The 121,896-nt window shown below is 36.0% G+C and overlaps 12 protein-coding genes across 16 annotated transcripts in view; 6 read left to right on the top strand and 6 right to left on the bottom strand.

Moving 5' to 3' along the window:
* LOC127957644 (uncharacterized) overlaps positions 1-5,035 on the top strand; it is a 6,066-nt gene extending 1,031 nt beyond the window's left edge. The window contains exons 2-12 of the mRNA XM_052556266.1: positions 46-126; positions 245-622; positions 883-984; positions 2,220-2,318; positions 2,547-2,566; positions 2,661-2,778; positions 2,857-2,948; positions 3,067-3,181; positions 3,500-3,772; positions 3,932-4,108; positions 4,748-5,035. Coding sequence (XP_052412226.1) covers positions 46-126; positions 245-622; positions 883-984; positions 2,220-2,318; positions 2,547-2,566; positions 2,661-2,778; positions 2,857-2,948; positions 3,067-3,181; positions 3,500-3,772; positions 3,932-4,108; positions 4,748-4,953 — 1,661 coding nt within the window. The 3' untranslated portion in view covers positions 4,954-5,035. The remainder of the gene's footprint in view (positions 1-45; positions 127-244; positions 623-882; positions 985-2,219; positions 2,319-2,546; positions 2,567-2,660; positions 2,779-2,856; positions 2,949-3,066; positions 3,182-3,499; positions 3,773-3,931; positions 4,109-4,747) is intronic.
* Positions 5,036-7,799: 2,764 nt separating this feature from the next.
* On the bottom strand, positions 7,800-13,914 carry LOC127958783 (uncharacterized). 3 transcript variants are annotated; one of them, XM_052557759.1, is made up of 7 exons: positions 13,702-13,914; positions 11,328-13,607; positions 10,691-10,862; positions 10,260-10,616; positions 9,863-9,930; positions 9,712-9,755; positions 7,800-8,262 (listed from the first exon to the last, which is right to left on the bottom strand). In XM_052557759.1, the coding sequence occupies exons 3-7, from the start codon at positions 10,722-10,724 to the stop codon at positions 8,172-8,174; spliced, it is 594 nt and encodes a 197-aa protein (XP_052413719.1). In that variant the 5' UTR covers positions 10,725-10,862; positions 11,328-13,607; positions 13,702-13,914; the 3' UTR covers positions 7,800-8,171. The 3 variants fall into 3 exon arrangements, with proteins under 3 accessions (XP_052413719.1, XP_052413718.1, XP_052413717.1); XM_052557758.1 differs by having other exon boundaries at positions 10,691-13,231; XM_052557757.1 differs by having other exon boundaries at positions 10,691-13,401; positions 13,684-13,914.
* A 17,030-nt stretch (positions 13,915-30,944) lies between these two features.
* Positions 30,945-37,945, top strand: LOC127958791 (cystatin-B). 2 transcript variants are annotated; one of them, XM_052557767.1, is made up of 5 exons: positions 30,958-31,065; positions 36,460-36,643; positions 36,952-37,032; positions 37,329-37,436; positions 37,713-37,945. In XM_052557767.1, exons 3-5 carry the CDS (start codon positions 36,964-36,966, stop codon positions 37,848-37,850), a joined length of 315 nt encoding a protein of 104 aa, XP_052413727.1. In that variant the 5' UTR covers positions 30,958-31,065; positions 36,460-36,643; positions 36,952-36,963; the 3' UTR covers positions 37,851-37,945. The 2 variants fall into 2 exon arrangements, with proteins under 2 accessions (XP_052413726.1, XP_052413727.1); XM_052557766.1 differs by lacking the exon at positions 36,460-36,643 and having other exon boundaries at positions 30,945-31,065.
* Positions 37,946-45,582: 7,637 nt separating this feature from the next.
* LOC127957645 (cystatin-A-like) lies at positions 45,583-54,327 on the top strand. The gene is made up of 4 exons (XM_052556267.1): positions 45,583-45,729; positions 53,168-53,311; positions 53,708-53,809; positions 54,078-54,327. Exons 1-4 carry the CDS (start codon positions 45,583-45,585, stop codon positions 54,228-54,230), a joined length of 546 nt encoding a protein of 181 aa, XP_052412227.1. The 3' UTR covers positions 54,231-54,327.
* A 1,975-nt stretch (positions 54,328-56,302) lies between these two features.
* On the bottom strand, positions 56,303-62,030 carry LOC127958784 (thiosulfate:glutathione sulfurtransferase). Its single transcript, XM_052557760.1, has 4 exons — positions 61,759-62,030; positions 58,614-58,736; positions 58,377-58,539; positions 56,303-56,508 (listed from the first exon to the last, which is right to left on the bottom strand). The coding sequence occupies exons 1-4, from the start codon at positions 61,910-61,912 to the stop codon at positions 56,454-56,456; spliced, it is 495 nt and encodes a 164-aa protein (XP_052413720.1). The 5' UTR covers positions 61,913-62,030; the 3' UTR covers positions 56,303-56,453.
* Positions 62,031-62,771: 741 nt separating this feature from the next.
* cst14b.1 (cystatin 14b, tandem duplicate 1) lies at positions 62,772-64,441 on the top strand. Its single transcript, XM_052555506.1, has 3 exons — positions 62,772-62,940; positions 63,483-63,584; positions 64,125-64,441. The coding sequence occupies exons 1-3, from the start codon at positions 62,869-62,871 to the stop codon at positions 64,251-64,253; spliced, it is 303 nt and encodes a 100-aa protein (XP_052411466.1). The 5' UTR covers positions 62,772-62,868; the 3' UTR covers positions 64,254-64,441.
* Positions 64,442-70,750: 6,309 nt separating this feature from the next.
* zgc:153704 (Lipocalin-like) lies at positions 70,751-73,416 on the top strand. The gene is made up of 6 exons (XM_052555504.1): positions 70,751-70,900; positions 71,798-71,937; positions 72,009-72,088; positions 72,167-72,280; positions 73,041-73,142; positions 73,222-73,416. The coding sequence occupies exons 1-6, from the start codon at positions 70,805-70,807 to the stop codon at positions 73,233-73,235; spliced, it is 546 nt and encodes a 181-aa protein (XP_052411464.1). The 5' UTR covers positions 70,751-70,804; the 3' UTR covers positions 73,236-73,416.
* Positions 73,417-74,482: 1,066 nt separating this feature from the next.
* Positions 74,483-89,071, bottom strand: LOC127957789 (zinc finger Y-chromosomal protein 1). The gene is made up of 8 exons (XM_052556463.1): positions 88,885-89,071; positions 87,841-87,937; positions 85,196-85,528; positions 84,134-84,283; positions 82,461-82,580; positions 81,337-81,471; positions 79,891-80,028; positions 74,483-79,098 (listed from the first exon to the last, which is right to left on the bottom strand). The coding sequence occupies exons 2-8, from the start codon at positions 87,905-87,907 to the stop codon at positions 77,795-77,797; spliced, it is 2,247 nt and encodes a 748-aa protein (XP_052412423.1). The 5' UTR covers positions 87,908-87,937; positions 88,885-89,071; the 3' UTR covers positions 74,483-77,794.
* A 928-nt stretch (positions 89,072-89,999) lies between these two features.
* On the bottom strand, positions 90,000-94,950 carry cb5hxorf58 (chromosome B5 CXorf58 homolog). The gene is made up of 7 exons (XM_052557473.1): positions 94,847-94,950; positions 93,978-94,072; positions 93,718-93,823; positions 92,691-92,813; positions 92,418-92,617; positions 91,351-91,441; positions 90,000-90,710 (listed from the first exon to the last, which is right to left on the bottom strand). Exons 1-7 carry the CDS (start codon positions 94,868-94,870, stop codon positions 90,501-90,503), a joined length of 849 nt encoding a protein of 282 aa, XP_052413433.1. The 5' UTR covers positions 94,871-94,950; the 3' UTR covers positions 90,000-90,500.
* Positions 94,951-95,877: 927 nt separating this feature from the next.
* Positions 95,878-105,954, top strand: apooa (apolipoprotein O, a). 2 transcript variants are annotated; one of them, XM_052556906.1, is made up of 10 exons: positions 95,878-95,978; positions 97,373-97,498; positions 98,635-98,754; positions 100,340-100,372; positions 102,668-102,722; positions 102,808-102,903; positions 103,740-103,831; positions 105,158-105,244; positions 105,427-105,468; positions 105,766-105,954. In XM_052556906.1, the coding sequence occupies exons 1-9, from the start codon at positions 95,970-95,972 to the stop codon at positions 105,466-105,468; spliced, it is 660 nt and encodes a 219-aa protein (XP_052412866.1). In that variant the 5' UTR covers positions 95,878-95,969; the 3' UTR covers positions 105,766-105,954. The 2 variants fall into 2 exon arrangements, with proteins under 2 accessions (XP_052412866.1, XP_052412867.1); XM_052556907.1 differs by lacking the exon at positions 100,340-100,372.
* A 421-nt stretch (positions 105,955-106,375) lies between these two features.
* Positions 106,376-107,931, bottom strand: sat1a.2 (spermidine/spermine N1-acetyltransferase 1a, duplicate 2). The gene is made up of 6 exons (XM_052556908.1): positions 107,688-107,931; positions 107,544-107,595; positions 107,357-107,440; positions 107,031-107,132; positions 106,783-106,823; positions 106,376-106,660 (listed from the first exon to the last, which is right to left on the bottom strand). The coding sequence occupies exons 1-6, from the start codon at positions 107,751-107,753 to the stop codon at positions 106,493-106,495; spliced, it is 513 nt and encodes a 170-aa protein (XP_052412868.1). The 5' UTR covers positions 107,754-107,931; the 3' UTR covers positions 106,376-106,492.
* A 5,259-nt stretch (positions 107,932-113,190) lies between these two features.
* Positions 113,191-118,764, bottom strand: LOC127958837 (diamine acetyltransferase 1-like). The gene is made up of 6 exons (XM_052557848.1): positions 118,519-118,764; positions 117,824-117,875; positions 117,662-117,745; positions 115,244-115,345; positions 115,111-115,151; positions 113,191-114,027 (listed from the first exon to the last, which is right to left on the bottom strand). Exons 1-6 carry the CDS (start codon positions 118,582-118,584, stop codon positions 113,857-113,859), a joined length of 516 nt encoding a protein of 171 aa, XP_052413808.1. The 5' UTR covers positions 118,585-118,764; the 3' UTR covers positions 113,191-113,856.
* Positions 118,765-121,896: the final 3,132 nt, after the last annotated feature.

A 121,896-nucleotide genomic window follows, 5' to 3' on the forward strand; every position in this document is an offset into this window, starting at 1 on the left:
ATAATATATGTAAATGTTGATTTGTGTTGTTTTTATCCTCTACAGCTGATCACATTCAGAACACTGATCCTACCTTCAATGCTCCTGACACTAACTGTGAGGTGGCCTTTGCTCCAGAGACTGTTGGTGTGTACTTCATTGTACACCATTTTCATTGTTTCCATTTATATCTGACAGTGGGTTAGAATGTTAATAAATGTTTGTATTTTTAAATTTGCTATTTTAACAGAGTGTTTTCTACAAGATCTCCAGCACTCACTGAGGGATTCCTCAGGTGATGAGGCATCACCTCTTGGAACCCCAAGAGATCCTCTTCTGGCATCTTCGAACTGGGGCATTCGTCAGAGTCTCTTTTCAGAGAGGTGGAGGGCAGAGAGACCCCGTCTGGTAAACACGGCTGCAGCAAAAGAAAGTGTGGCAACACACATCTGCCAGCAGTGTTGGAGCAGTCCAGCAGTTATCCGGTGCAGTGACTGTCGACCACACCCCTTCTTCTGTGCTGAATGTGACATCAGCATGCACACCAGACATGTCCTCCACAATAGAGATGCCATGACTGCTGGCTTCTTCCAGCCATTGCCTCCAACAACTGTCGTGGTCGATAAGGCTCTTTCCCAATGTGGTAAGTTTTGGTTTGTGTTTGTACAACATATTTCATTTTCAGAATAGTTAAGCTCATAAGTTTTATTTTTTAAATGATCACTTTTTTCTCTTTTTGATTGAGCTTGAATTTATGTAGATACCCTGTGTCAATCGGCTTTTTGAGCATATCTTGTGTTCTTTTTCAGCAATGTGCTTCAATAACATTGATCCATTACAATCTTATATTACTCAGTCAATACAAATTATGTTAATTCACATGTACTGTGTGATCTTTTTCAGTGCGGCTTGTACCTGTGGAAATGCCTGACAAAATCTGTGGTTGTTCACCAGAGTCATTGAGGGTCAGTCCAGGAAAGACTGTTGCTGTGGTCACAATGAATGGTAAGAATGTGAAGAACTTCATTTTGTCCTGTTTGATAAGCATCTTATGAAGTATACAAAGTAATGTATATATTATATTAAGAACCCAAACCCTGACTGACCCAGCAAAGGATTGCATTACAGTGGATGTGTTTTTGATTTTTCCAGGACGATATGATCTAAGCATGCCCGAGTTATTTTGTGAGGCATGCCAAGCCACTTGGACTGCTGCAGTGGCCGACCTTAACAGCAGTGACTACTGGCCGGCAATTCTTCAGTTTGCCACAATTTATACTACCGATATATTTTTCTCATTTGAGGAAATGAAGATGGTGGCACCAGGACTGTCCTGTCAAGCATTTTTAAGAATGCTGGATCAGCGAACTGTTCGCTTTGGTCGTGTGAGTATTGAATGTATAAATCCTGCAGTATCATTAATGTATTCGAATTGTGGGCTGAAAACCTGTTTGATGTTAATGTATTCGTTGTACATTTATAAGCTTTTGGTTTCTTTATTTTTAATAGACTGGCAAGATCTCTGCAGACAGTTTTCAGAAAAGTTTTTTTGAGTGGGAGGCTGTGCGATTTGAGGTGGACAGTATATGCAAGGAAGAGCCCTTCATCTGCCCTGCATGCTCCCCAAATATGCTCGCCGTTTCCGTAGATGGAAACCGCAAGCATTACCGTTTTAAGAATGCTGCTAGGTACTTCAAACTGTGTGTCACAGTGTTCTTACATATTAATAAGATAACATGGCTCTTTATTATGCACTAAGTAATCTTACATTATAAGTTATAGAGTTGTCGAAAATACTGACTTATAAAAATTGATACTTTTAGCGCTGATCATTTAAAGCCATTCTCAGACATATCCAATGAGTGTGTGAACACAATGGCCAATCAGAGGTGTTTATGAATCCGCTCAACAGCGCTCAAAGCATTACGTTTTTTAAATTTCAGACTGGTACTGAAGTTGGTACTTATGACAACTCTAATAAGTTATCATAAACTGTTTTGTATCTTTGTTGTTGTTTTTGTTGTTGTTGTTTTTTTAGATCTGAGGAACAGGCCATCTTTGAAGGCATCTTTATAGCCAAAGATGAAGATGTTACAAGATTTGTGGACAACATTCACAGCACAACCAAACATGTAAAAAGTGTATATGATGATAAATAAAACTACAATACTACAGTAACCTCTTACTGAAGAGTTTGTTTAGAAGAGTCTTGTTTTCATTGACCATTATCCATGTTGTAGGTCAGTGGGAGAGGTGTTTGTGGAGGGGAGTGGTCAGCAGCCAGAGAGACCTCACAAAGATCTGCCAGCAAGGTAGACGAAGAGGGATTGGAGGTTACGGTTTGTCGGCACGGAGTGCTTCTCTGTGCATTAAATATGTACAGGGGTGAAATTTTTGCCTATCCCCTGTACCTTCAAGAAAACTTGGCCAGTAGGCAAGTCACTTTTTTTTTTGTATGGATGTGACCTGCAAATATTGGCCCTACCTGCAAAGAGTTACAAAAAGCTGCCCAGAGCTCCGGCACCTCCTTAACATGAGACCATTCCTTTCGGTATTTCATGCCAAAGCCCATTATTTTAAATGTGAGGTAAGAAAATGTTGCTATGTGACAGAACCACATTATCTTAAACCAAACATCAGCAAACATCTTGTTCTTTGTTTATTTATGTTTTCTTACTCAGGTGAAATGGAGCGGGTCGTATCAGGATGGGGCTGGACTAACACTAGGGGAGGAGGTGGAACAGTGCAATGCCTTCCTCTCTAGGATTGCAGTGACAACAAAACATATGTCAAAAGCAGGTAAGATGACCACATAGTGCTCTAGTTACATAATCACATAATAACATATTTTATGCATCATATCTTTTGTGTTTGCAGGACGCACAGACATGCTGACTCTCATGGCCATGCGATGGAATCAGCAAAAGTTCCGAAATTTGGCAGTTTCACTGACTCGCCGATATCAGAAGGTAATGACAACTGTAGAATTGGTTTTACATGGTCAGTATTGTGTGTTTGCAGTGTATGAAGCTGTGCATTGAACATTTGGTTCTTGTTTCTTGGTTCTGTGATTGCTTGTCATTGTAGACCAGAAAAGCTCTGCAAAGCCAGTTACAAAACCTAGAGTCCTTGAAAGCCCAATTGGCAGTGACAGAGAGCCAACTGGAAGACTGGGTCAGTGATGTAAAGGAGTGGGCAGGCGGTGAGGAAATGATTACTGTTAAACCTCAAGTTCAGAATATTTAAAACATTTAGGTAAACTAATTTTTCAAGTTCAGAATCACAGACACCCCATCACTCCCACAGTTATCAGCCTTACCCCACTCGTCATAGTGTTAATTACAAACAGCTAATTTACATAAACATCACATTCAGATCTTGTTTCAATGTTTGATGGCAAATAACACATGCTAATATAACTATCAAAGAGACAGTCATTATATGTATATAATCAAACAACATACAGTACATGTGGTTTCAAAAGTTTAATTTAAACTGCAAACTACCTATTTCTTCTCAGCAGCAAGAGTAACAACCACAAATGATGCTGATGGCTTGGCCAGCAGAATTGAGGTCCTGGTAGCGAGTATCAAGAGACGTTCCCATCGGCTCTACAAAGATACCGATGGGAACAAAGGTCGTGCCAGAATCCGCCGCAAGATCAGGGAGGAGAAGGGCATCCTGACATCTGTTGTGGAGAAATACAACAGAATGGTTCCAAGCACAGAAAGTCTTTGCATGGAAACCATTCTGTCTGGTGAGACAGCTTGGCCATGGCAGCTACCACACAGTGGTGTGTACACTAGTCTGTTGACTGCTTCTGACAAATCTGATACATTATGACACATTACCCACAATGCTTCAAATGTCATTCTGTGACTTTTTTCTGTGATTCTTTAAAGGTTGATGTTTGATACATATGAATTAAGTCTTTCTCATAAATGCATTCCAGACTCTGTCGATCTAAGGACAAAAAGAAGAGCGTTTGACATCATCATGTCAGTAAGAAGACTTGAGGAGGAGCTGAAGATTCTTGTGGCAGAGATGGACCACCACTGGAAATCTCTTTCAACTCGTGCTGATACCCTCAGAGAGCTGTCCCACATGTTTGCCAGTGAGACAATGAGAAGTATGTATTGTATTTGTACAAAAAATGGCATAAACATTTAGGGTTGCTATGACCATAGATTTCCAACTCTCAGAATATTTTTATTATACAGTTAGTAAGAGTGATCTGTTAACTAAAATCTACTAAAGTGCATATTCCCATAACTACATATAGGACATGTCCTCTCTAATCATTAAAGTAAGTAGCCTAGTAATTAAAAATAATATATATATATATATATATATATATATATTATTGAACGATAAGTGGCTTTTAGCTCTATAAGTCATTACACTTGGCCTAATTCTCCACTCCACTCCAACTGGTAGCTGAAATTAGAGAATGATGCTTTCTTGTCCTTGATGCCCTCGCAATGCTCAAACTTTGAATTTCCTTCATGACATTTACTATCTAGTGAAAATGAGGACCAGCCGTTTAATCCATAATAGCTGTCCGTGACTGTCTGATTATTACCAAGACCTATGGCTATGTTTGGTTGTGTTGTTTGCAGGAAAAACAATTATTTGTCCAACTATGGTCATTCTGACTGACTAACAATTCGTTGACTTTTTGGGGCAGCCCTAATAAATATACATAACTATGATGTATGTTTATAAAGTTTCTAAAGCATGCTTAATGTTATTTTGTTCCTCTTTTAAGATTCACCATGTTGCTTAAGTGAAGAGGGTTTGAAAGGTCTGCAAAGCATCATCCTGAGAAAGCAACATAAAGTCAGAGAAATGAAGGTGCAAGCAAGAGACTGTTACCTGCAAGTTTTGTCTGGAGAAGGCAACATCAACTTTTTGTACAGTGCTTCAGCTGATGAGTATGACAGTGACTGTGAAATGTCTGATGACGGACTGTAATCCACAAGACTGTGACACCTTTTTATCGTTCTGGACAATGACCTTAAATCTGTATATAAAGAATGTAATAAAATCTGCTTTTCATCACCTTTATAAATGGAACCAAAAGTGTTGCCTCTTCTTTCACATACATAGAAATGTGTGCATGCATGCCTCTAGAACCAGTATGTGGTGGAAATTAAGTGCATTAATTGAAGTATTGTATGGTACTTAGAGATTTGAGGTAAGAGTTTCTTCTCATCCAAACTTTACTTATACTCCACTGCAATTCAGAGAGAGAAAAAATGCACTTGACAGCACATGGAGAGCTTTTAAATGACATTTTGTTGCAAAAGAAACTTCTCAACAGTACAATTAGTTGATTGGCAGAAAATGAATTGCCAAATAATTTTCACGCAAAAACATTTAATGGTTCCAGCATGTATTTTTTTTTATTTGAGGTTTGAACTGTTCACAGCTTTTATCAATGCATCTTTTTGGGGTTTTGTGTAATTGTGTCTGTTTTTCTCATTTTCATACTTGCTCACAAACCAAACTCTTCATTTGTTGAGAAATAAATAGCAGATTAATTAATGAAAATAATCATTAGTGAACGTTGTGTACAAAATAATGAATAATAATCTTGCATGAGTAATAATAATCTAAGGTTATATGATTCACAGGGGGAATGAAATATTAGAACACAGCTTGTGGCTGTGGAAGTGTAGAGTGTATTTCAAATATAACAACTGAAACCTTTTTAGAGACAAAAGAAGCTAATTATGAGGAAGAAAAGCATTATGATAAGGAGGAATCATTATTTCCCAGTTTAATATTACATCTGCTTATGTGTCATCTAGTAAAAGTATTGGAGTCAACTGATTTGATTTTGTGGTGCTCAAAACATTTCACCACTTGTGTAGCTTCATCAGCTGTGACCTGATAAACAGCATGATGATAGCACTTTTTAAGTCTCTTTTTATTTCTAATGAATCCAATTTGTCTTTATACTATTTTATAAAGTATCTTTATTCTATTTTGTAGTCTACAATAAAATGATTTACATGGTGTATTGTATAGTACATTTTGTTAATTGTTTTGGAAATAAAAAATGCACTATATCATCTTATGAGTTTGTTAAATTTCATGATTTTGAAAAAAAATAAAATAAAACAGCTGTAATTACTTACCATGCTTCTTTTACATACACATTTTTAGTCATATTAATGGAATTTGAGACAATAATGAACTATTGTTGTCTTTTATACCCTGATTCTTTTTATTGTGCACCATCCTGTGCCTATGTTACTGTATTCAGAGTCTCACAATATCAGCAAAACATAACACAAGCATGATGTAAATATAGAAAATGGGGAAAAGAATACAATATTCAGATATAAATGTGAATCAACAGTTTGTTGTTCATAATGAAGAGAGCATATCTGTGTAATTTTTACTGTCTTACCTCCCCCAGGGACCCGGTAGCGCCCCCTGGAAGAGCCAAAAAATGCACATTTCAAATGGCTGTAACTCAAAATCTGGTAAGCATATCGAAGAGAAAATTGGTAGAAAAACTATTTATGCTATGTTTACTAAATGATGTTGAACAGAGATTTCTGACATGCATGGAAAAGCGTTATAAAAGCATTTTAAAAAGTGCTCACAGTACAATACCAAATTTCATTCTGACTCTCAAATATGTCATAGAGGTTTATACACTGAACATATTCTGATGCCCCTTTGCTCATTAAAGATTGTATTTATTTAATTTAATTACTAAATGTTTTTAAACTGCATTACCCATACGCCTCTGTAATTCTATCAATGGAACGGAAAACAATGGCGCAGTAAATTGTAGTTCATTGAAATTACACTAGGGTTAGGTTAAGGATCTCTGTAAAAGGGTAATTTCTTTTAACATAGCAATACCTCATTGATAAATGACAGTATGACTTACGTAATAAAGATATCAAAACATAGTTTGCAACATTAATCGCTTTTTATTTTGGCCTTAAAGTTACTCCAATCACAGCGTGTCCTGTTAGAGCTGTGTCACGTCATACTTGTCCATATATGGTAATTACAGTACAGCTACGGCCGGAAGTGATGCAACGTTTCAGGGTAAATAACGGTGAAATAAACTTGTTACTTATCAAATTGTGTTTTATTAACACCAACCCCTACCCCAACCCTAAACTTACCATTACAATACTGCAAATACAGTTATTAAATTAATTAAATAAATATTAAATGACGCAATATTGATGTGCGCATGTCCAGTTGCCGTAGCTATATCCCATTCCGTTCTAGTCTTTCTCGTCGAGTTGACTTGCGGGTATCATGGAATTACGTGTGATTGGCAGGTCTACAGGGCCCTTTTGTTTCTTTACTATGTAGAAGAATATTAAAAATAATTATTATATAATTTATATATAAATATAAATTTCACTGAAACAGATTACAGTGAAACATTTTTTCCAAGTCCATTGGTTTCCATAGCATGAAGCAGAGGGTAACTAATATTAAATAATTTTTGCAGCTGTGCACTGTATGTGAATTAAATAATTCAATATATCAAAATATTTAATTTTTTATTACAAAATGAAAATTACTGTCATAGTTATTCTAGCATGCAGTAATTTTTATAAGAGGTATGTTAATCTATTAAACATAAAATACTTATGTAACATTTGCAGGTATGTGACCCAACAGGCTTTAAATAAAAAACTTTTTAAAGCCTACCTCTCTTTTTTTTTACAAACCAGGAGATGCAAGTCTGCCATCAGGAAACATATTATTTTCTTCCCTTTAAAGAAGCACCCCCCCCCCCCCCCCCAAAAAAAAAAAACTAGACTAAATGCAAGGAAACTTATAATAAATTGGCAATTACAATTATGACTATAAATAATAAAGTAATTCATATCTATTATTGTAATCAAACACTTCAAACATGACTACAAAACTTGAGTGACAATTTAGTAGCTTTTGGAGTATTATTTGGTATTTATGAGCTTATGCTCATGGACAAGAAACTTAAGATCTCGCAAGGTACACTGTTAAGCAGTTCAAGACCAATGCAAAAAGTTTTTTAAAAAGACAACTGTAAGAGACTAAACACTAAAAGAGACTGGGTACTGTGCAAAAACTTTACTGAAGAACAAACAGCAAGAAAAAACACTCAAAAATGAACTGCATTGAAGGGTGCTTGATGAGTCCAGGTGTCTATGGTGACTATGTTGTCATGCTGAAAGCTGGTTGGGATGTGGGGACTTTGGCACAATGTGTTGGAATTCACTCGCAGGCTCCCATGTGTCATCCCAGGTTTTGCCACTGTAAAACATCATAAGTGCACATAATGTTATTAGAACACAGAGCAAAAATCAAGATCACTGTCAGGTTTATGATTAATGTCTGCCATATTTTCATTTTACACAGTTTTATACTTCTATAACGTTACATCTCTTTTTTCTCAAGTACAAGGTCTGGCAGCTTTATTTACTAGTGTTACTAGTTACTTTTAATATTACAATTTTCCATACAGTTCTTGTACACTGAAAGCAATGTACTTAAAAATTTAGTGATTTCAAATTGTTTCTGATAAACTGAGGGATTAAGTTATATTAGTGGGTTGAGGAAAATCTCCTATTTGTTAGGAGAAAAAACACTCTTGGATTAGTTGAAAAGTGGCTACTTCTGACGTGCAGAGGCAGAATAAGTTTAGAAATTTCAACGTTATCATATTGTGTTCCAAGCAGATTTGGCAGTTCTACCAACTCTGGATAAGGGTAGTGGTTTGTTTTTGTGAATTGTGGGGACATTTTATAGGCGTAATGTTTTTACACTGTACAAACTGTATATTCTACATTAGCAAACTGTATATTCTGCCTCTATAGCCAGGGACACACTTAAAAACTAGCTGAAACATTCTGAGTTCAACACACAAAGACAGTTTTCTTTGACTAAAGCACATTTAACAAGTAATTTAAATGCGACTGTAAACACTGACTAAACGCAACTGGCTATGACTTGACACACTTGGGCATGATCAGTCGTAAGTATTAAATTACAGTCATAACAAGCCTTACAATCCTTAAGTGTGTGCCTGGCTTAAACCTGCCCATCACAGGAAACTGTCAGCATTTTTTAATAAAAAAAACTGTTTAGTGTGTCCTCATAAACCATGTTTATATTGTAATACCCATGTCATTACACACATTTGTGTCCTTGTATACAACCATGTATACAAGAACGCACACACAAACACACTTTACATACTATAACTCTTTTTTTATGTGAATGGCACCCGCACCAATCCCTTTATTTGTTTTTTCTGTCTGATCCTCAGGATTGCAGATCTAGCTCTTCCCAATGCCTCTAGCTCATCGCTATTTAAATCAGAGTACTGACCATCGACCTCACACCAGTTTTTCTACAGGCTACCTCAGAGGATTATTTACTGCCAAGATCTGGGAGCTTATAACAAAAAAAATCTAAGTTACTTTTTCACATTTATTGACTGACAGCTCTCCTGTCCTAATGTTGAGAGAAATAAAGTGCTAAAGAGGTGTTGTGTGCGCTGTGTTAACATGATGGTTGTTGTAGCTCTCAGTCCTGCAGAGTTTAGCTCCAACCCTCATAAAAACTCACCTGCCTGTAGCTTTCTAGCAACCTTTCAGACCTTGATGATCTTGTTCAGGTGTGTTTGATTGTATTGGGTCATGGAATGGACTAATCCATTGCATTGAAATGGAATTAACTAGGAAATAAAACATGACTTACCACACAGTGCAAGGCAACCAGTGAACTTTCAATTCAGCTTTCCCCTACACAAACACAAACAAACACAAGTAATAATTTAACTTTAACTGTTTAAGCAATCACTGGATATTACCTTTGAAAGGCCAGCACATGGCCTAATAAGACATTTTACCTCATTTATTTGTTTCCCAGTTATTTTATCAAAAAGGAAAACCTTCTGCCTACTACATTTTTGACAACCTGAAATAATGAAAAGACAAGTTTTTTAAGCCACGAATGCCATCATGCTTTATAGCTGAATCACACAAGCCCATATTTATAAATTCACATGTGAGGAGATATGCAGTCTTTTCCATTCGTGTCAAAGTGAATTTGTTCCTGTTTTTGTCAATCAAGCAAAATGTACAGGATTGGTTTCCCAACGCCCTTGGACATTGGCCACTAACACAGAGCTAAATAAATATGTAAATAACAAAATACTGTGAACTGGCTATCAATGATGAAGTCAGCTTTGACTGGGAGCAATTTTATGAATAGTGTGGAGTAAGTTGTACCATGCAAAAAGTTACCTTTTCTTCTGTTCTTTACCAGTGGCACCTCCTGACTCAAAGGCTTGGAAATGGAAGAGGCAGATGGATATGGAGGAGAGACAGGGGTGGTAGAGTTTGACGCGGTAAAAGTGTTTAACCTTCTTTTCCTCTGCCGCAGTGGAGGTGGAAGAGGGGAAGAAAGTGAGGGAAGAACAGTTGTAGAAGTAGCAGAGGAAGGAGGACAGAGAGAGGTTGGAGAGAGCGAGCAAGGCACAGGAACAAGATTGAGAAGAAATACAGTTTCAGGCTGCTTGGTGAGGCTCTCCGGCCGCTCCGCGGCGACGCTCTCCGGCCGCTCCGCGGGGACGCTCTCCGGCTGCTGGGCTGTGGAGGTTGCTAAAATACAAATTTAATATGTACATAGTAACAAAGAAATATACATGTATTCTAAACAAAAACATTACTCTTACCTTTTGTTAAGATAAACTCATAAGCCCTCCGCATCTTCTCCAAAAACACTTTGGTGACAGGAGTGGGGTGCAGATGCGTGATAATATCTGCCACCCACTTATTTGAAGCCCTTTTGTCCTGTTTCCCAATAAATAAAATTGGCTTGTATCCGACAGCCTCAAGTTTCAGCACCTGAAATGAACAAAAGCAGTTATTAAACTTCATTAGTTATTACACACATTAATTAGTTACAGTACACCCACTGATGTATTAGAAACATCAGTACTGTTAAATAAATTTCATTTAATGAAAAACAATGCAAGAAAATAAGCCATAACCCGTTTCATTAAGATTATTTTAGAAGACACATTACTCTTGAACTGTATACAATCGATCATCAATATAAGGTAAGGACAGAGGTACTGCTAGTTTCTGCCATTGCCATCATGACTTACTTAATACTTGACACAGAATACAATTTAGTAACTCTTTAACAAAATGTATAAGTAAAGATGGCTTCTTCCATGTATGAAATAAGATGTATGTAAATATGTTTGTAAAGGCCAGATCATATTAGTATGATATTTAGTATGTCAAAAACATGGCCTTTCGGTTTCACTTCACAATAATGTATGAAATATGAACTTTTTAACTTACTGCAATACGGGCAGAATCAATTATACGCCCAGCATTTCTGCTTTTAAGGACAGATTTCCCCCACTGGCTATCCAGTGATGCCACTTTTTCTTTTATTTAGTTTTTGGTGGACAGGCTTCCAAAGCAGACATGACAAGTTTTCCTGCTTGCCTGATTGGGAGTCTGGCAAGAAGGGCAGGGCCTGAATTTGGGCCTTGTCATGACTAGACAAGAAATATACACAAAAACAAACAACAGATGGACAAACTGTTACGATAAAGAGGATTTTTAGGAACTATTAAGAGAACTGGAAGGATGGTCAAATAAAACAAATAAAGATGAAAATAGAGATAAAGATATAGAGAGAGCTAAAAAGAGAGTGACAAGTAAACTACAGAACAGACAGGTAAACAGGACGGACGTGGCTCTTAAAAGTGCCTTTATTGTGTGTGAGTGAGTGAGTGAGTGAGTGTGTTTGTCTGTATGTGTGGTCGAGGTTTGGAATAAAGAGCAGGCAAATTTGAAAGACCTGATGAGAGAGAAAAAAAATATATTAATAATTGAACACCTTACACCAGAGGTGTCAAACTCAGTTCCTGAAGGGGCTCAGCCCTGCTCCAGGAAACATACCTTTAACTTTCAAATAAACCTTAAGGACTCGATTAGCTGAGTAAGGTGCATTTAATTAGGGTTGGAACTAAACTCTACAGGGCTGCGACCCTCCGGGAATTGAGTTTGACACCTATGCCTTACACTTTACACCAGTATTCTTCATTAATGTTACCAGATTTAAGAGTTTTTCCACCCATTTGGTTGATTTTGGGTTGCACCATGTGTGAATAAATGAGCTTGGGAAGGTGGAATTTTGTTATTTTAATACAAAAGAAAGAAATAGAAAAATTGCAATGTTCAACATAGCCTCCTATATAACCTCTGAACGAACATTTAAATTATTTATTTTATAGTGAGAAATTGTGCTGAGACACAAAACTGTTGTTGTTATGAATTTGTTTCTACTGATTATTATAGATAATATTTAGGCATTTATTATCAAATTATCCGTGGATTTTAAACAATTACTGGCCTGACCATTTATAATGTTAGCTAAAATGGCTTAATAGTTTGAGCTATATAAAATAGGTAACTGGAAACAAATCAGTACTGAAAATCTTGTATTCCCCATGATTGCACCTTCATGATTATATGCGAAAAAAAATTAACTTTGAATTTAATTAGCTAACTTTGCTAGCCTACTGCACATGTGGTGCAGCAAGTAATTTAAATATATATATATTTAATTTTCTATCATTAACCGTCCTAATAAATTGCTGCCTTACACGTCTTAAAGTTCTAAACACAACTTGTCCTGATTCTACAGTTTTATTGTGTAAATTTAAGAATAGTCTCGATCTCTATTAATTAATTTCTACTTACCGAGTGGAAAGGGAAAAACGCAATGAACCTCGGGATCACGATCGCGCCATACAATGACGTCAGAGTTATTAATTTAGAGGATATTTAATAAATAAATAAATAAACAAGACATTGATTAATCGAACACAAGCATATGTGCATTTATTTATCAATACCAGACTCCTATAAAAATAAAAATAAACATTATCCAGCATGCATCACCTATAATTAGTCACTTACCCTGTGACCTGGCAGAAAACGCTTAAACTGCTTACTGCACGCACCGCAGAGCGTTGTTAAACTCACCGCTGAATAGTGTTTTACCTGCAGTTGATCGTTGTTTTGGTTAAACTCACATCTGGAGGCTATTCTACCTGCAGTAGAGCGTTGTTAAACTCATCTCTGAATAGTGTTTTACCTGCAGTTGATCGTTGTTTTGGTTAAACTCACATCTGGATGCTGTTCTACCTGCAGTAGAGCGTTGTTAAACTCACCGCTGAATAGTGTTTTACCTGCAGTTGATCGTTGTTTTGGTTAAACTCACATCTGGATGCTGTTCTACCTGCAGTAGAGCGTTGTTAAACTCACCGCTGAATAGTGTTTTACCTGCAGTTGATCGTTGTTTTGGTTAAACTCACATCTGGAGGCTATTCTACCTGCAGTAGAGCGTTGTTAAACTCACCTCTGAATAGTGTTTTACCTGCAGTTGATCGTTGTTTTGGTTAAACTCACATCTGGAGGCTATTCTACCTGCAGTAGAGCGTTGTTAAACTCACCGCTGAATAGTGTTTTACCTGCAGTTGATCGTTGTTTTGGTTAAACTCACATCTGGAGGCTATTCTACCTGCAGTAGAGCGTTGTTAAACTCATCTCTGAATAGTGTTTTACCTGCAGTTGATCGTTGTTTTGGTTAAACTCACATCTGGATGCTGTTCTACATGCAGTAGAGCGTTGTTAAACTCACCGCTGAATAGTGTTTTACCTGCAGTTGATCGTTGTTTTGGTTAAACTCACATCTGGAGGCTATTCTACCTGCAGTAGAGCGTTGTTAAACTCACCGCTGAATGCTGTTAAACAGCACGACGAACGCTCCCCCAATTTCTCAGAGGGCGCTTTGATATCAGACTGCGAGGGATTTCTTAACATTAAAACCTAGTTGTGTGGCCAGATAAAGATGATATGGGGGACACCATTTAACCAGCCTCAGCATAGATCATTTATTGTAGCCTATTCGTATTTATTGTAGTCTAGATCCATCCACAGCGAACTTTTTTTTTTTTTTTTTCATCCACAGCAAACAAAGGGCTGCGCGTGCTTACCCAAAACGTCAAATTTCGGCGCCTCAGGCTCGGGTTCAGGGTTCCATAGAAGTCAATTGGACTGCCCTGCTCGTTGAAAAATAACGCCAAAGGGATACCCAGTGCGTTAAAATGTGACGCCAAGGGGTCCTGACCAAGCGTCCATATGTGACGAGTTGGGAGTGAGACCGTGTTGGTTTGAAAGAGTTTGATTCTTTATTGTTCATTCACACTTTACATTAGGGCTTCATTAGTTAACATTAGTTAATTCATTAGTTACATTTACATTTATTCATTTAGCAGACGCTTTTATCCAAAGCGACTTACAGATGAAGACAGTGGAAGCAATCAAAAACAACAAAAAGAGCAATGATATATAAGTGCTATAACAAGTCCCAGTTAGGTTAACACAGTACACGTAGCATGGGATTTTAAATAATATAATAAATAAAAAGAAAACAGATAGAATAGAAAAAGAATAGAGCAAGCTAGTGTTAGAGGTCTACACACACACACACACACACACACACACACACACACACACAATTGCATAATAAACGAAAAGAAAATAGAATGCAAAACATTAGAAAGGTAGTTAGATTTTTTTTTTAAGAATAGAATTAGAATTAGAATATAAATATTACAATAAAATCTTATAGTTCTTTTGCACTATAAATACTGTATTATGGCCACTAAATATCAATACCCTGATAATACTGTGAGCAAAGCATTAGCAATTAATCGCAACAGGAAAAACGTATACCGGCATATCCCTATATAAAACTAGTCTGATTAAATTTTTTCCATCGAAATTGTGTCCCAGGGGAAAATCGCTTTCACGTGCGGACTAAAAACCCAAACCAAGGAAACAGTGTAAAATTAACCCAGAGACTTCTTAGCACAATAGTGAACAAAATGTTTATTTGTTAATACAAGGAAACCAACCAGCATTTTAACCTCTTACTAGAACCAAACTGACCAACGTTCAAACACCTTTTGAAAAAAAAAAAATTTTTTATATTGTTTAAGTCTTTGGTTCTTTTAATTGTGATGATTTTGGCTCACATTTAACAAAATCCCACCAATTCAAGATCTCAACAGATTAGAATATGGTGACATGTCAATCCGCTAATCAACTCAAACACCTGCAAAGGTTTCCTGAGCCTTTAAAATGGTCTCTCAGACTGCTGATCTGACAGATGACCAGAAGACTATTATTGACACCCTTCACAAGGAGGGTAAGCCACAAACACTCATTGCCAAAGAAGCTGGCTGTTCACAGAGTGCTGTATCCAAGCATGTTAACAGAAAGTTGAGAGGAAGGAAAAAGTTTGGAAGAAAAAGATGCACAACCAACCAAGAGTACCAAAGCCTTATGAGGATTGTCAAGCAAAATGATTCAAGAATTTGAGTGAACTTCACAAGGAATGCACTGAGGCTGGGGTCAAGGCATCAAGAGCCACCACACATAGACATGTCGAGGAATTTACTGAACCACAGACAACATCAGAGGCGTCTTACCTGGGCTAAGAGAAGAAGAACTGGACTGTTGTTCAGTGGTCCAAAGTCCTCTTATCAGATGAGAGGAAGTTTTGTATTTCATTTGGAAACCAAGGTCCTAGAGTCTGGAGGAAGGATGGAGAAGCTCGTAGTCCAAGTTACTTGAAGTCCAGTGTTAAGTTTCCACAGTCTGTGATGATCTGGGATCAATATCATCTGCTGGTGTTAGTCCATTGTGTTTTTTGAAAACCAAAGTCACTGCACCTGTTTACCAAGAAATCTTGGAGCACTTCATGCTTCCTTCTGCTGACCAGCTTTTTGAAGATGCTGATTTCATTTTCCAGCAGGATTTTGCACCTGTCCACACTTCCAAAAGCACCAAAAGTTGGTTAAATGACCATGGTGTTGGTGTGCTTGACTGGCCAGCAAACTCACCAGAGCTGAACCCTAGAGAGAATCTATGGGCTATTGTCAAGAGGAAGATGAGAAACAAGAGACCAAACAATACAGATGAGCTGAAGGCCACTGTCAAAGAAACCTGTGCTTCCAGACCACATCAGCAGTGCCACAAACTGATCACCTCCATACCACACCGAACTGAGACAGTAATTAAAGCAAAAGGAATCCCTACCAAGTATTGAGTACATGTACAGTAAATGAACATGCTTTACAGAAGGCCAACAATTCACTAAATAAATGTTATTATTATTATTATTATTACTGGTCTTATGAAGTATTCTAATTTGTTGAGATAGTGAATTGGTGGGGTTTTGTTAAATGTGAGTGAAAATCATCAAAATTAAAAGAACCAAACACTTAAACTACTTCAGCCTGTGTGCTTTGAATTCATTTAATACACAATTTGAGTTGAATTACTGAAGTAAATTAACTTATCCACAACATTCTACTTTATTGAGATGCACAAGTATATATATTTTTAAAAATCCCCCAAAATTGCAAAAATATATATTTGTTAAAATATGGGGGATATTAATATTTTTTTATATGCATTCACATATGTCACATTTGAAGAAATATATATTTAACATATTTTTTGGCCAGAAAATATGCAAAAAGTCTGTCTGAGATTTTTGTTTTGTTTTAAATGAGCATTTTATCATGCTCCTGTGTTTAGGTTCAGTCATTTCAGTTCAACGGCAATGAATATGTTATTAAAATGCCTTATTTTTCTGAAACTTTCAATGTATATGGCCAAATTTTAGCTTGAACTTTATTTGGTAAAAGATTCATGACAATTTTTTAGAAAACCTTCACACTGACCAGAAAGTGCAACAACTGTGGCTTTGAATGAACTGAATCTTTGACTCAAGCACTCCATCTAGTGATCAACACGTACAAAAACTAATCATCAGAAAATATTTCTTCATTCATTGGTGTATCTAAAAATAAAATCCTAAAAGATATCCCTGCATTACCATGAATGTGTTTGCCAGGTACTTGCATTGCATTTGATCGCTAGGAATTAAACACTGATTTTCTGTCATGTTCTCTTGTTTGAGCTACAGGAATTTAGATATCATATAGATTTAGAGAGCATTGCCCAGCTCTGTTTAGTTGAGTTTGCATCATTATTCATATGTTTTGTTTGGTTGTTTTTTATTCAGCTTGCCTCGTGGACGCGGTATTGGATCACACTTTGTGGTTCCACTCTCATATTCTACGGATCCAAACTCTTACCAAAAAGTAGTTTATTTTTTTAATATTTTTTTTACTAACTATACTTAAGTAAAGTTCAAGTATATTTTTAAATATACTTTATGTAGCAAGTTTAAGTGTACTGTTTCAATACTCCTTGGGACAAAATTGTCTTTAAGTATACTTTAATTATAACAGTAGCAAACTAGTTTACCTCTATGTTTGTAGTTTGAACTGCAATTATATTAAAAGTGAACTTATATGTGTAATGATAGTTTACTAATTAAATACTTTGTCTTTGTACACTTTGAAGAAGAGTCTTCGTAAACTACTAGTTAGTTTTATACTGCAAGTATGTTCATAAGTTTTCTTAATTGAATTTTACATCATATTTTAAGTATACTACTATGTCCCTATTTAGGTTTTAATGTGTATATATTTTGTTTATAAATATCAGAACACAAAACATCAAAAGAAATAACGGTATCTGCTTGTAAACAAAAACATTTTATTCTAGCTTCATGCATTCTTTTTTATGTGGGTAAGTTAACACTTTAATGTGGGTAAGTTTCATAAAATATAAAGAAATAAGATTTTGAACAAAAAGCTCAAAAAAGACTATGAATTGGATTCAGAATGAAAATCAAAACGTAGATGGAGTCGATCAACACCCCAAAGCTTGACTTAATTATTACCTCTTCATCCGTCGACATTTTATTCCATAACGTTACAGTTTTGATGCTGTTTCATGTCAGATGATCATGTTAGATTATGTGTTAGTATCTGGTGTTTCTTTTTTCTTCCTCACCGGGTTTTTGTTTTTGGAAATTTTGCACAGAAGATGTGTACTAGTGCCCTCTTCCATATAATAATGAAAACACGGATTCTAGGAGCACACGTATAGCTCAGATATATTTAGAATTTTTGTAAGTATACATAAATGTCATTTTAAGTCATTTTAACTTGCTCCAGAAGTTTGCGCTCTGCAAGTGAACAACACAAAGAAGTTGGACTGGACTGTGCCCAGCTGGTGGAATGACCTCTCAATCTCAGTTTGAACATCTGAGTCTTTACTCATTTTCAAAAAACATCTAAAGACTCATCTTTTTCACCAGCACTTAACCAACTTATACTAGCACTTACCTTTTCTTTTCTTGTTTATCATATTCTTTAAAAAATAAAAAATAGAAAAAAACCTGGCTATGTGTTCTGTACTAGACTAACTGAGACTTATCATGTCACTTGTATAATGTTGTTGTTCTCTTGTTGGTCTGATTGCTATATTGTTCTCATTTGTAAGTTGCTTTGGAAAAAAGTGTCTGCTAAATGATTAAATGTAAATGTAAGTATATTTCTGTGAAGTACATAAAGTAAACTAAAAGCATACTTTCCTATTTTTAGTTTAAAAGAAGTGCACACTAATAGCACACTTGAATAAACTTCTTTTTCATAAGGGAAGCCCTGCGAGCCACACAGAAACGTGCAAAGAACAGAGTGATGCAAAGAATCTCAAAGCAATTCCATTTTGTATCCATTTAAATTAATCATGCATTATTAGAATAATACATTTTATTTATTTGTAAATAAATGAAAAATGAAGAAATAAAGTATCATTTGATATAAAAAAAAAAAAATTTGGAATCTTAAGTCTTCACCGTGTAAGAAAGTGTGTGTTGTGGGCTGGATGGTGGTGCTGCCGGATGATCCGGCTCAACCCAACATCTTTCAGCTCAACCATCCTGACAAAGGTCAGTCTGCTATTGAATAGTACTCATTTAGTCATTGTTAATGATGAATTATAAGTTCCCTATCTGTCGGTCACTACGAGTTATGTCGAACGACATATGGGGTCTCACTTGGGAGGCCAATCATCTCTGAATTTAAGAGAAATCGCCAACGAAAACGTTTGTTGTCTTCCGTGTATGGGCATTCAGCACGCTGAAGGCGCGTTCGTGGATGGTTCATGCACGCACTGCGTGTGTGACCATGGCAACGCTGTGATCGTGTCACCCCTTTCTTAAAGGGAAGGGAGAGACCCCTCTGTCACTACCCATTCCGGCTTCTCTGCCACGAGCAGAGGACCGCCGGCTAGTGCTCTGGGAGATTTGAAGGTGACAGTGAGAGCTTCTCTGCCAGGCCACGCCCCACGGACCTCTTACCCCTTCCACAGTGTTTGTCCTGTGCGGCTGCTGGGTGATTTTGCTGGGCTGTCTTATGGCAGTCCCAACGGGTCATTCAGTTTGCCGCCGGGGATCAGATGTCGATTGCAGCATCGGGGATGGGCTGTTGACCTCTGTGGATGAAGATTCGGCGGGGCTGCCCCCCTCGGGTGTTGTCGCCACTGCCGAATTGGAGTGCCGAATTGGGGCCTTAGAACAAGTGTCCCGGCACGTTGTTGTCACAACAGATGCCTCCAACTCGGGCTGGGACACGACATGCAACGGGCTGGCAGCTTCAGGGTCCTGGACAGGACCTCGACTGCTTTGGCACATCAACTGTCTGGAGTTGCTGGCAGTGCATCTAGCTTTACGACGGTTTCGGCCCCTGTTGCTGGACAAGCACGTGTTGGTCCGCACGGACAACACTGCAGCTGTTTCGTACATCAACCGACAGGGCGGTCTACGATCACGTCGCATGTCTCAACTCGCCCGCCATCTCCTCCTCTGGAGTCAGACGCGGCTCAAGTCGCTGCGCGCTTTCCACATCCCGGGGGAGCTCAATCGTGCAGCTGACGCGCTCTCACGACAGCTCACTTTCCCTGGGGAATGGCGACTCCATCCCCACACGGTCCAGCTGATCTGGAGTCGATTCGGGGAAGCCCAGGTAGTCCTGTTTGCTTCCCACGAGTCCTCCCACTGCCAGCTGTACTATTCCCTGTCCCAGGCCCCCCTGGGCACAGATGCACTGGCACACAGCTGGCCTCGGGCTTTACGCAAGTATGCGTTTCCCCCAGTGAGCCTGCTCGCACAGACACTGTGCAAGGTCAGGGAGGACGAGGAACAGCTCCTGTTGGTTGTGCCTTACTGGCCCACCCGGACCTGGTTTTCGGAACTCATGCTCCTCGTGACAGCCCCTCCCTGGCGCATCCCCCTGAGGAGGGACCTCCTCTCTCAGGGGCTTGGCACCATTTGTACCCGCGTCCAGATCTTTGGAACCTCCACGTGTGGCTTCTGGACGGGACGTGGCAGACCTAAGTGATCTGCCCTCAGCGGTGGTGGACACTATCACTCAGGCTAGAGCCCCTCTACGAGGCAGGCCTATGCTCTGAAGTGGAGTATGTTAACAAATTGGTGTTCTTCTCACTGAGAAGACCCCCGGAGATGCTCGGTCAGAGTCGTGCTTTCTTTCCTGCAAGAAAGGCTGGAGCATGGGCTGACACCCTCCACCATGAAAGTGTATGTGGCTGCCATTGCAGCCCATCACGATGCAGTGGACGGCCGGTCCCTGGGGAGGCATGACCTGATCGTTAGGTTCTGAGGGGTGCCAGAAGATTAAATCCTCCTAGGACACCCCTGTTTCCCTCCTGGGACCTCTCTATCATCCTGGCTGGACTTCAGAGGGGTCTCTTTGAGCCGCTGGATTCAGTCGAGCTTCCTGTCTCTCAAGACAGCTCTCCTGATCGCGTTCACTTCCATCAAGAGGGTCGGGGACCTCCAAGCATTTTCGGTAAGTGAAGAGTGCCTTGTGTTCGGGTCGGCCTACTCTCACGTTGTCCTGAGACCCCGGCCGGGATACGTGCCCAAGGTTCCCACCACTCCCTTCCATGACCAGGTGGTGAACCTGCAAGCGCTGCCCCTGGAGGAGGCGGATCCAGCCTGGGCGTTGCTGTGTCCCGTAAGAGCGCTTCGCATAAACGTGGACCGCACCCAGAGCTTCAGAAGCTCTGAGCAGCTCCTGGTCTTCTTTGGAGGTCAGCAGAAGGGGAAGGCTGTCTCCAAGCAGAGGTTGGCCCACTGGATAGTGGATTCCATCGCCTTGGCATACCATTCCCAAGGCGAGCCGTGCCCCATGGGGGTGAAGGCCCACCTCACATGGAGTGTGGCCTCCTTCTATGCGTTGGCGCACGGCGCCTCTCTAGCAGGCATTTGTCGAGCTGCGGGCTGGGCGACACCTAACACCTTTGCAAGGTTTTGCAACCTTCGTGTAGAGCCAGTTTCTTCCCGTGTGTTGGGTAACAGGTAAATTAGCGGGAAGGGCTGGCTGGGTGTCACGCTTGCTAGCCTAACACGGGGAGGTGAGCGCCTTTCTTCTCCCAGTAGAGTTCCCCGGTTGGCGCACCCTGGTTGAGCATCCTCCAGCAGCCTCGGCAGTCAGACTTGGCGGAGCAGTCTGTCGCCAGGCCCAGTACTGGTGTCAGCATGCCCGGAGTTCCGGTCAGCCCCTGTACTGGGCTAGGTGTTCATATGGCTGGGTTCCCTACAGGTAATCCCATATGTGTATTCTTCCACGGTAAGGTTTCCCTCTTGGCAAACCCGTGTCTTCCCTTGACAGACCCGTTCTGTCAGTCTCTTCTGGCAGTCGTTCCATCCCTACTCCAAGGTAGGACCTGCCTCAGAGACCCCTTCCATATGTAGTACTGCCCCCTGGGTCAGTCCATATCGGTATATCCACATGTCACCTCCCTACGGGTAGGATGTGGTCTCCATAGCGACCTTTTCCTAAGGCTCGCTTCCCCATTGTCCTGCCAAGCTGGAAGAACAAATAGGGAAGATTTGAAGCAATCTTTCTCTGAAGGTTGAAATCCCTTCCATTAACTTTATGTGGGCAGAACAGCAGCGTGGCCTTCTCCAGCAGCGATGTACTCACCCTTTGGCCCCTTCAGTACCAAGGTCAGTGAATTTGCGCTGGGGCTTTGGGAAGGTTGCGACCTTAAGCATAGCTTTTATGTCCCCATGCCACAACCTTGAACCATTCGCTGTTGCCGGGACACGTTCTCGGCTCCTCAGCATAAAACCTAATGAGTGGATGCACCTGTCGCCCTATTTATACCCGTTGGCACGGGGAGTGGCTCAGGTATGTTAATCCACTAGCCAGTTTTCATTGGCGTTTTCTCTTAAATTCAGAGATGATTGGCCTCCCAAGTGAGACCCCATATGTCGTTCGACATAACGTCTCTGTTCCCTCCATCAGGGAACGAGGGTTATGTACGTAACCGAGACGTTTTCTTGTATGCATAACTCAAGCAGAATGTCTGTGTTTCTCAGGGAATGTTTACAAGTTTCAGACAAGTGATCAGTTCAATGCGATCATGTGGCACAGACACCTGGAGGAGGCGAGTCGGAGAAGACCTCAGGTATCAACAGGCGCTGGTTCATTAGGACTGGATGCATGAACAAAAGCTTTTTTCACAATAACAGTTCAGAAAAAAAAGGTACAAAAGGGGTCACTGGACCCCAGTACCCGTTCAAAAGATACTTTAGATACTAATATGTGTTCCTGTAGCTCAATTGGTAGAGCACTGTGTTATCAAGGGCAAGGTTTGGGGTTCGATTCCTCGGGAACATATGATATGATATGTAAATTGATAGCCTGAATGCACTGTAAGTCGCTTTGGATAAAAGCGTCTGCTAAATGCATAAATTTAATTTAATTTAATTTTAATATATGCAATTTAGATACATGGTCATATTTATTGTACTGCCTTTAATTTATGTTTATGGATATTATTCCACTTTTTTTTATATTTTAATACAATTCAACTGTGCTTAAAATGTACTTCAAAAATAAAGTCACAAGCTTTAAATTATTTTTTTAAAGGTTTAAATATTTGCTGCTCCTCATGTTGTTTGAACCAGTTTGATGATTTATTTTCAAAGGAACACAAAATTAAAATTTTCCATAAAAACAGTAGATAAACTGCCAAAAAATCAATTCAAAATCGATTTAAAAACAATAAAAGTACTGTCATCCAAATCATGACTCCAGATACAGTTTTGCATATACTTGTACTAATATTTATCGTGATTAATTGCATGAAAAAGTTTTTGTTTACATAATGTGTGTGTGTGTATATTGATTATGTATAGATGATGTGAAGTCAGGCTCTAAAGCAGGCAGGCAGGCTGAGGATACCACCGCTCAGGACAGCAACGCAGGGATGCAATGAACGAACCAAACCGGCGGGATCCTGGAATCCGGAACGAAGAGTGAAGACCAGGAAGCACACTGAAGACTCACTGAAACAATCTGACAATACGGCTGGGTGAGAAACTTAAAAACTTAAAAAGGTTTAAATAGTCCCGGTGATGAGTGCAGGAGGTGGCAGTGATCAGGGTGATAGGTAATCAGTAACCACACCTCCAACACAACCGCACGCACAGAAAAGGTGAGGCAGTGTGACAATGTGTGTATTTATATATACATAATAAATATAAACAGTACACATATATGTAAACAATTTTTTTTATTTTAGATGTAATGAATCCCAATCTTATATAAAATTAAAAAGTAAATGTTTGAACAACATGAAGGTGAGTAAATAATGATTTGCTCTGGACATGAAGCTCAGGTAAGTATCAGTTTTGTGTAACCTAGTTAAAGACCTGTTTATTATTATTATTATTATTATTATTATTACTATTATTATTATTATTATTATTATGTTTTTCAAAAACCAGTTGTCAAAATTTTTAATGCTGGAGACATTTAAAGTTGCTTGCTTGCTTAAAGCTGAACATGTTTCAAGAATTTCTAAAAGGCTATTCATGTTGTAAGAAATCATCACTTTTCAATGGGGTGACAAGTGTACATAATTTAATTTATTGAAGGAATATTTAACAAAATGTGATACTTCTACTATGATGCATTCACACTTGATGTTGCATGAAAAAAGTTTTTTTTTTAAATCATTGTGCACTGTGCATTGTGCACGAAAAAATTTACATTTAAGGGTTGCAGAAAACAATTCCCTGTACAAAATGCATCCAACATGTCACATGTGAAGTATTGTTGAAAAACTCGTTGGATTATAGACTTGTCCTTTTAAATAATGCAAAATACCTTGAATGCAGAACCTTTAGGGACCTCTAGTGGTACAGTTCCACATAACGCATAAATTCAATCAACACATGTAAGCAAATTATTGCAATCCCTGTTCTGGACACAACATCATCTCCTGTTACCCAAAATAATTATTCTACTTTTAGAAACAATTTCTTACTATAACATAGTTACCAAGAAAAACGTGTTTTGGAATAACTTTTTTTTTGTGTAATATAGTTTAATAATAATAAACATATTAACAAAAAGAGTATGCAACTCTAAAAACAAGTATTTTTTCCTACTCCTCCCATCAGTCTTGTTACTAAAAAGGTTTTCATTAAATTCATTACTTTTTCTCTCTCACACAAATACTACACTCAATATTATCTCTTTTACAGCTTGTGTGTTAGAAAGTTCTAGATCTTTATTATTATTATTATTATTATTATTATTATTATTATTATACAATCATCTATGTATATTATACTTGGACCTCTTTTTTCATTTCTCATTTATGCTAGCATTACTGTTTCATTATTTGTTTGTTTATTTATTTATTTATTTATTTAGAGCCTCTGCTCCCTTCTATTATTGTTTTCTCATTTCTCATAACTCATCTGTCTAGCTGTTTGTATCTTGTCTACTTTATGCTCTTGTTGACATTTTTATCCTCCTTTATGATTCTTCAATCTATCTTTCTGTGTTCTATAGCCTGTTTCTTAGAGGGTGGAACCATCAGAAAGTATCTTTAAGACTTGACTTGAGCAAAACGAACAATTACCATGCTAGTATTTATAGAGCTGAGGATTCCTTTCTCAATTGTTAGAACAGCAAAATGATTGAGTCTCTTCTGGCCCATTGTTCACCTAAGTCATGTAAGTAGACAACACAATTCACTAAATGACCGCTCACAGCTGGAACTGCTGACAGGAATAGTAAGCGCTGTTTGAAAAATTATATATAACTATATTATGCTTAGTTTAAGATAGTCCTACTTTAATACATTAAAATAAACAAAACTTTACACACACACACACACACTGTACCAGTGTCCAATTCTAGCTGATCCTGTTGCAGCTCATCTTTAATGCCATCTATGCCACTGCTGCCACTGCTATCTGGAAAGTGTGAAATAAAGTTAATAAATAATCACTGGACAAGACACTGGACCTCACTTCTGACTCAACATTTGTTAGCCTACTTTTATCAGCTGTTAATTTCTAAAGTTATTATCTATATAATAACATTTAATATTCAACTTTTTTAAATTATTGAGAATAAAGGAACAAAACAGTGCTGGTTCTATATTAAAAGAACAGAACATAGCAGTTTTACATTAAAATATTAGTTGTACTATAGCATAATCTGATTTGTGCATCAGTCAAGGTAAGCAGAAAAAGATAAACCGGATCTTTGGTTTTCATCCAAAATATCTTAAATTGTGTTCTGAAGATGAACGGAGCTTTACAGGTTTGCAACGACATGGGGGTAAGTGATTAATGACAAAATTTTCATTTTGGGATGGAGTATCCCTTTAATTACTACAGCAAATTTAAAGTCATTATTAGTCTAAGTATAATTTACAAAATATAATAATTAGTGGTGTTTCATTGAGGAATTAATAATTGTTTGTGAATAAATATAGGCCTAATTGAAGACCACTGCTTCATTTGTTAACTATTCAGTTTGTAATTGTAAATTGTATGAATCAGTTGAATCGAATATGTAATACCTTTCTGATGCATAATATAGACGATCATTTATCACCAGCTACTGACCTAGGTTAACAGAAATAGACATAGCTTTATTGACATGATTGCCAGGTATTATTTATAGTATTTACAAAACATTTATGGTAAGTTATTTAAATTACTGGGCAAAGAGATGTATAAAGGAACAGTAAAGATATAACAATAGTTTACAATATATATCAATATACAAATATATTGCAATAGTTTTAATATAATAAACCATCTGTGAATGGATTTAAAAGATGGATTGGATGTAGGGGTGTACGATATTAACAAAAAATTATATCTCTATTTTCATAGATTTTATCAATAACGATAATAAGACAATATTTTGCTGAGTGTGTTATTGTGCTGATACCTCAAGGACTGCCGTGGACAGCTGATTCATAAAGTTTTTAATATTCCTCATATTTTGTGTGGTAACCTATCCTACAGAAAAGCATTGAAAACTGCTAGATCTGATTACTTTTCATCTCTTTTAGAAGAAAACAAACATAACCCCAGGTATTTATTCAAAAAAAGTGGCTAAATTAATGAAAAATAAAGCCTCAACAAGTGTTGACATTTCCCAACATCACAGCAGTAATGACTTTATGAACTAGTTTACTTCTAAAATCTATACTATTAGAGATCAAATTGTAACCATGTAGCGTCAGCCACAGTATCGCATCAGACAGTGCACTATAGATCTCCTGAGAAACAGTTTCACTTATTCTTTATTATAGGAGGGGAAGAATTGTATAAACTTGTTAAATCATCTAAACCAACAACATGTATGTTAGACCCTATACCATCTAAGCTCCTAAAAGTGGTGCTCCCAGAAGTTCTAGATCCTCTTCTGACTATTATTAATTCCTCATTGTGGTTAGGAAATGTCCCTAAAACCTTCAAACTGGCAGTTATTAAGCCTCTCATCAAAAAAACACAACTTGACCCCCAAGAGCTAGTTAATTATAGACCAATCTCGAATCTCCCTTTTCTGTCCAAGATACTAGAAAAGGTGGTAATCCTCACAATTATATTCCTTCTTAGAGAAAAATTTTATTTGTGAGGATTTCCAGTCAGGATTGACTGTATCATAGTAATGAGACTGTTCTCCTTAGAGTTACAAATGACCTGCTCTTATCATCTGATCGTGGTTGTATCTCTCTATTAGTGCTACTGGATTTTAGTGCTGCGCTTGACACTATTGACCGCAACATTCTTTTGCATAGACTAGACCACTTTGTTGGCATTAATGGAAGTGCATTAGCATGGTTTAAATCATACTTTTATGACCGCCATAAATTCGTAGCAGTTAATGAAGATGTATCATATCGATTCCCAAGTGCAGTATGGGTACCTCAAGGCTCAGTACTAGGGCCATTACTCTTCTAGCTTTACATGTTATGCTTGGGAGATATCATCAGGAAACATGGTGTTAGCTTTCACTGTTATGCTGATGATACTCAGCTCTTTATTTTGTGGCCTGGCAAAACATACCAATTTAAAAAAGTAACGGAATGCATAGTCGATATAAAAAACTTGATGACAAGTAATTTCTTACTGCTAAATTCTGAAAAAACAGAGGTGTTAATTATAGGACCTAAAAACTCTGCATGTAATAACCTAGAACGCTGTCTAAAACTTGATGGCTGCTCTGTCAATTCTTCGTCATCAGTTAGGAACCTATGTGTGCTATTTGATAGCAATCTTTCCTTAGAAAGCCATGTTTCTAGCATTTGTAAAACTTAATTTTTCCATCTCAAAAATATGCCTAAATTACTGCCTATGCTCTCAATGTCAAATGCAGAAATGTTAATCCATGCGTTTATGACCTCAAGTGGTTGCTCTGCACACTTAATAAACAAACTCCATTTAGTCCAAAATGCAGCAAAATGCAGGTAGAGTTCTTACTAGAGCCAGGAAGTATGACCATATTTGGCCGGTTCTGTCAACACTGCATGGGCTCCCTATCAAGCATTGTATAGATTTTAAAATCTTGCTTATTACTTATAAAGCCCTGAATAGTTTAGCTCCTCAGTATTTGAACAAGCTTGTTACATTATAATCCTCCACGTCTGCTGCATTCTCAAAACTTAGGCAATTTGATAATACCTAGAATATCAAAATCAACTGCGGGCGGCAGATCCTTTTCCTATTTTGCGCCTAAACTCTGGAATAACCTACCTAACATTGTTCAGGAAGCAGACACACTCTTGCAGTCTAAATCTAGATTAAAGACCCATCTCTTTAACCTGGCTTACACATAACACACTAATATGCTTCTAATATCCAAATCCGTTAAAGGATTTTTAGGCTGCATTAATTAGGTAAACCGGAACCGGGAACACTTCCTATAACATCCGATGTACTTGCTACATCGTTAGAAAAATGGCATCTACGCTAATATTAGTCTGTTTCTCTCTTATTCCGAGGTCACCGTAGCCACCAGATACAGTCTATATCCAGATCAGAGGTTCACTGCAGTCACCCGGATCCAGTACGTATCCAGACCAGATGGTGGATCAGCACCTAGAAAGGATCTCTACAGCCATTATGTAACATAGAAAGTAATGGAGCCCTTTATACATTGTCGTGTATCTTTAGAAATAAATAATGGACAAATGGAGTCTTTAAACGCCTCAGATGTAAAGTTATTCGCTGTCAAAGTAACGCCAAAATGAATGTGAGTCAATGGGATGCTAACGCAAGTGAAGTTCTGCTACAAGATGGCGACACGCGGCCGACTTCAACTTCAGGTCGACTTCCTTGCCGCCTGCTCACAGCTTGTCTGAACCGAACTGATTCTTTTGATGATTGATTCTGAACTGATTCTGTGCTAGTGTTATGAGCGCGGGTAAACCGAAGGCTTGAATGAAGGGCAGTCATCGCGAATGAACCGGTGAACCGTTTTTTTTTTTTCAACTGGTTTTATTTGATCGAACTGTCCGAAAGAACTGGTTCACTTGAGAACCTGCTCCTTTGACCTTTTGTCAAATTAAAATTTCCTCAAATTTTTTTTGTAATAACATTCCCTTTTGTGAATGCCTGCCCACGCCCAATCATAATATTAGTACAATTTATTAATAATAATTTAGCCGTAAATAAAACTTTATTGACAAAGTTCCATTTACAAAACAAAGTGGCATGAAGTTTGAGTAGTATTCCTTGAAACATAACGGGTGCAATAAATAAAAGACAAAACAAAAATAGTGCATCTTTTTACAATCATAAAGAACATTGTCAGAAAACATTGTAAAAAACATTCTAGGGGCTAGGGCTTGTTCAGCAAATCGTATCTTTCAATTAAATTATCAAGTTTAATTGCATATTTGCATTTGATTCTCTTTAAGGCTTTATTAAAGGAAATAAAATTTCCCCTCGGAATGTCTGTTTCCCCTCGGGTTGCCAAGTCCGTGTAATAAACCCAACTAAATAGGTAATCAAAATTCTCCCAAAGTAGCCTAAATTCTGCGGATTTGGCAACACTGCCAAGCAAATACACCAAACACACCTGGATGTAAGGAAAGCAAAAAGGGACACATTTCTGCTACACTGCAGCATAGTAAAATGATTCTCACACTCCCGTTTATGTTCTATTTTTTTTTTCATCTTGCAGTTGTTCCTTTATTTTTGTCTTATGTCCGAGTTTTTGCAATTAAATTTTTCCATTGCAAATTAGTGTAATCAGTCCACGCTGACGTCCAAACTCAGGGTATTATATTTCTGTTTCCATATAGAGCAACAGTACATTTTTAACTAATATTCTATTTGATTAATCTGTTTACCTTCTTACACAGTGGAATATAGTTCCTCATATGTGTGAAACCTATATGAGGAAATCTAAATTACAAAATTCAAGGTGTTTATCCATTTGTCTTAAAAAAAAAAAAAAAGCAGAAATATTTCACCTGCAGATGTTCCTCCAGAACATAGTACTTTAAGTGATAACTTCTCTTCACTGACATGTTTAAAGTGAGGTATAGTGATACACCAAGTCTTGATAATAAAAAAGTCAGTTCTTGTCAAGACACTATACTTAACTGACTTAAAGCAACTAGCACATTGACAATGACCTGTTTTCTAATTTCAGTTTAAATGGGTGTATTCCTTCAATTGGGCCTTTAGAACCTCATTGCAGATTATTTGTTTAGATTTTAACAATAAAGCTATTTCAATAGATGGCAGACTTGATCACATCTCCTCAGAAAACAATGTAAAGTTTAGAAGAAAAGTGGCTTTAGGACAAAAAGAGACCTGCCAATTTTTATTTTAGAATAAGAAAAAAGCAAGCTTGCCATTTCAGCTAGATTCTACTGGCCTGGAATGGGGGTGGACATTGATAAATGGTTCAAAAGGCTACTAAATATATTCCTTTTCAATATTGCTGTGAGACATAAACTGATTATGTTAACAGCTAGGATGAATTTAGAGGAGAAACACAAGGACCAACAATGTAAATGAGTACATTTATTGACCATTATACACAAAATGCTACTAAATATGAAGCAGTTGTGTAATGCATTACTTTATTTCACAGGTATGGGGCAACAAAGATCATTCTTTCAGACCAAAGCACAGAGTCTGTTAACCAGGTTTATATCTTTTATTGAATAAAGGGTAAAAAGATCACCATGCATTACAATTTCCATGTGTGCATAGGGTTCTGATTTATACACTACATTGATGGTTCATTGTATACTTATTCTAATGTATGTTTTGCACACACCACACACAAAGTTTTTTTAAGATTTCAGTGCATACATAAATACTACAACAGCATATGATAAAAAAGTAAACATAAATGAGCATAAATTAATAAGTATACGACAGTATAAAACAGAGCCAAAGCCTCAAAGCATCACATTGAAATCGGTAATAAAAAAAAAAAGGAAATACATTTCAAGTTGAAAAACCTCTCGTCTTAAAACTATTTTCAAGTTTAGGTTTTAGGACGGTATTTTGAACTATTTGACTTGCCGTACATCCAGTCGCGCTTCTTGCGCACGCTAGTTCTGATCGTACGCATAGTAACTCAGCAACTACGCAAGAATTGTAGTATGTGTGCGTAAAGGGGAACAGACATTCCGAGGGGTACAGAATCGACTGCTACACCGGGACGATTCCTCACGCGCATTTTTTAATTGCTAAAGGATATTTTCAACACTGCAGCAGCTGGTAAGTGGTGTTTCATTCTAAGCGAATTGATTTTGATGTTTATTTACTTATTATTTTACAAGAACGATGTGATGTGAGAACATGCAGATATGTTGTTGTTCATATTGCTGTGTGTAGCCTGTAGTATAGAAGTAACACTAGCGTGCTGTTTGAGAGAGAAAAGTTTCACAGGAATCGAGGGGTCTGGTCTTGTTTATGTTATTTGACTTAACTATTATTATATTACAGTAGGCCTACTTATTTATTTTCTAACACATAGAGTGCCTTAAAAATAATTATCACAACACTGGTAAGGCTTATTAAGATTTTCTCATTCTCTGAATTATCATTATAAAAATAAAACAATTCAGAAATGAATTAAAATATAATTATATTTTAAATGTGACGCAAATATTCATTTTTTCTACAATAGCAACAGTGTTTACAACAGCAAAACCACTTTAGCCTGTAAACTCAATAATATCTCTCTGGAAATAAATGTAAACATATCAATGTCAATAAAAAAATGCATAATATACCTGACATCAAAGTGCAGTGTGAAGGATATGAATAACAAATGTAGCCTGTCATTTGTTTACATTGCAAAGGTGTTCGATTTTAGACAACAACTACAACAGTAATAATAATATGAATCACTATATTAAAGGTGGACTTTTTGATTAGGTGCAAGAGTAGTGAAAGTGAAAGTGAAAGTGACATGACAATCAGCCAAGTATGGTGACCCATACTCAGAATTCGTGCTCTGCATTTAACCCATCCGAAGTGCACACACACACACACACACACACACTGTGAACACACACCCGGAGCAGTGGGCAGCCATTCATGCTGCCCGGGGAGCAGGTGGGGGTTCAGTGCCTTGCTCAAGGGCACCTAAGTCAAGGTATTTAAGGTGGAGAGAGAACTGTACATGTACTCCACCCACCCACAATTCCTGCCGGCCCGAGACTCAAACTCACATCCTTTCGATTGCAAGTCCGACTCTCTAACCATTAAGCCACGACTTAGATCAAATGAGGAGATGGAGAAAGAAGAAGAAAAAGAGAGAAATGTAGAGGCACAAGTGACAGAAAGAGAGCAAGGAACAGCAAGACAGGAGTCAGAGGCTGTTGAGAAAGAGGGAAATGTATGTAGAGGCACAAGTGTTTTCTATAGTTTTTACTATAACCACTCTTCTTAATTATTCTGTAGAACAGAGAAGAAAAAGCCATCAGGTTGGGACAATTTAAGACTTTTCAGTTTCTAATCCCAGATCTATTATTGTTTTAAAGGGGGGGTGAAATGCTCGTTTTCACTCAATATCCTGTTAATCTTGAGTACCTATAGAGTAGTACTGCATCCTTCATAACTCCAAAAAGTCTTTAGTTTTATTATATTCATAAGAGAAAGATAGTCTGTACTGATTTTTCACAGAAAAGGCGTGAGGCGTGACGTGTGGGCGGAGCTAAAGAATCACGAGCGCCAGTAGGCTTTTGCGTTGAAAGCGTTTGGAAGCTGTGACATTACCTTGAGGAAAAAACCATCATCCAAAACAAACCATGGCTAACAGTCAGATTCAGCCATTTATTTATGATCCGTTGATGCTCTGTAAAAATAAACTCCATCCACTGGTCCCTTAATGCTGTTTTTTTTTTTTTGGTAATCTGTGCAGGGTTGTCTTGCCCTGGCAACCAAAAACACACTTCTTTTGTGACAATTCGCGACGCTCTCGCTCTGATCAGTGAATGTCTCTGCTCTGCTATACGGGAGCGCGCGCTCTTCCGGCAGAAGTGTCCTTAGGACCCATATAAGGAAATTCCGCTCCATCTAACGTCACACAGAGCCATACTCGAAAAAAACTTTCCGAAACTTGTGACAAACCGGAAGGAGTATATTTGGAACAGAAATACTCCTTCAAACATACAACTTAATTTTTGAAACTTCGTCCATGTTTAGCATGGGAATCCAACTCTTTAACAGTGTAAAAAACTCAGTATGCATGAAATAGCATTTCACCCCCCCTTTAAACTTAAAATTGTCTTCTCTATCGTTTCTTTTTCAAAACTGCATCAAAGCAATTGCTGCTGTATCAATACATAATCATCCATATCGATGCGCAAATAAGCAAGGAATGCATCACAATATATTGTTGTATTGATATTTTGAACAGCGCCATTTAAAGCCTTGTTCCATGTGCCCCTTTTATACTTTGAGCACCTGCCCCTCCAAAGGTCTCTCCACGGCCCTGTTCAGAGGGAGTGCCAGCCACGTTAAAAAAGTTAACCGCTTAAGTCATTTGTGGATTAATGCGTATTGGTGACGCTAAACATTTAAAGGGCCAACCCTTTAAAGTTTGAGCATATTGTTTGCAAACTGCAATTAAATAATTAATTAATTAAAAACAAAGTAATTGATATGCTGTGTTGTTTTTGTTGTTTAATAGCAGTTAATATGCAGTTATTAGCCGTGTCCACTGTATTTTTTGTTGGTTTTCATGAGACCCCCCTTGAAATGACCAGGACCCCCCCAATCAAAATTGTCTGGAGCCCCCACTGTTCTTAATATTATGTGTGGTATTGCTCGGCGTGAAAGTAACCTATCCTACAGAAAAGCATTAAAAACTGCTAGATCTGATTACTTTTCGTCTCTTTTAGAAGAAAACAAACATAACCGTATTTATTCAATACAGTGGCTAAATTAACGAAAATAAAGCATCAACAAGTGTTGACATTTCCCAACATCACAGCAGTAATGACTTTATGAACTACTTTACTTCTAAAACTGTAACCATTCAGCCGTCAGCCACAGTATCACATCAGACAGTGCACTATAAATCCCCTGAGGAACAATTCCACTCATTCTCTACAATAGGAGAAATCATTTAAAACAACAACTTGACCCCAAAGAACTAGTTAATTATAGACAGATCTCGAATCTCCCTTTTCAGTCCAAGCTTCTAGAAAAGGTAGTATCCTCACAATTGTATTCCTTCTTAGAGAAAAATGGTATCTGTGAGGATTTCCAGTCAGGATTTAGACCGTATCATAGTAATGAGACTGTTCTCCTTATAGTTACAAATGACCTTCTCTTATCATCTGATCGTGGTTGTATCTCTCTATTAGTGCTATTGGATTTTAGTGCTGTGCTCAACACTATTGACCACAACTAGAGCCCGACCGATATGGATTTTTGGGGGCCGATGCCGATATTAACTCGAAAAGAGCCGATTTATAAGCCGATATTTTGATTTTGAAAATAAACTGGATATTAGACCCATTTCCTATAAACTGCACTTACACAACATTCAATAGCAAAATATCCGCCTGTTCGATGTATGTGGGCTGTATAAACCATTTTCCAGAAGGGATTTATGTAAAAAAAAAAAAAAAAAAAAAAAAAAGCCTTAGATTACAGTCTCAATGACTAAACAATTGCACATCAAAAGTACATATTTTTTAATGATCAAAAAACAGTCTGGTTTTAAACAGTTAACACTTTTACTTTCTTCCAGTTGAAGCTGGTTTTAACAGTCTGTGTGTGTACTGTAAATAAATTATAATATTTAAAGTTAGCCTACTGTTACCGGAAGATTACGGAATCAATTCGAAGTTGAATGGTTAACGTTAGTGTCATGAACACACCGCTGTCAATTTTGAGAAGAACCACCTTCAAACAAGTTAATAGCAAGCATTTAAGGGGCCTGCTAAAAAGGAAACTATATTAGCTTTAGAGTAACGTAACCAGCCTGAATTCACCAAATTGAATTGGGTAGCCTCTTCTTCCTTGCTTCTCTCTTAATTCTCATCAGCAGGACTAGCGCTATCGCTCGCTTCTTACAACGGGACAGATACATGTTTGCTGCTGACCGAAAGGAGGAACAACAGACTATGAAAGAGCTCCCGCTAAAAGTTTTTAAAACTCCGCCAACGCCATAGCGCAACGCAGCGCAAATTGCGTTGTGTCTGAAGGGCAACGCTAAACCCAGCGGGCCAGCGCCGTATATACCGCGTCCTGTGTGAAAGGACCATTACGCGGTCATTATGTGGGAAACACACCACAATAGAATAAGAATACGTTAAATGCTAACGTTATAGTTTGACCTCTTATTAACGTTGGCGCTCTTTCACTGATAAACATGGTATTAGCTTTGTGGCTAATCTTTTATAGCAATGCATTAGCAGCTGTAAGTGATGTTGCAGAATATTTAGAAGTGATAATGATAGGACCTTTAGCTAGAACTACCACACCGTTTTTATATACAGTGTATGAACTAAATCTACAATCATTTCACATGACGAACGACAGACTCACCTGGGTGGCTTGGCTGATCGCTTTCTTCTTTGTGGATTTCTGGCGCTGTTGTCAATTCTGGAGTTGCAGACCGCCCTCTGGTGGGCAAACTATGCAACACTCATAACATGAGTGAAGCATGAGACTCCGTTTTTCATGTTTCATCGGCTGTTATAAACGCCGATGCCGATTTAAATGCAATTAGCTCATATCGGCCGATAATATCGGCCGGCCGATATATCGGTCGGGCTCTAACCACAACATTCTTTTGCATAGACTAGAACATTTTGTTGGCATTAATGGAAGTGCATTAGCATGGTTTAAATCGTACTTATATGACCGCCATCAATTCATAGCAGTGAATGAAGAGGTATCATATCGATCATAAGTGCATAATGGAGTACCCCAAGGCTCAGTACTAGGGCCGCTACTCTTCACGCTTTACATATTACCCTTGGGAGATATCATCAGGAAATACAGTGTTAGCTTTCGCTGTTATGCTGATGATACTCAGCTCTTTATTTTGTGGCCCGGCGAAGCATACCAATTTGAAAAAGTAACGGAATGCACAGTCGATATAAAAAACTTGATGACAAGTCATTTCTTACTGTTAAATTCTGAAAAAACAGAGGTGTTGATTATAAGACCTAAAAACTCGACATGTAATAACCTAGAACGCTGTCTAAAACTTGCTGCTCTGTCAATTCTTCGTCATCAGGTGTGCTGTTTGATGGCAATCTTTCCTTAGAAATCCACGTTTCTAGCATTTTTAAAACTGCATTTTTTTCCATTTCAAAAATATATCAAAATTTTGGCCTGTGCTCTCAATGTCAAATGCAGAAATGTTAATCCATGCGTTTATGACCTCAAGGTAAGATTACAAACATACAGAAACTACAGTTAGTCCAAAATGCAGCAGCAAGATTTCTTACTAGAACCAGGAAGTATGACCATATTAGCCCGGTCCTGTCAACACTGCACTGGCTCCCTATCAAAAATTATATAGATTTTAAAATCTTGCTTATTACTTATAAAGCCCTGAATGGTGGTTTAGCTCCTCAGTATTTGAACAAGCTTGTTACATTATAATCCTCCACGTCTGCTGCATTCTCAAAACCCTGAAAGACAGCGGAGGACAACTAGATGAGCCCCAGATAAAGATCCCCTGTAAAGACCTTGTCTCAGACGATCACCGGGACAAAACCACAGGAAACAGATGATTCTTCTGCAAAATCTGACTTTGCTTCAGCCTGGAATTTAACTGCTGGTTACATCCGGTCAGAGAAGAACTTCAGACTTTTCATATACAGTAAGAGTACTTCAGAATTCAGAATACTTTTTGAGAATTGCTTACTCTTAATGAGAACAAAATCGACCAACAGTTTCTTAATTGATCAATACCAGATAACTAGAATAAAAAAACAACAACATTCAAACCTCTTAATAAAGGAATTACGAAAACACGCCTTTTGAAACCATTTATATTGTGTTATACATCTCTGACAACACCTCCCACAAATCATCAGGTCATGTGATCTTAACGTTAAAAGTGCAACACTGTTGTTCTGGGAGTGGGACTGACTGATTAACTCTCCTCTTCTCTTCTCTGATCATCAGCACACTGCAGTAATGTCAATGTGTGGAGCCTGGAGTCCAGTGAAACCGGTCACTCTAGAGGTGATAAAGATTTGCCTTGAGGTATGAGACACAAAATCACTCCTAGACTAACTAGTGAGCTGTAATATACTAAATTAATTATTTGTTTTTGGGTTGTTTAGTTTTCAAATATTTTTTTTAATATCCATGTTGCATTGTATGAATGATATATATTTAACTGCATTTTTCAATAAATTCATCTTTAATAAAACATAGATTAATAATCATTCTGGATTAATCCTTTATTGAAACTCTGAACTGATTAAAACTGATGTACAATATTCAAAGCATGTTTTATTGTAATGTGTTACTATAATAATGTTTATCTGTTTATTCAGATGAGGAAACTGATTGAGGACAGAGCTGTGAATGGAAATGATTCGAAGGTTTACATTCCTTCGGTCTATTCTTCTCAGGTTGTGAATGGAACAAACTATGTGGTCAAGGTAAGTGAGTGTTTTTGTTTGTTTGTAATTTTTTTATGGATTTTGAGCTTGTGAATTCATCTCTGAAAGCATGCATGCATGCTGCCCAATTTCAGCTCGCCATCTGTGGCAGTGAAAGACAAAATGCTTGCATTTGCATTCGATTTTCTCAATTTTGAGAAACTTTTTACTAAATTATTCTCCACTTTGTAGCATTGCTGGACATGCCTAAATGTAGTCGACCACTGTCACTGTTGAGCTTGTAAAGTATTGATTTCTCTCTCTGTTCTCTGTCAGGTGTTTCTTGGTGGAAGCGATGATGGAGTGTGTGTTCATGCGAAAATACATCAGGCTCTTCCCTGTAATGATGGAAAACTGACACTGTCTGGATTCCAGTTTCCTAAAACCTTCGATGAACCTCTGGAACCCTTCTGAACACATCTAACCAAATACAGAAACAGACTTGTCAAATTCAACGAGCTGTAGAGGAACTGTTGAAATTCTTCAGTATTAAACTCTGTATTCAAACACTCAAGTGTCAGTGTGTTTACTGAATAATATCAAACTCACTTCACAAATGTTTTACACTGAAATTAATGAACATAAAATAAAATGTTTTTATTAATTTTATTTATTACTATTTATCTCATCTGTTTTTATTTATTTTTTATTATTATTTAGGTATCATTTTTATCTTTTTAATGTCTTCAAAATGGGTTATGATTCTTTTCGTTGAGGTTGAATAGCCTACTAAAAAAAGTCAGTGGCCAACACTAAAGATTCCCTTTTGTTCAGAGATGTTGCATCTGATTTGTAACGAGCATTAGTGACAGAATCATCAGCCAAACAACTTTTGATGTTCAATGACAGCATGCCTTCTGGGTCTAGCCATGTGCACAGTGCTTCCCCCAGCCAGGGTTGCCAGGTTTTCTCGACAAATCCCACCCAATCATGATAAAACCAAAGTTACCATACTATTAAGATCAAATATGTATATGGATACTAACACAGTATGGTTTATCAGGTAAGGACCAACTTTATTCCTAACCAGGTTATAGCTACATCATCCTGAGTTTTGTTATTGTATTTCTTTATTTATTATATTTGCTTTTTTTCTAGGAATGGCACTCATAGAAATGCAAAAGACAGTGCAGGACTGATAGAATAATTAGTGTGTCTCAAATTCCTGTTAAGTTTGCAAAAAGTGATAAACATTTGTTGACCAAAAACTGATACAACAGCAGAAAACTGTGTGCTGTGATTCATTACAGGATTGAGACACATAGGGGGGTGATTCTGCAAATGCTTTCAGGTGAAGTGTAGCATTTCATTCCACTGAACATGTATATTTCCCAGAAGTATTTCAGGGAGTTATTTCCATGCGTTACTAACCAGTTGAAATATTTTGTGAAAATATGAGAAATCTTTTAGGAAATGCCAAAAAAATGCAGTTTTACGCAAATTATTACAGAATGTTGAATTCTTTTGTTTTGTGTCTATCAGTCATCATTAAGCTGCCGTCATCTGGCACATACAGGTGCATCTTAATAAATGTTAATGTCATGAGAAATGTTCATTTATTTCTGTAATTCAACTAAAATTGTGAAACTTGTGGATTCAATAAATTCAATGCACAAAGACTGAAGTAGTTTAAGTCTTTGGTTCTTTTAATTGTGATGATTTTGGCTCACGTTTAACAAAAACCAACCAATTCACTATCTCAACAAATTAGAATACTTCTTAAGACCAATAATTTTTTTTTAATTGTGAATTGTTGGCCTTCTGGAAAGTACAGTATGTTCATTTACTGTAGATGTACTCAATACTCAGTGTTGGGAAGGTTACTTTGGAAATTTAATAGGTTACAGATTACAAGTTCCCTATTTAAAATGTAATAGTAGTGTACTTTTCAAAGACTCTAATAAATGTTTATTTGCAACTGTTAATCATTTTCAAACATTTAAACCATGCAGGGTCAACCTTACAGTAGTGCTCAACAATGTCAAACAATGTCAAAATCCTTCATCACTTGAATTAAGATGATCAAATTTGAACACATATACCACAAAATCAGACTTTAGTTCTGCCTTTTACTTTGAGATTGATCTGGAGTTTAATGCAGATTTAAAATCATAAGGAATTGTTTAGTGAAACTGTTTTGAAACCAAATCTTTGTATAATTACAGGAAACAATGCTTCTAACAATGGTTTGGGGAAAAAAATAGTTAAATAAAAGCATATACATCAACTCAAATATAGTTATCTAATAAGCATACGTCCTATTCTCTGGACTAAACTCCTGAAACATTGCTGTCTCTTTGTATATGATGATAGTTTTCTCAAAACAAGTTAAATGGTCATGAAGTGACTCAGAGCAGTTCTACAGATTATGTTTATGTGTTTATGTGTTCATATATTGAGGTGGCAGAGGTTGAAAACACTGCGAGCTTCAGTAGGCCTGTGTATAGTAAATAAAACTTCATGTCTTTGCCGCCGAGGGTGGACTAGGAAAAAATTTCAGACCGGAAAATCTCAAACTTAAACAAACAAATTCATGGACAACACTATTTTTTGTATGGACCTGACATAAAAAAAAGGTTTACATTTTTAGTTTGGGGACATGCAAAATAATTAAAAGTTCTTAACAAAACTATACTTTCTAGTATAGCTGCGTCGAATGCTTTGGGGAATGCCTTTGGCAAGACGAAATCTGAATATCATGTGCAATCTGTCCAATGGAAGGGCATGACATCACGGGCGGGGTGACGTAGTGACCAGGAAGTTATAAAAGCATGTGCCGTTTGTTGTAGTTTTGTATATGTTATATATATTTGTCAGGAGCCTTTATGTCCTTGGTGTATGTCCAATAAACACACTATGAGGCCTTATACCGTGAACCAGTGTTCTCTTTACTGTCTTACTTCTGCCTCGACTCACATGCGCCTCTCAGGCCAGAGCAATCAATCAATCACACGTCAAACACACAAGTCCACTTAATCTACACAGAGTATCTCACTCAAATCCACAACATCCCCTTTTCCCAAATCAAAAAGAAGATATGATTTATACATTCAAATTTGCTTAACTCAGATCTCCTCATTTACTTAATAAAGCCTATATAACAGTGACTTTACCTGAACTTTAGCATGACTTACCAAACCTTACATTTATAACATTACTAACTCGTTCACTTACATCACCACTATTATTTTGCCATTATGTCATAGATAGCTGTTTTGCTTCCTCTACTCTCTCTCAATTTTTTTTTTTCTTTTTTTTTTACATGTCCATGACATAATCACTATATCTCTTTGGCCGGATTACTGTTCTACCACTTCTAGTGTGGCATGCTGGATACTCATCCACCCTTTCCGGCGCAATCTCAGATGTTTGGTCAGGTTGTCGGGATGCCTGAGTCGGTACTTCCTCCACTTGTCCGTCAGGATCAACATTGTTGAACAGACTTGAATGTATCCTCCTCAAGTGGCGCCTGTTTCTCCTGAATGCCTTTCCAGATGGTGTCTGCACCGTGTATGACCGAGGCTCTTCTCTCTTATGCACCACCACAGCGGGCTTCCAACCATGTCTTGTCTGCATGTGTACTGTAGTGCCAGGAGGTAGCTCAGGTAGTGTCTTGGCATTTTGATTGTATTGATACTTCATTCGTGACTGCAAATCCACCAGCCTTTTGTGTACAGATTGTGGGGTTGACTGTTGGAGCACAGTACTAGAACATGGGATTGTGCTCCGTAGGACTCTTCCCATTAACATTTGTGCAGGGGACTCATTCAGGCCTGTTACCGGAGTGTTTCTCAGCGACAGCAGCACTAGATGTGGGTCTGTGCCTGTTTGTAGTGCTTTCTTTAGTGCATATTTGACAGTCTTTATTGCCCTTTCCGCAAGTCCATTTGATTGAGGGTATCCTGGGCTGGAATGTGTGAGCTTGAAATCCCATGATGCAGCAAATGACTTCATTTCGTAACTTGCAAATGGAACATTGTCACTCACTATTTCTTTCGGGATACCATGTCTGGCAAAAACAGATTTAATTTTCAGTATTACTGTGTGGGCTGACTTGTCTGCCAGGTTGAGGACCTCAGGATATTTTGACAAATAGTCCACCAGCAATAGATAAGACTGGCCGCTCAACTCAAAAATGTCCACACCAACCTTCAACCATGGTAGCTCTGGAACATCGTGTGTGATGAGCGTCTCTTTCGGCTGTTGCGGCTGGAGCTGTTGGCATGGTGCACACTTCTCCACCATCATTTCGATGTCCCGAGCCATCCCAGGCCAGTAGAGAGATTTTCTTGCTTTGGCTTTTGTTCTCTGGACACCTTGATGAGCTATATGCAGTTTTTCTAGGATTACTTTTTTGAATGTATGAGGTATAACTATCTTGTCACCTACCATCACAATGTCATTCTGAATGCTGATCTTGTGTCGCAGAGGCCAGTAACTGTGTAAATTGATGTTTACACTGCGTCGTTTCTGTGGCCAGCCTGACTTTACTTTTTCACACAGATCCTGCAGGATTTGATCAGCTGCAGTGGCCTCTTTCAATTGCTGCAAAGTCTGTGGACTCAGTGCATCAGTGGCTTTCAAGCCATGCACAACTTTCTCATCATAGATATCTCCAGCCTCATCAACCTCTTTGCTCGCAGTCGCACGTGATAGCGTATCAGCTATATACATGTGCTTGCCCGGTGTATGCTATGTTCAGATCATATTTCTGCAATTGCAGTAGCATTCATTGCAATCTTGCAGGGGCTTTGCACAGTTGTTTCTGCATGATGTTCTCCAGGGGCTTATGGTCTGATTGTACCATCACTGGCTTGCCGTATATGTACTGATGAAACTTCCTTGCTGCAAAGAGTATGGCGAGCAACTCTTTCTCAATTTGAGCATTTCTTTGCTCAGTGTCAGTGAGTGCCCGCGATGCATTACACACAGGGTGTCCTTCTTGCAAGAGACATGCTCCTAACCCGTCTTTTGACGAATCTGCCTGTATTGTTAGTGGCTTTTTGTGGTCGTAGAACCTCAATACCGGCGCCTGTGTGAGAGCTGACTTCAATCTCTCTAAAGCAGCATCATTGTGTGGGTTCCATTGCCATACAACGTCCTTCCTCAGCAACTGTCTCAGGGGTGCTGTGATTGACGCTTCATTGGGGATGTACTGTGCTAAGTACTTGGTCACACCCAGTAGGCGTTGAAGACCTTGTTTATCCTGTGGAGGAGGCATTTCCGTGATCGCCTTCACCTTTGCCTTGTCTGGTCGCAGGCCTTCTGGTGAGATGATGTGCCCCATGTATTTCACAGTACTTATCTTAAACTGGATCTTATCACCATTGAATCTCACATTGGCTGCTTTTGCTCTCTCCATCACTTTAGCGAGGATGTCATCATGTTCCTGTTGTGACGTGGCTGCTATTATCATGTCGTCTGCAATGATGTGAACTCCCTGTATGTCACCAAGGGTCTCGCAGTTTTTCTGTTGAAACACCTCACTTGCAGACTTGATGCCAAACGGCAATCTCAAGAATCTATATCTTCCCCAGGGTGTGTTAAAAGTACAGAGCTTTGAGGACGGTTCATCTAATTTGATTTGCCAGTAACCATCTTTCTCATCAAGAATGGTGAAAATAGACTTCCCTGACAAATTGCTGCACACTTCTTCATTTGTGGGAATGGAATAGTGCTGTCTTTTAATGGCTTTGTTCAAGTCACGAGGATCCAAACACACCCTTAGTGATCCATTTTTTTTTGTGTGTGATGACCAGGCTGTTTACCCATTCTGTGGGTTCTGTTACAGGTGTTATGACCCCTCTGTGCACAAGCTCTTGAAGTGTCTCTTTTAGCTTATCTCGAACAACTAGTGGAATGTTTCTGCATCCATGAATGACAGGCGTGATTGTTTGATCTATGTGTATATGATGAACACCTGGGAACTCACCAAGCCCTGTAAAGACTGATGGATGCATTCTGACCAGGTCCTCTTTGGTAGTCACAGACTTCTCTGCAAGCACCTCAATCCTTTTCACCAGCTGTAGCTGCTCGCACGCTGTTCTGCCCAGGATCGGTATATCTGCTTGATCAGACACATAAAACTGTAAATTGCTTGTGATTTTGGTTGATGTAGGCTGAAGCTTAACTTGACCAGGGATCTTCTGGACTATTGATACAGGTAGCACATTCACCTCTGCTCCTGTGTCTAACTTGCATTTTATCTGTATACCATATACTGTCTTTTGTGTGGTCTATTTCTTGCACTTGACTTTGTGTTAAAGTGCCAATGTACATGGATTCTATTTCACCTTTTATGCTGTGCACAGTCTTCGATCTGTTATCGTTGCGAGTGACTGCATGACATACCATGGCAAAGTGGTTATTCTTACCACACTTGTGGTATACTGCACCGAAAGCTGGGCATTGGCGAGGCTCATGGCTCTTTCCGCATCTGCTGCAGTTTGGCATAGTTGTTTTCTTGTTGCTCTTTCGTCTTAACGCTTATTTTCTTCTGGTCTGTTGCCTTGTCTATCGTTCACTTGAGAGTCTTGAACAACTGTTGCACTTTGCATGGCCTGTATCTGTGTCTTGGCTAACTCTGTTGCTCTGCATGTTTCACAAGCTCTGTGCAGCGACAAATCATTTTCTTGGAGTAATCTTTCTTTAAGAGAAGCGTTCGTTATGCTAAACACCAGTTTATCTCTCAGCATGTCATTCTCAATCGGGCCGAACTCATAGTCTTTGCTTTTCTGTCTCAGCTCTGTGACGAATCTATCCACTGTGATGCCTTCTGCCATGGGATGTGACCAGAACTGATGTCTTTCAAATACAATGTTTTTTTGTGGACTACAATAGTCTCGGAATGCTGTGAGCACGTCTTCTATCGTCTCGTTCTCTTGATCGGCAAGACGGACGGTGAGTGTATTATACACTTCTAATGCTTCTTCTCCGATGGTGTGTAGCAGAATTGCAATTTTGACTGGCTCCGATTTGGTATTTGCTCCCGTTGCAGTCATGTACAGACGATAACGTTGTTCCCATCTTCGCCAATTTTCTGCTAAATTGCCCGTTAACAATAATGGCGTTGGCGGCTTGAACTGGTCCATATTTGCTAGCCTTTAGCATTCAAAACTTCGCTGGCGTGACGTTCAGATCTTATCGACAGTCTGTTCGCTGTACTCACCATCTTCTGACACCATGTTGTAGTTTTGTATATGTTATATATATTTGTCAGGAGCCTTTATGTCCTTGGTGTATGTCCAATAAACACACTATGAGGCCTTATGCCGTGAACCAGTGTTCTCTTTACTGTCTTACTTCTGCCTCGACTCACATGCGCCTCTCAGGCCAGAGCAATCAATCAATCACACGTCAAACACACAAGTCCACTTAATCTACACAGAGTATCTCACTCAAATCCACCACACCGTTCAGCTGGTTTCAGCTTCTCGTATTTCAGAAAGCGCTCTGTGTGTGCATGTCAAAAGTCTGTCCTGTTAGTCTTATTTATTGTTGTCTGCCTTCAAAATAAAGAGCAGCTCAATATGCCTAAGAGTAAGGCTAAGACTAAGCATATGAGGGGCGATTCCAGATCGTGTTATAGATTGTGTGTTCCTCCCTGCCCTCAGTACATTACAAGTGGGGATACACACAGTCTATGCGTGGTTTGCCTGGGATCGAAGCACACTGAGTCGGCTCTCGAGGGGGCCAACTGTCCGCATTGTGAACGATTGCCAATTCGGACGCTTCAATCCCAAAGGGCTCCCGAAGGGAGTCTTCACCAGCGTTCCCCGTGGTGCTGGGATAGCTTCTGCCGAGGTAGAGCGGCAGCTGCACTCCCTCAGCACCACTAAAGAGACCGCTCGCTCTATTGGGCGGTCAATTGCAGCCTTAGTGGCCGCAGTGATGCATTTGTGGCTGATCCTGTCAGAGATAAAAGAACGAGACAGGGTCTGCCTCCTGGACACCCCGCTTCAGCCTTCTGGCCTGTTTGGTGACACAGTCAATATTGTCGTCGACAGATTCCAGGAGGCATGCAAACAGGTGGCGGCGTTCCAGAGTTTCATCCCTCGTTGCTCTCATGGAGCATCTGGGCAGGAGATGCTCACGCCACATACCAGCTCCTCATATCGAGAGGACTAGAAGCAGAGTGTCGCCGCTCATGCTCCCCCACGCCGGGACCAAGGTCCCTCAGTCGGGGACTTCCAGGGCCAAATCAGACCTTCTGGCAATCATCGTGGCCAGGAAGTCCTCGACAAAGAGCCCTACTGGGCCTACTGGGCTAGAGAGCAGTCCACCTCAGTATACAGTGCCCGTCTCACCTCAGTGCCCTTGGGAGGTCGGTCTGCCAACCCTGCCAGAGTTTCAGGGCGCGGCGGCTTCCAGCGAGCACAGTCCTCAGTTATTTCCGCCCTTGAGCATAGCGGAGCTGAGACGCTCGTCGCGCCTTCGGGGGCCTCTTACACCAGAGGTCAGTCTCGAGAGACTGATTCCCTTAGTAGATTATTTGGCAGCGTGGAAACTACTGCCAAATGTTTCTCAGTGGGTCCTTGGAAAAAGGCTACTGCATTCAGTTCAGCCATCCACCACCAATATTCAACAGGGTTACACCGACACTAGTCGGCCCCCAGTAGGCTCTGGTTATGGAACAAGAAGTGAATACCCTATTAAGGAAGGAGGCCATCGAGGTGGTCCCTCCACAATACAGGGAATCCAGGTTTTACAGCCGGTATTTCATAGTCCCAAAGAAAGATGGGGGGGGTTGCATCCGATCTTGGACTTACGTCAGTTGAACCGCTCCGTTATATCACTGAAGTTCAAAATGCTAACCATCAAGCATGTTGTAGCTCAAATCAGATCCGAGGACTGGTTTGTTACAATAGATCTCAAAGATGCATACTTCCACATATCCATCTTTCCACAACACAGGAAGTTTCTGAGGTTCACATTTTCGGGGGCATAGCTTACCAATATCGAGTACTTACCTTCGGCCTTGCACTCTCACCCCGCACGTTCACGAAATAAGAAGATGCGGCTCTGGTTCCTCTATGTGTGCAGGGCATCCGCATTCTGAATTATATCGACGATTGGTTGATTTTAGCTCAATCAGAGCACATGGCGTTTCGACATCGAGATGTCATTCTTGTACACATGGGAGAGCTGGGTTTGAGACTAAATGCCAAGAAGAGTGTACATTCTCCAGTTCAGAGAACCACCTATCTAGGCGTAGTGTGGGATTCGACCACAATACAGGAACGTCTGTCTCCTGCTCAGATCGAGTCGATCCTCACGTCAGTCAAGAGAGTCAAAGAAGGCCAGTCACTCACTGTCAAACAGTTTCAGAGACTATTAGGTCTGATTGCAGCTGCGTCCAATGTGATACCTTTTGGCTTGCTGTACATGAGATGTCTAAAGTGGTGGCTCAAGTCCAAGGGTTTTTCCCCTAGGGGGAATTCACTTTGAACTATAAAGGTCATGTGGCGATGCCTTAGTGCCTTAGACATGTGGAAGAGACCTTGGTTCTTGAATGCTGGGAGCTCTTTTTTGCCGTGTAATGCTAGCAACAGGTGCATCCCTCACCGGTTAGGGTGCGGTTATAAGTGGCCACCCTGCTTGTGGTCTGTGGAGCGGTCACCATCTGACATGGCATATCAATTTTCTAGAGATGCTAGCTGTGTATCGAGTATAAAAACATTTTCTCCCAGACCTAAGAGGTCACCATGTGTTGGTGCACACCAACAACACATCGGTGGTCTCTTATATCAATCACCAGGGGGGTCTGTGTTCGCACCCCTTGTACAAGTTGGCACACCAGATCCATCTATGGTCCCAGGGCAAACTCCTCTCACTCAGAGCAGTGTATATAAACTAAATGCCAAAAATAATCTAATCGCCCTCTTCTCAGACATTTCTAAGATAAATTTGACATATTTAACATCAAAACAAATAAAACTGGTTACCTGAGATCGTTGATTCGGCAGTTCCATCTCGGCTCGTCTTAATTGAACTTCAGTGAACTTATTCCATGTGTTCCATGTGCAGTTCAATATCAACCAATAAGATTCCATGTACGATGTTGCGTTTTCATTGGTCAGTAGTTGAAGCCTATTTCAGATTGGTTGTTGCCGTTTTGACAGCGTTTATGCAAGGGGAGCTCCGTTTATGCCAGGGGTGCGTGATTTCACATAGAGCAGCTGTTACCACACAGAGCCATTGTTAACTGAGAAGATGTGCAAATAAATGCTGAAAATGAACATGGATTTGCGCAGCTTCTCAGTTAACAATGGCTCTGTGTAGTAGCAGCTGCTCTATGTGAAATCACGCACCGTTGATTAGAGGACCTGCTTTACTGACGAGATGCGCATTAACGATCGGCCAATCATGATCGGAGCACTCCTAGTTTATGCCAAGAGCATAGAGAAAGAAATCGAAGTGAAGAGTACTTGGCCATGCGCAAACGCACAGGATACAGTCTAAGCACATACATGCTTACTTTAAGTAAGTACAATAATGCGCTCTCGACATTTGACAGGGAGATAACGCCATAGACAGATCTACTCTCTCAGGCACAGGGCAAGATAATTCACCCTCGCCCGGGGTTGTGGAAACTGTGGGTGTGGCCCCTGAGGGTGCACAGCTCATAGCATCCGGTCTCTCAGCCGAGGTTGTTGAGACCCTCCTCCAATCCAGAGCTCCCTCTACGAGGAAACTGTATGCCCTGAGGTGGAAACTCTTCACCTCGTGGTGCAGAGATCGCTAGCTTGACCCTGTTAACTGCCCAGTTGGTACAGTTCTGGAGTTTCTCCAAGCTAGGCTCTCTGCGGGGTTAACTCACTCCACCTTAAAGGTGTACATGGCAGCCATTGCTGCTTACCATGTCTCTTTCAATAATCAGTCAGTAGGTAGACACCCCCTAGTTACACGTTTCCTCCCCAGTACACTAAGGCCTCCAGTACGGTCCTGTGTTCCACCCTGGGACTTGGTTGTGGTTTTAGAGGCTCTTTGTAAAGCTCCATTCGAGCCAATACATGATAGTTCAGATAGACATCTGACTCTTAAGAAGTCAGTAACAGGGCAGCTGTTACTGGCAATCACCTCTCTAAAGAGAGTTGGAGATCTTCAAGCTCTCTCGGTGGCCCCTACCTACCTAGACTTTGCCCCTGGTATGGCCAAAGCAATTTTATACCCTCGAGCGGGTAATGTTCCTAAAGTTCCATCTGTCAAGCCCCATAAAAAGGGTTTTTTCTGCCTCTAAGCAGACCCTAAGTCGTTGGATAGTCGAGGCCATCAATATTTCCTATGAGTCCCCTGGTCTTCCCTTTCCTTTGGGAGTCAAGGCTCACTCTACTCTGGGTATGTTAGCCTCTAAGGCCTTCTCACAGGTGTGTCCCTCTTGGACATCTGCAACTCTACGTCACCCCGCCCTTGACGTCACACCCTTCCATTGGACAGATTGCATGCAATATTCAGAGTCGGTCTCGCCAAAAGCGTTCCCCAAAGCGTTAGACGCAGTGTCTCATTCCTTCGAGGATCTAGGCTTACATTCATAACCTTGGGACGTTTTGCTTCTCTGCTCCAGCTGTGCACTACAGTCCACTCCGGTCTTTCTCTCTCGCATTGAGCAAAAACAACACCAATTTTACATAGATAATTCTAAATAACCGACTTCCTGTTGGGATTCGGATTTCGTACCAAGAGACTTTTTCGTAGGTATGGGTGTGTTATGTATGTGTACCGATTTTTGTACATGTATGTGAAACATAGCTCGATGTGCACTCCGCTGAAAGTGTATAGGTGGCGCTATCGAGCCATTTTGCCACACCCGATGGAATATTGGCCTTCAGATCTGTTTAGGCCATTACTCTTATCACACATGTGAAGTTTGGGGAAGATCGGACATTTTATGCCTGAGTTAGAACATCTTTTATTCCTATGGCGAGACATCGAAATTCGTCATTGTGCCATGGACACGCCTTTTAAAGAAAACTCAAGATCTTCAAAACTGAACATCGCACAGGCCTTTAGATTAGAATGACCACAAAAAAGACAATGATGTCACAAAATTTCTAGCAGTAGTTTGTTGCAGTGTAAAATATGTAACTTCCTGTTGCCAATAGGTGGCGCTATGACTATAACTGAATATATGCATGTCAATCTATTTAGGTCCAGAGTCTTATCAAGCATGTGAAGTTTGGGGCAGATTGGACATTGTATGTCTGAGTTATAGCAACTTCATTTTTTATGGCGAATCATCGAAATTCGTCAGGCCGCCACGGACACGCCCTTCAACGAAAACTCAGGATCTTCGCAATTTAACATCGCAAAGGCCTTTAGATCAGGCATACCAAATTTGTTGTTGATCTGAATAAATCTCTAGGAGGAGTCTGATCCAAACCGTTTGGCGAAGACGCAGAGAGTGCGTGAGTCACGACAAACCAATCCATGATGTAGAGATTTAATTATCGAATGGCGGATTTGGAAATTATCGCTTTAGTACATTCGGCAGGCAAATATAAATTAATAAAATTAAGATAGCAGAACAAATTGACTGCCAGGCCACCAGGAATTGTCCCGGTTCTCCCGATGTCCAGTCCGCACCTATTTTCCACAGACACGCAGAACGTGCAGGATTCATATTGTCTTTTGTGGCTTAATATTCACAGACACTAGTCCATATCATGCTTTGATCCAAGTGTACTGACCTACTTTTGATTTATTTGTCCAAAATGTGGCATATTCCGTCCATGTTAGGCAATAGCAATCCAATTTTTATGACTGGATTCTACGAACCAGACTATGTCTCAGAATAGTCGGTGCAATTTGGGAAAAAAATCAATTAAATCTGTATATGGATGATAATAACTGATTAAAGTTACATTTATTTTGTAATTAAATTACATAATGCTGTTACATGTAACTAGTTACTCCCTAACACTGTCAATACTTGGTAGGGGCTCTTTTTGCTTTCCTTTTTGGTGATCAGTTTGTGGCACTGCTGATGTGGTATGGAAGCCCAGGTTTCTTTGACAGTGGCCTTCCGCTCATCTGCATTGTTTGGTCTCTTGTTTCTCATCTTCCTCTTGACAATAGCCCATAGATTCTCTCTGGGGTTCAGCTCTGGTGAGTTTGCTGGCCAGTCAAGCACACCAACACCATGGGCAGGTGCCAAATCCTGCTGGAAAATGAAATCAGCATCTTCAAAAAGCTGGTCAGCAGAAGGAAGCATGAAGTGCTCCAAATTTCTTGGTAAACAGGTGCAGTCACTTTGGTTTTCAAATAAAACAATGAACCAACACCAGCAGATGATTTTAATCCCAAATTATCACAGACTGTGGAAACTTAACACTGGACTTCAAGCAACTTGAGCTTCTCCACCCTTGTCTGTGGTTCAGCAAATTCCTTGACACATCTGTGCGTGGTGGCTCTTGATGCCTTGACCCCAGCCTCAGTCCATTCCTTGTGAAGTTCACTCAAATTCTTAAATCGATTTCACTGGACGATCCTCATAAGGCAGCGGTTCTCTCGGTTGGTTATGCATATTTTTCTTCCACACTTTTTCCTTCCACTCAACTTTCTGTTAACATGTTTGGATACAGCACTCTGTGAACAGCCAGCTTTTTTGGCAATGAATGTTTGTGGATTACCCTCCTTGTGAAGGGTGTCAATGATTGTTTTCTGGACAACTGTCAGATCAGCAGTCTTCCCCATGATTGTGTAGCCTAGTGAATCAAGCTGAGAGACCATTTTGAAGGCTCAGGAAACCTTTGCAGGTGTTTTGATATATACCATATTCCATATTCTAATTTGTTGAGATCTTGAATTGGTGGGTTTTTGTTAAATGTGAGCCAAAATCATCACAATTATAAGAACCAAAGCCTTAACCTACTTCAGTCTGTGTGCATCGAATTTATTTAATACACGAGTTTCACAATTTGAGTTGAATTACTGAAATGAACTTTTCCACAACATATAATTTATTGAGATGCACCTACTGATGTACAGATCACTCATAACACTAATTTTTCTATTGCATTAAAAGACACTTAGATTTGTCAAGTGTCATTATATGAGTGTTGAACAAAACAAAAGTGTGTAGAGGCATTAAACTTTTCATATTTAATCATTTTTAACAAGCGACATCCAGTCAAATTCAGATCTCTGAATCAGCATCTCTTTACAGGTAAAAAAAAAAACTGTCCCACTTATACTAGTTGGGGTCAAAAATTACCAATCATGGAAATTAGATTTTGTGTTTTGAATGTGTGTTTGTGTTTCAAGTCTGTGCTCCAAAGCATTCAAAATGTACAGCAGTTTAAGTTGGAAATGTTGTTTTCAGGCCTAAAAAAATGGTAAACAGGTTATAAATGGATTATAATAACTATTCAATAAAGCTCCTCTGATTCTGAAAATATAATTTAGTACCATAAAACATCTTTATATATATATATATATATATATATATATATATATATATATATATATATGCCATGCAAGAGTGGAAGGTCTGTGAAACAAAACCAGTCCAAAACTAGTCCAATTACATGTTTTTCATCAAAAATTGTGTCCCGGGGGAAAATCGCTTTAAAAACCAATCCACACTAACAGTGTAAAAGTAGCCCAGAGACTTCATAGCACAATAGTGACCAACATTTTAATTTGGTAATACAAAGAAACTAAAAAAAAACATTTAAAATTAACTTACATAGTAGATCATCGTATGACATTTGTATGAGTCCACATACACCATCATAATTCAGCTTTGGTCTGCTGTAGGTAAATTAAGGATACTAATACAGTATGGTTTATCAGGTAAGGACCAACTTTATTCCTAACCAGGTTATAGGTACATTAACCTATTTTTTGTTATTGTATTTCTTTATTTATTTTATTTGCTTTAATCTAGGAATGGCACTCATAGAAATGCAAAAGACAGTGCAGCATTGATAGAATAATTACAGGTGTGTCTCAAATTCCTGTTAAGTTTGCAAACAGTGATAAACATTTGTTGGCCAAAAACTGATAAAACAGCAGAAAACTGTGTGCTGTGATTCATTACAGGATTGAGACACACAGTGGGGAGATTCTGCAAATGCCTTCAGATAAAGTATAGCATTTCATTCCACTGAACATGTATATTTCCCAGAAGTATTTCAGGGAGTTATTTTCATGAGTTACTAACCAGTTGAAATATGAGAAATATTTTAGGAAATGCCAAAAAAATGCAGTTTTACGCAAATTATTACAGAATCTTGAATTCTTTTGTTTTGTGTCTATCAGTCATCATTTAGCTGCAATCATCTGGCACATACAGGTCCATCTCAATAAATTTGAATGTCATGAGAAAACATCATTTATTTCAGTAATTCACACACACACACACACACACACACACACACACATACAGTATATATAAGAAACCAACCAACATTTTAACCTCTTGCTAGAACCAAACTGACCAACGTTCAAACATATAAAAAAAATTTTTAAAAATTGCCCTACAATTTTTTCTTAGGTAAAGCATTAGACATGTTACGATTTTCTTCAAAGCCACTTTGAAACAATGAGCAATGAATGAGTGAGTGAGTGAGAAATTTATATAGCGCTTTATTAATTATTTATTGCATATTATTACTTTTACCTAACATTGTGGTTAGGTGATTTAAACAAACATCTAACCACGGTTCACTGCCACATTTGTGCAATCACATTCCAAAATTCTTCATGTCATGTGATCTTAACTTTAAAAGTGCAGGACTGTTGTTCTGGGAGTCAGACTGATTAACTCTCCTCTTCTCTTCACTGATCATCAGCACACTGCAGAAATGTCAAACTTTGGAGGCTGGAGCGACATTAAACTGTTCGATCCAGAGGTGAAAAGGATTTGCTTTGAGGTATGAGACAAGTTCACTCCTAAATTAAACACACTGTCTGTTACTAGTGAGCTGATTTGTAGGTTTTGGTGCTGTAATATTGTTTGCACAAAATGTATTATTTGTTTGTTTGGGGTTTGTTTTGTTTTAGTTAAATTTACATTTTGTATATTCTCGTAGCACAGTCTGAATGATATATGCAAGTGCCTATTTATGCAATAAATTCAGATTTAGTAACATACAGATCAATAATTGCTCTTGATTACTCCTTTATTGAAAACTTATCAAAAGTGATGTGCAATATTCAAATTACTACATTTATTAATAGTTCATGTTTACTAATGTAGTTAACTCCTAATTGTTAAAAAAAAATAACCGTATTGTGACCATAATGATAATGTTTCTCTCTCTATTCAGGTGAGGCCAGAGATAGAGAAGAAGATTGGAACTGATTTTAAGATTTTCATTCCTGTGGTCTATTCTTCTCAACTTGTGCAAGGAACAAATTACATGTTCAAGGTAAATCAATATTTTTGTTTGTTTGTATTTTTCATGGATTTTGAGATGACTCACAAAGTCACCCTGTGTGTCCTAACCAGGAGTGATGATGTTGCAAATAATGAATCCGTCCTCACTGAATGTTAAAATGCATAAAGTCAAGCTTCATACATTTGCATAAGATAAAACTTTTCTTAACATTGTAGCATTGCTGGACATGTCCAAATGTAGTCAAACCTGTAAAGTGTTTGTCTTAATTAAACCCTAGTTATTTTTCTCTCTCTGTCAGGTGCTGGTTGATGTAGATGGGGATGGAGTGTGTGTTCACGCGTTGATATTTCAGGCTCTTCCCTGTGATGGAGGGGGACTGATTGTGAGGGAAATCCAGTGCCACAAATCCGTTGATGACCCACTGATTCCTCCTAAACACTTACAGAAATAGTCTTGATTTAATAACAGACACATGCAATGAACTGCCATACTGTATAGAGGAACAATTGTAACCATTTCATTCCTCAATATTAAACCCCATAATCAAATCCTCCAGAGTCAGTGTGTTTACTGAACAATGTCAAACTCACACAAATGTTGAAAGCTGAAATAACTGAACATAGATATTCCTCATTATTAAAAATCTTTAAATATACATTTGAAGAATTTTTAAAAAGTTAAATTAAATTATCGAATTTTAAGATTTTATTGACTTCAATGTCTAAATAGATGTTTTTATATCTCAAACTGAAATATATCATACAAAAGCAAAATTTGTATTTATTAGGGATAAGGCAGTATAATGCTACAATTTCAAGCAGCTGATGTTCCACATTCAGGCTTCTAGGCAAAGTCCGACCAACAGTGTTCATTAACCTGCTTTTTTTTAACCAATATTTTTTATTTCTTTGAAATATGTTCAACTCTTTTTGCCTTTTCAGTTCAACCGGCTGGCCATTCCAAAGCTTGATCTGAAAATGTAGATTTAGCAAATGTAGTTTTTCTCTTTGGTACTGTGAAGTTCTGATTGATTGCACCTCTTTTATTGATTCCTTTACTACTCTGTCTTGTTATTCATTTGGATATAATTTCTGGAGCAGGATTAATTAATTTATAACTCATTTAAAAACTATTTTAATAAGAGGCACATTTATAAAATTAAAAAAACTAAGCAAACTTGGTTTAGTATCAAAAATGTTTAGTGTTTGTTTATATAGAGGTAACAGTTTTGAGAGTGAGCTGAGAAACCTGACTTGCACACGAGTTCAAATGTGAGACTCATATTATTCAATAGTTCATTAAGTTAAGTTAATATTGTGTTATTTTAGACACAATGTTGTCTGTTTCGCAAAATATAAAGACAAATCAGAACTGTTCATCTCTGAGGAACCCACAGCGGCATTCAATTTCTTAATTTCATTTTGAACGAATTAGGTGAACCATTTGGCGCATTGAGCCATTGACTTATGTGTTGGCTTGCTGTTATCCAAGGACAGCAAGGGCTATTTAAAAGCACAAGGACCCAAACAAAAATGACAATTCTGTCACATGGTTCAAAAGGGTATTATTTATTTGTCTTTATGTAATACATTTGATAAAACAAAATATTTCTTGCTGAACCTACTTTTTGTAATCTCTATTTGGTGACTTTAAATGACTTTAAATTATCTTTTCAGAGTATTATATTAATTAATCAACACATCATGTAATTAATTTGATTAAACATTTTACCAACCCTAATATATATATATATATACACATACATACATACAGTAAGATATATAATATTTGTTCATATCTTAATACCTTATTGTATTTAGCAGAATAGAACTGGAGTCTATTTAATTAGTTGTTTTGTTTATGTTTGTGCAGCAGTTGTTCATGAGGGGCTGCCGCTGTACTTTCATTGTTGTTTATTTTATTATTGAATTTGTTACATCTGCCAGTTCCCTCCTCCTTCTTCCCCAAACTATGAACTGTGTTTCAATAAATAACAAAAGAACACTAAAATAATGTAGAAGGTAAGTTGAAGTAGTTGATGCATCCTTTTTATTTTTTTTTATTTTTTTTTGTATAGGCCTATACATAATTTCTTAAAATTACAGACCTTTTATTTTCAAACTCTGTACAGTTCAATGTTTATTTGCACATGCCTTTAGCCAATATAAACATTTTAAAAAATGACCCCGTTCAAAAGTTAAGTCAAGTGAATCTTAATACTCTGTTATTCCCTGGATGATCCACAGTTGTCTTTCTGTTTTGTGATTGTTGTTCATGAGCCCCCTGTTGGTCCTGTAAAAGTATGCAGATCACACTGCTTTGATTAGCCTTTTACATGATGGGGAGGAAGAACACAGGCATGTTTTAGACTTCTTTTTAAATTGTGGTGAAAATGTAAATCACCTCTTAGATATCTCCAAAACTAAACTATTTTTACTGGGTCTAGTGCTGTGAAGTCTGTACTGACTAGATCATATCAAAATTATATTATTTTATATGAAAACAACCAAACTACCATAAACATTGGCAATGCAATATTCATTATTTATTTACCAAAAATATATAGACACATCTGAGATCTAATGAATAAGGCATTTTTGGTCTGTGTTGTCATTTTAACAGTCGAGTGCTGTATACATTTCAGTCATCATCTTCACAGTCCTTCACAGAGCGTTTACTGAGGGTCCAGCTCAATCCATTCATTGTATCCTCCAGCATAATGACGGGCCCTGAGAGACAAACACACTTATGATGAGTTCAGTTGTTTGTGAGGATAATCAAATGAGTTATCTTGAGGATTTTGTGATTTCCAGATAAAGATTTAAACACACACACAAACACACACACACACACACACATACACACATTTAATTGCAATATCTGTAGAGCTTTTTCTAACTAATAAAATATTTTAGAGCAAATGACTAGCCATTACACTGATTTGACACTTTTCTAGGAACTGCTAATACACAAGGTCTCATTAACATCTCTCAGAATGGCAAAACAGTTACACTATTTGAGGTGTCATGTGCATTTGACTTGTTTATGGAAGACTCTTACTGCTCTAAGACTTTAAAATATCCGTCATTAATATCCACCATTGAGAACCTTGGGTACAGATGCCAGCTTATGGTGCTGGTGTTTGGTGGTCTAGCTCATGTTCACAGGCTGGAGATCCCTGGACTTTGCATTGGGGGGTTATCTAAAATAATGGCTAAACAGTTGGCAAAGTACTGTTCAATCTCAGCAATTATAGGAAGCATGTTTATTTGGAAAAGGCGATGTTTCCTGTACCCATAGAACTGTGTTATCCATAACAATGTGTGGATTTGCTTTAATCTGTTGCATCATTCAAAAAATGTGATTCCTAATGAAATTTGACTTTCTAATGTGGAATCAAATAAAGTATACTGTGTGTGTGTGTGTGTGTGTGCATGTGTGTGTGCGCGAGAGACGGAGAGAGAGCGAGTGTGTGTGTGTGTGTGTGTGTGTGTGTGTGTGTGAGACAGAGACAGCGAGAGCGAGAGCGTGTGTGTGAGAGATGGAAAGAGCGAGTGTGTAAGACAAAGAGAAATAGAGTGTGTGTGTGATAGAGACATAAAGAGAGAGCGAGAATGTGTGTGTGTGTGCATGTGTGTGAGAGAGAGAGAGAGATGGAGAGAGAGAGAGAGAGAGAGAGAGAGTGTGGGCGTGTGTGTGTGAGAGCGAGAGAGAGAGATAGAAAGTGTGTGTGTGTGTGTGTGTGTGCGTGCGTGTGTGTGTGTTTGAGAGAGAGAGAGAGTGTGTGGGCGTGTGTGTGTGTGAGAGAGAGAGAGAGTGTGTGTGTGGGCGTGTGTGTGTGTGTGTGTGTGAGAGAGAGAGAGAGACAGAGAGAGAGAGAGAGAGAGTGTGGGCGTGTGTGTGAGAGAGAGAGAGAGAGAGAGAGAGATAGAAAGTGTGTGTGTGTGTGCGTGCGTGTGTGTGTGTTTGAGAGAGAGAGAGAGTTTGTGGGCGTGTGTGTGTGTGAGAGAGAGAGAGAGTGTGTGTGTGGGCGTGTGTGTGTGAGAGAGAGAGAGAGACAGAGAGAGAGAGAGAGAGTGTGGGCGTGTGTGAGAGAGAGAGAGAGAGATAGAAAGTGTGTGTGTGTGTGTGTGTGTGTGTGTGTGTGTGTGCGTGCGTGTGTGTGTGTTTGAGAGAGAGAGAGAGTGTGTGGGCGTGTGTGTGTGTGAGAGAGAGAGAGAGTGTGTGTGTGGGCGTGTGTGTGTGTGTGTGTGAGAGAGAGAGAGAGAGAGAGTAAGTGTGTGTTTGTGTGTGTGTGTGTGTGTGTGTGTGCTCTTGTTTTGTGACATATCAGGACACATCTCTGTATAATGACATGGGTATGACACAGGTATTACAAGGAGAGAGTGACTTATGAGGACATAACCCATGTCCCCATTTTTCAAAACACTTATAAATCATACAGAATGAGTTTTTTTGAGAAAGTAAAAATGCACAAAGTTTCCTGTGAGGGTTAGGGTTAGGTGTAGGGTTGGTGAAGGGCCATAGAATATACAGTTTGTACAGAATAAAAACCATTACGCCTTTTTTCACAAAAAAAGTTTGTGTGTTCACATACTTGCTGTATCCCAGATCTCTTGCGGTCTCCAGCGCGGTGAGGCTGCGGATGCCCCTCTGGCAGTACAGCACAAAGCCTGAGTCCTCTATACCGGGCTTTGGGACGCTGTAGCGCTCTCTAAACTGATCTGGGTTCAGTCTGAGGGCCTGCTCCATGTCTCCCACTACATAACCAAAAACACTGTAACTCATCATATCTGAGTGTGTTTGTGCAGATCTGTGTGTGCTGGTGACTTACAGGGAATGTTAGTGGCTCCTGGAATAAATCCTGCTTCCAGCTCGTCTGGTTCACGCACATCGAAGAGCTGGACGCTTCCGGTGGAGATCATGATCTTCAGCTGCTCATACGTCACCTCACCATCTGAAACACACGACAGGTGAGCACACATCCAAATACTGACAACATACTGCTGCTAAGTCATATTTATTTATTTGATCAGTAAAAACAGTAATACTATGAAATGTAATAATTTCAAGTAACTGTTTTCTATTTGAAAATATTGCAAATTGTATTTAATTCTAGTGATGTAAACCAGAATTTTCAGCATCACTAATCCAGTCTTCAGTGTCACATGATCTTCCAGAAAAGAATAAAGATTCAGCAGACGAAATAATATTAAATATTTAATTTATGTTTTACTACATATAAATACACAATTTGTGTTATTTAAATTATATATTGATAGAGAATTCTTCATTTTGCCCTCCAAACTTAATTAACAGTGAAAAAGTGCAATGTTGTCAAAAAAAAAAAAAAAGGTGTGTATTTCTTAATGTGTCATAGAGTAGAATCTCGTGGGAAACTAGACTCCCACCCAAACACACACACAGATTCAGCAATCTTCACCTGGGTGTGTCACAGTAATTCAACTAAACAAATATACTGTGTGAGAAAGTTGGCTTTTACTGATTTGTTTTCACAAGAAATAAATGCAGCATACGTATATATAACATATGTCAAGTCGAGTCACCTTTATTTATATAGCGCTTTAAACAAAAAAGATTCTGTCAAAGCAACTGAAGAATATTAACTAGAAAACAGTTTGTCAATAATGAAAAATGACATTTAAAGGCAGTTCATCATTAAATTCAGTGATGTCATCATCTCAGTTCAGTTTAAATAGTGTCTGTGCATTCATTTGCAATCAAGTCAATGATATCGCTGTAGATGAAGTGACCACAGCTAAGCAAGTCAGAGGCGACAGCGGCAAGGAACCGAAACACCATCGCTGACAGAATGGAGAAAAAAACCTTGGGAGAAACCAGGCTCAGTCGGGTGTCAGTTCTCCTCTGACCAGACGAAACCAGTAGTTCAATTCCAGCTGCAGCAAAGTCAGATTGTGCAGAAGAATCATCTGTTTCCTGTGGTCTTGTCCTGGTGCTCCTCTGAGACAAGGTCTTTACAGGGGATCTGTATCAGTTGGGGCTCTAGTTGTCCTGGTCTCTCTGTTTACTAAGCGTGCAGAACAACCACCCAATAAAGCATTACAATAATCTAACCTTGAGGTCTGTAGCTGACGGCTGCATGGTTACAATTATATCTCTAATAGTATTGATCTTAGAAGTAAAGTAGTTCATAAAGTCTTTACTGCTGTGATGGTGGGAAATGTCAACAGTTACTGATGCTATATTTTTTGTTAATTTAGCCATTGTACTGAATAAATAACTGGGGTTATGTTTGTTTTCTTCTAAAATAAACGAAAAGTAATCAGATCTAGCCATTTTTAATGCTTTTCTGTAGGATAGGTTACTTTCCCTCCATGCAATATGTCAATATATCAGAATTAGATATAAATATATATATATATATATATATGATGGTGTCATCAGCATAAAGTTGAACTTTAAAATTATTGTAAATTAACGTTAAATCATTAACATATATAAAAAATAAGCTGTCCTAATATTGAACCTTGGGGCACACCTCTTTGCTGAACCAAAAAAATCTGATTTATTCCCATTTAATACTACACACTCTTTTCTATTAAGCAAGTATGAATTAAACCACCTATCTGCATTTTCAGAAAGACCAGTAGGATAAAGTTTATCTAAAAGTAAATACCAGTCAACTAAATCAAAAGCTTTGGATAAATCAAGTAAAATAGCACATGTGTGTTTATCATCATCAACAGCTGAGAACACATCATAAGTAAACTTAAGTAATGTAGTAGTTTAGAATGATCAGACCTGAAGCCAGATTATATGGTGATAAAACATTATTAATACGTAAATAATCTGAAAGTTGTTTATATATTAATTATAAAATAATTGTTTATATATTGTTTATAATTGCCACTTTTATCTCATTATTTATATGACAGTATTTCATAAAGAATTTTTTGTCACGATTATGACTAAAAGAATCAGCCTGATACTGGCCATTTTCCCATCTTTGATCTTGTCATCATAACAGTGTCATTTAAATACAGAGGTGCCTGACAGTATTGCTGATACCTTCACATTATCATAGAGACAAAAGCACAGCAGTGCCTTGAGTTTAGCAGGCACTTTTATCTTGGGACCGGGCCCTATAGTAAGGAAGTGCATGAAGACAAAAGGTTAATGTCTCAGACACTTGATTTCCCTGATTTGAGCTTCTTGGATGTCAGCTTTATTACCCCAAAAAGTCTACTATTATATTGGAACCTAGATCGAACATTTTATAAATTTGTAATCCCACACCTTAATTACATAATTATGACTTTTTCTCATAGTTTTTGCTTTTATGTCATAATTTCTACTTATTATTCCAATATTTATGTTTTTATCTCATCATGACTTTTTGTAATAATTATGTAATTAATGTTAATTGTAATGACTGTAATGAAATTATGTATGTTTTACTTTTGTCATAATTTCTACTTTTATCTCATAATTAAGATAGTGTAATAATTTTGACTTTTTAATCTCATCATGGCTCATTGTGTCAATTTGTTTTAATTATTTAATTATTTTATTTTTTTTACCGTTTATGTCTTAATTTTTACTTTATATCTAATTTTACATTTTATCTCATATTATAGCCTACCTTAGTATCTCATAATGTCAACTTTTTTTTCATATAGACCTAGTTACAACAAGTTATCTCCTTAATACACTCTCCTAATGACCGAAACCAAGTTTTTTCTTTGTGTCAGGAAAAGGCTTTGATCAGGCAGGTTTTGCCAAAGGCAGCTAACTGTTCAACAGATGAAGCAACCTCAAACCTTCTCTGACCCATGAGTCAATGACCATACCTACCAACTCCCATGCTTGCTTACTCTGTACTCTGTTTTATTTCGCATATAAGCCAACGGAATACAAATATATAACATCTTAAACTAGGACATTATTATTGTGTCATTAAATAGTATACAGCGAGAAACTAAATATGCCTACTTAACCTGTATTTAGAGGTCGATTGTGAGATGTTTCAGTCCATTTATTGCAGTTGTCAGCTCCATTATCGCATTGATCGTCACTGTGTGCTGAGACACACAGAAGCAGGAGCGCCACTAGAGCGCACACATCTGACCTCAGGTGCATCACTGTGTTCATCTCTACTCAAGATACGTGAGTTCAGATAGAATGAAGTCTAAAAAGTGCAGCTATGACTGATCTAAAGCAGCGTATTTGGTTTAAATATGCATCTGTGATTGCACGGATCTGTAGCTGATAGTGTTTATCTTGAGACATGAAGCATGTTTTCCTCCAGACGGCGCTCGGAGGCTCAAAAGCCAATTACCCTATTCACCCGCTTGTATATGTCATGGCGTTTTATTGGGGATGCTTCACTATTATCGTTAGAACCTATTAATTTAAATGAGCAATTTCTGATATAGGCATGCATCTTGTTCCCAATTATTCCTTTAAATTTAATTAAAACGCATCTTATCTAGTAATCACAATCTATTTTGATCGGTCCGTTCAGATCAGCGCTGAGAATAGTAACACGTACCACGTCGTTAATATTTGTGCTTCTGACGTTGTTTGTACAATAGGATATTCTTTAATAATTCCATGAAGTTATTTTAATGTAATTTAATATAAAATATACAGTTTGTAATTAAAATAAGAAACGTTGTATTTATGCCATCGGTGTTGACCAATCAGAGAGAACGCTCGGTATATTAAGCCACGCCCATAATTGGATTTCTACTCAGTATGGTTTTGTGCTAGGCTCGCCTCAGACTAAACCAAAATATAAGAGGAAATATCATTGATACATCAGATGTTATGATACACAAATGTGTTTAGCTTTAAACACCAACCTTAATAATTATTTGCATTATTTAATTATACACCATTACTGTTTTAGCTTAACATTTTTAAGTTTGTTAAGTAAAGTTGTTTTTTAATCAACCCCCACCTGTTCCGAACACATGGTACATTCCAGTGATGGCTCATAGTCATATGGTCTCTAGACAACATAAATACTGCAGTTGTGACACTTCTGTGAATTAGACTGTCTAAAATATTTATATATTCTTCTCATCTCGACACCGATTACAGCAATGGCAACCCTTGTTGGAGGTCCATCCGAGGTGAAGCAAGCCACACCCGAGGTGCAGAAGATCTGTGATGAGGTGAGACTGGAGCTTCTTTTGTTTTGATGATGAAAGTCAGCTGATATGGGAATGCACGTGATGTGTATTTATTAACTTTTATAAGCTATTAATTAGTATTTAGAGTTTACTATACTATGTGTTGATAAAATAATCAAATGATAAATAAATAAAATTATTAATGCAGGATAACTACGTTTAAATGGTTTAGCTTCCTAAATGATTTAAAGTCATGTCAAATGCACAACAATTGTATGCACCAGAGATTGCATGTTTTAAATGGGATTTATGCTAGGTTGAAAAGCAAAGTAAAAAAATAAATGAACAAATGAATGAATGATGTTGAGTCTTGTCTTGGGGTGTGTCAGAGTAATTGTAACTTGACAAATTACATACTTTTTGCAAAACCAGCTTTTTCCATTTAGGTCAAAGGGGGAAAAAAAAAACAAGAAATTGTGTTTCATGAAAAAGAATCATGTTAAGTTAAAATTTCATAGTGATATTATTTTAATGACAATTAAACACCTATGCATTAAAAATGAAATCTTTGTCTTTTGATTCAGGTCAAACCTCATGCAGAGACAAAGGCAGGGAAGAAGTTTGCTGTTTTCGTTGCCAAATCTTTCACCACTCAGGTCGTGGCCGGAACCAACTACTTTATCAAGGTAAACTTTGAAAACAAGGATGTAAGGCAACAGATCACTTTAAAATTAACACTTGCTCACACTCAGGCCACGATGTGGATGAGTTTTTCTTCATCAGATTTGTAGAAATGTAGCATTGCATCAGTGTCTCATCAATGGATGCTCTACGGTGAATGGGTGCCGTCAGAATGAGAGTCCAAACAGGCGATAAAAACATTACAAAAATCCACAAGTTATCCACACCACTCCCGTCCATCAGTTAATGTCTTGAGAAGACAAAACCCTTTATGTTTGTAAGAAATAAATCCATCATTAAGGCGTTTTTAACTTCAGACCTTTGCTTCTAGACAAAATGCACTCCATAATAATGTGCAACAGTCTGTCAGCAGCTTTTATCTTCATAAATTGTTAACTGATTGACTGGTATGGATTACTTGTGGGGTTTTATCAGCTGTTTGGACTGCCTTGTTACAGCTTGCATATTGCCATCAATATCTACTTTCTGTGAGTTCAAAGCATGTGTAAACTGATTATTCTCATGCTCCATGTCTCCCTCTTCAGGTAAATGTAGGAGGCGATGAATTCGTTCATCTGAGGGTTCACAAGTCGCTTCCTCACAGTGGAGCAAAACTCCAGCTGCACGGGATCCAGATATCAAAAACTCAACAGGATCTTATTGAATACTTTTAATGCATGCACACGGATAATAAAATACCATACTGTATGTAGAGGAGTTTTATAAGACCAGCACAGCTTTGTTTACTTTGACAACCATTATATTGTTGTGAAATAATTACATATGAATCAACATTCTAAACCTGATTTATTGAAAATAATGGAACTTTTAAAATAAAGGGAAATAAATTTCATATTTCAAATGGGAAGTCTTTGTTTTATTTACACCCTTTAAAAGAATGTTGTTTTTGGTAGAATATTGCATACAAATATCTTTGTGTCTTGTTCTTTAAAAAAAAGGGGGGGGGGGGGTCATGCATTTTCATACACTCAACAAAAAGCCTTTCAGTTTGAATGAGCTGAGCAAAAGAAGAAAAGAAAGAAACCGCTTCAGACAAAACCTGAAGCATTGTTTTCATTATTACAGCTGAGAAATTTGCTTCTCCGCAGTTTTCAACATTGTCCATCAGCTCACACCAGTGTTATTTTTGTGAGATACTATTATACTGTATTTTTTCATTTTAAGTTAAAGATTAAAAAAAAATTATTTCACTTTTTGTTATTTTAATACAAACAAGTTGAAGTTTTGTGTGTGTGTGTGTGTGTGTATATATATATATATATATATATATATATATATATATATACACACATTTATATTTAGTCATTTAGCAGATGCTTTTATCCAAAGCGACTTACAAATGGAAGCAATCAAAAACAACAAAAGAGCAATGATATATAAGTGCTATAATAAAGTCTCGGTTAGGTTAACACAGTACACGTAGCAAGGGCTTTAAAATAATATAATAAATAAAAAGAAAACCGACAAAATAGAAAAAGAATAGAGCAAGCTAGTGTTAGAGGTCTTTATGTATAATGGTATAATAAATGAAAAGAAAATACAATACAAAAAGATTAGAAAGGTATAATATATATGTATATATATATATATATATATATATATATATATATACAGTATACACTACACTTATTGCAGTTTATCTTAATGCATTTTTTTCTCATTTTAGAATTAGTTTTTGTTAACTAAAATAATCCTTTTTAAACTCCATCTGAAGAACTGCAAGACCAAAGAAATGATGTGTATCATTCTTTTAAAACATAAGTTAATGGGATTAATTTAATAAGAACATTCTACATTTTAATATGCAATATGGGTACAATGTTTTTAGTTTTCTTTTTTTTTTCTTTTTTTTTGTCACATTATTTCTATAGTATTTTATGAAATTTTATTGTCATTCTGAAATGTGGAAAATAGTAATACTAAACAATAAAAATAATAAACCTAAAAAGTTTGACTGGTAGTGTATATAAAGTGGTCAACATTTGAAGTGGATCAAAAAAAGTAAATCAAAGTTGTCCTAAGACAAGAAAGCTTTTTTTTTTCTCTCTTTTTTTTTTTAGGACAACTTTGATGAAAGGTTTTGATCCACTTCAAATGCTATATATAGTACTGAATACGAATGACAAATAAAAGTCTTGTGATGTTTTCTGCTTACAGTAGTTAGCAGCAAATAGGAGAAACCACAGGTCTCGTGATGATCTGATCAGGGTAGGATGAGTTTAAGTCTGCACTGGACAAAATGTGAGAGTCTAACTCGTTTGTAATTATATATATATTTAATACATCTTTATTTGAGTTTGAGTGAGAACATTAAATGGCACAGGTTTGCATTCAGCTACAGAAACCATAAAATGCTTATTAAGAATGAAAGAGACAGGAACATTATCACGGGAGATGCCATACGTCTAAATGAAGCATGATTCATCGCACGCGGAGCATTAGTCACACACCACACTAAACCACAACAGCTTCTGTGAAAACCTGTTTTACCAGCCTTGCACAAACACACACACACACACACACACACACTGTATACAGATACACTATTTGTTAATTGAATGAAAGATATTATTTAATGTTTATTTATATTAAGTTATATTAGTACTTCAAGCTCAACTAAATAAAACCGAACAAATAAATAAAATTAACAATCTGGCAACTATTAAATTAGTTATTAAATAAGTTAATTTCAGTTAATGTTCATTTTATTTCAAGAAAAATTAATTTTATTTTAATTAACTTACCAAATGTTAGAATGTTTTTGATTGTTTTATGGTCTTTTTTTATAAAGCCAAAAGCATTTGATTATTTATGCTACAGTACATATAAGCAACTAAAATGTAATGAGGTCAAATGTCAACCTACAGATTGACTGATATTCAGAAGAAAATGATTAAGGTCGTTTTATTTCTTATAAATAGACCGAAATAACGTCACATTTCCGAGTTAGAAATAAACCTATAAATGACTACTTTTGAAAACATGTAAACAACATATTTCTTAAAGAATAAGTCTATGATACTTGCATCTGCCTGAAAAGATTGCTTTATTTTAGGTCTAATCTAAAAAAGAATAAAAAAGTCTCAGCCTAAGAATAAATCTTTGCATAAAGATTAGTTGTTTTACCAAGGTGCCAGATGGTAAAAAGCTAGAATGCAGCTAGAAACAATTAAATGCTTGTTAAGCATGAATAAAAAGGAACATTATCACGGGAGCTGCCATGTGTCTAAAAGAAACCTGATTAATCACACTTGATATATGAACAGTACGTGTGTTTGTGTGTGTGTATATATAAACCTGTAAAGGATAACTAATATTCACAGAGTAAAATGCAAGGTGGTGGTTGATTTGTATCACTGTAAAACAATCCTTTTTGATCATTTACAGAAACTGCTGTAATCATTAGGAAATTGATTGTTTAAATGCGTTTAAAAATGCAAGCTGATGTCCTCATATATAAGCAAATAAAAATAACATTCGATTTTCCCCATTCTGTTAATAACAATAAAGTGAATTAATAAAGTTTGACCACAGCATATATAACTGAACAAATCATTTAAAAGTTAGGTAGGGTTGAAAAAGTTTTACTGAAGAGCAGGAAGGACTCCTACAGGAGAACTGAACACATTACTCGTCTTCTACAATATTGTACTTAATCTGGCTGCCACTTTTACTATTTCACCCAATTTGATTAGGTAAACTTGAGTCTGTTCTCTTGAGACAATGAATATTTTGCTCAGAAGCTTTACTTTATGATTTATCCACACATTTGTAGAAACAGTTCCAGTGCATTTGACCAATGTGTTTATTTTTTCTTATATAATTCGAAATTTGTAACAAATGTCACTAGATGTTTTTGTAAACACATGCGGTGTGTTGTTTCTCCTCTGGTACCGTTGAAGAAGTCCCAGGGTCGTGGGAAGTGAGTTCTGTGGCTGTGGACTGTGATATATGTCCGTGCAGTCTCCTGTAAACATCCTAACGCTTTTGTCTGACCTCCCCTTTAGTAATCCAGAGGCAACAGCAAGATTCAAAAGACTAGTTCACGCCTGGACAACAAATCAGATGAGGGCCCCAGAAAAAAAAAAAAAAAAAAATTATTATGAGAATAAAGTATTTTGAGAGTTACATCAAAATTATGAGACTAAAGTTGTTGCAATACAAGAATAAAGTCTTGTGCAGGCTTGATCTTGTGAAAATTTATGAATGAAGTCCAAATAATGAAAATAAAGTTGTGTTGAATGGTTAGATTAAGTCTTAATATTTTGATAACAAAGTCAGAATTAAGAGAATTAATGAATTAGTGATACAAGAAAAAAACCTTATATGAGATTAAACTTTTAAAAATCGGAAAAGTGAAAATTGTGGGAATAAAGTCATAGCACTGTGAGTTTAAAGTAATGTTTTTTTTTATAATAAAGTTTTTAAAAATATTACAATAATAATATCACATCAGTACAAGAATAAAGTCACACAAGATTATTAAAATAATAAATTCATTGTGATATTAAAGTTGCACTATTTTCATAATGACAATAAAAAGTATCAATTCAAGAATAAAGTCCTATAAAAAAATTTACTTATAAAAATAATCTGACAATTTATGAGAATAAAGTCATAGTGAGATTGAAGTATTTTGATGATAAAGTAAAAATTATGAGAATAAAGTCATATCAATACTAGAATCTTACAGCAACATAAGAATAAACTTAATATTAATTTAAAAATTATGAGAATAGAGTTGTAGCATGTGAGATTAAAGTTGTAATATCTAGAGAGTTTTGATTTTAAATATTAAGATATTTATGTTATTTTCTGTACTATTATTGTTGTTATTTTCTAACTATTTTCATAATAACAAATTCACAATATAATGACTTTATTACAACTTTATCAAGGCACTGAAAATACAGTCACACTTATTAATCATGATTCACCAGTTCAGAATCTTTTATTTTATTGTATTGTTTTTTTTACTATTTTTTTTTTTATATTGCATTGCATCAATATTCTGCCTTTAATTAAAATATAATTCCAGAAGTCTGTGATTAGATTTTTATCTTCTGGTTCTGACCTGTTGAAACCGTTCAGGTATTTATTAATGAGGTTATCAGCTGAGATGAGTTTGCACCTGCAGAAACACTCAGAAATACCTGCTTTACCTGTATCATAGGAAATGTGTTGGGACACACACTCGGTTTTGTTCAGAGGAAAGCCGTTTCTTAGAAAATGCTGTGATTGTTTGTAGGTGTTTGCATCTCTTATAGGCAGATCTCACATCTATAGAAGGAAACAGGTGTAAAGAGCAAATTTCTCAGGTAGCTTTATATGGGGTAAAACTATAAACGTGATTTTCATAGTTATGGCTGGAAATACCATTGATTTAAAGCTTACTATGATTGCACTAATAACTTGTTTATTACTGAAGTCTTTCAGTCGGAATGCATTTGCAGCTGATGCAGTGTGTTGAACTGTGTTTGTTGTGCATGCGAGTGACTGCAGGGTTTGCACTGTAAACACTGTGTTTTCTCTATGTGAAATGCTGACATTGTTCTCTGTCCCAGGCTCCAGAACAGCCCAGAGCACGAGAGACAGACACAGAAGCTCTTTGTGCTTTATTTCCCTGTTTGACTTTTTTTTTGGCTGTAATTATTGATGGCTCTTTTCCAATCTTAAACCACAGATGGAACACATTCAACGACACCTACACAGACATATGCTTCCACTCAAATGTTTGGGATTAATGTTATTTATTTATTTATTTAAGAAATACGTTTTATTCAGCAAGGATGCATTAAATTGATTAAAAGACATAAAAGACGTTTATAATTTTATAAAAGATTATATTTAAAATAAATACCCTCATTTTTATTCTGTTCATTAGAGAATTATAAAAACATGATGGTTTAAAAATAAAATTAAGCAGCACAACTGTTTTTAACATTGATAATAATCAGAAATCAGCACATTAGAATTATTTCTGAAGATCATGTGACACTGAAGACTGGAGTAATGATGCTGAAAATACAGCTGCACGTCACAGAAATAAATTACAGTTTACAATATATTCTCACAGAAAGCAGCTATTTTAAATTGTAATAATATTTAGCAATTTTAATGTATTTGAATTTTAAAAAGAATGCAGCCTTGGTAACACTTTTTATTGATGATTCTGATGTTGTAATGTAGCATCAAATACTGGCATTTTGTTTTCAGTTATACGGTGGGGTATAAAAGACTGTGACCACACTGAAAATCTGGATGATTTATTGCATTGCATTTAAACCTGAAAATAAAGTTTTAGCATTGAAAAGAAGATAAGAACAAAAATTCCATTATTTAGATGACTAATGAAATGTAATTTGAAGTAAATGAGATTAGATTGAAGTTAACGAGTGTCATTAATCATGTGACTTTGTATTAATGTTCAAACGTCCTTGTATTGAATCTTAAAATGCTCTTTCGAACATCTGAAATCACACTTTTGTTCATGTTGAGGTGTGAAATGCAAAAGAACATCATTTTAAGCAGTGATCTATAACTATTTGACCCCAAAATATGTATGTTTGTATATGAAATCCCTTTGACCCAGATAAACTGGTCCTGTCTTAACATGTAGTTTTAGGGGACAGGGCTGTAAATGTGTGTGTGTGTGTAGATTCTGGTTAAGAAGGTAACTCACCCCCTCACAAAACTCTGTGCCAACGGTTGTATAACAAAGCTATTAAATGAGAGGCCCTAAAAATATTTATGCCCCTGTTTGTATGTATGTGTGTGTGTGTGTGTGTGCAATGAAAAGTGAGAACTGAATGGATGTCATTGAGATTTAGATGTGTGTGCTGAGCATCCGGCACAGACGGACAAGTGCATTGGAGCTTTGTGTGTCTTTGTGTGTGCAGTGTGTGTGGGTTATAATACAGTAGATATAAATTGGAGACAAAACTGCACCTACAATCTGAAAAAATAATCGCAAAACTGTAAAAAAAAAAAATTTAAATAGTTGTCTGTAGGGTTTGTGTTGGTTTGATTGATTGTAATGAACTGTTGGTATGTGCTCCTGTAGATGTGTGTGTGTGTGTAGGGGGCGTGTGTTTATGTAATGGGCTTCTGCTCTATATAAGCTCCTGCAGTGGGACTCTGGGATCTGAATTCAGCTCTCGAGCCCCTGATTCCCACACACTCCAGACCGAGCTCTGCTGTAGTCATGGCAAACGCCCTGCTGGGATTGATGGGAGTTTTGCTCTGTGTCCTTGCTGTCAGTTCTGAGGTCACACCGCAGGCAGACTTCAACCTCAAGGGGGTAAGACTGCAAGACCGGGATACAAATAGGGTACAATTAAATTTGATAGAAATCAACGAGGTGACAATAATAAAATCTATTTTTTTCTTTAATTTGTTACTGTATGTGTGTGTGCATGCATATAGATAGGTAGATAGATAGATAGATAGATAACATTATACAATTTTTGTATGTGTTTTCATATTTCAGAACTATGTAATTGAATATAATTCAGAAATTATAAAAAAATTATTGAACTTTTTTGTATCTATTTGAATAGTTAAAATAAATTTACCTTTTTACTTTTTAGATTTTAGGTTCAACAGAATTTTTTTTTTTTTTTCAGGTGCTTTAGTGTCAGGACTGCTACCCATTTATTCATACATACATAATTTATTTATTTTATTCTATATTTTTTGCACAAAAACTTGTATCAATATGTGTCAATGTCTGAATAGCTTAAAAAATAAAAAAATACTGGAGTAGTTAAAATGTTTGTATTTTTCAGCCTGTATATTTTGGCTGTCATCGCAACTGCCATTTATTTCAAGCATAAATAAATACATAAATAAAACATTTTTGCATGACTTTTTATATTACAAAACGTGTATCAAACATGAAATTAATATTTTAGAAATGCTCAATAATTATGGCACTTTTAACTATCGTTTCTGTCAACAGGAAGTGTATGTTTTCATCATGCATGCTACATTTTCATGCAAAAATAAAATAAAATAAAATATGAATAAAAAGAATCAATATTTTTTTTCTGCATAACATAGTTTTTAGATTACAAAACTTGCATCAAACATAAAAGGAATAATTTAGAACTTTTTTCAAACTAGATTTTCAGCTTTAACAGAAAGTGTATATTTGGGGAGTTTAGTCCCCTGTTGTTGACGTGTGTCCTCCACACAGGTGGCTGGGAAATGGTACCTGATTGGTTTTGCCACCAATGCTGAGTGGTTTGTCGCCCGCAAGGCGAACATGAAGATGGGCACCTCCATGCTGACACCAACTGATGAAGGAGATCTGGAGATATCATATTCCAGTCTCAAGTAAGACAAACTGTTAATAAAATCTTCTCATGTCAAATGATTTTAACCCTTAACCCATCCCGTTTCTCCAGTCGGGATGGCACATGCTGGACAATGAACAATCTGGCTCAAAAGACGGATATTCCAGGGAAATTCAGCTTCCGCAGTAAACGTAAGGAAGATAGTGTTCATCTAGACATGAAAGTGTGATTTATTCAGGATTCAGACGGGAAATGATGTGTTTCATCAGGCTGGGAGACTGACAATGACATGCGTGTTGTTGATGTGAAGTATGATGAATATGCTTTGATCCACATCATCAAGACCAAAGCCGACTCCACCACGCTTCTCAACAAACTCTACGGTAACTAACATTTACTATTTTTAACAGGTTTTGAATCTTCCTCTTCACATACACACTAAAGACAACTATATACTTCAGTTAGATTATATTGAATTTAATGCTGATGAAAATGAGGCGAATATACTTCCACGTTACACATATGACCAAAAAAAAAAAAAAGATTTTAAACATATGCTGTAAGCAATTATGTTAAATGAGAGATCAAAACTAGATTTATAATAATTCCTTAATGTTTTTTAATATATTTAAACGTCAATGTATTTTATTGTACTGAAAATATATGGAGCGCAAAATATATTTTAGAAAATATAAAAATGGCAAATATGTATTTATGTAAATATATTTTGAAATTATTTTAGCAAATATGTAACAGTAGTAGTATAAGCATTTGTATTCTATTTATTTGAATATATGTGTATAAAGCATTTATTAATCTCAGTTAATGTTCACAAATGAACCATTCTTTTATTTTCAGCTGACTGAATCTCTCTTAATTTTCAACTTTAATCAATAAAATTGAATATAAAACACACAATTGTTTTCTGATGGATAAAATGAAGCTTTCACTGAATTTCTTCGTTTTGCTGAAATATTAGAAAGGTTAAATGGATTATGAAGCGGTTTCTTTTGCATTTAGATCTCATGTTCCTCTGCCTGTGATGTGTGCTGTAAACATGTTGTGAATAGCATCAGCTCAGATTATGAGGATACTCACTAAAGTTTGCACTGATTCTGGATTGTTCTCGGGACACTTGTGAAGGACGAACCCCAGACCTGAGTCAGGACGTCCTGGACAAGTTCACTGAGTTTTCACTGGAGCAAGGCATTCTGCTTGAGAACATCGCCATCCTGCCGAAAAATGGTAAAACACTGTTAAAAACACTCTTGTTAACATTAAATATGAGTGTATCCAGGCCTGACTCAGCATCTTTTCTCTCCAGACGAGTGTCCTTGATGTGCTGCCGTGAAGCTCCTCTCTGAATCCTGACTGATTTCATATGATTGTAGTGAATCATTTAAAGTGCCTCTAGTGTTTTCTGCTCTCACTATCAGTCCTTTTACCCTCGAAGTTCTTTCCATCATTTATTCTTATTTCTTCATCAGTTTGGACCAATAAAATCTTTTGTGAGTCTGTTCTGAGGCATTTATGTGACTTTCGTGTATTTAGCTTGTTAACAGTCATAGAAAATGACTTTTACAACTGAAATTGTTGTATATATTGAATGCTTTGGAGCATTTGGTCTCTTTTAAAGATATTTGGCAGATTATTGTAGAAGTGAAAAGCTATAAAATTTAAATGTAAAAATGTAAGTCTTCATAAAAAATGAGTTTTAAGCATGTACGCACCAGGGATATAACTACAACTAAATGTTTCTTTTTTTCACATGTTAACTGAAATAAAGTATGAAATATAAATAAATATTTCCACTGATTTCCAAGGCTTTAATTAAACAAAATAAATAAATATATAATAGATCAAATGCAATAAAAATAAATGTTTATGAAAATGAATAAAAACTAGTTAAAAAAAAAAATTAATTGTTTTTATATAGCATTTGCTATAATATACAAATTAATAAAAGTTATATAAAAAAAAGAATGAAATAATTCTATTAGAATTTATCTAAATTACGGTAGTCAAATTTATATTTTAAAACCACAATAAAAATTAATATAAAAATAATAAAAGTGACTAAAAATAAAAATGAAAAAATAATAAACACACAAAAAATACTAAAACCACATTAAAATAAATCTTAAAAATGTTAAACTTTAACTGAAATAAAAACTAAAATACAAAAGTTTTTAAAAAAAAACTTATTTCAGCTAGTTGGCAACATTTCTCATTTTTTAAATAAAAAACTTTTTTTTTATTTTTTTTTTACAAAAACTATATAGACATTTATATAGACACACAACTAAATGACAAAACCATCACAAAGCTACAAAAAAAAAAATAAAAAAAATAATAATATAAACTAGTAGTGTCAATGATGCCAAAATAACACAAATTACAATGTAAATACACAACTTTAAAGATATTGAGAAATATTGTCCTGAATAAATAATAAACCTGATGAACTTGCTTATAAATAACATAAAGAGCATCTACCGCATGAATGAATGTAAATGTGAGCGCTCATTATATCCCACATAAAAAGACAACTGTGTTTCCATAATGAAGAACAGAGGATGCAGGAAAATACTTTGCCTTTTATTTCCTTTTTTATCATTTTTTAAACAAATGTGAAGATACATCCATGACAACACAAAGTTCTGAAGTCCTCTTTCCGAAGTGTTTACATCTACACTCTCTCTTTACAGATCAGTGTACAAAACAATAAGTTATAGTCCCATAGATTCCTACTTACATTTAACTATACAACAAAGTTTAAACGGTGACCAAATAAATATCTGCAGTATAAAAATGATCACAGGGAGAGAGCGAGAGAGAGAGAGGGAGGAAAGGCTCGGGAAGTGCTTCCCTTTCCGACCGATGGCATCGTTTTTGCTAATCATTGCTAATGGTGCTGTTTGGACACAATGGGAGGCTGTTTCAGTGCTTCCAGGTCGAGTCCCGCTGGAAACCTCTGGCCAATCACATGCAAAGCTGGATATGACATCATCCATCACAGGTTAGTGGAGTTGTGACCCGAATAAGCATAATTCGATTCGACTAAAAACACAAAACAGCGCATTTCTAAGACGACTCGCCTTGTCGATTCCAGCTTTGGGTCATGTTTTGGTAACGAGTAAAGGATGCCAGCCTAGAGCACGCTCTCAGTGAGGTCTGACAGCGACTGTTTAAGACAATTAGTGGGTGTTATTGTATATTTGCACTGACTGTATGTGAACACCACTTACGAAGTCGCCAAGACGAGACGGTCACCTGGTGGAAAGGTTATTGGCAACGGCAAACATATCTGATGCATTGCTTTAAAGATAAACCAGAAAAATCATCAACCATAATCATACACACACACGCAAAAACAACATCTGTAATCTCCTCGGAGCTGTCCTTTTCAAATGAAACTCATACAGCTTGTTGAGAGATGAAATTGGCATGATGACTTATCAATAAGGTTATCAAAACACTTGGTACTTTGGTACACATAATTGGCATATTGAATCTTATATAGTGTATGTTTACAATTCATATGACCGAGTCTCAAATAAAAAAAAGATACACGCTCAGGTCAAATTTCACCCCAGAAACGAAAGAAATTTAAATTATTATTAATATTTTGAACCTATTAAACCTAATATGCTAAACCATCAGTGGTAAAATTTGAAATACAAATCATTGTGTAGCAATAAATATTTTCTATTTGATTTTTATACAAAAAAATGGTGTAAAAGTAATTTTCACTCTGTAAATTGCACATATTTCCAAAAAAAATAGAAAATAACACATTGAAGTAAACGTGAAATGCTGAAGTATCAAGATGGAAATACAGTGGATTTTTTTTTTTTGTTGAAAGATATATATAGAAACATCATTTAGCAGAGATAGTTTTCCAAGAAAATACTATTTAAAGTCTTTCTACTTCAGAGGTTTAGTGTCTTACTTGCTGATTTTTTGTAATTAATTGTGAAAAGTGGAAATCCTTTTTACACCATTTTTCAGTGTAGGTGCTATTTTTAGTTCCAATAATTCCAATTCAATGTCCGATGGTTATTTACATATCTGTAACATAAAATATTTACTGCAAAACAACTTGTATTTAATTTTGCATAAAAGTAGAAAAGAAAATGCTATTATGTTGTAGTTTTTCTCGATTTTGGGGTTAGATTTGAGCCAGACGTGCTCTTTACATGAGTTTAACTACACATCTCTGTGGTCCCATACATCCAAGAGAAATGCATTGAAGTCAACTTAGAACATGAGAAAACATTTACCTTTTTCATGATTAAAATCTGTCCTATCAGCGAAGAATTCAAGCTTTCTTATAATTACACAGACTAGAGGGGTTATATCTGGTCTCACAGACCCAAAATGCCTGAGATCTGAGGTGCCGGAGATGCTTTATAAATCAACTTTGTTCATGAGCTGCATGGACTCGATCCAGGAAGTTAAAAAAAATGTGATTGAAATTTTTTATTTTTTAATAAATCTTTAAATAAAAAATGACATGAATGGCTTTTTTTAATTCATGGTTATAGATAATGCTGCATCTGTTTTCCCCTCATCATCTTCATCAAATTAGATCAAATGCACTTTTTACCATCATTAAAGGTTTGAGAGACCAGATATCAAAATAAGGCAATGTCCTCAGAGCCAATGAAAAACAGCCTGATATCTACCTTTCTGACGTGTTTCTGAATATTAAAAACATTTCCTGGTGTCCTGGTGTTTTTCAAACAGCTATCTATCAGACCGACATGCTAATAAAGTGCAAGACTGATATCAATCACATTATATTCATAAAGCGTTTCAGAGAGGTTATGTTAGCTACTCGATGACTCTGAAACGCTTCAGGAATATGCACCTGATCCCAGAAGCTGGATGCACATGTGAGTCTACTCAGATGACAAAACCAAACTGAAATGCATTGAAAAACATAAAACATCTACAGGTAAAGGAATAGTCCAGCCAAAAAGTAAAATAAAAAATTAATTATTTACTCACCCTCTAGCTTTTATAATTATTAATTTCTAAAGTGAAGGGGAAGATTTCCAATGAACAACAACATAAATTTGGGTCCGTCCTCACACAAATATATCAGAAGACTTCAGAAAGTCTGAAACATAATGCACAAGTATTATTTTAATATTTATAATACATTATTATAATGATAATATTATAACAAAAAATCAGTTGTTTTTTTACATTCCTTGGCCGAAAATCTTCTAATTTTAAACAACATGAGAGCAAGTAAATTATTTTCTCATTTTAAATTTTAGTGTTCAAAATGTGTTCGACTTTCTATTCTGGAAGACATATTGAAGAAACCCAGCAACTAAATGGTTTCTGTTCCTATTGACTTCCATTGTACGAATAAAAGATAGAATGGAAGTCAATGGAAACAGAAATAGTATGGATACCCAAATTCGTCAAAGTATCTTTTTTTGTGTTACAAAGTACATAAGTGGGAACCAAAACAGTTTAGTTATTTCCACTGGAAGTCAACGAGAACTGAAACTCTTCGGTTACCAAAACTATTCAAAATATCTTAATTTGTGTTCCTATAGAATAGAAGTCAATGGGAACTAAATGCAGATTTTCTTTAGCAGAACAGAGAAATGCATACAGCTTTTGACACGAGGGTGAATGAATAACAACCGAATTTTGGTTTTTGGCTGAACTGTTCCTTTAAGACTGGAGAGACCATGTGATCATAAACAACGTGAAAGCACTATGTCACTAAACCCTTTTCTCTCGCATACAAACACAACACACACACTGCTATGCATGAGGGGTCTTGGTAAGAAGCCCAATACGGAGGTTGCCAAAATGAAGGATGGTGATTTCCAATCACTGGCTGTTTAGTGTGTTTACGGAAGAGGAGGAGCTCATTCTGCTGGCACCATGTCTTTATGGTGCCTCATAATGTGCTGGTTTTTCTCTGAAGGTCTCCGGAAGCCCTTCGAACAGTACTGACAGCGGTGAGGATAGTCCTTAGTATGGATGGAAATAACGTGTCTTTTGAAGCCAGACGCGTCTCCTGTGCTGTAGTCGCAATATTGACATTGATACACCCTCCGTTCTCGCGGGCCCTTCGAGCCGCCCGATTTCTTTACAGCGGGCGCTGCTAACTGCGCCGCACTTATAGTCCTCTTGGGGGCAGGCTTTTCTGTGGGCGGGGCTTGTGGTGGCGACGCCTGAGTGGGCGGAGTCGGCGACTGGGCCGGCTGCTGCTGTTCCTTAGTGTGAACGGATAAGATATGGCGGCTGAGAACGAACGGGTCTGCGATCTTGAAGTTGCAGTGGCGGCACTGGTGCAGTTTCTTGGCTTTATGCGACGCCGAGTGTTTCTTAAGCTCGGACGGCCGGTGGAAGCCTTTCCCGCAGACAGCGCATTTATGCGGGTAGTCTTTAGTGTGCACGGAAATGACGTGTCGCTTCAGGTCACTGGAGTTGGAGCTGCGATGGTCGCAGTGACTGCACTGGTGTCCCCGAGCGTCCTCGTGTGTAGCCGCGTGCTGCGTCAGCTCGTCTTCCTCGCCGAAGGTCTGGCCGCAGCGCTCGCAGTGAAACGGCAATTCGCGACTGTGCTTCGTCTTCACGTGCGTCTTCAGATTGGACGAGTCGGCAGATTTGTAATCGCAGTACATGCACGAGTACGGCTTCTCGCCGGTGTGCGTGCGCATGTGTTTCTTTAGCTCCGACGGATGGCGGAAACCCTTGCCGCATTCCACGCAAATGTGCGGAAAGCTCTTACTGTGCACGGCCAGCAGGTGGCGATTGAGCAGCCCTTGCTCGGCAGTCTCATAATCGCAAAACTTGCATTTGTGTGTCTTGTTCGCGGCGGCGGGAGGAGGCGGCGATGCGATGGCCGTGGGCGATTTCTGCTCCTGTTGGTGGTGCTGGAGACGGTGCGAGAACAGCGCCGCCTGCTGGTGGAACTCCTTACCGCAGGTCTCGCATTCAAACGGTGCTTTGTTGCTGAGCGCGTGCACCTCCATGTGGTTGTGCAGACTGACTTTTTTGTTGGTGGTGAAGTCGCAGTCCGTGCACTGGTATTTTTTGCGAGTCAACACGTCCTGGTGGTGGTTGCGAGTGTGGCGCTTGAGGAAGCCGCGGGATTTGAATTTCTTGCCGCACAGCATGCAGGGATAGACGGTCAGAGGCTGTCCATACGGACCGATGATGATCGCTGGAGGGAAATGAGAGGAGATGGAAAAGGATAGTGAGAGGACAAAAGATAATCAGTTCTGTAGCCAATTGAATGCAATATTGGTTTTAAATGAAACTATTTAAAAGCATTATTGTTAACTGAAATATAAAAACTAAACTAAAATGTTTGCAAGGAATCATTTAAGTTTCGCTTAGTTTAAGTTGAAGCATTAAAATTTGTAAAATCATTAAAATTACTAACTGGAAATAAATAAACAAAAACTGAATAAAATCATAAATATATAGAAGGAAAATAAAAACTGAAATAGAAATAAACATAAATAAACAACAATACTGCATGACAACAAAAACACTCAAATCCAAATTAAAACTGAAAATATAAAAACTGCAGCTGATACAAAATTAAACAATTTAAAATTCAAAGTATAAAAAAAATTGATGATACTAACATAATACTGGATACTACATACAATTCAATTGAGGCTGCTGAAATAAAATGACAATTAAACATTAACAAATGATTAAATTGACAGAAAAATATTTGAAAACAAAACATTTTCAACATCAAGGTAAAAAAAAAAAAGTCTAAACTTGTATATTGGCGAAAATGTATATTTCTGCTTTTTTCATCACTTTTAATCCTCATTTTACTTCACAAAGTCATTTGTAATAGCCCCTTCGGCGTGATGCATAACGCTACAAACTTACTATGCATAATCTAAAATTGTGTGTAAAGCTTAGCACTTTCAAATAAATTCTACGAAACCTAAGATTTATTAATTTAGTTGGTGGGAGGTGAGCGTGCTGATACCTGTTTGGACCTGTCGGGGTTCAGCTCGTCTCTTGTTCTTGCCGTGTTGCCGGTTGAGTTTGTCCAGTGCATCCGACTCGTCAATGTGCAGTAATGCGCTCGCTGCTCCGTTACGGTTCTCACAGCCCTCATCCGCACCTGCTTACCGAACACACACGAGCAGATTCACAACCATTTATCAGTAGAAGAAACATCCTAATAAATGCAAAACCACAACTTTATTATAGTTCAAAATCCTTATATTTGACCCTGAACCATAAGACATAATTAAGTCATAATTTGTATCAATAGCCAACAATACATTGTATGCATCAAAATTACTGATTTTTCTTTTATGCTAAAAATCATTAGTTTATTAAGATCACGTTCAATGAAGATATATTGTACATTTCCTACTTTATATCAAAACTTAATTTTTGATTAGTAATATTTATTGTTAAGAACTTAATTTGGACAACTTTAAAAGGCGATTTTCTCAATAATTAGATTTTTTTTTTTGTCACCCTCAGATTCAAATAGTGTCCCGTCCTAACAAACCACACATCAACGGAAAGCTTATTAGAAAACTCATTTTCAAAAAACTGACCCTTATGACTGGTTTTGTAGTAAAGGTTCACAAATCAGTCAACCACTATTAAAGATGATATTAAAAGTACAGAAAGTCAGAAGCAGACCTATGATTACTGAAAATTTATAAAAGCCATATGGACAAAAACGCAAGACTACTAAAAATGACAAAACACACAATAAAAATTCTTAAAACGTTAAATGTTAAAATAAAAAATATATCAAAACATTAAAAATATATATTTCAGTGATACCAAAATAACACAGATTTTGAATCAAATCGAGATCAGAATCTAATCAAAAATCGATTCAAATCGAATCGTGAAATTTGTCTCAAAACTCAGGCCTACATTTATTAACGGCTGTATGCATGCATTATGTTGTCATTAATAGCCTCTATTTAGTAGGGCTGCGATGATAAATTCATCTTCTGAATGCATCGCGATTGTCTCTAGAATCGATTCTGAGCTTAGATTTTAACAGCAGAGGGCGCTCTAATCTAGTTATTATCCACACACTCAAATGCTTGTGAAGTAGACCATTAGTCCGATTTTGACCAAATTTGACATGGATCATCTTCAGACCATGCTGGCAAAAATTTATGGATTTCGTGTCAATATACAAAACGGTTCTCATTTAGCACATCAACGAATTTGCTGGAAGGGTGCCAAAATGCATTTGAGGCTGCATCTCTGCTAAGCTTTGACATATTTGCACCAAACTTTGTATGTGTCAACAGCGCCACCTCACTGGTTTGGAACGACATGAAGGTAAGTTATTAATGACATCATTTTGATTATTGGGTGAACTATCCCTTTAAGGCTGCAGGTATACTACATGATCTGGATTTGTAGGCTCGGTGAAGTGTGGGCTCCTGACCGTATGCAGCGGCCCACGCGACAGGCATGAAGTCCTTGCTGAGAGCCGTGCTGTCATACGCTCTGTCGTGAGGAACCGGCTCTTCTCCTCCCACCACCACCTCCATGTACACCTCGTCCGAGAGCTTCGATCCTCCTGCGCACACAACACCACAAACTGTACATAAACGAGGGATAGACACACAACAACAGCATCTAGAACCACTGTACATCATTACATCCCCCATACAAGCAGTATGTCTCATGCAGTTTCAATGAGTTTCATCACTGGAACTCTATTATTGCATTTTGCAGCTTAAAAATTAGAGAGTAGTAAATTTGGGACAAAGACAACTACATTTGCAAAACTGGAACCAAAGGCATCAGTCATTCAGAGACATGTCCTCCTCGATAAGTGCTGGTTTGACATGTTCCCCAAAAGTTACATAATTTGACTAAAAACAAAATATGATATTAAATTAAAACAGTGTTTATATTAAAAAAAATATTATATATCAAGTAATCATGTAATAAACAATTACATATTAAATAATAAACATGCTATATTTTGGATAATCAAAATACTTTTTAATATTTTCTCTTTGTACTTGAAACTTAATAGACAGATGATTCATATTAAACGACTGACACCAGTGTAAATGTTGCTTTTAAATATATTTAATATTCTATTTCCACTTCTTATAAATTTTTATTTCCGTTTTAATTTGTGCAATTTTATCATAAACTAAACAGCTTTTAAATTTTTTTCATATTTTATTTTATTTCAGTTAACATATATATTTTTTTTGTGTGTGTGTGTTACTTGATTTAAACAGCTTCCCATTATAAAACTAAAATTATATACACTGGAGTTCAGAGTCAAATTAATTTTAGAAAACAGATGTTTTTTTCCCCCCAATATTTAAATATCATTAAAATAAAAATAAAAACTGTTTTTTATGTGAATATATTTTACAATGCAGTTTATCAAAGCTGTATTTTCAGCATCATTCCTCCAGTCTTCAGTGTCACATGATCTTCAGAAATCATTCTAATATGATGATTTTCTGCTCAGGAACATTTCTGATTATTATCAATGTTTCAAACAGTGCTTCTTCATATTGGGAAGGGTTCTCAGTTTCTCACCATCAGTCGGTGTGTGATGAGCGTCTCCCACAGACATGTAGACCATCTTCTCTCTGAGCGGACGAACCACAGGTTCAGCCAGAGCCACCGCCTCGTTCTCACCCAGATCCACCGGCTCTCCTACACACAGATACAGCACTGAACAACTGTCCCACCACCGGACTACATCCTCATCACAGGCTGCTCAAATCCTGACAGGATTTACTTATTTTTTAACTTGCCTTGGCAACATTTTTACTCACACTGAAGTAAAAATGAAAAATGTTTTAATCTGGCTGAGAAACAACAACTAGCTCTAAATATGATACACATTGGGATACAAATCTCCTCAATCATGATGCATCATAACTAGATCAGAAATGAAGAGCAGGAGAGTATGTGAATCTGCAGTTTGAGTCTCAATTTCTTTGAAACTAATGAACTGCAGTTTTCATCAATGAGTCCTAAACAGTGCTGCTACTGTCAACTAAAGCTAATAAAATAATAAAATATTTAAATTAAATGAGAAATGTTGCAGAAGCAACTAATCTAAAGTTTAATTACTTAAATTAAAAAAACTGAATCTGATAAATTTAAAGCTAAACAGAAAATTAAAAAAAATAAATTAAAATTAAATTAAAAATTAAAAAGGACAAAAGCACATAACTACAAAAAAGAAAAAGAAAAAAAATTAAAGAAATAAAGATTCAAATATAAAATATAAATAAATATAAAAATGAAACAAAACTTCAGATGACAAATTAATGAGAAATTAGACATGAAGCCTTAGCAACTAAGTGAAATAAGTTAAACAATTTCTAAAGCTAAAACCGAAATAAAAAATTAAAGCTAAACAAAAATATTAAAAATATTATAATATTAGATAACACTATAAAAATGAATAACAAAAGCACATAACTATAAACGACATGATTTTTTAAAAACTACAAACTGAAGATAAAATCAACCACAAACATTATATAAAAAAAAAATGTAAACGAAAATTTACAAGAAACTAAAATTCATTTACATTGAAATACTAAAATTACTAAAACTGAAATAAAAGCTAAAAAAGAAATACAAAAAAATGAACATTATAAAATATATTAAATAATATTCTACAAATAACTAACTAAAATTATTTTTTATATAAAAAAGAAAAACGAAAAATATTAAAATAAAAGCTAAAATCTCTAAATTTGATAATGTCAGCACACACAGCACAATAACATTATATCAGGGGAATGTTTTTACATTCTAATGAAGGAAAACCATCCCTTTTCTGCTGTCTTCTTTTAAAAGGAATTCAAGTTGTAATTGAACCATTTTGTGCGAAAAATGAAGAAAACTTGCTTCAGCTCGTGCGCAGCTTGTTACAGAACCGACTTCTGATTGGCCAATTGCTGTTATTCGTGAATTCGTGAATTATTAAATTAAAAATTAAATTAAAATTAAATTTATGCAATTAGCGGATGCTTTTATCCAAAAACTGAAATAAAAGCTAAAAAAGAAATACAAAAAAATGAACATTATAAAATATATTAAATAATATTCTACAAATAACTAACTAAAATTATTTTTTATATAAAAAAGAAAAACGAAAAATATTAAAATAAAAGCTAAAATCTCTAAACACTTCAGCTGAGTAGAAATAACACTAAAGTAGCCCTGATTTAAATCGGCTGTTCACTCACCGAGGTCGTCTTCTCCAGAGTCTGCTTTAAAGATGTAAACTTTAATAACTTCCTGTCCGTCCTCGTCCTTCTCCACCTCCTGGTCATCTATCGCCCCCTCGACGGTCACCTCGTCTCCGTCTCCAGACACCATCTTCCCCGCCTCGTCCACTACACAGGGAACAACACACTGGATCGTTATGAACACTGAATGCTTGATCAGAAGCATCTTTAGGATTATAAAAACACAGGAGACAAAACACTGGAACTGTAACATTAAATAAAATACTACCTGTTATTAAATATTGCATATAAAAAAAGCCATGTGTTAATGTCTATTTTTGGACAATTCAGTCCAGCTTGAAAAGGTTGTCCAAACTATTCAGACAGAAACAAATAAACGAATAACTGACTGAATAAACAAACAAACAACTGTTAAGTAAATAAACAACTTTAACAAATGAACTGGCAAAACCACAACTAAACTACGATTATTTTTTTAAAAATTAAAAAACTAAAATGAAACAAACATTGATGACAAAAACATTATTTACATATTTTATCTTATTATATTACATCATATTATGAAAACTACTAACAATGACGAAAGCACATAACTAAACAAAATGTATTTTTGTAAAATTGAAGATATTTTTAAAAAGTAAAAAGCGGCTTTACCAAAATTGCTAAATAATGAAATACATTTAAGAAATATAAAAAACAAAACAGGTAACATTATGCAATATTATTAAACTAATAACGATGCCAAAGGTACATAACTAAATAAAATGCAACTTTAAAAAAAAAATGAAGATATAAAAAAAGTAGCAAAGATTAAGATAAAAAAAACTAAAAAGAAAATGCAGCCTTGGCATCTAACTGAAATATGTTTAGGCACAAAAAATAATAATATTATAAAATATTATATTGCATAATACTGTAAAAAGTATTAAGAATGAATTATATATTATATACATTTTTTATAAACAAACAAACAAATTAAATGATGCATTTAAAAACTGCATTTGAGAAAATAAACTGAATCAGATGAAGGAGTGAGTGAGTGAATGAGTGGTGAGTTACAGGAGATCATGAGGTAATCTCCGCAGCCGTCCGAGTCGTGCTCAGCATCCCTGCCCTCCGTCACCAGAACATCCTCCGTCATCTCTGCCATGGCAACACCATCCTCCTCTTCCTCCTCCCCCTCCAGTGACATCACACAGGTCTCCACAGCAACACCCTCGTCATCATCGCAGTGCACGTACTCGGCGACCACATCCTCCACTGCGTCCTGGATGACGAGCTCGTCGGAGGAGAAGCCCTGGACGGAGGCGGCCTCGCCCTCCACCTCAGACACCAGCACCGTCTCCTGCAGCTCCACCACGTACTCCTCCTCCTCCCCAGCTCCGCCCTCATCTGTGACGACACACAACTTCTGCTCAACACTACGGTGCACACTTCATAACGGACACTGCTGCTTACTACAGTTCAATTACGCCCCTGGACCACACAACCAGTCGTGAGGCTCAATTCTGTGAAATTGAGATTTGTGCTTCATCTGAAAACAAATAAGCTTCTGTGCTGAAACCTTGGCTGTTCATGGATAATAGCGATGACAATAAAGCCACCAGCAGGAAGCAGCAAGCTCCTGTTTTGATAAACGTTTTATTGAAATGTTCAAATCAAATGATTCGTTCAAAACGGCTGATTCAATTAGAAACTAAGCTTGCATCCCAATGTGCATTGTGTACTATCCATCCTAAATTCTATGTGATATTAGTCATTTTTTAATAATATTTAGGGCAGATGGGCTGCATAGTATGCACACTTGTTACGCATGGAAGGTGTGCACCTGAATGAGCCGCTGAATCACTGACTCACTTGATTCGTTCACAAACTGATTCATTCATGGAAGGAAACACTGTTGTAGAAAATTAATAGCACATTTGTGCTTGCACATGTAGGCCTACTGATATTCAGAAATGTACATTGCTTGTGCAATGAATATAAAAACATAAAAACTAATTCAAGGGTATTTTTTCTTTTATTGCTTGAATTATATGTTTATTTGACCTGTATTCTAATAGGCTTCATCACGCAGTGAATGCTTTCAGACACAAGACAATGATTTGATAATGTCAGCACACACAGCACAATAACATTATATCAGGGGAATGTTTTTACATTCTAATGAAGGAAAACCATCCCTTTTCTGCTGTCTTCTTTTAAAAGGAATTCAAGTTGTAATTTAACCATTTTGTGCTAAAAATGAAGAAAACTTGCTTCAGCTCGTGCGCAGCTTGTTACAGAACCGACTTCTGATTGGCCAATTGATGTTATTCGTGAATTATCTTAAGAAGATACAATTTCATTTGCATGATTTTACATAATAATAAGCATTATTAATCCAAAGGGGACGGTAAGGACATTCAGCCCTGCTATTTGAAAATCTGGAATCTGCACAAAAAAAATCTTGTCCAAATGAAGTTCTTAGCAATGCATGTTACTAAACAAAAAATAAGTTTTGATATATTTACGGTAGGAAATGTTCAAAATATCTTCATGGAACATAATCTTTACTTAATATCCTAATGATTTTTGGCATAAAAAAACTTTGTTAATTAATTTTGAGCCATGCAATGTATTTTTGGCTATTGCTACAAATATACCCCAGCGACTTAAGACTGCTTTTTTGCTCCAGGGTCACAGACACACACACATATACATATATATATATATATATATATATATATATATATATATATATATATATATATATATATACTGCTTTATATCTGCTTTTTGATACCATGATAATAATAATAATAATAATAATAATAATAATAATAATAATAGTAGGAAGAAAAAAAACTGACAACAGTAAAAGCTCACATCATGATAATTATTTTTATTACATATTAATTATTATAATTCATAATTAAATACATTTATATGCATTACTTAAATAACAATTACATGTTTTATTATAATGATATACATTTTAAAAGGTAATTATATTAAAATATTCATTAGAAGTCATTATATTCATTATTATAATTTATTATAGTTATATATTATAAAAGCATTTTCCAATGTAAGCATTTTTCAATATATCTTTTTTCCGACAGAGACTCTTAAAATAATAATGATTAAGTTAAAACTCTTAATAATATCATAATGAAATATACACTAAATATAAATAATGCATATAAATGTACATTTATAATTAATAATATAACTAATGTTAATTATAATTAAATTATATAAAAACAATTATATATATATAATTTTTCACATTATGCAATTTAATTATTCCATTTTAATAAGGTATATTTATGTACATTTTCCCCATGTACTATATTTGTAATTTTAATAATTATTAGTTATTCTTCATAATAATGCAAAAAAAATCAATTTTCATTAAAAAAAATATGAAATAAATATAATGTGTGTATTTGTAACTATACATAAGTAATAAGAATTCAACATTATTGAAGAAATTTTTTGTACTTAAAATTATTATTCATATTCACATCCCTGAAATATTCCCGAAAATTTACTAAATGTTTAATTATAAAATATATCAATTACAACTCTACATTCTCATCTGTGATGAAAAATACTGTTTCGTCCAATCAAATGCTCTCTAGAATTATAAGGACACAACATTGGCATTAAGTGTCCCAGACATACAAATGAGTGAGCAAACGTCACGCTTTGTTTATTACCTGAGCCATGCAGTATAATCTTTGGCTCTTGGGAACGGAGAGCAAGCCTGGTCACCTCCTCATCCATCGTCTTTATTCTTCATTGGCCACGGCACAACTAACACAACAACACACACAATACATCAAGAATGTCTGATAGAGACCATTTATGACAAAAAAGAGAGAATCAAAGAGTTAAACAATCACTTAGAAGAGAATTACTCTTTCATACAAAGTAAACACAGAATGAAGCCTTTATAGCATAAGATCTGGGAGGACCATACACACTGTGACAGGCTTCAAGAACTAGTGCACGTAATGTAAACATGCCATAGGCTTGAACAGACAGACAGCTGTGCATAAATAAATGACAGACAGACAGACTTATGAATATGACACTAATAATTATTGAACAGATTATTGACGGACGTGAATGTCTCTTTAATTTGCAAATGACTGCGACAAGAAGAGCGACTGGAAATTAAACATGAGCACCAATAAACGGTTGTGCATTTAATGAAATGATGCAACACGTCTTTAAACGCAACGCAAAATGCATTAAACGCTACGTGCATGTCAGGAAACACACGAAGCTTCATGCATTTGAGAAGAATGCGTGCAGCAGCGCGCGCTGAAGGTTTCCTCGTATTTCAGCACATGAAACCGGACATAATCATGGCGCCTTGTGACCATAATTTCCCCCCTTGCACTGAAAACAAAACCTGCCTTCCCTGCGCGCGCCATTTTGAGTCATAATAACATCGCGCGTTTGATTCCAACGCATGCATACGCGCGAGCTTTGCTTTAAAAACAAAGGGGCGTTTGGTGTCGCGTGCATGCAGGGATATTTATAAACAATAACCCAACCCCCAGCGCTACAGGCCCGACTGCGGCCTTCTTGAGGCCCGGGGCCCAGCGCCAATCCGAGGCCTCGCGTCTCCAGCCGCGACGCGAAACATAATTCAACAAAACGTGCAATAAACGCGCATAAACCTAACGCGCGCGTGCAATCCGCGGGCGAGATGAAACCGGCGCTGGACGGTTCGTTGGTATCGTCGCACTTACCGTAGATCGACGCGCGGGGCGGCCTCCAGATTTTCCCCAGGCACGCAGGCAGGCCGTCGGATTCCCCCAGACTCGGGCAGGGCTGGAGCGGGAGTTAGCGGGCGCTGGGCGGGCCGCAGTGCGCAGGGAGGGCGGAGCTCCGCACACAGACGCGCTGCAGCCCGCTGCTCCGTCACTGCGCAGAGCCGCAGGAAAACGCGCAAGGCTGGTGACCAATATTTACCGGAGAAAGCGAAGCTAACGGCGAGCGACGGTGAAAATGATCGTGCCAGATGCTTTCAACGCAATGTTTAAACATCAATGGTCTAATGTTAATATCAAAGATGTATGTTTTCATTGTTTGGCCCTTAAAAGCGCCCACTGGTTGGCACGACATTTTCATGCCCACATGTCTTAGATAAAATATTTAGTGCACAAATTTTAGCGATGGAAATCCAATCTGTTCATCTGCACAATATCCAAACCGAAGGCTTGCAATTTTTTACGAAACATGCTAGGTGTTTTTTTTCCACCGTTCTTTTCTTTTCTTTACTTTTCTAAACATTTTTCTCCCGTCTCTAAACCTAAATCAAAATGTGACTGGACCACAAAACCAGTCATAACATTAGGGTCAGTTTTATGAAATTGAGATTTATACATCATCTGATAAATAATCTTTCCAGTGATGTATGGTTTGTTAGGAGGACAATATTTGTGTGAGATACAACTATTTGAAAATCTGGAATCTGAGGGTGCAAAAAAAAATCTAAATATTGAGAAAATCGCCTTTAAAGTTGTCCAAAGGAAGTTATATAGTGTTGATATGTATGGTAGGACATTTACAAAATATCTTCATGGAACATGATCTTTAATAAAATAAAAATTTATCATTTTGACCCATAGAATGTAGGCTATTGTTAGTTATTGCTGCAAAAATATTGTGCTACTTATGACAGGTTTTGTGGTCCAGGCAAGAGGCTTTTTTGTTTCATATTTAATAGTTGTTGTTGTTGTTTTTTTATCATGCAAGCATGTTGTATTTTCTTATTAGAAATTTCATCTGCAAAACCATATTTTAATCTCACTATTTAAACTATTTACTTAAGTATTAACATTTGAAATGGGTTTTCGTTGTTTTGGCCCTTAAAAGTGCTCAGTGGTTGGGTCATTCTATATTTTCATGCCCACAGAGTATTAAATAAAATATTAAACTCACAAATTATTTACATGAACACCACAGTAATACATTATCACAACTGAAAAACAAACTTTTTTAGTTTGATCACATATTTAGTGAAAACATTATTTTTTTCCTTGCATGAGGATTTTTGTTTCATGTTTAGTAGTTTTCTGATCATGCATACATACAGGTGTGCATGCATGCATGCAAATAGATAAAAATCGAGACAGAAAGGCAGAAAGACTTACGAATATGACACTAATATGAACAGATAAAAATATGAACAGATTATTGACGGACGTGCATGTTCCTAAGAAGATGAGAGTCTGGAAATTAGATGCACAGTTAACATACATTTTCAATTAAAGCATCTCAGAATAATGCACTAGGTTGTAGTATTTACTGAAAATCAAACCTAAATCAGTACATCTCCTGGTGTGAAATCGTATTTCTCCGTCTAATTGAATGCAGGTGTTTCTAAAGCGTCTATGTTCAGCTGTTTTGACCAGTTGCACAGTTTCTCAGCCTCTTCCTCCCATTCAGACTCGGATGAGTTGTAATCTTCCGTCTCAACAGATGGCAGAACTATCTTGATGTCCAGTTTCTCAGTCGTCTCATTCTGTTTCTTCATGTCATGGGTGTTAATGTGCTTCGCTTCCTCTAATATCTGGAATCGGAGAGCAAACTGTATTTGGTCCCAGAGCAAATTCACATAAATCATCATCTCAATAATTTAATCAAGGTCATTTTTCTAATCTATTTTATCTCATTTCTGTCACCTACTGTAGCTTGTGTTCCCCTCAACCATCACCAATTGAAATTATATATATATATATATATATGTGTGTGTGTGTGTGTGTGTGTGTGTGTGTGTGTGTGTGTTAACAGTAGTTAATGAATTAACTAACACTAACTAATAATGAGCAAATTATTTGTTACTTACAATGTTTATTCCTCTTTTTTAATGTTAGTTGACAAAACTACAACTGTTAGTTCATGTTATCTCAAGTCTATTAAATAATATTATATTACAAATGTTTTTTTTAAATATATCAGTTAGTCTTGAAGTTAACTAAGACACATTAATGCAATAGGAGTATTTTTTCATTAATGTTAAGTAGGTAATAATGTTAAATGAAACCTTTTTGTAAAGTAACTTTTTTTTAACCTTTTGCTTTATTTAGCCTTGTACTGAGGATACTTTTTTTCTACATTTTTTCCACAGTTGGCATTAAAAGTGATGGGAATCCATAGAGTATATTTTTAGAAAGATGCAAAAACTACTGTATTATAAAAATGAAGCATACTCTTTCAGCCTCGCTCAGGCCGTAGAGGCGTCTCTTCCGAGCCGCAGTGTTTTGAGCACGGGCAGATTGTCGTGTAGAGACCCGGGAACCTCTGTAATGTGACAAACACACATCAGAATAATGTTAAAGGAATAGTTCACCCAAAAATGTGCCCATTCAAGATGTAGATGAGTTTATTTCTTTATTTAACCTGATAACTGTCACTCACGTTTTTGAAGATAGACTTGAATGTGCATGATACAAACCTAAATTTTTATATTTCTCGACTGAAAACATTTTGTAACATGATTTTGATGTGCCATTTACATGGGTTTTGAAGGATGAATTTTGAGATTTTATGTTTTCAAGTGATATATAACTTCTGATCATTTCTAAAATGTGATAGAGAAAAAGGCAATGAGGAAGTCTTATTTTTAAACAAAAGTCAAAGCTCCTTTTGTAATGTAGATTTCTGAGGGTGCACTCTTTTCATAAATTGATCTATTACTTTTCCTACATAATTTTTAACAAAAAATATTGGTATAATATATATTTGGGAGTCTTAGACCTTTCCAACAATATATAGTTTGTCAAGATTAGATTAAATTTGATTGTAATATAGTATAGTCAACGTAGGCGTCCCGTATACGGGACGGGGTGACATCTAACAGGTTAAAGAAATGCAGCATCACTTGCTCACTTATGGATCCTCTGCAGTGAATGGGTGCCGTCAGAGTCCAAACACACAGCTTTTGTCTTCTCATGATGTTAACTGAAGGACTGCAGTGGTGTGGATCACTGTGATGTTTTTATCAGCTGTTTGTGGAGTCTCATTCTGACGGCACCCATTCACTGCAGAGCATCCATTAGTGAGCAAGTCTTGCAATGCTACATTTCTTCAAATCTGTTCTGATGAAGAAGCAAAAGCATCTACAGTTTGGGAATGATGATGAGTAAAATTCCACAGTTTTTGGGTGAACTATTCCTTTAAGAACATTTTTTATTTATATTATTCTTTAACTTTGGCAATGGTTTTGTTTCTGGGGTCCAGGCTGTTAGAGACTATAATACAAGATGAAACTGAATACCTGTGTGAGATCTGCTGTCCAGCAAAATGAGAGCGGGCTAGATGTCTATATGGCAATACAGTCTTCAACATGCCTCTGGTTCCTGGCTTCACACCCTCTCTGAGCATGACGTCTCGGGACAGCACCTTCAGAGACAGGAACCTCCATCCGTTTTCCCTTCCTCCTACACATGCTGGGAGCTCATCCAGGTGGCTGGAATACTGAGTGGGAGAAAAGGGTGAACGTCACAGAATTGGCCTGTGAATATAGCCTGAAGGGTGTTTTTTTATCCACCTTCATATAGTCTCTCATGCAAATCACATCTTGTGGATCAACGGCAGCTCCATGAAACTCATCCACTGACACGAGATCCATAAATGCTCTGTTTCCCATCATTCTGCAGGTGTCTGCTGTGGCCTGTTGACGCAGACATACACAGTACAATTAATGCATATTTTACTCTCATAGTAAACCAATCTTTATTTCAGCAAAATCTAGGATGTGCAAAAATAATCTGATCTGATCTGATATGAGACCAGCACAGGGGTTTTTTTTTTAAATGTGAGACAAAATCATCACAATTAAAAGAACCAAAGACTTAAACTACTTCAGTCTGTGTGCACTGAATTTATTTAATACAAAAGTTTCACAATTTGAGTTGAATTACTGAAATAAATGAACTTTTCCACAACATTCTAATTTATTGAGATGCACCTGTAGATTATACAAAACAATATTATAGATTATAAAAAGATTATAGGCTATACAAAAAAAAAAAAAAAAATGAAATGGTGAATTAATGGTCTTGGATTATGAAAAAAAAAGATAAAATCTGTAAAATAAATGATAACAATATTTTAATATAACTATTTAAATATTGTTATTTAAACTAGCATTTCTCATTTTAATAACTTGATAAATAACTAAACTAAAACTGAAACTAGGATGCATCTGAATAAACCTGATCCAAGACCAGTACTGGATTACATAGGTAAAATAAAAATAAAAATAAGTAAAATACAATTAATACGAATAAAATGTTAAATAAGTAAATATACTTTTTTTATTATTATTATTTAAACATGTTCCCAGGGCAACATTTAACATTTTAATTTAGCTTAACTTGATAAATAACTAAAACTAAAATTGAAATAAATATAAAAAATAAATAAAAGCCAGAAATATGTAAAAAAAAAAAAAAAAGAAAGAGAAATGATAAAAACACAACAAAATGACTAAACTTTTGAACTTTAAAAATATTAATTAAAAAAAATCTATTATTGCAGTGATTCTGAAATAACACTGAACCAGCATTCAGGACCTGATTGGAGGCAGAAAAGACTTTTTTGCCAGACATATAGTGTCCTCCTCCTCCAATGTGGACAATCTTGAAGACAAGTGAAGGTGGAAACTGAGGACCTGCAAACCTGAACAGAAGTTTAGATATCAGGGAGACACCGGCTAGCTGTCACATGTTTTGTTCCAGTAAATCTTTTTCTGAGTGGGTTAAGAATTGTTGCATAAGACAGCTTCTGGTCCACCTTATGATGCTGCTTGATGATGTATTTATGAAGTTCATACCTGAATCTGATCTTGCACTTCAGACTGGGGTCTTTCAGCAATTCAGCTTCTCTGGGACTGAGCTGACGCAGAACTGCTGATGCCAGACACTGTTCCTGAGACACACACACACATGATCAAATTTAGTACAAAGAAAGTGCTGACAGGAATGTTGCAGAACAATCAACCTCATATCTTATAAATAAACTGCATTGATTAACAGTAAAACAGATGAAGATTTCTAGTAAAAATGACCAAAATTACGAGGATTCGAAGATGTAAACATGACAAAGATTATTCACATACAGCAATAAATAAATGGCCAAAATATGTTTTAAATATGCTGAATATATGCTATAATTGAAATTTAAACAGTGAAGCTTAATGAAATATATTTTCGAAAATGAATATATATTTAGTTTTAACTTAAAATTTCAAAATGTATTTCAGCGTCAAGAAATAATAATGATAATAATAATGATCATCATTTATTATAAATATAATATTGGAATTTTCTTATTTAAATGTGTTATATGATGTTCACACGTAAAAAAATAAATAAAAATAAAAATAAAAATTTCTTGGGTTTAAATAAATTTTACAAATATTTAAAAAAAAACTATTTATAATTCAAATTTATAAATTTTTCATTTTAAACTTATGTACTACATATATTTATGTGCAATATAAATATGTACATGTAAATAAATGAATAAAATAAAAGCTTTTATTTTGTATGTGATTAATCATTTGACAGCACTACTTCAAACTGTTTTGTTCAGCTCAGTGTGTTACTTTTCTCTTTTTGAATCATTTGTGAGATATAATAATGTAATAACATTGTAATAATTCACACTCAAGGTTCTGCTGTAGAGTTGTAAGAAACTCACAGCTGAGCGTACAGTGTTCATCATGAGTCTGAAGAGCCTTCTGTCCCTAAAACATCTCCAGAAAGCCTGAATTCTTCTGGCACAGTTCTCATAGTTCTCCAATCTGAATCATAAACAATCATTCTGAACATTACAAATGATAATTTCGTTTGCAAAGTGTATAAAGTATCAGATGGCACTCACCTCTCCTCCATAACAAGCACACACACACACACACACACACACACACCCTGATTAACACCGAGGTGTTTTTATGATTGCGTTCTGTAGTGTTTGTCAACACGAGCTGCGCGTGATGTGTGTTGTCAGGCCAGTGCACGCGCCTGAAGCCGTTGCTAGGACACCAGTGAAAGTATCAGCCAAGAGCGGATAATAATAAAATACATTTCCAGCCTTAAAGCTTTCCTTCTTACAAACTAAGTAATATAGAACCATTAAAGTCCAAAATATCAGTTAGTAATTTTATAACTAATATGTACTATTAATATTACTAATATTGATTGATTACAGTCCATAAGTCAAACAAGTTTTGACTGTAATACGCTTCATAAACACTAGATGGCGGGAAAACACTTGAATGACGAAAACTGATTGAATTTTATATTCTACAAAATAAATTAATAAAAATTAATTAAATGACTCTTGAGTAAAACTGATGGGATGTAAGATGTGATGTTGGCTTGTGAATTGTGTATGTATTTATTCAATGTATTTTATTTAGACACAAGATGCCTTAACAACTTTAACAAACTAAAACTGTCAACAGTTAAATTGATTTAAAATAATACATTTTGTTTTTAAATAAAAAACATTTTATTGTTTTTCAAGTAACACATTTTTTAATGTTTTTAATTTTATTCAACTTCAATAACCCTGTTCTGAATAAAATAAATCAATGAATACACATAGCTTGCATAAAATGTTAAATAAATAAATAACTACTTCTATCCTATTGCTAAATGATTATTCGGAATAAACATTGACAACCTTCAGTATTAAATGTTAATTTCAAGAGGGTGTAGTGAGCCTGATGAGCTCTAGATGGCGCTCCGCGGATGAAAGTCTGATCGCGGCTCAATGGAAAACAGAAGAAGAAGAAGAAGAAGAAGAAGACGAGCGCAGCATGTACAAGGTGAGAGTTATAAACTTGAGTCGAGTCGTTCAGTTTGTGTTCTTCTGTTTATTTCTCTCGATGACTCACTGACATCACATTCAGTCCCGCGTCTTAAATACACATGTACAAAGATTTCACTTCTGGGGATTTATTATAAAGATTACTATATATTTTTCATCTTTAAAGAGGCATTTGAGAGCAGGAAATACAAGGACACTGAAGAATATTAAAAATATAATAAACAGTTTTACTTGTTAACATAAACTTGTTATTCTTTATACAATTTTAGACTGCTCTTTTTCTATAGACTGAGTTCAGTGTGTAAAAATCTAAATTTATCGGCGCGATTTGTAATGTTCAATAAGATCGTTATACCGATAGTAAAAGTCAAAGTGTCTTTTGGCTTTATTGACTTTGCCACCGTCAATGCTCAAAGTATAAGATGAAATTAAAGTTTATACATCGACTGTTACTAACCTTACATTTGATTATTATAAAAATGTGTTATCCCGTTTGATAAGAGTGCGCTGGTCCACATGTGGCCGCTAGACGGCGACAAAACCGTTAAATCCCAAAGACACTGAAACTGTTCTGCTCTAATGCTGATTTCACTCAATAATGTAAGTAGAAATATTAAATATAAATGAACTAAAATAATAGCTTTTCATAAATATTATAATATTTTCTGGTGGCAACACTTGTGCTGCAATAAATTTTATTACACTAAATGCTTTTTATTATTATAATTTATTTAAATTATACATGTTATTTATGTATTGATAGTTTTTATTTTTATATTTTCAGTTTTAATTTTATGTATTCTTTTGTCATTTTATTATTATTTGCCTTGTTTTTAGGCTCTTAGGTTTTTAGTTATTTTATTTATTTTAAACTTGCAACATTTCACACTTTTTTTCAGATTTTCAGCAAATTCTTATATTTTATCTATATATTTTATACAGATACAATTTAATATTTTAACTATTTCTATTATCAAAAACAATATTTAATAGTCACAAATTGTTACATGACCGGGGGAAATGTATAAACTGAAACGTTATCAATTTCTCATATGCAAATAGAAGTGAATATCAGTCAAATGAAAAACTTGTGACACGTGTGTCTTTGACCTTTGACCTCAACACTAAAATGATTTGACCTCCAATGTCTGATATTGTGTGACTGTTCCTCATTGAATCCCTCACAGTTCAGCTCTATGAGAAAGCGAGGGACCTTGACTGTCCTCAGAGCAGCTGTGTGTGGGCAGCTTGAGGAAATATGCTGTGTGTTATTCTCGCTTAAACCGAAAGTGTTCGGTGTGTTGACAGTGAGCACAAACCCGAGCTGTCTTCAGGTCTTCTGCGGTGTTTGGACCGGTTCATCCGTGCTCTGTGTTTCTGTGGCTCTGATAGGTCGGAGTGGTCGCAGGAGTCTCTGGCACTCTGGGATTGATTTCTGCCTCTGTGCTGGCGGCCTCGGCCTCGGCCTCCGTCTCCGCTGATGATGACAAACCTGGCGCGACTCTGAGTGTAGATGAGGTCATCTCACATCACACACACATTCTGACCCCAACACCAACTGAAACACTACACAATGCATTTAACATAAAGAAAATCAGACAAGAAAACAATACGAATCTAATCTAGTGAGAATGAGAACCAGCATTGAGAAAAACAATATTATTATTTGATTATAATTGATGCATATTTAACACTCTGTTATGAGAGTCATTTAAAACATTACATAATATGTGAGGGAATTTGTTTTTTTCTTGGACAAAATGAACCTTTATATAACTTTTTAATATTAGAAAAATAATAGAATCTTGCCTGTTGGCAATGCCAAAATAAAAAAATAAATAAAAATATATACATGCTGGTTAGAGTCCTGAAAATGTTAAAATAGCAAAAAATAATAACATTAAACATTTTTTTACACTCAATGTTATTTTTATATTATTTATATATTATTATAATCTTTTATTTTGATATTTCTAGTTTTAGTTTTTTTTTTTTTTTTTTAAATTCTATATATTTTTCGGTGTTAGTCATTTTAGTATCTATTTTTAAATGTATTTTCATTTGGTTGCCAAGTCAACATTTCTACTTTATTTCTTTAAGTTTTAAGCCTCAAACCCATTGAGAATAATGCCAAATTGGCCAAATAAAAGTATATATATATGATCCTACTATGTTTACTCTTATGTTTTTGGGATGAAATGTGATGCAGATTAGACAAGTTTCATAAGAATTACCAATTTAAAGTAGTTTTGAATTACAGTATTAAAAATAAATTGCAGTTGAACTAAAAAAAAAAAAAAAGAAAATTCTTGAGTAATAATTCTATTGAGCCAAATAACATTTAAACATTAAACTCAAAAGTTTAATTTCAAATAATAAAAAAAAACTAATCTTAAAATATCTGTATGCATTACAGTAAACATACAAAAATGCTTATTTGTAATGAAAAATGAACAAGTAGGTGTAGTTTATTTTTTATTTTTATGCAAAATATAATTTCACATTCTTTTTTTGGACTTCAGAGGGAAATGTGTTCAGCTGAGCCTGAGTTTAACTAAGTCTTCACTGGTTTATAGACTGTGTTCAACAGAACCTGAATGAAGTGTGTTCCCAGCGAGGATGGTCATTTAACTTTGCCTCTGTTGCTCTGGTAGCTGTCTCTCTACACGACGGCGCAGCAGAAGTACGAGCACGTGGAGTCTGAGAGAGGACAGGTGGAGGAGAGCGTGGCCAGACTGAGAGCGCTGGCAGAGCCCTACAGCAGCTGGTGCCAGGTAACAGCTCAAGAACGCAGCACTTTTAACACTTTTAACAAGCTCGACTGGTTCAGCACTAGTTCTTGTACTAGTACTTCCATTTCTGTGTTAATCAGCCGCATGAGAATGCAGTAAATGCAGCTTGGTGGCTTATTTGCTCAGCATGGCTTTTCTATTCCTCCATTTCTTCATTTTAGGACAGAATGTGATCTCAGTTTTTTAATTACACTCTACAGCCACTAACTTTTGCTCACTTGAATAATTCAATCCTTTACAACAGCTGTCAGCCAGGATCTCTCACAAAATCATCACAAAAAATACATTTTTATATATGATCATTATCATAGTTTTTTTTTATTCCTTTGTTAATGTTTTATTTTAATATTATGATATTTTATTAAAGTGATTTTGAAGGAATATGTAGTGGCACAATGCAAAAAAAAAAAAAATGTTATTTTTCTATACAATTGCTGTATCATTTCTTCCTTGGCTTTTTGGATAAAAGTTAATACAGATATGTTTTGTGAGATTGACCCATGTAAAATAATAATGGATTTTAATATTAGTTTAAATAAACAAACAAACAAATGCAGAATTGAATCTAAATGACTAATCATTTGTCCGTCTGGGCTACTACTTTCATATTTCCAAACACTTGACACTTCATATTTAGTTGGTTTGCTTTGGTATAAATTAGAGCTGCATTCTGTGAGATTTTATTGTTTTTCTGCATTTAAACAGTTTTATTCTCTTCTTTTCTTTTCTCTTTAAAAGCTGTGTCAAACACAGAGCTGCTCACATTATTTTACAAACAAACAGACCTTAAAAAAAGGAAAAAACGGATCACCAGCATCTGTACGACACATGCTGTCGATTACCACAGAAGAATAACAAAAAGTCGTTCAGTCTGTAAAAACAAGCAGAAATCATGTGTACAGTAATGAATCCAATAACATTCACCTTTACATGAAGAGAGAGGTTTTTAACAACAATAGAAGCTGTTCTTATTTTAAGCCCATTACTCTAAACACGATTTATGTTTGTTTTTACAAATTGAAAATTTTCAGTAAAATTTAATTTAAAGCCTTTATATATAAAATGCATTATAAAAGTTAAAACTAAAATTTAAATAATGCATGAATTATGCCTTGTAATGCACCATATAAGTGTGGTTACAAGTATTCATGATATATTCATAATGCATTATAACACAACGCTTCTCTTTTCATTGTTACACCTTTAGAAAGTCCAGTGCATTAAAAGACACGAAGACCTTTACATTTTATAATGCATCATTTATGAAAAGATATAATGCATTAGAATGTACTGTATGGATAGCTTTAGAATGCATCATGCGTTTTACCTTGTATTCTTGCTAGTCGTCAGCATGTCACAGATGTTGTCAGTAGGTGAATAAGTTGAGCTTTATAAAGTTTAGAGAGAAGCATTACTGAAATGTTTATGGAATGCAGCTCTTTCCTGTGATCTGTGACTCTTTTCACTGTGATTTATCATCGTTTGACCTTCACTGATGATGATGTTGTGATGATTTGGCTCCTCTTCATCTTAATGTGCCGTCTGCTGCTGGTCTGATCCGGTCCAGCAAACGGCCAGCTCGGCCAAACAGACAGCACAGGTACCCACACACACACACACACACATCATCATCATCATCATCTTTACCCACGCTGCTCTCTGCTCTCACGCTGTTTGCTTGAGTATAGAACTGATTTCTGCTCTGCCTTACTATGTCACTATCTTGTCCCTGCAGCACAAAAGCAGTCTGAAGTCTCTGGGGTATATTTGTAGCAATAGCCAACAATACATTGCATTGGACAAAACTATCGATTTTTCTTTTATCCCAAAAATCATTAGGATATTAAGTAAAGAGATTTTGTAACTTTCCTACCGTAAATATATCAAACCCTAATTATTGATTTGTAACATGCATTGCTAAGAACTTAATTTGGACAACTTTAAAGGAGATTTTCTCAAATTTGTGATTTTTTTTTTTGCTCCCTCTGATTCCAGATTTTCAAACAGTTGTATCTTGGCCAAATGTTGTCAGTGTCAGCTTTCAGATGATGTATAAATCTCATCTTGAAAATTGGACCGTTACGACTGGTTTTGTGGTCCAGGGTCACATATTTGCATTACCAAACTGAAGTGCACTGGCGACTGTTCAAACAGGTTTTGCTTTGGCCATTGGTCAGACAAAGTCTCGCTCCAGTCAGTGCAGCTGTCGCTCGGGAGGATTTTAAATCATGCATTTACAAAATGTTCAGTTTTCCTTCTCAGCATATAATGCCATGTTAATCATTTTGTACATTGTTGTTGGGTTTCTGCAGTTCAATTTAATAGTCGACAGCTCGTTTGAAACATTTTCCTAAAATTAACACTGAAATAAACCAAATGAACCAGAGGTAAAGAATTATTTAATGATTAATATTTAATCATTTATTTTTTATTAGTTTTATATATATATATATATATATATATATATATATATATATATATATATAATTTTTTTTTTCATTTGAATGTGTTTTAATAGTTTAATTTCTGTCATTTTATTAGCTTTTTAAAATATTTATATATAGTTTGAAGAAGAAGTGAAGAAGTGAGTGAGTGAAGTGACATTCAGCCAAGTATGGTGACCCATACTCAGAATTTGTGCTCTGCATTTAACCCATCCGAAATTTCCACACACAGAGCAGTGAACACACACACACACACTGTGAGCACACACCCGGAGCAGTGGGCAGCCATTTATGCTTAAGTCCACGTCAACACTCATTTTTTTTAAAAACCGTGGCCTTTGACGTAGAAAGTAAGCTGTTCTTTCAGCTCCCTGTTCGAAATGGATTTGGGAGACCACTCATTTGTGCGCAAGTTCAAGATCATTTGCAACACAAACACAAAGTGGAAAAATGATTTTATTTGTCATAACCCACATGAGGAGGCAGGACACACTGACCCACATCTGAAAGCAGAACAGCCTTTAAAAAAAAAAACAAGAAGCGAAATTCTGCAGTGTTTTTATGAAATGTGTCAACACGTTAACCTCATAGAGTGGTGTGAGTTAGGGGCGGGACTTTGTCCATCCGACCAATAGCAGACGGGCGGAGTGTTTGGACCTGTCTGAAAACAGTCATTATTATTGCTGTCCCATCTGGTGAAGCCACAGAGATCGCACATTTACATGGTAGAAATGTTATTTGCTTAAAAGATTAAGCAATTAGATCATATTTAATAAATATAGTATTATTTCCAAACTATTGTAGTATTAGTTATTATTTTGAATCATTTATTATATACAATTATTAAATCAAGATATTTATTTAAGAAAGAAAATTAATTAATTGATTAAAATATATATATATTTTTTTTAATTAATTGTTTTTGCATATTTGGTTTTTCTGGCACAGCTTTAAATCTTTCTTGCTCAAGTTCTTCACTTTTTGCAAATTCATCAGATTCTGCTCTATATCAGATATATTCTGTTCTACCTTAGGTCACATACCGCAGACGATCTGATTGCCAAGATATAGACAGTTATATCTCTGTCAGTCATGCATTAGTTGTTTATGGCTACTGATAAAGATTTGCCAAGGAGGTGCATTTATCAATTATCAAAATATAACCTAGATGCCTTAAAGTACACTTATAAACCTTTGGTCTGTGCAAAAGTTCACAAAGGGTTCAGAGAAATAGTTCAGCCAAAAAAGAGATTTTCGAGACAGTTATGAAACTAAATCAGATATATGGTCTGATCTTTTCCATGCAATGAAAATATTCCTTAATGCTTGCAGCTTGTTTTCCTACACTCTACACTGAATTTAAGTCTTTGCTCACCATTTAGCATGTAATACTGACTATAAAGTTTAACTAGAGATGCTTATAAGTAATATTGTTTTGCACTGACTCTCAGGGCGTCTATGGGACGGTGAAGCCCAAGGTTGACAGCACTGTACAGTTCGGACAGAGTAAGCAAACGAACATGAACACATGAAACATGCTCTCATACTGGACTTTTTCAGTCATAAAGTGGATCTTTGCACTGTCATCTAGACAGTTATGCCTACTTGAAGAACCCTCCGCCTGAGTTTTACCCCAGAGCCGGAGTCATCGGATTTGCCGGGATCCTGGGCCTTTTCCTTGGAAGAGGTAGTTAAAGATTTAATGATTCCTTTTGGAGACTGCATTTAAAAATAAAAATAAAATCATTACAAATATCTAAAAAAAGTTTACTCAAGATGCAGAATGACTTAAGATATTAAGTCTTGTTTTGTGATAAATTAAATAGGGAGTTCATGCTTAAAATAAGAAAGAAATCTGTCAGTGGAATCAGAAAATTTCACTTAATTTCAGGGGTAAAACAAGATTATTTTTCTGACCTTGTTGGCAGATATTTTTTCTTCTTTTAAGCAAAAACACTTAATTTTCATACGTTTTCCAGAAAACAATGATTGATATCCTAAGTCATTTTCCTTTTAATGTAAATATGTATTTCTATCTCTCCCAAATCCTGAATACTATTCATTTGCTTTACTGCACTCACTGATATTTCAGATACAAAACCATTCAGTAACATTTTTTTAATATTTTCCGGAAAAACGTTTTTTTGCACGCTTGGGCTGCATTTATTTGATCAAACATACAGTAAAATTTTTAAATTATATTACTATTTAAAAATACTTTTTCCTATGTGAATATATATTAAAATGTAATTTATTCCTTTGATACAAAGCTGAATTTTCAGCATCATAACACATGCATCAGTCACACGATCCTTCAGAAATCATTCTAACATGACGATTAACTGCTCAAGAAACAGTTGTGCCGCTTCATATATTTTAGTGAAAACTCAGTAATGTTTAAAAGAACAGTGTTTATTTGAAACAGAAATTATAAACGTCACTTTTCATGAACCGAATGTGTCCTATTGAGAATGAAACCTTTGAACAGTAGTGTGATTTTTAGTGTAATCCTGTCATTTCAAGGCTCCAGGCTGAAGAAACTGATCTACCCGACTGGTCTGATGGCTGTGTCTGCGTCCATGTATTATCCTCGAGAGGCCGTGACCGTCGCAAAGGTACGAGAGTCTGTGTGTCTTGTGTTTTTATTGGCTCAAGGGTTGTGAGCTGTTATCAGGCCTGGAAACGAGAGGAGGAAAAGGCGAGGCGAGGTTACGATCTATAACTTTCCACCAGTTAAAAACAGCAGATGAAACACTTTCCTAACAACTCCCAGGCACATCAACACTGTGTCTAATATCAGCCGTTTGTCTGTTTGGATTGTAACCGATATAGACTTTGCAGTGGAAAGCGTTGTGAATATCTCTCTATCTCTCGCCTCGCACACGTCCTGCTGAAACGCTGTGAGCGATTTTAAGATCCAAATCTCTCTGCAGGGCCCATCCTGTCAGATCCGCTGATGGAAATGCTGCGAAAGACCAGCGGGAGGCACTGATTAAACTATAAAACAGCCCCAAATTAGCTTTACATTTGATTTGAGCCGAGTTCAAATTCAAGGTGTCAAGGTTAGACCGGTCAATTGACAACGCTGTATGAGCGGTATTAATTATAGCAGACGAACCAACAGTGAAATCACTACTTTCTGCATTTTGTCTGCTTTCATTAACAGTATCTCATACACTGCAAAAAGTGATTTTCTTTCTCAGTATCTTTGTAATTTTGCAGTAGAAATATGTAGATATCGTTAAATCAGGACTTAGCATACAATATCCATCCATTCTTTTTAATAAAAACTTTTTTTTCACATTCTTTTTGAGTCTTTTTTTGTTTATGCTTAAAACATGAAGAATAAAAATCTTTGTTTAAGCATAATTACTGCAAGAAAGAGTTGTTTAAAAAAAAGGTGCGTATATATATATATATATATATATATATATATATATATATAAAGAAGTCTCTTATGGTCATCAAGGCTGCATGTTAAATGATCAAAAATACAGAAAAAAAACAGTAATTGTATTACAGTATAAAATAATGTTTTTTATTTTAATATCCGTTAAAATATAATTTATTTTTGTGATGCAAAGCTGAATTTCTGATGGTTATGTAAAAATAAACTTTTTTCAGCCATGTGTGTGTGTGTGTGTGTGTGTGTGTGTATATATATATATATATATATATATATATATATATATATATCATGCAAAATATTGACTTGTATTTTAACTTCATAATTTGTACTGGCAGTGCATTATATCTCCAGACCAGATTTCCAAACGCTAGGAACAGTTGTGTAAGCCACCAATAACACAAGGGCCTTCAGCAGTAGAAACACACTGAAAAAAAAACATGTGCTTCCAGCAAATAATCAAATCTCAGTGTATGTGAACGTGTGAACGTTGCGCTTCACTGAAGTGACCTTTTCTAATCTCCCCACACAACAGGACACAGGAGACGCCGTGTACGACTGGGCGCTTCAGGCTTATGTTACTGTGGAGAAACTCATCAAGAACAAACCTGCCTCAAAGAAAGTGAGTCTGGCTCTTCTCACACGGACTTTACATTCATGCATTTGCCCGATGCTTTTATCCAAAGCCATTTCATTACATTCAAGGTTTTCATATTTTTTGCTTCTCTTAGCAATCAAACCCACAGCCTCTAGTGTTTGACCTACAGAAAGCATTTGAGTACTGCTAATTTTGTGTTTTAACAGGATCAAGCAGAAAAGAGTTCAAGCGGGGAGACCAAAGCTTAGGTACAAAATATCAAACACAGATGCATACATTTAAGAAGCATACAATTGTTTTACTGGAAAACTTTATTTGCGTTAGATTGTAAAATATTAAACCAAGTGGCATCTTTAATAAAATATATTTTAAATGATTTACAATATACTTTATTTAAAATACCAGTTGTTTTAATAGTTTCCATTCTAATGTGATGGCACGAAGGTCTGTGTTTTACAGATTAATTAAATATGCTCTGTTCACAGCACTCATGGTTTTTCTCAGAAGTCATCATGACTGTGGTTTTCTGTGCGGTTTGTTTACAGATGCATCATCGTCTCGCAGACAGTGAGCTTGTGATGCATGATCTCCATCGTTCGCTCACATTCATGATCTGCTTTTGCACTAGCCACTTCCTCTTTCAGTATCAGACAGGAGCTAGTGGCCTGACTGGAAAGGTCTGAGTTTGAGAAACTACTGCAATTGTATTAAAAACACAGTGTACCAAAAGTAAATGTGATGGTGGTATGATTTCTGAATGTTGTATAGATTTATGCAATTATATATTGTATGTATACACCATGTAAGGTGCGAGGAGGAAACGTAAACTTCATTTAGGTTTAGGGTTAACATGTCAGCAGTTTCTCAGTCTGAACTTCCCCTTTCGGTGTAAACTCTTAAAAGAAACTGCAACTGCTGCGGTTTAGCAACCTTTGAACTAGTTTAGCCTAGATATCTGGTTGTTTCCAAACAGCAGAACGCAATTAAATCGCTTCCTGAATGAGATTATGGTCTCACATTATCAATATAATTAAGTTTAACTTCAACAAAAAAAAAAAAAAAAGCCAAATAATGAAATATTTCAAAGACAAAATCCCAAGGTAGTGTCTCTTTACTAGAGGAGAACAGGGTTAACAAAGTGATAGAAACAGGATACGTTTCTCGGAGTAAAATATTTATTAACAGATACATTTTAGGTGTAATCCATAGATTACACATCAACAGTTGCAATCATGATCCTCCTCTTAGGAGCGTTTCCTCCCGCACTTGCGTCTACTTGGATGACATCTTGATTAGGTTGCACTTGTCGATCTCGTACAGACGCCATCCCTCCTCGTGCGAGAGATCAGCCGCTCCGCGTCGCTTGTAGAACTCTATGGATGACGTGTTCCACTCGGCCACGATGAAGTGCATGCCGCTGCATCGAGTCTTCACTGCCGTCTGCAGACAATGACAAAATAAGAGTCAAGTGTGTGTCACAGGGTATGCCTAGAGTAGCTTATATAACAACTCAATTAAAATTTCTTTAAATGGCCATAAATTTTGTAATGATTTATAAGTACCTCACTCAGCATCTTCAGGATTTCAGAGCCAATCCCATAACCTGAAAGAAAGCAAAGAATCCAAGTTATTTAAACTGGAATAACTCTATTTATGAGAAATATATAAATTATATTTTCCATTTGTACAAGTAATAGCATGATTTATAGTGCTATTACTATAAAAAAAAAGTTTTTATTAAAATCAGCATAATTATTCATACAAATGGTTACTATAATTAAAACACATGTTAAGCGGAAACGCTTCAGACCTCTGAACTCCGTCATCACATAGAAGTCCTCCAGATAAAGCAGCTTCCCAATCCAGGGGTCATAGGTGAAGTAGTACATGGCAAAGCCAACTACTGTATAACCTGAAGTGGAAATCATACACGAGGATGGTTAGTACACACAAAAAAAAAAATGATAGGGAAAATTACAGGATTCTGATTCAGCGGATCTGACGTCATCACTAACAGATGACGCAGAGCGATAAACTGTAACTTTCCATCACAAACGCATCGTTAACTGTAACAATACCGTATCCATGACACAAACGGTTGTTTTTGTAAGAAAGATAACATTGAGTTTGGCTTGCCTTCAACGGACTGTTTATCTTTCGGTACTTCAGCGACGACGCAGTGATAAAACGGATGATCTCCGAAACCGTCCTCGAGCAGCTCTGAGAAACAAACAAACAATCATAGTATAATAGATTATAGGGTAACGTTACACGGAAAGCACAGGGTTTGGATTCGAAGACCGAATAACGGCTATAACGTTACCTTTCTCGGTCAGGACGACCTGTTCCTCCATTTCCTCAAACTTCGCAAGTTCCTAGAATTAATTAAATAAGAGTACATTATCTCCCAAACATCAAAATATAAAAATCGTCGACGAATAATTGTTTATTCGCGTCGTGTTTGTACCTTTATGAGTCGCAATATGTCTGACACGTCCTTGGGTTCGGCTTTCCGTAATATAAAATTGGCCATTTTCTTCTTTTACTCTTCTTCCCTTTTCTTACTAGACCTCGGTATGTGAAAAGCAGTAAGATTTGTTTCTTCATTCGGTTCCAAGGGGGCTGCCCTCAGCAGAAAGTCCGGGTTTCTCACCCTGTCCGCGAGGAATCACATTAAGTCTGAAATCGCAGGAAGCGCTTTGTCTGAGAGTTGCGCTGCTGCGGTATTTATAGGCGCACCTCTCTGACGTCAGCAACCGGAAGTGCTGTAGATCCGGCTTACTTTCTTTAACTGTCTATGGTTACATCAGTAGTAGGCTACAGCAGGATAACCAGTGCGAACCAGAACAGAGAAGGAGGACAGTCGGATATTGTGTCAAGGCTACCAGTGCAATATGAGACACGAATTGTGTCCGTTTATGAATATTTCAGACTTTCAGAACAAAAGTAGTTTTATTAAGCTCTTGTTTGACCCTTGAGAGAACACAAAATGTCATAATTAATTAAGTTAATAAATTGTTAAGAAAATATATACATTTAAATAAAAATGTAACTGCTAACAATATTTATAAATAAATCAATAAATTGTAAATAATAATAAACAATTAAAGATGAAATAATTTAAGACAATTACCGTAAATAATTATTAATTTAATAATTAATTAATAACTAGTTATTATATGCAATTATGATGCAATTTATTAACAAACAGTTCCAGTATTTATTAGAGTATTTTCAATAAATAGTTAAATATTAGGTATGCATTTTAATTATAATAAAATACAATTGAATGCACAACAATTAGAGTTAAAAGTTAAATGGAAAAACTGACATGAAAATCTAATGACTATATTGTCTCGCACACTAAATATATATATATATATATATATATATATATATATATATATATATATATATATATACACACACACACACACACACATATTGAAATCTGTTTAATTTGGAGTTTAATCTCAGATTTTCAGTGTGGTTTTAGACTTTTGGACCATATCAAAGTACAATCGCATTGTCACATACTAGGTGTGCCCCAATTTGCATACTTATGCACTATTCTATTCTGTTTTTAGTATAAATAATGTATTAGTGTGTTCACACACTGCCCAGATAATGCCAATTCCCAGATGATGTACTTAAATAACAGGAAAAAGCTATCAGACTCTGATGTTGACAACATGGTGACCTTGATGTCAGTGATGATAACATAACCTTATTCATACAGTGGACGGTTGAGTGCATAGAATAAGAGCATAGTGTGTAATCTGAGACACTAATGTTATCATTATAATACTTGTTGAAGTTGTGTTTGAAGAATGTCATTCGCCTGCAGCACAAAGAGAAATAAAGTCTCCTGTTGGTTAAAGCTCACTCTTAGGTGTCATACTATCAAGCCAGGACAGGAACAACATATTTCATGGCTTGCACAAAAGTCTGTGGCCAAACCAAAGTGCTAGCTTGTACTTGCGAATGCAATCATCTGTGTGATTGTAGGCCTGTGATCTGTTAGTTATGATGTTGTCATGCTCTGCTCATTAAGGCTGATGACAGATAGTTAGCTCTGCAGTGTAATTAGAAAACTAACATCACAGATTTTTACCTCTAATTTAATTTTTATTTGCATGTGATTTCACAATTGGCAGCTAAGGTAGATTTTCAAATGAATAGTTCACTGACTCAAAGATAAAATTCTGCTTTCATTTACTCATTACTCACAGATTTAGTGTGCAAACTTACATGTCGTTTACAGAAACAGCTCTGGAAACTTAAAAGAATGTGTGAGATCAAACACTGTTGGTTCATTCACAAGAATAGAGCAGGAGGAAACTGTTATATAACGTAAATACTGTAGACTTCAAAGTCTAATGCATTGTTGGGGGAAAACAGGATATATTAAAATAATATTCCCATATTTGTCATTTGTTTTTAAACAAAGGTGGCAATGAGGCTTTGTTTTTAGATTTGGAGATGCTTTTACTGTTACTGAATGGTGCTGATGCTATTTTTGTCAGTGTGTCTCCTTAGAAATGTAAAACAGATCTTTAGACGAGCAACTATTGACAAACACAGCATAATGGAGATTAATGCCATATTAGATATTGACGCATCATTGCTGTATGTGCAGTGATAGACATTTCTAAGGCATAGTAATCTTAATAACTTAAAATATTATTCACCTTGCCTTAAAGATGTATGATCATTCTAAAAATGTAATAACATTTTATGCACCATGTAAATAGAAGATACATGAGAAATTGTCTAGACATTATTGTTTAAATAGTGCATGTGCATGATGTTTACTCTTGAGTAATGTACAAAATGCATATTTTATGCAATGCAATGTGTATACAGTGCAAACTTAAAACACAAAGCCAGTAATACAATGTGATGCTTTGCTGATAAGTAAGAATACCCTTGATATTATTAGTAATATATCAAAATAAACATTTACTGGTGTGCAGCAACTTAGATTTACTTGATTATCAAGATATCATACATCATGTCTTCGAAAAATCAAGTGTGAAAATCACTTACATTATGATCATCAGCCTTTTGAGGAACAATTATTTGTACATATCTTAATCATTATTGGATTGCATTGCATTATATGTTTGGATCGTCAAAACAAAGCATTTTAAAATATCATCTCACTTAGACATATTAGAGTTATAGAGAAATTTACATCACAGGCATCAGATTTCATTATATAAATATCAGCATCTGCCTCTGTAAAAAAAAAATGTTTTCACTAATTCTTACTATAAAAGCCTGATGTATTAAAAATTATATAAAATGTAAAACATTTTAAAATCTAAAATATTTTTTAAATATATTTTAAATTAATAAAAATTCTAACTATTATTTAATGTCAGGCTTCACTGGTTTAAGAAACTACAAGCTACAACTACAATCTCTGAACATGTGTGCAAGCATCTCTAGTGTTTATCTGGTTCCAGTTTCAGCCCATGAGCCGGACTGTATTTGTGAATGGGATATAATCGGCACTGACTCATTCACATCCGCTCCCAGCCGGAATTCTTGTCTGGGAGACTTATAGGAAGTTTCCTCTGACGACATTGATATTGAGTCATTTCCAGCACCCTCCACCCAACAAAAGCACTTATGCATTTTTCTTATAGCTGGAAAATAAGGTATCGACCTATTGAAAAAGTTGTAATAAACATCTTAAGGCGTACGGATGTCTTTAGAGGTCACCGGGCAGGAAGGCATTGTTATGTTTTTTCAGATTTGTGTTTCCTTTAGTCCAGAAAAACAAACTTCAACATTCACGAAAGAAAACCTGCATCACTTATGACTCTCTAAGATAAAATATCTCTTTGAATTACAGTGTTTAATGAAACAGAACAATCACAGCAGCAGCACATGCAATAAAGGACAGGCCTTTACAAATAAGTATGTAATTGTCATTCAGTTTTGGATCTGTTCCCAGGAATGTCTCAGGAATCTCTCAGAGAGCATTGCACGCCAACTTCACACGCCAAAAAACAACAGACTGCAATACAGCTGGACCCGAGCAGTGTTTTTAGGACAACTTTAATACTGTTAGACATTTGGTTAAATTCAAATATGAGCAAACACCTCTAATAAAACAGACAGGGGCTGGAGGGAGGTAAACTACAGATGCATCTCAATAACTAAATTACAATGATGAGGAAAAGTTCATTTATTTCAATACTTCAGCTTCACAAATTGTGAAACTCATGTATTAAAGAAATTCAGTGCACATAGACTGAAGTAGTTGAAGTCTTTGGTTCTTTTAATTGGAAAAAATGTGGAAGAAAAAGATGCACAACAATCTGAGAGAAGCCTTATGAGGATCGTCAAGCAAAATCGATTTAAGAATTTGAGTGAACTTCACAAGGAATGGACTGAGGCTGGGGTCAAGGCATCAAGAGCACCACGCACAGATGTGTCGAGGAATTTACTGAACCACAGACAACATCAGAGGAGTCTTACCTGTGCTAAGGAGAAGAACTGGACTGTTGCCCAGTGGCCCAAAGTCCTCTTTTCAGATGAGAGCAAGTTTTGTATTTCATTTGGAAACCAAGGTCCTAGAGTCTGGAGGAAGGATGGAGAAGCTCATAGCTCAAGTTGCTTGAAGTCCAGTGTTAAGTTTCCACAGACTGTGATGATTTGGGGTCAATGTCATCTGCTGGTGTTGGTCCATTGTGTTTTTTGAAAACCAAAGTCGCTGCACCCTTTTACCAAGAAATGTTGGAGCACTTCATGCTTCTTACTGCTGACCAGCTTTTAGAAGAAGCTGATTTCATTTTCGAGCAGGATTTGGCACCTGCTCACACTGCCAAAGGAACCAAAAGTTGGTTAAATGCCATGGTGTTGGTGTGCGTGACTGGCCAGCAAACTCACCAGACCTGAACCCCAGAGAGATTCTATGAGCTATTGTCAAGAGGAAGATGAGAAACAAGAGACTGAACAATACAGATGAGCTGAAGACCACTGTCAAAGAAACCTGTGCTTCCAGACCACCTCAGCAGTGCCACAAACTGATCACCTCCATGCCACGCTGAACTGAGACAGTAATTAAAGCAAAAGAAGCCTCTACCAAGTATTGAGTACATGTACAGTAAATGAACATATTTTACAGAAGGCCAACAATTCACAAAAAATGTTTTTGTCAATTGGTCTTATGAAGTATTCTAATTTGTTGAAAGTGAATGGGTGGGTTTTTGTTAAATGTGACCCAAAATCATCACAATGAGGAGAACCAAAGACTTAAACTACTTCAGTCTGTGTACATTGAATTTATTTAATAGACGAGTTTCACAATTTGAGTTGAATTACTGAAATAAATGAAGTTTTCCACGACATTCTAATTTACTGAGATGCACCTGTATGTGTTAATGTATCAGTCTGAGCACATATGATTATCTTAAGTTATTTTTGCTCATTAGTATGGTTAAATCAGATCATCGAAGGTCAGCAGCAAAGACATTGGTTATTAAAATGCATGTGTTTTTTAACATATTTATTGTTTGCAGGGTTGTGTCGTACTCTGAGTTTGCTTTTTCACAGTTTTTATTAATTTTGAGGAATACTGAATCTGTGTTTGCACAGGTCAGATGAGTAAATGCATGTTCATGTTATTCTAGAACTACAGTAACATCATGTTTCCACAGCGTACACAACACTTCTGCACTTTCTCCTGATTTCTCTCAACATGGGGACAGGAGAGCTGTCAGGCTATAAATGGGACAACAAACTAATTAGCGTTATTTATTTGAAAAAGTAATTCAGAAATTTGCTTGTAAATTAAAAAGTAATGCATTACTTGTTACTTGAAAAAAGTAATCTGATTATGTAACTTGCATTACTTGTAATGTGTTAACATGGTCTTGACGTAGTAGAGTTGTTTTGTTGTTCTGTATAACATAAGGAAACATTAGATCTTATGTCAAAAATAAGAGTACAAAAAATGTTCTAAACGTTTTTATTTGAATACTTTCAGGATAACTTGATAAGATTGAAGTATACAGAGAAACATCAGTAAGTAAACATCAGTAAATTACATGATAAGCAGAACGTCTCTGATGCATGAATTATTAGACAATAAAGGAAAAGTAGATATCTTAAAGTATCTTTTAATTCAAAACAAGAATATAATGATTATTGAAAATCACACATACAAAGATCTCGCTCATAAGTGATTTTAAACTTATCATAAAAACATAATCCCGGTTTTACAGACAAGGTTTAAGCTTAGTCCCAGACTAAAATGTAATTCTGAGCTGTTTAAACTGAAATCAACTTGCACCGACTGATCTCAAAATCCACCAGTGCCTTTGTTTTGTCTCAAGATGCACACCAGTAATGTTTTTTCTCAGGCATGTTACTAAAAAATACTTAAATGTCCTAATTGGACTAGCCTAACGCTGGGTTTGTCTAAACCCTGTCTGTGAAACCGGGGCAATGACATATAAAGGGGACAATCGAATTATGGGTAAGAATTAAAGGTTTTGGATGAAGCCACATCCTGAATGCTTCAACATTATAATTTTTTTTTTTGAAGATGTGTCCACTCCAGATGGTCAATCATAGATTGAACACAACAGTCTGCGGTGGGTTTCCTCCTGACTATCGGTTCACTCCTCATTGGTCATCTTGAGCAGGTTCTGCTTGTCGATCTTGAAGAGTCTCCATCCTTCCTCGTGCGAGAGATCAGACGCTCCGCGCCGCTTGTAGAAGTCGATGGAGGGCTTGTTCCACTCCGCCACGATGAAGTGCATGCTGCTGCACCGAGTCCTGACCGCCGTCTGCAGAAAACCAGTCAATGATTGGAGAAAACTGTTGAGTACAAGATGTACTGCCGGGAGAAGAGTACAGGTGCTGTATAATGCTGGATCATTAACCTGCTGGGACTAATTATTAACTAGTATGGTAAACTTTGCGCCTTGGTACCTTCTTGAAAAAGAAGTAGACTACTATTTAGCATAAAGATTCATAGGGAAAAAAAGTTGATAATAGAAACCATTTTCATTCAGAAATTTGCAAGTTATACAAATAATTACAAAGAAACAGCAAGTAACCCATTAAATTAAATGTGGACATTTTTAAAGATAAAGTACTCAAATGTACTCAAAACATTAATTTTTTTACAACTTATATTTTATATTGAAATATTTTTGAACACTTAATTGCTGGTTAAGTACTTTTGAATTATATTTCTATTACATTAAATGCGAACTTAAGGGGTTTTGACCCACTTTAAGTCTTTACATTTACGGTTAAGTAAAATATACTTTAATGGGATTTCTATTGAAGCTTTTATGACATGTTTTTAAATATATTTCACATAGTAGTGATGAAATTTAGTACATTTAAAATATATTAACTTGTTATTTTTACAAATAACACGCTAAAGTACTTGACATGTGCTTTAGTATGTCAATCAACAAATCAAAACAAATTTTAAAGCATGCCAAAAATTATTTACATTTAAAATGTACTTCAAAGTAAAACTTTTAATTTGACTAAAGTGTTTAAGAGTACTTAAAGGGGGGGTGAAATGCTATTTCATGCATACTGAGTTTTTTACACTGTTAAAGAGTTGGATTCCTATGCTAAACATGGACAAAGTTTCAAAAATTAAGTTGTACGTTTGAAGGAGTATTTTTGTTCCAAAAAAACCTCTTCCGGTTTGTCACAAGTTTCGGAAAGTTTTTTTCGAGTATGGCTCTGTGTGACGTTAGATGGAGCGGAATTTCCTTATATGGGTCCTAAGTGCGCGCTCTTCTGCCGGACACAACTAGGCACATTTCTTTTGCACAAGGGTAACTATGTGATCAGATAGATGTCATTGATCTTTTTGATTTTGCATGAAGAAAGTTTAAACGTACCTGACTCAGTTTCTTCAGGATTTCGGACCCAATTCCAAAACCTAATTTTAATAGAAGGAAAAGTGTGTTTACATGACGGTGTCTCATAAATCGGACAATTTGATAACACCAATATAAAAGGTCTCATTCATACCCCGAAACTCCTTCATGACGTAGAAGTCCTCCAAGTAGAGCAGTTTCCCAATCCAGGGGTCATAGGTGAAATAATACATGGCAAAGCCAATGATCGCATGACCTGGAAACACACTTCAATCACTTTATTGTTTCCAGCAACACAACGGCATTTGTTAGCAACTACAAAATCCCTGTTATTTTGCAATTTGCTTTGGTTTGATGAAATTAATTTCAGGTGGGATTATTGGCATCACAACCCTCGCATACACCACATCATTCCAGGAGTCACATTTTCAATTAAACCATCATTTCACTTTTCCTTTTCATTTTTATTATGTTGATTTGAATGTTTACAGTATACTAGGCTGCAAAAATATTTTCTTACTTTGCAAACTTATCTTGTTTTCCAGTACAAATCAAATAATTCAAGAAACATAATATATTTTTCATTTATTTAATATTAGTACATTACATAAAAAAAAAATTGACTTTACCAACACACCTTTTTTGAGTTTTGATGCATTTAAAAAAAAAAATCTTCTGTCATTTTTAATGCATTTTTCTTAATATCTTAAGCCATTTAGTTTCTCACGTAAACGTATCTTGATTTAAGAATGTTTAGACATTTGTTCTGGAAAACAAGACAAAAACACTAAGCAAGAAAATAATTTTTACAGTGCAGCAAAGTAGGGTTGGGAATCAAAACGTTCTTGAAAGACTTTGACGGAATGTTGCTTTAAAAGAAACATTGCCGTTGTCATGGCAGCTAGAATTGTTTTCCAAACAATGTCCCTTTGTTTGTCCTCAAAGTTCTAAAAGGTTGATTCATGGAATCGTTCGTTCCCTGCGATTCCCATCCCTAGCTGTGAGTATGGAAACACATCCGTATGGTGCGTCTGGCAGACAGCTGTTAGTTTGGGCCGTATGATAGTGTGGTGTAAGGCTGGGACGTCCCAGCTGTTGTGGCCTTACCTCTGGTTTATTGTATATGTTACGCTATTGTAAGCGATCTTTCAGTTACCTCCCCGCCCATCCATGTACACGCCACGGGCAATGTACATGGCGAAGCAAGAGACTGTAGCCTGAAGACAATAAATTACAGAGGGGGATTGGATGAGCGTTCTTGACACATGTCAAACAACTCAAATTCTCTGTGTTGAATGTTCAGATTCACAACAAAAAAAGACACTTCATTCCAGTGTTCATGTTACAGCATTACTTTAATAAATAGTTCACCCCAAACATGAATATCTGGCATTATTTACTCACTCTAAAGTCATATTTGACCAAAATCTGAATTCCCAAATAGCGACAATTTCTCTCAAGCTCCAATGTGAACCACATATGCAATATAATCCAACTTATTTTTAACTCGTACAGTAGCAACAGACCCAAATTAAATTTTTGCACTGCACAAAAATTATTTTCTAATTCAGTAAAATGATTTTGCAACAGTCTTAAATCAAGATACATTCACTTGAGAAGCAAAATGTTAACTTATGTTAATGTTTAATGTTATTGTTAAAAACTAGTGTTCTAAAATTAAAGTCTCAAAATTAAGTGACTACTTTTAAATAAAAGAAGATCAAAAGTCTGCCAATGAGGTCAGTAAATAGTTGTTCCTCTAAATTAGGTTTAAATTAAAATTAAATTAGGACTGAATTTTTTAATTATTTTATTTATCATTTTTATTACTTTTATCGACTGATATTTAACATTTTTTCTTGTATAAGTATTTAAACAAATATAAATATTAATTGACTTATTAGGTTTTTTATTATTTATATCATATATACTACATATATATTACTAATATTTTTTATTTATATATTTTTTAAGTTATGTATTCATGTTATACTTTTATATTTACATTATTTTATATGAATTATGTTATTTAGAATTTAGTAAACTATCGTCTTTTTTATTTATGCTATTTTTATTTAGTTATAATATTTATTTGACTTTTATTGCTATTGTTACTTATATTTAATCATTTTGTTTTTTATTTATTATTTTTAGTGACTATTTGTGATCAGATGATCCACTTGTTGATTAACAAAAATGTCAGGAAACAAGTTTCTCAAGTCTTGATTTAAGAAAAAAAACTAAACAAAACCAGAAAAACACTGAATAAGAAAACCATACACATATGGCTTAATTTATAAAATGTATGAATTTGTAAAACCATTCCTTAAATCTCATTTTCGGGTGAACTAGCAATGAACTAATATGCAAATCATGTTTAGAAAATGTGTAACATGCACGCTGGAGTGCAAAGTATTTCCAAACATAGTTTTGCATCATGATGCACACAAACACTGGTAAATCAAGTGTGGGTGGGAGTTTCCACTCTCCTGATGCCTTCGCTTCAACCTGATACGGAAACAAAAGCAGAACAGCACGCATACAGAGAGCTGCAGCACAGGTGTAGTCTTACCGTCGGCACTCTGGTGCTGTTTGGGCACTTCAGCCACCATACAGTGATAGAACGGATGATCTCCAAACCCATCCTCCAGCAGATCTACACAGGAGAACAACCAGCCATCAGAAGAGCGAAGAACAGGTCACAAACTGTGAAAACGTCATTGTACTTGCTTACCTTTCTCAGTAAGAATAACTTGATCTTCCATTTCCTCAAATTTTGCCAGTTCCTATGAAACAAGTATATTCAGGTTTGAAAACTATCAAATTGGAATTACTAACTACTGTAACTCAAGATCTCAACTCATCATTACAAAATATAAAGTTAAAAAAACAAAATCACTCAGAAATTGCTAGTAATTTTCACAATTATAAAGGAATACGTAACACATTGAATTAAACATTACATTTTGAAGAAGAAAGAATGAAATACTGTTTTCTTGACATTTATATCTTAATTTATTTAAATTAACCTTTTTGAATAAATAATACAAATAATAATAGCAATATATATATATATATATATATATATATATATATATATATATATATATATATATATATATATATATATATAGTCATTATATAAATAATAGTATAAATTAAATACATTTCAATAAATTACAAATATCAATGAAATAATATAAATGTACAATTAAAAAGTAATAAAAATAATTCTAAAAATAAATAAATAAATACATACATGCATAAATAATAAAAATATATAGAAATATAACTACAAAGAAAAAGCAAGTTGCACATTTAATTAAAGTAAAAGTGAAACACTCCAACAATCTTCAAAAAAAAATGTTATGATGTAGCTAAACAGCTTTAAAATGCTTTGAACAGCATCAATCAAACTGATTGTCGTACCTTTATGAGTCGCAGTATGTCTGACACGTCCTTGGGCTCGGCTTTCCGTAATATAAATTTGGCCATTTTCTTCTTTTGCTCTTTTTTCCTTTGCTGACTAGTCCTCTGTATGCGAAACGTAGTAAGATTTGTTTCTTCATCCGCTTCTCAGGGGTTCACCCTCAGCTACAGGCCGGAGATCAGCTTTCTCCTTCTTGGAAAGGCATCCAGTGGCCGGTGTGCTGAAGCATCCTCTGAGCTCAAAGCTGCACTGTTTCCTCCTTTTATTGATGCTCAGGAGAGGCAGAAACCTTCAGGCCACTCCCAGAAAACCTGCTGTGTGCTCACTCAGAGCAGCATGGGTTAATGTTTATCATTCTGGAAGGATCGTCACTGTTTATGTACTTCACTTTCAAACTGCAGATCATGCAAAGGTCATGTCCTGTAACCATGATGATCCTGATATACTGAATAAAACAGACCTTTGAATTTGCTTATGCAATCTAACAAATTGTGGGCAATTTAAACGGATTTAATATTTGACAATTATATTATTTTATAATGCATAGAGGCTTATATGCATATCTAGAAAGCAGACTGGCTGTTGGCTGGTATGCTGATATTTACATAATACACTTTATTGAAAGAAAAATAAAAATGTCCATTAAAATAAACAGAAATTTTAGCAGCAAATTCAGCAGTAAATAAATGACAAGGCTATTGGCAGGTTTTACTAATGACACTTCTGCTAATCAAGTGGATTATTTAATCACAAAAAAGTCAAACATCACTTGATATCATAAGAATTATAAAAAATAATAATAAAATTAATAAATAATATAAAAAGCTATATAAGTAATAATATAAATTTAGAAATATAAAATGAATAATAAAATACAAATAAGTAAATAATAATATTAGCATAGATACATTCATATTTGTGTTTTTAATCAAAGAAATCTAATTAAAAAAAGTAAATAAATGTATAAAAAAAAACAAAATAGTCAAATATCAGTCAATAAAATAAAAAAAGTAATAAAACACAAATATCAAATACTTTAAATAATACCAATAAAAGTAACATTATAAACAAATACAAGTATATTAAAAATAAATAATAGTATAAATAAAATAATGATAAATGATAAATAATATTAATTTATTCTCATATAGGCTAAAAATAAAATATATCATGAATAAATCAAATAGTAAAAATAAATAATACTAATATAAATCAACAGTATAAATAATAGTCCTAAAAGTCAAAACCTAGAAAGTTGATGCGCCACTTTCCCAGAAATACTGAAACGAAGGTTTAAACGTCATCATGCATCTTGAATATGAATACATCTCTGATGATCGAGGGAAACCTGCCTGTGATTTCATACATAAACATCCATGAATCAGGGCAAAAATGCATGAGGAAGTCATGTGGACTGTTTTCCCACGAGTTTGTCTGTGTTGTGTTTTGCCATGAAGTGCTCTTGTGTATCATCAACACAACTCCACTTACAGTTGGTTTGATAAAAACTCCACTTATGAAGCACAGCATCCATATATTATCTCATCATCTGCCATGCTATCATAGTCCTTGCTGCTCATCTGGAAATTTATTTTTCTTATATGCTTCACGCAAAAATATCTTAAAAATAACAACTCAACGGGTGTGGATGATTGAAAACTGTTTGTACAAGCAACTGGATGACATATTGATGTATTAATATAGATAATGTTATGACAGAATATCCTGCCCTGAGTGATTTTAAGTGCTGATTTGTCCATTTTTCTTGACACATGACACTGACAGCATATTCATGGATAACTTTCCAGAGTTTTTGCACCACACCTTTGACCCGAACATGTGACTGACCTTTGCTGCATATACAAAAACACAGACTATTATTACAGTAAAATCTGCTCTCTAGGGAGCAAACGTTTCCACAATACTAAAGACATGGGGCCCTTTGTTCTGGCTATTTTGAGATTAATAATAGGGAACAAAATAATCTATATTCATTTTCAGCAGTGCTGCAAAAACAAAAGACTAAAAAATGGCAAACTTATCAGTTTTGTCACATCTATTCTCAACTGGCTTTGATCTAGAATGCAAAAGGATCTGAAATACCATTTAACCACTTTAAGAAATTGGATTTAGTATTTTTTTCTAAAGATCTGAAGTATTACAAGGTTCCTGTATTTCATGATTGATTAATTTCCATGAAGTATTTGATTACTGGAGTGAGGATTTTAAAATTTTAAATATGCAACTTGTAAAAGATTTTATGCAGAAAAATACAATTCCTATAAAAATACAAATAAATGTATATTCATTACAGAAACATCCAAGACATTACGATTTTATTCATTTCAATTATTTCTCTATAGGCTAAAATCAAACATTTTCTTGACATTAAACAGATGTTATGACCTGATATTACATAATTATATATTGGAGTATATTTATAAAAACATAATTTTGAAGCACTATTTGAAGCAAGATTTAATAACACTCAAATTGTAATAGTTAAAGAATCAATAGTTGCATTGTCCCACATGCATAGCTTTATTGTTCATACGTTTGCACTTTGGCCTTAACATCTGTCTGGAACTGGGTCAAGCCTTATCTAGTCTTTAGCAGCATGACACTGTTATCGCAGCTGTGCATGTTTGCAGTAATACAGGCCTTTCCTTGAAAACAGTCCTGTGTTTCCTGTCATTTCACGCTTGTAATTTGGTCTCAGTTTCAGTGAAGTGCAATGACAGCAGCTGCAAAGCACGAAACTGTTGATTTTTCATGCATTTCATTTTAGAAAAACATGTTTTTTTGAAGGGGGGTTGTGCTATAAATGATGCTGGTTCCACATCACCATCTAGTGTCAGATTAATCGCTTCATATATACACGCTTGTAGATTCAGGATTCTCACAACTTTAACCAATGCATTTCCATTGCTAATGATTTATGATAAACTATAGACATAGCTGGGACAGATTTCCATTTGTGTTTTAGATAGCATTCTGTAGAGTTAATAGATTTCACATTTAGTCATTTAGCAGTCTTTTATCCAAAGAAACTTACAAATAAGGACAATGGAAGCAATCAAAATCAACAAAAGAGCAATGATATCCAAGTGCTATAACAAGTCTCTGTTAGCTTTCTGCAGTACATGTAACAAGGGTTTTATTATATAATAAATAAAAGAAAAGATAGAAAAGAATAGAGCAAGCTATTTCAGACCAGTTTCTGACTGTTTTTCTAGTTTTTATGCATCAGTGAAATTTATTATTAATTTTGTTGTTTTGTAATTCTTTAATATTGAATATTGAGAAAACATATTTCAGTTAATGCTTATTTCAGTTACCAAATGTTTTTTTTTTACTGTTTTAGTTTACTATAATAA

Source organism: Carassius gibelio, chromosome B5 (genome assembly GCF_023724105.1).
Source record: "Carassius gibelio isolate Cgi1373 ecotype wild population from Czech Republic chromosome B5, carGib1.2-hapl.c, whole genome shotgun sequence".
Lineage (NCBI taxonomy): Eukaryota > Metazoa > Chordata > Actinopteri > Cypriniformes > Cyprinidae > Carassius > Carassius gibelio.

Bases quoted from the DNA above. Each gene is read 5' to 3' on its own strand.
- LOC127958783 (XM_052557758.1), bottom strand. From the start codon at position 10,895: ATGAAGTTTAATAACTGCTTTTGTTCATTTCAGGTGCTGAAACTTGAG. The intron at 9,756-9,862 runs GTAAAATGTCTT...GTGTTTGTGTAG, and splicing joins CTGGGAAACAAATAAATGAG to GGGAAAGCTGAATTGAAAGT. The intron at 8,263-9,711 runs GTAAGTCATGTT...GATGTTTTACAG, and splicing joins TGGTTGCCTTGCACTGTGTG to TGGCAAAACCTGGGATGACA.
- LOC127958791 (XM_052557766.1), top strand. From the start codon at position 36,964: ATGTCAATGTGTGGAGCCTGGAGTCCAGTGAAACCGGTCACTCTAGAG. The intron at 37,033-37,328 runs GTATGAGACACA...CTGTTTATTCAG, and splicing joins TGATAAAGATTTGCCTTGAG to ATGAGGAAACTGATTGAGGA. The intron at 37,437-37,712 runs GTAAGTGAGTGT...GTTCTCTGTCAG, and splicing joins GAACAAACTATGTGGTCAAG to GTGTTTCTTGGTGGAAGCGA.
- LOC127957645 (XM_052556267.1), top strand. From the start codon at position 45,583: ATGCTCCCCCACGCCGGGACCAAGGTCCCTCAGTCGGGGACTTCCAGG. The intron at 45,730-53,167 runs GTGCCCGTCTCA...TAACTTTAAAAG, and splicing joins GCAGTCCACCTCAGTATACA to TGCAGGACTGTTGTTCTGGG. The intron at 53,312-53,707 runs GTATGAGACAAG...CTCTCTATTCAG, and splicing joins TGAAAAGGATTTGCTTTGAG to GTGAGGCCAGAGATAGAGAA.
- LOC127958784 (XM_052557760.1), bottom strand. From the start codon at position 61,912: ATGAACACAGTGATGCACCTGAGGTCAGATGTGTGCGCTCTAGTGGCG. The intron at 58,737-61,758 runs GTTAAGTAGGCA...CGTGTGTTTCAG, and splicing joins CAATCGACCTCTAAATACAG to ATGGTGAGGTGACGTATGAG. The intron at 58,540-58,613 runs GTAAGTCACCAG...TTGGTTATGTAG, and splicing joins AGGAGCCACTAACATTCCCT to TGGGAGACATGGAGCAGGCC.
- cst14b.1 (XM_052555506.1), top strand. From the start codon at position 62,869: ATGGCAACCCTTGTTGGAGGTCCATCCGAGGTGAAGCAAGCCACACCC. The intron at 62,941-63,482 runs GTGAGACTGGAG...CTTTTGATTCAG, and splicing joins TGCAGAAGATCTGTGATGAG to GTCAAACCTCATGCAGAGAC. The intron at 63,585-64,124 runs GTAAACTTTGAA...CTCCCTCTTCAG, and splicing joins GAACCAACTACTTTATCAAG to GTAAATGTAGGAGGCGATGA.
- zgc:153704 (XM_052555504.1), top strand. From the start codon at position 70,805: ATGGCAAACGCCCTGCTGGGATTGATGGGAGTTTTGCTCTGTGTCCTT. The intron at 70,901-71,797 runs GTAAGACTGCAA...TCCTCCACACAG, and splicing joins CAGACTTCAACCTCAAGGGG to GTGGCTGGGAAATGGTACCT. The intron at 72,281-73,040 runs GTAACTAACATT...ACACTTGTGAAG, and splicing joins GCTTCTCAACAAACTCTACG to GACGAACCCCAGACCTGAGT.
- LOC127957789 (XM_052556463.1), bottom strand. From the start codon at position 87,907: ATGGATGAGGAGGTGACCAGGCTTGCTCTCCGTTCCCAAGAGCCAAAG. The intron at 80,029-81,336 runs GTCAGGAGCCCA...TTCGGTAAGCAG, and splicing joins CGCGTGGGCCGCTGCATACG to GTGCGGATGAGGGCTGTGAG. The intron at 79,099-79,890 runs GTATCAGCACGC...ATTTCCCTCCAG, and splicing joins ACCCCGACAGGTCCAAACAG to CGATCATCATCGGTCCGTAT.
- cb5hxorf58 (XM_052557473.1), bottom strand. From the start codon at position 94,870: ATGATGAACACTGTACGCTCAGCT. The intron at 92,814-93,717 runs GTCCTGAATGCT...CTGCGTCAACAG, and splicing joins TCTTTTCTGCCTCCAATCAG to GCCACAGCAGACACCTGCAG. The intron at 90,711-91,350 runs GTATGCTTCATT...CTCCGATTCCAG, and splicing joins GCCTGAGCGAGGCTGAAAGA to ATATTAGAGGAAGCGAAGCA.
- apooa (XM_052556906.1), top strand. The intron at 100,373-102,667 runs GTACCCACACAC...ACTGACTCTCAG, and splicing joins CGGCCAAACAGACAGCACAG to GGCGTCTATGGGACGGTGAA. The intron at 102,904-103,739 runs GTAGTTAAAGAT...TGTCATTTCAAG, and splicing joins GGGCCTTTTCCTTGGAAGAG to GCTCCAGGCTGAAGAAACTG.
- sat1a.2 (XM_052556908.1), bottom strand. From the start codon at position 107,753: ATGGCCAATTTTATATTACGGAAAGCCGAACCCAAGGACGTGTCAGAC. The intron at 107,441-107,543 runs GTAACGTTATAG...TTTGTTTCTCAG, and splicing joins GGTCGTCCTGACCGAGAAAG to AGCTGCTCGAGGACGGTTTC. The intron at 106,661-106,782 runs GTACTTATAAAT...CATTGTCTGCAG, and splicing joins TCCTGAAGATGCTGAGTGAG to ACGGCAGTGAAGACTCGATG.
- LOC127958837 (XM_052557848.1), bottom strand. From the start codon at position 118,584: ATGGCCAAATTTATATTACGGAAAGCCGAGCCCAAGGACGTGTCAGAC. The intron at 117,746-117,823 runs GTAAGCAAGTAC...TCTCCTGTGTAG, and splicing joins AGTTATTCTTACTGAGAAAG to ATCTGCTGGAGGATGGGTTT. The intron at 114,028-115,110 runs GTACGTTTAAAC...GGTTTTCTGCAG, and splicing joins TCCTGAAGAAACTGAGTCAG to ACGGCGGTCAGGACTCGGTG.